Here is a 144,179-nt window from a genome sequence, read left to right on the forward strand (position 1 = left end):
TGCAAAAACGTACCTTGTCCGAACATTCGCAATTTCTTTTGATGTTCTGGTTTGGCATGTCTGATTAAAAGGAGGGGGTTGTCGAAACTGCGGCTGTGCTACTCTCCTGTTTACTGTGTATTTTATGCACGATATAAGATGCATCACGTCAACATAGCCGCGACATTTAAATTTTACAATACACCTTATGGCAGACACGTTTTGACCTTCATCAATCGCCAACGTAACTTGGATAAGTGTTAAATTGGTCATATTGGTCCCGGACAGCTTTTGAGCGCAATTTCGACCACCCCTCGAATCGATTTAACTATGTTTCCAAGATACATCAAACGGAGATCGTGTATCTACCCCTATATTCCGAGGATGATATTTTATGAAGTGTTAATCTTTATCATTTAAAATTTATAACAATTTAATAGTTTCATAGAGTTTTTAAAAGGAAGAAAAAAACACTGTAAGACAACGTTTGTTTATAATTAGCATTAATAGAGGAACTACAGAACGTTGCTTTGCTGAAGCCAGCGGACCAAGTGAGCCTCTCTGGTTATGGCGTACCTTCTAATGCCGTGGATGGAAGGCCGGGTTGGCACTATCTATGGAGTAAAAGTTGTATACACACTAGATTAGAAAAAGACCCATGGTGGCGGGTCGATTTGCTGAAAGAATACCGAGTTTATAGATTGCTATTTAGAAACCGAGGCGATTGCTGTGGTAAGTTAACTTTACACTCAGCGTTTGCTAACGCTCTACTTCAATTTGTGTCCAGCCACACAAGATACTGGCAAAGACACGGTAGCTCTAATGTTGAATATTTGCACGCGATTAAGGTAATATGCACCTCGAAAGTGAAAGACTTAAACTTTTGCTCAAACTTTTCTCAGTGAAACTTTCAACCATTCTCTTACCAAAGCAAGAATAAAATCATGGGTCACCGTGCAAACTTTGGTACTAGAGAGACAAATAACCTGCTATTTCTCGATATTTGAAATCCAAAATCGCCTCCATCCCTGTGTTAACTCTAAGGGGAAAAAAATCGATTTTCGAAAAAATAAGACCATGAAAATTTTTCTGTCGACGAAAGTTTCAAAATGAGCACCCACAAATGGTAGGTCAGAAGAAAATTGATAAAATTTGACGGCCGGAATTTCTGTCCCCGAGGTGCGTTCTACCTTAACGATATGAATCCGTAACATTTCATCGGTCAGGCCATGCCAAGAAGAGGACGACTTATGGTAAAGCCAATTGTCGACCCAGGCAAACCACTTTGCCATATTTGCCTTTGTAGACCAAATACGTCGTTTGGCTCTGAGCAAAAGGAATGAAAAGCGGATACTGGGCAACACGACATTTGCATATAGATACGAGAAAATAAACAGAAAACGCATCGTCATGTGAATGAAACCATCATTCTGCAAGACCAAACTGGCAACATTGGAAAAGTATTGCCAAACTGCTTGATAGGCATTTCAACAAAAAAGTTCGGATTTTCAAAAATGTTCAAGAACAACGATAAAGTGAGTAACATTTCCAATGCCATGGTCTGTACTAGTAAATCACAAAACAAACGACGTCCAAGTTCAAGAGGACAGCATGAAAAGTGGGCGTAAATATCACCGCAAGAATCTTATCAATCTGAAAGTGTTCTTGACGAGAACAAAAATACAGCTGGTAACTGTATCGATAAATACTGCACAAACTTCCCCGATAACATTTGCGGCACATTATAGAGGTGATTTCGAACCTTACAGTAACAACATTTTTCTGTACGGCGTTACTTAAGTATTTTCAAAACTTCAAGAATAAAAAAAAACCATATGAATTAAATTCAGAGAAGTCAATCATTCAGGTTTGTCATTTAGATATAATCTTTTTAGCAAAACCAAAATTACTCATAGTGATGTGAAAATATCAAAATCCAATCTCTCATCTAACCATGACAGACGATCACTCAGCACCGTCACAAAAAAACAAAACAATTTTACACCAGCCAGCATAACTTTAAGAGGAATTATAGCAGAACATTTGATTTGTTGTTTGATGATCAATATGGACAAAAGTCCTGCTCTTCCTGATAGCTTAAAATGGCAAATGGTCTTCAAGTATCCTCATATTGACATAACACCAAGTGTAGTCCAATTGCCTTGAGCTTCTGATATATTTTCCACTATTTTCCTCTATTTGTAAATAAAAGTCCCTACAATACTCCAAAGTTCACATTGGAAAGCCTAGTGCTCAAACTATCAACAAATACCTTTACATTTTTAACAACTTTATGAAACCAACCTACCACTACGATGTAGAGACACAGCTAAGTGGCAAATTCTCTTGAGGGCGTTCTACTGTAAGTTGCGACAAGTGTTGTTGAGTGATATAGCGCTACAATGACAACCGAAGTGGAGTAATGATCATAGCTTGGCATTCTCTGGGTTTTTTTAATCGATTGTCTTTAATTTACCAGGAGAACGAAGTGACGGTGTTGTTTTCAGAGTGGGATCAAGTTTGGAAATAAAGAAAAACCCCAAATGTGGGGGACCGTTAGGATTTGACGACATGGCAGGAACCCCATATTTAAACCAAATTGATTGTCCAGTACCGCTTATCGGAAGATATGTGACTGTGCAGCTAGAAGACAGAATTCAGTGGATGAATTTTTGTGAGCTTGAAGTCAAAGCAGAAGGTGAGTTACGTAGATGTTATCTGTTTGTTGAAGATACTTATCAATATGATAACTTGATCGTCACTCATTCACCTATAACAGAATATTGACTCAAATGCCTTTACAATAAGCTGATTAGAGTTTGAGCTGTTGAGCTGTAATGGGAAATGATAAATGTTCTGCAATTGTACCTCATCTCGCTTGCAAATGTTCATTTTAAGATCAGTAATGCACGTCTCGTAGACGGTTCAGTGTTGGTAGCTAGATGTACCTGTGTCATATCATTTACTTGTTAACATTTCCCTCAATAGACTCCTGTGATTGACTGATATTAATAATATGAACTAAGTGCTACAGTTTCTTGATCCACGTAAAGCGCCAATAGCCTAATAGATATAAGGCGAGGAAAAAAAAATTATCTGTTCAACGGGCCCGACCGACCCATATTTGGACCACTCCACATTTTTCTTTTTTTTTTCAAAAATCTTTACGAATCTGAAGAAACGCGGAGATGTTATTCAGTGAACATCTGTCTGTAAGATGAATGACCTTCACATTTTCGATGACATTGACTTGAGTGAGATTGATACAGGCTATGATTTGAAGAGTAAAGGTGGAAGCGCATCACAAACATTTGGTCAAGGTGAAGGGCAGGGTTAATACGCCGTGGAAAATAAACTATTACGCCACGTGTTCCGTACAGCTTAGACACTCTGTACTGTATTGTTTCACCGGCGTTTATTTCACGTCCGAGTGGTTGTACAGTCTATATTTTCTAGTGTTCCTATTTTCAGTGTTCCTTGAAAATTCTTTATCATCTAGCCCCACAACCATTTTTAACAGAGAAATAATAAAACACGACAACAATATGTAGTCATTGTACCAAAGACGCCAAACATGAGACCTACACAAAATTACTCACAAAAGTTACCGCTGGATTTTTTCTTGTTTCATAATAGAATATGAGAAACATGAAACGTATCTCTCGAAAGTCAGTTCGTTGTCAGTCTTCGAAGAAATACGTCAGAGAAGATTGGTGGGTGCTACGTCCATTGATATACCCTTGATGTCTGCCGAGCAATGTGCTTACGAGTGCCTAACGACCAGGGATATACGCTGTCTGTCATTTAATTACGAACCAGAAAACAGGATATGTTCGTTGCTGGTGTCTAGCAGGCTTGGAGACAGCGGCTTGGATCTTGTGAATGACGCAGACTACAACCATTATGAACGTTTGGTCGATGAAGGTTTGTGTGTGGTTGCGATCATGTCTCGTAACGTGATTTGTCGTTTGCACTTGGAAAGTGGTGGTCGTGGTAAATGTAGTTGTAATATCAAGGAAGGGAACGAGTATGATGACGATGGCAATAATGATGACGATGCCAATATTGATTATCTCAATCACAACGATGAGAACGATGGGAAATGGGAGAGGGGCGGACATAACACCAATTATAATACAAACTTTTGGCATTTCTTGAATACTAATTATGTTCATGTTTGCTTTCTATGATGACTATTACAGTGATTTGTCGTAAAAAGCGTTTTTACACAGAACAACTCCATGGTTTTCAATAAAAATACCAGCTGAGCGAAATCCTCTTTTTTTTTCCAGTCGTTGATTCCTTGCATAATGGTACGTCCTGCCCGGAAGGTTATTTCCGGTGTAACTCGGGCGAATGTCTACATAATTATCGGGTATGTGATATTATTCCACAATGTGTTGATGGGAGCGATGAAAGAAACTGCACTGGTGAGTCCTGTATTAGTACATAATAGACTACTATTACCTGGTCATGAGGACTATAGCACCCGTTTGTTGTCCAGAGGGCCATACATTACCAGAAACACGTCGCTATTTCCCAAGGTGACGGTCGTAGGCGAAGGGGTTGAGTGTTGTGTGTCTGGTAACTCACCGCCATGATTGTATTAAAAAGGATCTATAGCCCCAATAAATAACATATTTTAGGTGTTTTATAACCACATACTCATGCTCTTCTGTGTTATTATTTCAAATGCGTTTTAATGCATAGGCACTGAAACAATACATGATGAGAAGTATACTGGGTGATTTTCCAAAGCGGGAACAGTAGGGCCACTTGAAATTGATGAAAAACGTTAAAATAGATACAAATCTGGTATTCTGCATTATACAGTCTCTGGACATGACCAAGATTTGACCCCTACATCACCTTGGTTCGAACAATTCTACAGCATCACTACGGACCAAATTGTCTACGAAACGTTCCTTTCGGGATACCGTCCGAGTCACGAGTACCACGCTGTGAAGGGCGAAGATCCGCCTGATTGGATGGGATTTAAGTCTTACAGTCTGTCTCCGGATTACGGTAACTTTGATGAAATATTAAAAGTTGGCAAAGACAGAATCAGTAAGCTGGGACACCAGAGCCGTGACTTCATCTTGAAGTGTTCTTATCATGGCACAAGATGCGATGCTAGGTGAGACAAATCGATCTTAGGCGTTTATAATTGTTCTTTGGAAATCATAACGTTCGCTAGACTACTCAACATTCATCGGAGCATGAAGACGTGGCTGAACCACGTCTGGTGTTGGTTTGTGGAGAGGCTTATGGCACATGCCTGATGGGTTAATAAAGTGTTAACTATTTAAGAACCGGTTTATTAAACAAACAAACAAACAAACAAACAACAAACAAACAAACAAACAAACAAAAAACAAAAAAACAAAAAAACAATAAACAAACAAACAAACTGGAATACTTACTGAGTCCATGGTGACCTGGTGTTTGGACCGATCAACGGAAACTGACGGCTGCAATTACACTCGCTCGTCGATATACGTTGGAAATATAGCACAAAAAAATCGATTATAAAGGGGAAGATTCATTGAAAATTGGCGTCTTTTTGAAGATTACAGTAATTTGATTAAGTTCGGGCGTTTCCTCTGTTATTGCGTTAGTAAATTCCGTCCTCTTATTTATCATAATATTATATTGATTGTAAGTTTTGAACATTCACAGTAATGTTCTACCACATCTTGTATGTTGTGTATAATATTTCTGAATACAAACTAGATGAGTACATAAAGATGCTATTGCTACTTAGCTGTGTGAGCAGTCTGGCAAAAACTTTCAAATGTTATGAAACTGAAATTTGTATGCACTGTCCATTTCAAGATTCTTGTGTTTCATTAATATGGTGAAACCTAAACTCCTGTTCAAAATGAATACTTTACCAAAATGTAAAGTAATTTCATTTCATGTTCCTACAAACAGATGTTCATCTTATTTCCTTTTCATTTTCTAGCGATTTTTTCACGTCCCAAGACGAGAAATACGGAAATTGCTTCACTTTTAATCACAAAGGGGACAGGTTTGTGAAAACTCCCGGCGCCAAAGATGGTAAGCTAACGCAAACATTACTTCCGATTCAATGGATACCTGTAAAACTTATTTTTAATTGATAACGATACAAAATTATCGACACCTTCAGAGAAATGAATTCACGATACCTGTCATTGTCTGTGTGTGTTAATTTTTGACAACGACTAAAAAGTTGATAGAAAATAAAGTACCGCGATTATGAAACAGTTTTGTTACCTTTGAGACATGCTCTCTGCAGTTAGAAACTTTATGTCAGGAACATGCAACCACAGAGAAGCAAGTTAATGTGTTTATAACGCGCAATGCATCCTTTACTTGCAGGGTTAGAATCAGCAGACAAAATACATTTTGTTTGGACCGCCTAGTTACGCCAAGGAGTGGAATTAAATTCCTAATGAGTTTACGTGTTGTGGATTGTCAGTTCAAATGATTATCATCTGTCATTATTTGGACCAGTGTATTACAGGTCAGGCGCAACCGACATCGTAAGGGAAACCTTCTTTGACTAATATCAACATGCATGTTATGTGCTGTTGTCACACTGAACAGTGACGGTTTGTATTCCATTGAATTTCAAATTACACAATGTAAATAAAATGAAAATGTGCCCATATTTCTGTCTTTATTGTCCACCGCAGGTTTACTATTGACACTGTTCACTGAGCAGGAGGAATACACCGCTGTGTACGGAAAAGATTCTGGTGTACGAGTGATCATAGCGCCCGCTGACTTGGCTCCATTACCACAATTGAATGGTTTTACAATCAAGCCTGGTTCAGTGACGTCGATTGCTATAAGAGAGGCAAGTACTACATCATTACAATGGCAGATTGCAGTTTTGATGTTTGTGGCCACGTGAAACATTAAAAACTCTTATATTCGTCTTTTGTTTAGGTCCTTAGACGCATAAGTGTAATGGGGTGATTTCTTTTCGTTCTTTCGCTGGGAAAGGTTTCAAAGGCAATCTTACATTTGACCTGATCTTCTTGGTTCAAACCTACAAAGAAATAATTGGGTTAGCAAAAGTGATACAAAATCCAGATGCTTGTCTGTAGAGTTTTGGTTCTCTTTTCTTAAAATGTCAGTACATCACTTAACATACGTTTCCCACTAAAAACATAGTGACATAGTTATTGCTGTGCAAAATGTCACCATCGCACGATGTTACAATTTGAATAGCATATCATGTCTTGAAATTAATAATAGACATACTGTGTTCGGCGCATATTGCATTCATCAACATTTCTTATAACATTTATTAATTATTTCACTGCAGAATCAACTCACTAGAATGTATCCACCCTGGGGCAACTGTACCTATGGTGGAACAGAAGACCTCTTCAAAGTTGAAGGATTTCAAAACAAATATTCCGTGTTGGTATGGATCGCTTCTGTAATTGGCCGAAAAAATTAAGCCCCTATGTCATGCATTTATCATTTTACCGTTTATATTTTACTCTGTTTCATTTTTCTCGGCCACTCAGTAAGCAAACATATTCACGTAATTAGACCACGAAAGACAAAGACGAAGTCCAGAACGGCGATTTATGTATTGAGTTTTGTCCGTCCGTCCGGAACACTGCACCGATATTGTCTCAATAGTGACATAAGGACAACACACTGTCACGCCAGACGGCCTTTGTTTGCGCAAAGCTAAGATTTACATGTGCCTTGAATAATTTCATTCAAAGTTTGCTTAAAGACAGTACACTATGACTTATATATGCATTTTAATTTGTTTTGCGATACGGTCACGTCTTTGGGGGTTGATGACCATTTAATTTAAATATTGTCAATTTGGAGGCAAACTCGGAAATTTTTACTTCAATTCAGTTAGATCTAATAACCACCTAAATTGCAGATGAAAGCTCTTATTTACAATTACTTGTTTATTAAGGAAGCCGTCATTATTTTTGGCATGGGGGTCGGAGGAATTTTATCGGAAACCCTTAAATTTCGAGTACTCCAACTCTGATGAGTTTGAGTAACCCCCTCTCTAACACAGAAATTGTGACAGACCACCCCACTTAGAAAGGTTAAATACTAATACATGTATTTGTCAAAGTTACCAAAATACAGCAATACTAAAGACCGTTCAATCCTGATGTACCCTGCTAGATTATCATCGGTTATCTCATGATGGTTGAAAACGGTGAAACCAACAAAATGAAGTTCAAAGTGATAACAAAATGTAATATAAAAACTCACATTATAACAGTATCCAACCATATAGCATTTTTTAATTTGTGGGTATCATGAAAGATGACAGGGTTTTCGCTATAGGATATCTGACAGGGCAGAATTTGAAAGTAAAGGGGAGAACACGCAAGAGGCTGAGGGGGAAAGTGTCAGAGGAGGTGCCCCTCTCTTGCGTGAAAAATTTTGAGAAATTGATGTGTGCAATGGTGTAATCTGAGAGGTGTTTCAATTTATTTGCACCAAAAATTGAGTGACCCCCCTTCTTTCTCTCCACATTTTGAGCACCCCTTCCAATATTTGAGTGCCGCCCCTCAGATTCCTCCGAGCCATAAGACCGTAAATAATGACGGCTCCCTAACGTCTTTCATGGGCATATGTAAACTATTTCATGGTTATCTTTTCGGCTGTTGCCAGTAAAATCATGTTTTAATGAAAATGCGAAATTTTGTGATTCGGAATTTTCTTGAACAAAACTCAGAAGAAAGTACATTAACATTCTACATTTTTCAATATATTTTAAACAACACACAGGCATGTGAAAACGCATGCGTGCTGAACGCACTGGAGCAGTACTGTGGTTGTACAGACTCGATCCACAGAAATGGTCGTGTCTGTAGACTTCTGGACGAAGATGAGGGTAAGAATTTTTAAAACTGTCATCGAACCGTATACTTATTAACCCATCGATGATAACTTGCAGTTCATCACCATTCGCACGAAGTCAACCTGAATTGCAATCAAATACTACAAATAGCATAGCGTACGTACACGTGACGCGAGACTAGACTTGAACTTCAAATGAACCCCTGACAACTTGGTTTCCTGTTTACGTTCCTCAAACAGATCGGTGTAAAAACTTGATATACTACTTCTCAAGAAACAACATGTTACCATGTGATTGTAGACAGCCTTGTCGGTAAGTTAAGTCTGATTTGAAATTGTCGTATTTCTTAGATACGTCTTATCGTTTAATCCTCTAAAAAGTCAAGACAAGCTTATTGATCACGATCGTACAGTTTTATAATTCTCAGGACAACTTGTGTGCGAAATTTTAGGCCGAGGTCTGTTTTTATTGAATTGCCAAATCACCATACACATTTCGATCTCTACCTTGCAGACATTTTACCTGAGTCAAATCTAACATCTCAAGACATTAATTAAGTCTGCTTCGGTATCCAATATTGTTAATACCTCTTAAAGTATTCTTCTGGCGCAATTCTATTATTTTACTGGTCATTACAAATACACACATGAATAAAGTCATAGTCTAATTTTGATCAGGAAAATTCGAACAGATAATTAAACTGAGACATATGATTTCTTTTAGTCATTCGTTGCCCATGTATGTTACAATAAAAGAAAACTATTTGACTTTGCTGTTATCAAAACCTCTTTACAGATATTGGTAGATTAGATTGCTGTTAAGACTGAGAATGAAATATGTATCGACTTCCCCTGCACTGTTGCATCGAAAATGATGTGCAGGGATCATTTGAGCTTACAGACTAATTTACAACGTGTAATAATTAAGATTTACAATCATACAAAGATTTGAAATGAGTATTGTAATCATCTGACCTTTATAATGCAAAACGTGTTACGTTTAACAAACATCGAATTTCTTGATAAACTGAAAATCTCTAGAAAATAACGGTTAATCCCTTAACTTACAACTTTATCCTCAGAGTAAGCGAACGCAAATATCAAGGTATATATAGAATTAGCTTCCCTTTAAAATTACATTTATTCAAACATTTCAATCCTAACTGATATCTAACAGGATCTCTTTTGTTAATGAGAATAAAGCTTTTAGTATGCTGAACTTAATTTTCCAGAGAGAGGCAGTTTTCTCTAACGATGTCACAGTCCCTTTGGCCGTCAGATGTGTATTTGGTAAGTTACACTCACTTTATTTTGCATTAAGGCAATGCCAAACGCGTCAGTCGATCGGAGACGTTCCCTTAATTAAAGCCTTAAGGGAATTAAACTATATTAGTGCTTAATCCGATTTTTTGTTTCTTGGCCTAATTGCCATATGTCAGCATAACTGTCAACGCAATATAGATTTAGTATTTATCACTGTTTACCTTGCTGTACTCCCATGGTTATCTTTGCTTGTGATGAAATTGAACAAAAAAGCAGTGTTCCACACGCATTATTTGTCAGATTCAATTCTATGCAATGAAAGGCAGACATTATTAGTTTTGCTGTTAATTTGCTACGAGAGATAAACTGCGGTTGTTTAATGATACTTAATGTCTACAATCTGCATATAGGTGCGGCTGTGCCTTTGTGTTATTGTCTATGTTACAATTGTTATCATAGAATTAAATCACGGGCTGAGATCTAAAGCGCCCTCTGCCGGACTTACAAATCATCCTGTCACCAAAGCCCGCGGGGAAGTGATATAGTTGTAATGAAGGTCTGCCTTTCATTTGAGTCAATACGCATAACTGACAGCTATGCTTTATTTACCAGGCGCTGAAAACAAAACCAAGACAATGTCTTAAAAACTCAGATTTTAGTTTTGGTTTTCATTAAACTTATTCAGGCCAAAAAGTATGATCAGATTATGTAGAGTTTTTAGTCTTACTGGGTAAAATGCAGAACGCATCCGACATTTTTTTCTGAATAGAAATAAAAAAAAACTTTTTAAGGGACCGTATAAAAGTGATTTTTTTTGCATTCTGACTCGGTAATTTTCTTGTTTTATTTCAGAGACATCTTCTACAAAGTGTACACAATGAAAATCCAAAGACAAGAAATATAAATGATGCCTTATCTGCAAGGTAAGATATCAAATCTTTGTTTCCAGCTTGACTGTTCTGAAGGTTATCTCAGTTTTATAGCTGTATGCATTCCTCGGGTTATCATCGACTCTGGGTTCTACAGCATCGTAAATTTTGAATCGGTGAACGTTCACCGATACGTGAACAAATCTCCGTTTTAAGGTCCGTCCGTAATACTGACAACGTTTCAGAGTATTCTTAAGCTTGTCACAAGAGTCGAAAAGTCCTCACAAAAGTATTCCTTTCTTGCGGGATTCTCCCAGATATATTCGTTCTGTTTGTGTATCCTCCTCAGGTCAAATTTTGTTAAACTTGAAATATATCTAGAGAGATTAAGCTATGAAGTAACTTCGGAATATAAAGCATACACTGTAAGTAGATAAACTCTTCATTCGAATAACATTAAATCACAATGCATATCAATTGCCCATCAAGAGAATCCTTAATTTCAGCGCTCAGAATTGTTTAAATTTTTACATTCCGAAGTTTTTGAAGATACGTCACATGGGTTGAAGTGTTGTGTAACGGTTTCGCCACAAAGCGTTGGGTATTTGTGTATATACAAGGAGACTCGTCTATACGTAGGTAGATAGATAGATAGATAGATAGATAGATAGATAGATAGATAGATAGATAGATAGATAGATAGATAGATCGACAGACAGACAGACAGACTGACTGACTGACAGACAGAGAGACAGACAGACAGACAGACTGACTGACTGACAGACAGAGACGGAGGCAGAGAGATAGAGACAGGCAGACAACTGGAAAGACAGAGACGTTTACAAAAACCGTAAAGAAGGTGCTATTTTAGTCGCTATATAGTTGTATTTTACCATAATGTATAATTTCTTATCTGAATCGTTGAATTATTAATTTTATATAATTAATTGTGGAAAAATGAAAAAAATGATAATTTATTCATGCTGACGTCGACAAATATGCAAAACATTACCGCTTTAACCTAGTAAATCCGAGTTTTCTTCAACCATTTTACAGTGGGAAGATTTGCTGAGCGATATCGGTGGAACACTTGGTCTGTATATCGGACTGTCTGTCATCACTGTGTGTGAATTTATCAAATTCATCGTCGATGTATGTCGTCATTGGTCCCAGAAAGGAGATGGGAGCGTAATGCCTAACGATGCAATCGACACATAAGCTGGTCAATGATGCAATCGCTATGCATAGTTTTGGGAGTGTCAAATTCTCATGACACAATATATAGTACTATATCTTGCCAGTATATTGATGACGTAAATACCGCGATCTGATTAGTCGAGACGAGCTCTCGGCAAGAGCAAAATCCTTTTATGACGTTCCATGCCAGAATTTCAAAATACTGTTATGATATAATAGCAATAAATCACACCCAGCGACGGTATACCAATCGATTTTGACCAGTTCACTTCATAAATGCACTCGCTATCGCTCTAGCACATATGATGTGAACCAGTCAAACGTCGCTTGGTGTGGTTTATTGCTTACTTAAACAGCTCAGAATGAGCAAAAGATTAAACGTTACATTTATCAGTCTATTCGGCACGCTTCAAAGACCATTGGGGCACTCTTTGAATCTTCATAGAATTCACTGCTTTAAAGTTTAAAGACTTAAAGCCACCATTCCCCAATCCCTGGTTCTAAGTTTTGCATTATAGTTGCTGACATTGACTAGGTGTTTTTAATGCTTTCTTTTCCTTTGAATGTTAAAAGATTTGACACACAAAAGAGACATCGGATATGAGGAGCATGCTGCATCTCTAATATAAAACCACACACTAACTTTCGTGTTGGTCAAGTGTATCTCACAACAAATGGCATAATTTCAATAAAAGCTTTTAGAAGAGAGCAAAGTATTCTGACCATATAAATAGTCAATGTTTACAAGTGCTAATGTGCAAAGCAGAAATATGAGGACTTAATTCGCTTTAATGTTGGTTGTTCAGCGTTACATCCGTAAATGGTAATACAAAATTTCTTTAAGGTAGTATGCGCCTCGAAAGTGAAAGACTTAAACTTTGCTCAAACTTTCCCAAGGAATCTTTCAACCTTGTCAACCATTCACTTTCAACATGAAGAATAAAAATAGGGGGTCACCGTGCAACTTTCGGTATTACAGAAACAAATAACCCAAGATTTACCGATATTTAACATCCAAAATGGCCACCATCCCAGTGTTAACTCAATGGAGAAAAATAAAATTTTTGACTTTCGAAAAACTAAGCGGGTGAAAAGTTTTCTACTCAAATGAAGAGCTTCAAAATGAACCCTCACTAGTGGTATATTAGAAAAGAATTGTGAAAGTTTGAGAGTCAGAATATCTGTCCCCGAGGACAAATGGGTAGGGCCTATGCAAGGTACGAGGTCGGTTGCTCCGTTTGTAGATGCCCTTTGCCGTTTGAATTGGCCATGTGTCAACGGCTTCACCAATGAATTTCCCCGCTCTGTCTATTCAACAAGTGTGATAGTTTACATGTCTGTTAGGTTCAGATCACTTCAAGTGGATATCTCATCAGGAGCCAAGGATGATACTCTAGTGATCGTTGACATCTGCAGGTCACTTTAGCATCAATGCGTGTTTCATTAACTTAATATGAATTAATTTAATATGATTTAATTGACCATAGACAGAAGAGCTTTTGGCCGAACGAAACATGAGCCACTTTGGCGAATGATACAAAGGTTACACTTTTACAGGCAGTTTTATGTCCGCAAGATTGAATATGGAATGCCAATATTAATTTGCTGAGATGATTAGTTCATAACATTATGTGATGTTTTACATCTACCTTAGATTATCCGCTATCTTTGTAGGAATTGTTAGATAGGGACCAAGTTCAATGCTGTGCTTTAGACATTACGAGATCTTCCGTGGCTTGGGTTAATGATGGGATAATATGTCATGATACAGAACAATTACCCATAACGAGTTTAGGATTGCACAAAAACTCACGAGATATACTTGAATTATTCATACGTAGTGACATAAAACTTGCCTGGTTTCATATATCATTGGCAATGACGTAGTCGTTTCCACCTTAATCTCGCGAGATCTTGTAATGTAAGGAAGTAAGTGTTGATCGGGTAAGTGGTAATTCAATTTACCTGGTGTAGAAACTATTGAACTTTTATTGTTATGTTAATCAGCAAATGAAATTGTTTAAAATATCTTCCTGGACCGTTTTAGAGGATAATAAGAACTGAATAAATATAATATACATCAGTAGATGAGACAAAGTCTAAGATATTTCTTTTTGATAAAATAAGATTTTTTCTGATGTTCAGCGAAGACATGGATATTTATATTGTATGTATTTGTAGGCATAAAATGCACGTCTGTATAATTCGTGAAATAAGGTAGAAATAATGAAAAGAAAGGATATTTTGTACATGGAACACAGAGCCACATATGAATGATATTAATTACATATGAATTATAATTTGAATTTTCTACACTCAACATTTGGAGAGTTAGATATTTAGTAAGACTGTGATTATTTAATAAAGGCAGATACGTTTAAGATAGTTCTCAATACAGATTATAGTTTTCCTAAAAAATAAGAAGATTACACAAATTTGTTGATCAACAACGCTAAGCGTTATTATTCAATTCGCTTTGTGCAGCTGAAAACTTTATGCTGGAGCACTGTTACCCGTAGGTTGGATTTCGTCTGTTTTCAGAAATTCCAACGACATGGTATCATAATTGTGCTGAAGGGTATGCCAAGTCTTCAACAGTGCAAACCCAAATGTTTCTTAAATCTAATCTTTTATTTCTCAATGTATGTGATATAACACAGATCACGGACTCGTTGAACTGTGTGTTTTATGACTAACTGTACCGAATGAATGTGACTTAAAGTAAACACTGTACAGATTGGAACACCTATAAGTGTGTTAAAATGCTGATAATGAAAAGCTTTTAAAATTTCGATGATGTGTAAGTATACATATTTTAATGTAATTTTACTGCATTAATGTACCTGTTTTTTCGACAATCTCGTGTGACGGACAACTTCACTCACTGAAGTATATCTTCACTGTGCATAGTCTAGATTACATGTAAGTGTAACATGGAGATATTCGATGTGGACTGAGTGTATCATTAGCAGTACTCATGGCAGCTGTATCCTATATTCGTCTGTGCATTAAGTTTGGATGTAATGTTACTTGTTTTGTAATGTACCTCGTTTTTTTTTACATTAAACGTTTATTTCACCCACAACCGAGTAAAGGACGAGTGTTATAGCATGGTCATATATGAAGGAACCTAACGAATCTTTGAAGAAATTGGATAAGTGAATTAATTTAAGGCGGATTTGTAAATAAAACGCCAGTGGGGTGTATCTGAAAAGTAAGAGCACTCATTTTTCTCATCATATTCTTGTCTACACTCTCTGTTACCTATAAGCTGTACAATTTATTGAGAAAATGACAACAGTTTTTACGTTTGAGTAGTGCCCCATCTTCATTTGACAGAGCAATTTGCAACGGAACAAGCATTAGTGAATCACTAAATTGTTTTGCAGGAAATATTGTTATCAAGCGGAGCTGAAGAATATTCGCCTAAAACATGATGTTTGCAGTCTATTTCCTTGTACGCTAAAATTGTTCATCCAACTAGAAGGGTTTAAATTCAGACACTTTGGACAGCTTTAATGAGACAAGCAGAGATTGAAGCAGTTGGCAAAAAATGATTTTGTCGTCGAGAGAGTTCTAGAGCTTCTCCAAGCGTGAGTCGGTTATGTTGTCTACAGTGGCTGGATCGTAAATAAAACTTGCCATTATCACCTTGACTGCCATTTACAAATTATCGATTATCTGTTGTTTGCACGAGAGGGGTAACAGTCCTTTGCGATGGGCAGTGGACATATAGGTATACTTTATTAACACACATCATTCCAATCAAAATGAATCGTAGTCGTACATATAGTATAGTGCTGGTAGAAAAAAGCGCTTAACACAGTTCACTCATACATTTAAGTTAGGTTCCAGCATATTAATCACTGAAATGCTTACCTTTTACAAATACACCCGATGAAGATTTTCAATAACATGAAAAATTGTCAATTTTACTATTACATAATTAGCGTTCTTTGGTGAATTACTAATACGCAGTTATTTCTATCGGTGACGTATTCAATATATGCGCGAAATTTGCGATGTTGGTTGTCGGTGATTGCGACACTGCAATTGGTCTGTTAGAGCCAGAAAAACAGCCCCGAAGGGAAAAAGGACTTGCGTTTTGTAGCTGGTCCGATTACGTTGTTAAAAACAATAACAATTGTTTTGTGATAGTAACATTTATATGCAAAGAAAAGTATTCCCACTACTCGCCTGCAGTACCGTCCGAAGGACTAACTTGATCTAAATGTTGCTACAGTACTGGAATGGGTTTGGAAAGTTGTTTCTAATCTTGCTATTACAACCACACTTTCTGTCTGATTTGTAGCCGACACAGACACATAATGGGTTTCTTTCTCGATAGGTTCCCACGAACCAACATTATACTACCATGCCCTGCCCGTCGCATTTTGATTGGTCGAGCTGAACCATGTGACTACAAATACACAGTAATGGTTTGTTTACATGCATGTGAATGTGAATAATAAGATTACATACAACTCAAAGTATCGTAACTTTACAGCTCAAACGTAAATTATAACCAATCGTAAAAATAAAATGGAGCACTAGAAGGTCAAGTTGAGATATTTTTTTCTGAAAACATCTCTGGATTTGCCAATTTTTTTACAGCGCGCGTGACTGAGCGTCGCGTATTGCTCAGTTTCTTGGGAAATTTTTGACGGTTTTCTTGGGTTCGCTGATAATATAATGGAAATGACACACTCCTTTTGAATACAACATTGCGGTCAACAAGATGACCACGACGTTGAAGAAATTCCGACTTCTTTATATACCAGACTAGATCATCTACCAGACTAGATCATCGACGCGTGCGAAATCGAACAAACTTTTGCAACTTTTTTGCAAACATTCAGAGTTACTGCGCAAATCGATACAGCGATACTGCTCAATGAACGTGTGAATTGTGTCGATGGCCATGACGTGGTCACGTGGTTAACCTTGTCATTTTACACTCGTACGCCTGCCAATGACTCTCTCCAGATGGCTCAGTAATCTTACCCGTCCGAATATTGCGTGAGGTTTAGAAAATATGAAAATGAACATGTGTATCCTTTCATTGCCTCGATATGATCGATCTAGATTAGGGAGCCGTCATTATTTACAGCCGGGGATCCGGAGGTGACTCAAACAAAACTGAAAGCTACAAAGGGGTTGCTCAAAATGTGGAGAGCAAGAAGGGGGGTTTCTCGCTTTTTGGTGAAAATAAATTGAAACACCTCTCCTGATTCACTTATGCACACATAAATTTTTCAAAATGTTCGATGCGAGATGGGGGACACACCTGTCTCATACTCACCCCTAGGGATGTTCCAACAGTTTTACTTAGTAAAATACAAATTGAAAACACTCTCTCAGATTGCGCCAGCCTGCATCAGTGCTTAAGCTTACGTCACTTTCTCAATTTTTTTCAGGCAAGAGATTAGACAGCCCCCGTGACACTTTCTCCTCCAACCTTTCCCGTGCCCCCTGTACTTTCAAATATTGCCCAGTCAGATATCCTAGTGATGATAATTAGCAGGGTAACTCAAGGATTTAAAAGGTCTTTACTATTGCTGTATTTTTGTAAATATTTACAAATACATGTATTGATATTTAACTTTTCTGAGTACGGGGGTCAGCCAAATGTATGTGTTACAGTGGGGGTGACTCAAATCCATCATGGTTGCTAGAAGTTACTCGAAATTTCAGAGTTTCCGATGAAATTCCTCCTCAGACCCGCGGTCGTAAATAATGACGGCTTCCCTAAAGAGAGGGGGAGGGGCGTGGTAAGGTACACATACGCATGCGTGGAAGTACCTCTCAATCAGCAGGGAAAAGGCATGAGTGACGTGGACCGAATTTAGACGGTGTTGTTGTTCTGCAGGTGACATGTATCCATCTGGCGTATACCCAGGATACCTGTACACAAAGCCTTATTACAGTCCTAATATGCTTCATCCTCATCCAGTCTGTTGGGCGGGGCCAGAGTTCACGGCAAGTATTGTCAAAATCACTTGGTTGCTTTGTTTGACATTTCCCATTTTTAAACTTCATTATTGAACGCTTGTACGAGTTATCAAAAAGGCAGAGTATACAAAATATACCCAGACGATTTTAGACGTAAACCAAAGTAACTTTGGTCCTTGTGATGACTCCAGTGTCTTAAAATAAATCAAGCGACAAAATTAAAATCAGCATCGCAGCTATGGATGTCAATTATGATATTGTCGTGTCGCTACGTGTGCGTATGACAGAAGGAAATTTGCGATACATCATGTTCAGTCCAAAAAGTATCAAGGCATACATAAGTGATACGTAGACTAGGTATGTACTAATTTGCATGTATGGATGACAAGAAAATATATTGTTTACTAATTTCATGATAATTGAATTTGATTTCATTCATTTTAATACAATATCTCTTAGTTGATTCCAGATTTATTTATGTTAATATATTCCTTTCTGATGATAAGTGAAACCACACCCAGAGTTCATGGTGTTTTCCAGGATACTTTATTTCTCACAAATTATCATACAGTCAACACTTTTGTTAATGAAATGCATTTTCTGAAAAAGAAGTTATCTCTGTGTAATATCATAAAGACAGACAGAACACCACCGGTACATACAGAGGTATTCCCAGGGTTTTCAGTACACTGGTATGTTGACTTGTAGTGTACTTTTGAGCCGCCAACATGTGCACCAGGACAGGCTGGCATACAGAGAAGATAGAACAGCGCCCTCAGTCGTCAAACTTATTGGAAAATTTCTGGATGCATGACTATGCTGCTTCTTGGATAACGATACATATTAAAGGTTCGATCGTACGGAATTGGTTTGTCTTTATTGCAACAGCATTGGCAGTTGCACGTCAATACGACTGTTTATTTCTTGCTATATGGTAATTACATATAACCTAAAATTTCTGGCATCAGTAGGTATATTTATCACTACATCCTGAATTATGCCCTTAGTTGAACATTTTCTAGGGATCGAAGTCCACTAAGCCTAGACCCTATTGTATTCACTAAAAGTCAACTCTTCTTCTTCTTCTTCTTTGGAAACATTTTATCAAGGTAGAACTAAAAGCCGTTGCCCAAAAACTTTTCAAAGGTGGAACAATTCTCTTGCTCCATGAGAACTGGTGCTTGACTTGTAATTTTGTGTGTATTGTCATCTATAGGCAATCTGCTTGCAAGTTTGTTACAGGCATTTCAATCTGAGTCACATGGTTTTGCAATATCATATTTCCATTTATGAAATAAAAACTATGATAATTATGAAATAATATTTAAGGGGATGCTGCACCCAACTGTCATTCTCTAAAATCAACATAGCTGAAACTGTGAATTTTGTGTGAGCTAAAGAAAGCATATTTGGAAAAACAGAATTACTGTAAATCTATCACAGGTTTTACAGCTGTCTTATATTTTTACTCTGCTGCAGCTTATGATGGGTATCAGTCACTCAACAAAATGAGCCAACTTAAGTAAGCAATTGTCAAATTTCACTGAGGCATAATCTAATATTTGGTTTATTTAGTAATATCCATGGTTACAATTCTATCAGCCAAATACTTTGATGACTTTGATGATATTTGCATCATAAAAGTCAATTGCCAATTCTTTATTGTCTCCCTAAAGCAAATTGAAATGCCTAGGCTATTTAGCTTGTCAATTGTGTCTATACTGTAAACTGCATTGTTATTGTTTATATTTTAAAGGCACATGAGCTGCAAGTTTTGGCATTATTTTCATGATTTTATATATAGATTAAAATTAGTTCATAGAAATGTTCTTACTCAGATATGTTTACTCAAGTATAATTATCCACTCAGTAGGACTGCATGGGGAGGTTTCAGGAAGACAAACAATAAACGGGTGCCGCTCCCAAATATGGTTGCCTACGTACAACTACATGATAAACAACATAAATGGTGCATGTACACATTTGAATCTTTACCAATACAACATGGTGCAACCATATGAAAGGACAGGAAAGGGATTCACTCCACTTTGACAAAAAAATTCTCCGTTTTTTGACGGTCCCTCCCCGGAGGGACCGTGGTTTTTCACATGACATGGCAAGATTTTGAAAATGGCGGGAAATTTAAAATGAACAAAAGTCTGTTTAATTTCTTGCCCATTCTGCCACAAACAAACATTGTTGAGGCATAGTTAATGACCATATCATTCAATTTACAGATTGCAATGAATATCTGAGGAAATTGGACGTACATGAGGTTGGACAAATTTTGCACAGCTGTATCTCATAGGCCTTTAATTCTAGTTTGAGCCAGAATTCATTTGTGATCAATAACAATGCACTTTACTCTTGTACAGGCTGAGTTTGACAAGCTGAATACTGTGTATCTAAATATGTTCTTGGGAGAAGAACTAGGAACTTTAATTTTCATTACAAACCAAAATATCGAAAAAAATCATCAAAAATTACTGCTACCTTTAACTTCATTTGAAATTGCCAGAGTTGTACATAATTCTTGGTACCTTAAATATGATTTGGCACCTATATGAGTCATAGAAGTCGAAGGCATATTTTTAACATGGCAGATTTCTACAGGTAAAACACATAAGATTACAGAAGTGAAAGTAATGTTTAGGTTATACCTGAATTTAACACCAGAAATGCCTAAAAAGATGAAAAGATGAATTAGTGTAGCTAGTTTTACAAATAAACATAACTTTATGCCATGAAACTGTTGGAACAATTGCATTCATAGTATTTATCAGATTACTATCGCAAACTCTTGCGATAGTGGAAGTTGACTTTTTACCCACAATGCATTTCAATATGCAGTTTGACCCCTTACCACAAGACAATTTTAAACTTAGATGCTCAAAGCAAACCAACCTACGCATAATGCAGTGTCAGCTTACTCCAGTGACATGCATGTACATGAGAAATATCAAATGAAATTGATAAAAAAGAAATTCTATTCCTGGCTAGAATTTATTTGTCAAATAAAACATTGTATATTGTATGATGAAGCAGGCCAATTCACACGCATTTAGCCTTGTTGTATACCGCCCTCTCACGTTAGCTGGCCCATCAGATGTCGACTAATTGTTCAGTAGGGGTGGTAGGATAGCTATGGTATCGCCACTTACAAAGCACAGCTTGAAACGCTCATTTTTCAAAGATATGTTGGAATCAAAATAGCATATTATCTTCACATTGTGGGATTGCTATCGTCGCATTATTATTGATGTCACAATGGTCACGATTTACCGACGAAAAGCCAACCCCCCGTCCTAATAATCGGCCATAACCGGTAGTGACGTCAGGAAGCGCCCACAAATAGCAGAGCCGCTTTGCCAGCTTTTGTTGTAATTTTTCTTTCTTTCATCATAGTCGAATCTCCAAGTATACACTACTTTTTCCTCAATATTTTATAGTTATGAGTAATGGGGCCAATCAACAAGTACAGGGTCTAGATCGGCAGGTATGTATACGTAATACTGTAATGTGTTCTCTCTAAACGACGTTTTCCGAGGGGGTTAAATTTTGCCCAGACGACGGTGATTTTCGGTCGTGTCAGACCTCCCGTTTCTGAAATTTGCATAAGACTGCTGGGAAAAAAGTCCAAAATTCTGTGGTTAAAAGCCGCCAGGGTAGCATAACGAGACAAAAATATGCATTTACAATGTCTACTTTGTACGTTCAACAAGAATTGTCTTCCCCAATTCAGTAAAATTGGCTCTTTATATTACGGAAATGTCGGTTTCACAACCGCTTCACAGTCTAGCAACATGGCGAACTTAGTCTGTGCCCATTTATCATGCTCGCGTACCCGCTTTGTACTAAGTATTGCCACGTGCTTGCGCGCGGACAAGCTTTCCTGTACAAATCATTATTCAGTGATTTGGAAGGACATATTTCACAGACACTGGCGGCATGCCTATACTTTACAGGACGAGAATGTTGAATTTTACTTATCACTTTTTCGATCAAATTTATTCGTTAACGTCCATTACCGGCTTGCCGGTGTGAGCGCGCCGGTATGAAGCTGGTCAACTATGCGATAGGGAAAGTCTGCACATGTTCCGTCGTGTTCGTCACCCAGATAATCTTTTCGGTCGGTATGTTCAGGTAGTCTGTGATAAGGTCACCTTCATGGCATCACAATAACCCCAATCCCTGGCTGTGACCCTGTGCCGTGGCACCAGTCGGCTCAGCTGTGGCTGTGTGGCAAGGCTATGAAGTTTAACTTATGGTATCCCACCGCCACATCCTGTGTGTCATATCATGGAATTTGTTCTTCCATAGGCATATCACAACTGTGATAACCAACTTCATGATATGCATGCATGGCGGGACCAGTTCTCCAACTCTTATTGTCACGAAGGCTATGTTGAAATTGTAGACTTCATAGAATATCTGTGAACCTCTGTTGGTTCCAGCCCAGTTTTTGATAAAATATTTGTAATTAGTTACTTATGCTATTCAAAGTTGTCTGCCCGTCATCAGTTTGTGATTTTCATCAGTTTGTGCAAATTTAGAGAGCAGACCCTGTGCCAGCCTTCAGCCATGGTTATAGCTTACCATTTTCAAGGCAATGTGCTCTGTCTTAATTATTTTGCATGGAAAAAAAGCTTTATGTGAAATGTGTTTATTGGAGTACCACTGACCTATGTTCTCAAAAAATCAATGTATTTGATGTGTGGCGTGCAATCAGGTTCACAGTTTTACTTATTGTATCCTGGATGGCTGTGGCAGAGGTTGGATAACACTCTGAACAGGCTCAGGCTTGCCAGTGCAGTGCTATTCATCTGGCAAAACACCTCTGTAGAGGGTTGCAGTCAAAGATTTGCCACATGTTACTATTTGGAGATGCACATGCTTGTAAATGTACATGTACCTTGACCGTATCTCTATATGTACGAACATCATGAAAACAATACATGTAGTTTGTGCAGAACAGAACAGAATCACAACTTCCCACCAGGTACATGTACAAAACTTAGTTGCGATGGTGGCTGCAGCATATTTTCTGTTGATGTTAGTTTCAATATCATTTTCATGTTGTCTGAGTTCATCACTTTGAAATGAAGTAACCATTTTTCTTTTCGGTCAAGATACATGTACTTCTTAGTCCCACACCCTCATGGCAAGGCTGAATGTTATTCATGTAAGGCCAGAACAAGAAGTGGTGACCTTGCATTTTGCCCAATAAATTCCATGATGCAGCAATCAAAGCAATGCTAGTAGTGTTTTTTCTGTTCATGTTTGTAATTTTGAATTAGGAGAAAAAATGATTCAGCTCAGCATCACTTGATCCATCCATGTAACCCACTTGTATGCATGCATCCTTGGTATGGCATGGCTAAATAAGGTGACATTCACAAGGATGACAGGAAAGGTAGTTTGCTTTCATTTAGTTTACTGTTTATTCTACAGTTTATTCTACAGTTACAAAGTGCAGCTCATCAGTGTAGAGAACAGTCATTTTGTGTAAGGATAGTCTATTGATGAATTGTACAAAATCATTGAATTATATTGCAAAAATTTGGTAGCAATACTACTTGCATAGTATCATAGCTTCAGAATGTATCAATGATATGTTTTGTGTTTAATTTGAGAATAGCGTTTCCAAGTTCAGTTGCAAAATTAATTTTAAATATAGTAGCAAGCTGGTGACTGGGCTACACAGGAGTCCCTTTGACTGTCCAGAATTGGCAACAAATTGACTGGTGAGGATAATTGATGGATAAATAAAGATCAATAACATCCTACTGTCTCCCTTGTGGCTACAGTACATGTAGCTGGCTGTTTTACAAAGACATGTTCTGTATATTGTTTATTCAGAGGTGGTTTTCATGCAAACTTGAGTACATGTATGTTTAGGTGTTTCATTATGATTACAGTGTATACCAGATGTTAAATTTTGTGTATATTACACACACACAATTTTTAAGCTAGGTGAGTTGTAATTTGCTATCCTGAAATACTTATGTGGCATCAACACTTTCATCTATGTTTTGTTATACATGTACACCTACAGACCAAGACAATCGTACATGTGTAGGATGATGAATTTGCTCCATAAATAGTGAGACTATCTAAAGAGGTTGTGCCAGTCTGCAGATGATGTACCAATTTTGTATGTTTCTGTATCTCCATTATTAATGTTACATTTCTCAAAGTTTGAAAATTGCGGTGTTTTGTGTCAAAACCATCCCAGTCACTTATCTTAACTTCATGTCATGCCTTGTGATGCCTTTTTGCTGATACATGGACATGTATATTAATTACCACAGGTTCGACCCTAGGGACCTCAATGATTAGCCTCGCCCATTGCAATATCCTGTACTTTATCCATGTACATGTACATATTTGACCTGTTTAACTTATTTCTATATTTGATAGTATGTGGCAAAGGCCAAAGAGTGTAATGACTGAAGTGTGTGTGTGTTACTAAATGATCAAAACAAGTTGTGGCAGGGCCTGATTGATGATCGATTTCACTGCTTCTCATTTTCGGTTTTCTTTCTAATATTCATAAACGTGAACCATCATTGCAATGCTTTATTATACCATTGAATGACAGAAAATTATGTTTTGCTCAGTCAAATACGGAACAAAGTATTTATGATAGTGTACAGACCAGAACTACTCTAACTCTACTACAGTACTCTATGGACAGATAAAGGAATTTGTGTCACCTTTTGCAAAGTAAAAGTGAGATGTCTGACTAAGTGGTATTGATATTTTGATAAAAGCCATCAAAAGGATCAATAAGCCTAATGTTTCTAGCATTCACGTTTATCAACATCTTAATTTGTGGCGTTACTTTTAAAATACCAATAATTGTGTTTTACGGTTTAGTAAAATGTATCCTGCTAGTGTGTGACCAGAGTAATTTTATCAGTGTACTTTCCTACTTTATCCACGAAAGCTCCGGTATTGATGTGAAGTTATGATCTCCATCGAATTCTGCATCTCAAATATCTATCGTGCTCATTTTAGACAGACTCCAGACAGATTAATTGGCTATTCACTAAGTTTACATGTACATTGTCTTTCTTCTCATCTCAAATTCTTCATTCATGGAGGGTAATACACCCTGTGTGACTTCCTTTCCTTGGTGATCGCTTGTCAGCTTGTCAATCACAATTTACCACTTACTAGAGTGTACCCCATAAGAATCTTTTGTTATGTTAACATATTCTTATGAGGGGTTTCTCTAACCTTGTTTACCCAGTTTATCCTTGATATGTAAAGGTAAATAATATCATTTTATCAAAGCCAAATGGGATGAACCAGAATAGAATGTGCAATGGGGAAAAAGATGAGAGAGAAATGCCATTTTCAAGGTTGGATGACATGTACAGGGTACATGTACAGGCAGAAGTAGAATTACAAAATACTATTGTCATGGGGAATTTTACTTACGTGTTCTCGATTGACTGCTTGGAGCATGTGATACAGTACATCTGTAGAACAGATGTGTATCCCTTCAGGTGTATGTCACAACAGGAAATTGTCATAGTAGGTTGCTGTCAGATTGTTTTACTTGATTACAGAAAGCAGATGTGTGAATGCCATTGTATTCTACTGTGTCTTGCTGGGTGCGGTTCCACAGACTGCTAGGGTACAGGTGCATAGGGAAGCAGGGGGATCCTTGCAATAGTATGACATCATGATATGGCTTGATTCTGTGATTCTTTGTACATATAGTTTTATGTATGTTTATAACGGAGATACAAGTGTAATTTTATAAACCAAATATTGCCATCAGGTGTCATCAAAATGCTAAAATTTTTTTTTGAGAAATGCAAGCTCATGCAAATTGTAGAAATAAAAATATTATCTTCAAACACCTGTGATAAGCTTTCAAAATGAAACAAGAAATGTTCTGTTGTAATATTGTCTCTAATACACTGTAATCCTCTTGGCAGTAGAAAAACAACATGTAGACAGTGCAGTGATATTGACCATGCTAAAAACTGTTATTTTTATTGCAGTTTGCAGGTCTAGACTTGAACTCTGCCCCTGCCATTGACAGCAGAGGAAGAGGACAACCACCACGTAAGTATCTCTTCTTATTTCAATCATGTACAGTGCCAGAATTTAACCTTGTGAAAAATATGTTTAGTTGGTTTTCTTGGAAGAAATGATTGAAGAGAACACAGTGCAAACACAAGGTCATCACTTGAAGGATCATTGTACCATGTATGAAGTGTATTATTTTCCTTCCTCTTGCAGTATCTTTCTGAGTGTCAAAGTCAATTTTCATCGCCATTTTGAAATATACCCAAGTCAGTTTTTTCAGATTTTTGACAAAATTTTGTTGAAAAAGTTTAGCAAATGAAATGTTATAACCTTTTGGTCCAAGATTATCAAAAAAATTACAGAAAAATTCATAAATATTGGTAAAATGTTGCACTAAAATTTTGGTGAGGAAAAATTACAGCACTCAAAGAGTTAAAAAAACATAAAATGAGTGTTCAAAGGCAAAGGTGCTTTTCAGTCTTATGTAAAGATTGAAAATTTGGATGTGCAATGTAATCCTTGAGTGTATATTTCCAGAGGTATCGGTGTTTCATTTTTAAAACTTGATTTATGCTTACTTGTTAGAGAACATTGAAGAAGACCACATACATACCAATTACACAGTGATGTTCTCTTTGCCAACTTTTGAGGTCTGTTTCGTGATTATCAATATCATAACTACAGAAAGAGAGCAATACTTAGATGAGTTTTATGGTCTGTCTGAGAATAGATGTACCCGTCTCTGTCATGTGGATGATTTTCAAAGATCAGTGTGTGTGTGCAGAGATGATAAATGTGTCGCATCTGCACATCAGATTAGCTCAGAAGGGTGTCAAATACATACAATGCAGGCAGCCTTACCAATGTGTATGACAGAACAAAAGTTAGGGTGATAAATTGAGTCATCAGCCTGCTGCATGCTGTGACCCAAATAACAACGTACCAGTTTGAACAGAGACTTAGTGACCTTTCTGATCAGACACATTCATAAATATGGCTTCAGAAAGTTGTTTTTTATAGGTCAAGAGTCTTTTTGGTTCTAACATAGAGTCATGTTTGTGACCATGTTATTTCAGTCTTTAATTCAATGTTGTAGACTATGCATTTATTAAATACCATTCAGGCTAGAAATAGTTACACTATCACTTGATGTTGAAGTTCAGAGGCCAAAGTTCACGCATAGCTCTACATGCACGTAAATTCACCTCCTGTTTGTTTCTGTCACTGCATATTCAAAGTGTTGTGTGTTCATCATTAGTATGTATCCTATGTATGTACCATGGCTTTTACTTCATAGAATCTTTAGGTCTTGTACCAACACAAATAATGTGCTTACCCTTAGTCCAAGAAGCATGACAATGTTGAAAAACATGATTGTGGATGTTTCTCAGAACGGTTAGGACATGTTTCACATAGGCCTTGAAAACTTCTTGTGGTTGGTTTTGATTATATTTTTGCCATTAGTTTGAAGCACCAGGAAATACAGGACCATTAATAAAATGGGTAGTTTGCCATATTTGATAGGAAAATGAACAAACAAATCTCTACCAGATTTCCCTGAGTCTTCATATCAGGTTAATCCTCTTTCTCCCAAGTTGTATTTATTTCTATGGTTTGTCTTATGGAACCCGGTAGAAAGAGGAATACTTTAACAGGAACAGCATAGCTAATTGTACTGTTGTGGCAGTTTTCTGTTAAATTACACTGTGCAAATTTGTTGTAGTACTTTTATTACCTAGTTGAATTAATTTTGTGCAATTCTTTGAACTTTTGTGCATTTTTTTAACCTGATGACATTTAAAATATAACAATTCAATCTCAAAACAGCTAATTTGTGATTTGTGACAGTAATTTGTGATTTTGATACTTCAAAAATAAACATCCATTTGCATTGAACCTAATAATGATATCTCAAATCAAACTGAACTTTTGGAAGATTGTTTCATAAGCAAGTTCATAAAAAATTGATCATAATTCCAACACAATTCAGTCTAGCAGTCTGGTTGTTGTAATTGTGAACCATAACTGCCCTGGAGAAAAACACATAAGGGTCAATACCCATTGAGTAGGTCACCAGTGTGGTTTAATATTACTAATAATACCTGAAGTTGCACCATGCCATTTGGTGGATGTTGCAGGAGACGTAACATCTTGATTATTTTTGGCCCATGTAATTTTAACCTTTTCACTGCCATAGAGACAGTACACAGATATATCACTTTCCATCATATTATTAGACTCTTCATACAAAGAAAGTGAGTGACAGGTCAACTGTGCATGTTGTAAAGTATACATATACATAGAAGATGAAAAATATTGATAGTGCTATGATACGTATACATATTCCAATTGTGCCATCCTAGAAAGACCTTACATAAATGTAACGTTAGTTTAAAGCAAGCAAACATACTACTTAGTATTGTCTACTTAGTATTGTCCATACTTTTCTATTATCTAAAGTGCCTTCTACCCTGTCATCTACTAGCAGTGGAAATATATTTTGTTATAGCCATGTTGCTGTCCCTGCAAATCAATAGGCAAAGTTAACCAAGGCTAATTTTTACGTATGTGCTAGCTTTAGGGTTGCTTATTCCGGAAAGGTCATTTCACCCGCCATTAATAGCTTGCGCCGGTTTTTTACAAAAACAGACAAAAATAGTGCCGGAAGTTGCAGTTTAGGACAGTGTATTTTGAATCATGGATAAGAGCGCCAAGCTTGTTGCTTTCATCATGTGATATCACAGGGACGTCCTATGATGGGTATAGCATTGTCATTTATGTTCACGCCAGGCTGTGCATATTTGTATAACTATTGTTTATGTCATGTAAATACACACAGCCTGGCGTGAACGTGAGTGAGTGGACAATGCCATACCCATCAGTAGATGATCCCTGCCAAATCATGTGATGAAAGTGCCAAGCTTGGCACTTTTTCTCATGATTCAAAATACATTGCTCTAAACTGCAACTCCGGCACTATTTTTGTCCGTTTTTGTAAAAAATCATGTTATAAACTGTGAAAATGGCTTTTCCAGAATAAGTGACCTCAAAGCTAGCACATATGTAAAAACAGGCTTGGTAAACTTCCCCTTTAAATGAAACTGATATACTTACACACTTTAATTCTTTCATTTGAACTATTGCAGGTTCCAAGTATATCCCTCCTCATTTGCGCAACCATCCTCAGGCTCAGCAGGGTAACAACTTTAACCCCGCTGCTGGCGGTTACCCTCCTCGCAACCCCCAACAAGGTAAGTAGATACACCATGTGTACATGTGTGATTGGAAAGTGTTAGAAGTAGGTCTAACCTGGAATTGGATCAAGCAAATACAGGGCTTCAAAATTGGGATGTTATAGGACTACACGATTCATAGGGTTACTTATATTGTTTGTCATGGTCATTTTGGGTTGGTAAGCCACAAACTGATATATTTATTCCAGGATAGACCTTTGAATTAGAGCATCAGGCCTGATGCTGTATGTGTTTGTTTCTGTGTCAAGCACTTCTTTGTGTGATGTTCAATGCCATGATCACACCTTGTGATTTTATACACCACTTTTGTCATTATGTTTTCATATAGTCCATCCTATCTCATGGATGGATTTTTTCAAATGATGGGATAACAGTATTTGAAAAGATTTGTTTCAAATGTTTGAAAAGTTTTCAAAGATACGTGCTGTATCCCTTGTGCAAATTAATAATAACAGCTGGTTAAAGGTACTGAATTGGCGTAATATCTCAATCATTTGCTTGCAATGAAAGGCAATATAACAATGTCTACAATAATCTTCAGTATATATTCAGGGATATGAATGCTGTCACAGTGTTGAATGTTTGATATGTGGTGGAGTTATGATACTTTAAAGTCAATCATGTTGTACGTGTAAGGCTTTATTATTAAAGCTTACCAAGTTCCTTATTTTCTAATGTGAATGAATAGTTTGTAGGAGGATGTTTTAGTCTGATGATCTAGATTCTGAATGGAACAAATTTGCTGTTTTTGTGTAAATGTGTGTGCAAGTTGACTTTCTGCTTGTTACATCTTGATAGGGGATACACTTATAAATGACTTCGGCTTGTGTGCAATGCTGTACTTTTATTTTCGCTTCACACAGATTTCGCTCGGTATTTAAAACTATCATAGTAGAGTTGAAGATACTTCTTATGCCAGTACGGTCACTGTCAAGAAAAAAGTGATTATCATTGTTTTAAAAAACACCTTTGATTTGGGTTTTATTTTGAAATTGATGCAGATGGATTTGTTTTTGAAGTCAGAGGTGTGTATGTTGTGAATGTATCAGCAAACTGTGGCACGTCATTCAGCTGTTATATCAAATTTTGTGTCTTAATGTCAGTTTTGATCTCTGAAAAAAATATCTCATAAATACGCATTTCCATTTAGACTAGAAAAAATGAATCTTTTCAAAAAACATGTATCCCAATGAATATGTAAACAAAGGTGCTGGTGCTATAAGTCTGTGTTGAGTAGAAGTGAGTTACCTTTCTTTGAGACTCTGATCTTTCTCAGTTTTGACAACTATTGATTGACCACTGCCGTCTTCTGTGTGTGCCGTAGACTTTTACCGCAGAACAAGTGGCGGTGCCATTGGTACCTACAATAGTTTTGACAGCTATGGTGGTTATGCAGGCCAGCCACAAGTCTTCGCCAGAGGTGGGTCTGCACTGGTTTGCCCAGTCTACCACTCTCTCTCTTTCTCAATCTAATCCACAAAGTGTTCACTAAAACAGAGTATGATCATGTCAGGCATGTCAACAGAGAAAATCACATAATTAGATACGTAGGCATTTTCACCATAGGTCTAAGCATCTGAAGATTATGTCATGTTCATTCTTTTCCCCTTTCTTTTTACCTTTTTTTTCTTTTTTTGTAGTCAGCATAGCTGTTATGGCAGTTCAAAAACATGTTTGTGATCATTTGAGGCAGTGGAAGATGATGTTCAGGTATCAATGAAACACTGTCAATATGATACCAGAAGATATCTTTTGTGTATCTTTCATGTACGGTTTAAGTATATGTAATGACATCTTTTTGCTATTAATTTTTGTTAAATTAGGGGGGTTTGTCCCGCATAATGATTTTATGAGAGGTGGTGGAAACCCAGGCCAGTATCAGAACTTTCAACGGCGAGGAAGTGATCAGAACGATCGTCCAGGAAGCGGCCGATACAACCAAGGGGGCTATGACAATCGCAGTGGTTACAGTAATCGAGGTGGTTATGGAGGATACAATGACAGAGGAGGCGGATACAACCGCAGTGGATATAACAGCCGTGGTGGTTACAACAACCAGGGGAATACCTACAACAACAATCGCTGGAGAAGTGAAGATCGTTGGAGTGCGGAAGAGCGCCCTCCTGCCGAAACAACCAACCCAGATGACTGGACCAAACTGCTGCCTCGTAATGAACGAGTTGAGAAGTATGTACCAAAGTGTTTATTGACTTTTTGTTGATCTGTTTGTAAAGCTTTCCCTGCCAGGCTTGTCATTTCAGGATCTACCAAGTTAAAGGCATTGTTCACGATCCCTGGGATCGCCTTCGTTCTAGTCTGTAAGAGGATTATGGAGGTGTGATAGCCTTTTGTTTTCGATTAAAATTGTCATCTGGTGGGTAAATTTTCTGGTGAGACAATCTGGTGCCAACACAGGCCTTTAAAAAAAGCTGCTTTTAACCAAAAGCTGCAGTTGGTGAAGCCATTAAAGTCATTTAAAGTACCTGTTTTCTAACACTTTCAAATAATAAAGTAGAAGATACATATGACGTGTCATACCTGACAGGGTTCGCCACCTCGACCTGACCGTGACATACATATATTGTAATGAACTTGTCAGGCTGGAGGCTAAGATTGTCAAAAAAAACCTTTGATAACGTCATTGGATTTAACCATTTAATTTCAGAAGAAATTCTTCTGTATTGCTATATTGTAATGTCTCTGCCTGGGAATGTCTTTCAGGGACTTGTTCAGTGGTGGTAACACTGGTATAAACTTTGACAAATATGAAGACATCCCTGTGGAAGCCACTGGGGAAAAAGTGCCTAATCATATCAATGACGTGAGTTTTTACTTTGAATTCTCTTTCTGTGTTGCATGAAAATTGACGTCTCCTGTACCAAAAATGACATTCTAGTGAATATGTTATCGCTGCATTTGCATAGATTTACCGAGGTGTTTTTAGCCTCAACAAAAGGGTAAAAAAAGCATGAAATGCTATTTTGTAATGGTTTCATGGTTTTGTCACCACAATTTCACTCCGTATATCAGTGCATTCATATCAAGGAAATAAAACTGGATTTTGAAGTTTCAATATCTTGCCAAGTATGAGCAAAAGCATTGATAAATTCATGCATGTAGCAGAAAAATTCTTGACATGTGTGAATGAAATATTGTATTTAATCATTTTCAGTTCAGCGATATTGATCTAGGTGAGATTATTCAGCTGAACATTCAACACAGCCGATATGACAGACCAACACCAGTTCAGAAGTATGCCATTCCCATTGTCAGAGGAAAGAGAGATCTGATGGCCTGTGCCCAGACAGGTAAGCAATCACGCTACTAAACCTTTTTTTTTCCAGGATGTCCTCCTGCATCTATTTCTGTGAATATTTTATCTTTGATAAATTTACCTTCTGATCTGTCACATGTAACCCTAGCACTCTGTTATTGATCCATCCAGTCTATTGGAGACCGGGTAGTTACCAAGTTGTGTGTTGTAAGGTTATAGAATATGTAAATACAAGTGTTACCCCATATCAATGATGCACTGCCTCCTCATAAGTGTTACACTCTTTGCATCTTTCATCGAACGCTCAACTTCATGAGAATATTGATACATCTCATGAATTCATCAGTGTGTTTCCTTTGAAACTTCATGAGTTGATAAGGAACTTCCTAAGAAGTTCCAGACGCTGGCGCGACAAGTTTATGTAAACACAGATACTTTGTAGCTGACTGGAACTTCCTCAAAGAGTTCACCGCCTCAACCTTAAAAAAAATAGCTACAAACTCACCAGACTAGACAAAACGTCGCCAACAAATAAAACTTGCTGGGGCACACAACACGGGTGCGCCACATTTATTTTCGCTTACATAGAATGCAAAGTGGTCGCGGGAACGCTCGATGCTTTAGACTTCGTTGGTTTGTACATAGACAATCTATGGTTTGTACATGGTACCAATGAGTGTGTAAGGAAACATAAACCATCCCCCTTCAAAATAAAGAAACAAAATCAGGGAACACTGCAAAATTTGGTACTAGAGAAACAAATTACCCTATATTTACCATAAGTTGAAATTCAAAATGGCTGCCATCCCTGTATTAATTTTATGGGGGAAAAAGTAAATTTTCAGTTTTCAAAGAACTAAGACAGTGAAAATTTTTCTCACTCAAAGAGCTTTAACATGAGCTCCAAGAAGTGGTAGATCAGAAAAGAATCGAAAAAGTTTGAGAATCTAGATATCTGTTCCCCGAGGTGCATTCTACCTTAACTATAAGGGAATTGTTTTCCTGTGGATTGTGCAATAGCACCTATAGTGTCAACGGATGCTCTGCTTTTGGAAGGTAACTCACATTTATTCATATATTGTGACAGGTTCTGGAAAGACTGCGGCATTCCTGCTACCGATATTGTCTCAGATCTATGAGAATGGACCTGGGAAAATACCAGAGGTTGGTACAAATACTTAAAACTAGAATTATGCCCCTAGTTGTGGAATGGTATCAGGTTATGACAGAAAGAGATTGAAATAAGGGGTCTGTGACTATCAGTATAATATGTTGTCAGTGGTATTTTGTGAAGTAAATGCACATTGAAACCTGACAAAGGAATTTCTCAAAATAGTGAAAGTTTCTTTCACACTACAAAAATTTAGAATTCATAATTGATATATTGGCTAGGAGGAACTGATATCACAATGTGAGATCAGTAATATTGTATTTGTGCTGCCATATGGTTTGTGAGGTTGGTTTGCTGCCTGGTGGGATGAATCTCAGAAATACCATAAATAGAGTCTTTCATCTTAGACTTCACAAAATTCTCAATACAAGCAGTATTGGCAGGTTTCACCTTGTACTGTGTATTATAATCTTGAATCAAATCTGTGCATGCAGAGAATGAGCTCTTGTGAAAAGCTATGGGCAAGAGCGCCCTCATTTGGCAAGTATATCTACCGGTAATTCTTTTACTGAAGAAGTCAGTGAGTCAGTAACTTCCCACAGTGCAGCCAGTTTAACTTTTTATTGAATTCATGTTCAATGCAAACTGTTTTGAGTACAACATATTTTTCGTTTAGATTTTTCTAAACAATTGTGGTCAAATCAGAGAGCTTGTACTGACCCTATGATAAACTGGCTTGTACAAAACAACACACTCGAGATAAAAACTAAGTAGCATTGAATAATCTTATTGTGAGCCTGTAACCCTGAGTTATTGGCAGGGTCCATTCGTTCCTGGAAAATCCTTGAATCCTGAAGTATCAGGCTCCTGGAGATAGATCAAAATTGAAATTGAGTCAAGGAGAGGTCTTGAAAATTGATGTGCAACCTATGATGTTAGAAAATCACAAAATGATTGGTCATAATCTTCATAATGATACCAGGACAATGGTATTTTGGAGCTCAATAAGTCCCTGAAAATTGCTAAGAAGTCCTTGAAAGTCCTTAAGTTTTAAATTACTTTGAGTGTGTGGATCCACATATTAGTAGTAAGTAGAATGATCTTTTCACATTATATTTTTGATGTGTATATATATTAGTTTGATGTAACACAGTCTTTTTCTTTTCATCTTGCAGCAAGTGAACTCCAGTGGTAACCAGGTTTGTGACAAAGATTTTATTTACAACCCTTTTCAGAATTAGAGCGCGAAGCCACTGCAGTGAACTGCAATAAAACTGCTCACACTAATTAGTTTCAGCTGTAGCCAGCTGGCAAAGTCGACAACATTGTATGTCCCATGCAGACAGTTTGTCTGGGGAAGTTGAAATAAAAAAGATTTGTACATGGACCAGTGCATGGTAATGTTACATTGTATCTTAATCTTGAACACAGAGTGCCAATCGTAAACTTTCATTTACAACTCGAGCCTCAGACAGAGCTAGTTTTGCCTTTGTACAAGCAGACTTTTTGGTCTTTATCAAGTAGCCTTGTTCAACACCAAGTGGCCATGGCTACAGCTGAAATACTACAGCAAATAGTAGCTTAGTCTTTGTAACAAAGAACTCAAAGGCAGTGTTGTTGAATTTCCTGTTGATATCAACGTGCTAAAAAATTAGATTTCCATGTCTGCTATCAGAAGAGTGATATAATTGTATCATCTTCTTCCAAATTTTACCATGTCATCATTTGTAGATCACATGTTTTGTACCAATAGTTGTGTAACTTGCTTCAGTACAGAAAAGCTGTGAAATGGGAATATTGCAACATTCAATGTATTTCAATAATACAAAAATAATGTCAATCATTAGTTGGTACTTTAACTCTGAGATGGGTGGGGAATTTTTGGTCACAGCTTGGCTGATGAATACCTTCGGCATATGATGCATTTTGATGCACATTATTTTCTCTTACACAGCCTCCCCACTCTTTGTTAATAAGTCTCAATCATTTTGTGCTTGCAATATAATGACATTAAGCTTTCAGATTATGTTGATATTCCAAAGCATGTTAGTGTTTGTAATAATGGAGTAGAGCTGCAAAGTATCTGGTTAAGATAGAATGCACCTCGGGGACCGATACGCAGACTCAAATTTTTCACTTAGTCTACTTGTGGCAGGCTCATTTGTAGCTCATGGAGTTACTGAAACAAACATCGGGGGCTTGATCCCTAGTGATCAAGTTTGTTCCAGTGTGAAAGAGGATTATGGAGGTGTCATAGCCTTTTGTTTCGCATTGAACTTGTAATTTAGTGAGTAAACTTCCCGGCAAGACAATCTGACGCCCGACACAGGCCTTTAAGCTTTAAGCAGTCTGATACACAAAGGTGTACATTAGGTAGCTTTTTCATTCAAATTCTTAGTTGTTGTTCTCCGACTGGTGCATTCATGTTGACATTGCTGTTTAACCCAAAACAATCTTCTTCTATTTAGCAGAGCCGTTATAGTCGCAGAAAGCATTTCCCCTTGGGTCTGGTGTTGGCTCCCACCAGAGAACTTGCCTCACAAATCTATGATGAAGCCCGCAAGGTAAGAAAGAGTTGTAATGTTTGGCATTTTGCAACATCCTGTATATCAGCCATAGGATTTCTATAAAAGCATATGAACAAAAAACATGGTACTACACACCCTGCAAAATGTTTTTGTCTTCAGAAGAAATTTCATTTGATCTTAATGTTGATAATTGCTGATGCACCCTGTAAGTTCATCAACCATCAATGATATCAAGTACAGAGCAATTCCTTGTTACTCAGGCAGATGGAACCAAAGACCTATCTTTGAACATGTCATCAATATACTATACTTGATATTTGTCAAACATGGCATCTGTTTACCATCGTGTCCCTTTGCTCCTCTGCAAATAATACATTGATTTATGTTGTCACTTCATAATTTTGCTCCCTCAAGAAATCTGAGATAACATGATTGAAAGGAGTGATATGCCAACTCGATGGTTAAAATGTTCTCATTCTTTGCAGTTTTCCTACCGCTCTCATGTACGCCCATGTGTGGTGTATGGTGGGGCTGACGTTGGGACTCAGATGCGTGACCTGGATCGTGGATGTCATCTATTGGTTGCAACACCTGGTCGTTTAGTTGATATGATGGAACGTGGTAAAGTTGGAATGGATCAAATCAAGTATGAAAATAATCCTTTACCGCTCACACCATTACTACTAGTTCCATTGACTGTCAGGTCAGGTCATTCCTAATCAGCATAAAACTGACAGTAACCAGAATAATAACACACACTGCTTTAAATGTTACCCATCACTATCAAAGTATCATTTCATAAAAGACACTGACTTGGTAGAATGGGTGGATGATGAGCCCAGAAGGAAAAATATTTAGTGTATCTGTTGTCCCGAAAAATATATGAAGTATCATGGATAAAGTAACAAGTAACATGTTACTACAAATGTCAGTTGAGTTAAATTTTGCAGATGTGATCGGAGAATATTATTAGCTCATATTTGGTTTATATATAAATACCAAAAAGAGCTTATTAGAAATTGAAGAAGGTTGTAAATCTTGTTGTTATCATAGCAAAATGGTCTATACATAAATACTATGTCTGTAATTTTGAAGAGACATTTCCCTCTGTAATTGTGAGAAAAAAGTTCTGTCAAGGAGCTCAAGCTCAGAAAATTGGTACTTTGCTTTAAGTCATGTGAATTTCTTATAATTTTGTCTTAACTTTAAGATATTTATACCTTCATGAAAAAAATGTTTTTGAAAGAAAAACAGTATTTATTGTTGAGGTGTTTTCCTCGAAATGTCAAGTACATTATTTGATCATTAACACTATTATTATTCTACTCTAAGAGACCTGGTGCATGATTTACTAACATGATTTACTCATGACAATTTTAGGTGGCTGGTCCTTGACGAAGCTGACCGTATGTTGGATATGGGTTTTGAGCCTCAGATTCGACGCATCGTTGAGCAGGACACCATGCCTAAGACTGGAATTAGACAAACTCTTATGTTCAGTGCTACCTTTCCTAAAGAGATTCAGGTATGTGTGGTAAAACTGTCTTCTGTCCTTAACTTTTATTGGTCTATCTAGTCAGGTTAACTTTCGATGGTAATTTCAATTGTCACTTTTCCGCATTAGATGAAAAGATGTTACTGAACATCATTAAGTTTTTGACTCAAAAATTACAGCAGAAGTATATAATTGTGTTACGCAGTGTCAGTATTACCATAAGATCCAAAACAAAACTTGTAAAGCAAAGTAAAAACAGAAATATAGATGCCAGAACATGTTAAAGCTGCAGAATCTATGTCTTAAGATGTTACAAAATCTTTGAATCTAAGAAAAATGCAATTGATGATCAACATCATACATATACTTATTCAATATTTTGTATAGTTTGTCTTCTTGGTAAAATTTTTATCCATTTAAGTACAAGTTGATTATTCTATATCTCAAAGTAAGGTTTTCCTAACCAAATATCACTGTTAAATTGTCTCAGTATATGAAATACAACTCTTTTACTAAGATCACGCTGTGCAAGACTGGGTAATATTTTCCCACCTTTCCATCCACAGATGCTTGCAAGAGATTTCTTGGATAACTACATCTTCTTGGCAGTTGGACGTGTTGGCAGCACCAGTGTCAACATCACTCAGAAGGTTGTCTGGGTGGATGAGAATGATAAAAGATCATTCTTGTTAGATTTACTGAATGCCGCTGGTAAGTCGCTGTAAAATGATTCTTGCCATTATCAATAGCGTTCCTCTCAAGGAGTTACAGAGCACGTATATTGGCTTGATTTCAGTTCAGCTGAATTTACGTGAACTTTTGCAGATCAAATGATTTTGCACAAGTTTCATCTGATTTGGAAAGTGATTGATTCAATTTCCATCAGTGCTGGGAGTATCGTTGTGTGTTTGTTAAAATTTTATAGAAGTGATTTGTTTCGAGCTATAATTTGTAATGAAATGTTAATCATTCTGTGAGCATATGTGTTCTTATTCGGTGTGATCATTCTTGTGATCAACTGGGATGTATAAAAAAAAGCAGTGCAGTACATGTAACAAGGCAGGAGATTTTAAAATTAGATCAGCGTTTGTGAAAGAATTTAAGTTCTTTGAATATAATTGTCAGGTTTTACCTCCAGGTAAACCTTTATCAAACTTGTGACCCATGAAATTTTAATTTCAATTTCAGGTGCAGAATCGCTGACCCTGGTGTTTGTAGAGACCAAGAAAGGAGCTGATGCTTTGGAGGACTACTTGTATCGTGAGGGATACAGAGCTACCAGTATCCATGGTGACCGCTCCCAGAGAGAACGTGAAGATGCACTTCGCAACTTCCGTACTGGAAATACACCCATTCTAGTTGCTACTGCAGTAAGTTCAAAATCCTGTGTTATAGCTTCACCGACTCAGATTATTTCCTTAATTTCTCCTTGATACCATCAAGTCTGTACAATATGTCTTTTTGCTGCATATGCCATTCTCAAGTCAGATTAATTTGCCCTGTAAAACATTGAGCATGTGCATTGACGTGGTAATTACTACATAGAAGTACAATATAGAGGTTATTACCCAATATCGCCTGTTCCTGTGTCGTACCAGCATGAGTGTCATTTGTGCTGCGTCAGACACGAGACGAAGTCGAGTGTCTGACGCAGCACAAATGACACGAATGCTGATACAACACAAGGAACAGGCGATATTGGGTAATAACCGATTAATCATATACCCATGCCCATAATTTTACTAATAGTACGAAAAACCTCAAATTTTGAGGCTTTACTTTATTACGCCTTGCGCATAAATATTGGAATATTTATGTGAACAGGCTTCATTCATAAAGTATACGACGAAGTCAACATCACGCGCGACATCGCTGCAAGTCCTCCATATCTCAATGAACCCCAAGAAGAAAGACACCGGGATTCAAAAATCGTCATACAGGAGGAACATTTTAAGGTGCAATATGCTATTACAATTGTAACCGATCAAAAACTGTCCTCAGCTTTAAATCTGATTTGATCGCGCTCGATTGTCGTACGCCACAGGAGCTGGGGCGGAGAGGGGCTGCCTTTTTGTTTGTTTACCCTGAGAGTTGCCATGTCAACAGTCGTCGCGCGCGCGACATCGCTGTCACGCCACGCGCTCACTACCTGTTTGGGGGTAGACCGTGCACAGTGCCGGCGCCGTGCGAACGGCAGAATGTTTGCTAGAGCTTGGCCAAAAAAATACGAGAACTTTAACAGGAAAACCAGGGGAAAACATTACAAGACTCAACATGTTATTTCCGTATTTGGCAACCAGAAATACCCGTGTTCCTCGAAGCCCTTTGATTTTTTACGTCGGCGACATCGCTTCGCAGGCAGGGAGCGGCAGCCATTTTGTTTGTTTAAGTTGTTTACTAACAAACTACTAATGTAGTTCGGGAGAACTCCAAAACCGATGACATTTATCGTGCATATCTTGATGTTTACCGTGAAATATCACGGCTGATATCACGGTGAACGTTACTAGGATGAAGCAATATGGGCATGAGTATATGATAATATAAGTTATTGCATTTATGTGAGCAAGTAAGAAATTTGCCATGGTCATTGCTATAGAATATTGTGCAATTGGGATGTTTTCATGACCATCTTTTCCAAGAGTTATAAATTTGACTTTACAATGATGTATATAGACCCATTGAAGACTACTGATCATCGTAACCGTGCTTTCCCACTGATTCTAACTCTTTTGATTGCTGTTCATCTTGTTCAGTATTTGACGATGACATACATATGGTGTCGCATTTTACAGGTAGCAGCTCGTGGTCTTGACATCCCCAACGTAAAGCATGTCATCAACTTTGACATGCCAAGTGACATTGAAGAGTATGTCCATCGTATTGGTCGTACGGGCCGTGTTGGAAATCTTGGTGAGTAATCAGCAATCAGTGTAGTAGTGTACTAGCTTCTAGAGGAACAATTACTGTCAGCGCCTGATTTTGGAGTCTGCTTTAGGCTGATGTTGAATTTAAGGCAATGGTAAATATGAAATTACAGTTTTACGATGAAAATGATGTGCTATGAGATCTAAGCCCTGTTCCTAAAAGGAAAATACCATTTCCTTGGCTCCAAGATAAGATTTACACATGGCAGTATTGAATGTTTGTGGTATTCAAACTTTCACGACAAACATTTTATACTCTGGCTTGAAGGTAAGTTTCAGTGGCAGTTCAATACAAAACTTTGTTGATAACATTTAGTCAAACTTGTTGATTTACACTGGCCTGCCTCCGTAGCCAAACTGAACAAGCCACTGACTCGGAAAAGTTCTCTCTCAATACAAATTTACATATTGCATTGTCATGGCATGGAGCTGACATAGAAATATGCAGAAATTGACACAAAGCAATCACCAGTCAAAGTGCAGATTGATTCATGCAACAAAAAAAGACAAAACAGGAGTATAAGTTTGTAAGCGTCATCAGAATGGACTGTTTCAGATATTTTCAAGCAGCATGTTATGTGCAAGTTGTGTAATACTGATATCTGCGAACATCCATTACAATCTAGGTTTGGCAACATCTTTCTTCAATGAGAAGAACCGCAATGTGGTCCGTGACTTGATGGAGATCCTGGTTGAGACAAAAATGGAAGTTCCATCATGGTTGGAAGGCATGGCCTATGAAGCCAAACACAGTGGTGGTAACAGACGTACAGGTAGCCGCCAAAACAGGTAATCTCTTCCCCCTTCTTTAAAACACTTCAAAATCTACAAATATCGGATTGCACAACTTCCTGGAATAGCCAATTGCAGTTTTGCAAAAGTATAGATTGTGTGATTTAGCAAAAGTAGATTGTGTGATTGTATATCATTCACAAATACTGGATTCTCTTCTATGTCCAAGTACAGCAGATGTATGGTCCGAAGCACCTAGTATTTAGAACAATACCATGGCTAACGATGTACGCCAACATATACCTTTTACCTTGTATTTTATGAATGACATCATCATTACACACCTAAAAGTTGAATTTTACAACAAACTTTAAAAAATACAGTGTTCCGAATGGAATGCCCTGTATATATACAGTGGATCATGTGATTACATGCACACTTGGTATGTGTCTGGCACATCACCTAAGCATACAGAATGGAAATTCAACCCACACAAGGAAGAAATCCTAGTTCAGCAGAATTCTTTCACGTAAATCTGTAGCTTTTCAATTGTCTTCCAAAAGTGTGACTTTAGTTACCATGAGATGTAGATTTCTTGTGAAAAAAAACCTGAAGATTGTGTCAGATTTGTCAGATTTTCGCAGTGTTTACTCGAAAGCAGGTGTTAAGTCAAAGGTCAAACGTTGTTATTGGCCTTCGTGATACTGAAATTTACTGTTCCAAGGAACTCGATATGTTGCAGATGAAGGTGAATAATAATTTGAATGATATTGAATATGATCAATGTTTAGAGAATCAGAGACTGCAACTTTTTACAATTTTTCTAGTATTCAGGCATACAAGTAAAGTACAGCCTCCTGATCTGTCTCTTTAATAATCTTAACCCTTTCCCCCCAGTTCCCTGTATACAGGTCCAACTTTACCATTTGAAACAATGGATTTGGGACAAACCATGGTGGTGAAAGGTTAAAATAGATACCCAGAATTCAGTTTTTCAACATAGCCTGAATTTGTGTGGCATTCAGTCTCTGCCTTTGAAAGCCAAGGTTAGGTCTTGATAAGAAAAAAATTCAATTGTCAACAGTAATAATGTATATCACACATCGCTAAATACATTTTCATTGAAGTGCTGACTGATCAGAGCACTCTGCTTTGTAGTGGCATTCTCACTTCTCTTACTGCTCTCTGTCTTACAGGTATGGCAGCGGTGGGTTCGGATCCCGTGATTACCGCCAGGCCAATCGCCCTCGTACTGGTGGACCAAACTACGGCCATGCCAACTTGTACTACGGTGGAGGCGCATCGTATGGTGGCAGTTACACCCAGCAAGCAGCACCACAGTCCACAGACTGGTTCGGTAACTAAGAACCACACCCAGCAGCTTCATACAAGAAAGATTTTCCCCCATTCAGAGACTGTTCTGATTCATACATTCTCAAAGATAGTTCCTGAAACTTACAACAAAAAAGAGATTAACTGAAGGAAGAATACTTCAAGACTTAAAAGAGGCAGTCTCTGGAAGACAGTGTCTGCCAGCAGTCAGTATACAGATTAATTTATCAGAACAAAGGGGAAGTATATTAAGTCATCTACTAAAAATAGCCAGACATTTTCACTTAAATTCATTGTTGTAGATGTGTGTAGTTAAAATATTAGCATTAAATTTCAAGTGTTTTTGTTTTTCGTGCATATCAGTAGGCCATGCCAGCAGGAATGAAAAACAAGGTACATCAGTTGGTCAGTTCAACCACTTTACAAGTAGGGTATTTTTTTGTCGTGATGTTGGAGACCTAGCTATACAATAGTTAATGTTATCAATTTTTTTTCCTTTAAAAGTACCATGTGTTTAAGTGCTTTGTCATTGCTGTGGATGGAGTAGGAATTAACCAACATGTTGTACTTGAACCGTGATGATGCCACTGGAAACTTGCTGTGTGGTATTTATCATCTTAGATAGAAAATTCCAGTGGGGATTAATACCTTTGTTTCATTTGTTGGAAAAGGAAAGTTTTCCATTCTCTGATGGCAAACCTGCTGGTATGTTTAAGTTGCCATTGAAAGATATGCATAAATTATCTGGAATTGTGGCAATTTCTTACAAATACAATTATGGAAATTATCAAACATCCCTCATTAAACGTTAGCTCTACTTTCTGGAGTATTATTAATGAAATATAAGCTCTGATTGATGTATTGGTGAGAAAAAATCAGTGAATACGGGATATGACTTGTAATTCACGTGTTCGTAGTGAGGATGCATTTATCACACCTTCAGATGTATTGACAAATGCATAAGGAGGAACTTCTGCAAATTTTGCCTTTAAAAATATTTTGGTGTATTTACTAGTTCTAGAGTTGGACATTTAATGCAAAAAAATCTAATATAGAACTCAAGAAAGAGAGGCACACTCTTTCCTCCAACATGTGCTGTGTAGAAACTAAGGTTGAAGGGCAGAGTTCAAAGTTGAAACAGCCACCTGTGACCTTTCACCACCGTAAAGGGAAAAGTAAACTGACTGGATTAACTTGCATTTGATTTTTTAACAAAGTCAGTAGAAAAATCGTCATTTCTACATATCTCAGGAAGCTTATCACTTTAAATCCTGAGTTGTCTACTGGTTAAACAATAGCAGAATCCAAGGTTCAATTTTTTAAAAATGTAAGGCTTCCAATATTTCAAAAAAAAGCTTGCAAAGTCGATATTCAGGCTTTGCTGTGCTTTAATCTGATTCATTACTCCCCGTTGTTTCCAAAATTTGGAACAGTCTGTTGTTTCTGTACAATGGTACTCTACACATTTTGGGGAATGGGGACAGAAGATACCACAAAATAACAGGGTTGTGGGGAGTGTAACAAAAGGGAGTCTATAAAGTTCTAGTTTCCTACCTGTATGTGAACGTGATCTCTTTATTTCCCTTATTTTGATTTTTTTTATTTTCCTACCAATGGAAGCAGCCTGTGGGTGCGTTGTACTCAAAGTATTTCTACAACACATGCACGCACAAGTGTTCTCAGTGAAATTTTTACATTTTCCTTCAGTCCGTTTGTTTTATTTCAATTTTTTTATCGTTTGCGATGTTGGTCTAAGTGCAAATTCAAAAAAATAATATTTGGGCAGGACAAGACAAGGGACTATATTCAGTATGATATGATATAGCTTGGGGATGTCTTTAAATGACAATTGATTCATTTTATAAATGCCCACCCCTTGATTTGCATGTGATGGCTTTTCTATTGGAAAGGAATAGCCCCTTCCTTTCCCGTCGGATGAGCACAGTGCGAGATAGGGGTGTTCATGAAAAGTACACCTCGTATACTTCTACAGGCCAATTTATAAATCTTTGACAAGTCTTTATGATATTTTTCCCCAGCCAAAACTCATTTTACATTAGAGTACAAACTAGGTGAAAAAAACATACGAAGCTATTTTCTTTGTAAATATTTGTACATATTCGAGAGAATATCAGAAGATTTTTTTAAGACATGACAGTGATACTTAAACTTTCTGTTGTGTCATTTCCAGAGTCAGAACCAAGTCATGTCCTCCACAGTAGAGGATAAACGATATCAGTGTTGAGGTACTGATCTTTTGACAACAGTACTGAAGAGAAGTTCAATCTAAAATTTTCATGCCTGTGACAAAAGTCGTCTTTTACTTCAGTATTCATATTTTTGTATGTTGTACTCAAGTGCATAGCAATAATGCATGATATATCCCAGTCAATCTTCAGAGTCCTGTGACAGTGAAATCTCGTTTTGTGACATGGTGTAGTTTTCGTACGTTTAGGGACGCAACGTTGCCAGATGGTCCTTTCTGGGTCATCGTCATAGATTACTACACATAAAATGGTTGATTGTGTCGTTATCCTCCCAGAAGAATGGGGTTTCACTGTACGTTGTTTCTATTGTCATTTTGCAATATGTACAAAGTATTGAGAGAACTTCTTAGAGCCTAAGATTTACGTACGCTTTGGATTTGTTTCAAAAAAACCATAAAAAACGCACATTTCCAAAATTACGTCCACTGGAAAAGAAGCTGAGCAAGTTTACACTTGTGTGCAATTTCGGAGAAAGATGAGTTGAACGACTGTTATGCTGATCTCTGAAATCAAAGGATAAAAACTGTTGCATGTCAGGTCACAGAATAGATGCTTTATTTACAGTCAATTCACTTTAGAATCTGGTGCATACTGTAAGTAGCACTTTCAAATTTTAGAAAAGAAATTCCATTTCTCAGGTATGCACTTAAAATATTCAAAAACTGATGTCTGTTTGACTTTCAATCGTCGTGTGCTAATATTTATTTTTCTACTTTTGTCTGTCTTTGCTATATTGAACTGAAAAAGAAATCCTTAAATATAAATTAGGCAAGTAATTAGGTCTGTGTCCTATTTTTTGGGCCACCTTATTGTGTATCATGCAGGTGACTGACATGCATATGAACAGAGCTGACAAATCTCTACATTTTTGATAAAAAAACCCGCTTACTCCTGAAACTTGTACATATTCTATAATAGATAATAGAAACAGTTCAAGACTGTAAGTTATATCTTTTCATCAAAAAAGACATGATAAAACGAGTGTACGGATTTCTCCAAGCTGGTTCCTGCCCATTGTAATAATTAGAGATTTGGCTGGTGCTAATTACAAACATGTGCTGTTTTCATTCACATAAAAAAGTATTTTCTCTTCATAGAAGCCTGAGTCAGTCTTTCGAAGTTACATAACACTTGCAAAGGGTGTTCAAAAGAAACCATGTTTTTATTCTCAAAAGTTCTGTCAGTGGCAGAGAACAGCATTAAAATGCTGGCATTTGCTTTGTTGCTGGGAGAAATGTGTTTTGGTCTGAATATTGAGCACACTGACTTTGATAAGATAAATGATATTTGCACAGCCAAAAGAGAATTATAACACTTTTGTTTTGGCTGAAATGTATTTTTACAAGCGAAGTGCAATTGCCTCAGGCTTCTCGTCTTGTGTAAAACTTGCCTTTTTTATTGGGAGACTAGAGCAAAGCGATACATTGATAGATACCAAGAGTTAATATTACAACTGAACTTAAAAAGTAATTTATTTGGTTATTTTAAAAGTCTAATTTATTTCACACTTGTTGCGGGCAGTACTATATTACAAGGAACTTTTTCCTTCATCTGAAGTATACAAACTCCAGGACGTGAAAAATTAACTTTTCTTCACAAAGTTAGGGACTCTTGATCATAGGCTTTAATGCCGTTGGCTCAAACCAATATATTATAATAGAAGTCCCCATATAGGATACTTAGGTTTGGATGAAAAGACCAACAAGTATTTTTCAGGCCCTGGAAAGCTCAAAGGTTCACTGAAGTGAGCATTTTTATTTTATTTTGTAAATGAAACTCCCACAGCAAATGAGTGCGTGTATGAAGATAAAACTTGTGTGAGGTTGTATCTATTGCGTTCTACACATCACAGACGGAGAGAGAGAGTCCAAATTTTTGGGTACGTGTTGCATTTACCACATTCAGATATTACGTAGTGTGTCAAGGAACTTGAGAGCTGTTTCTTATGTAGACACTGTTTTTGTACTTTTGAACTTTACAATACAACAGAGATGTCTGGCTATATTCTACTGTATTCAATTTCTGCCATTATTTGAATTTATTTGGTGAAATTTATTTAGTGTTTTTAATGTCATTATGCATTGCTACCCATGTGAAGATTCAAGTTTAAACCTGCATCTGTTGTAATGCCATCTTCATTAACCCATTTGCAACCTAGCAATATGTAGGTCAGGGGTGATGGGTCAAAAGGTGAAGGGTCATTCCAAGACTTGTAATGATGGGTAAAAGTGGTTGTTTGGTGTGTGGAAAAGAACATGTTATTTACACCAGGGGAATTGTTCAACTCTGAGCTACTATCAAATCCATGCGTCTGGTTTTGATGAGGGGGTAGCACAAAAAATCGCTTGGAGGGTTTTTTCTTTGCAGACTTTCCCATCATACAAAGGGGTGGTCATTGTTCTTTGTGCCTTTTACATTTGTAGTTTGTTCAAGCTTAACTATGTTAAAATATGAAAACTTATGTTAAACAGTGTTATCAAGTGATCATATCTAAGATTGTTTGAAGTACACCTTTGATCCAAATAAAAGTTCATTATTCAATCTATATATTGCATTGACTTTTTTGTTTTACAAGTTACATTGTACTCAGAATGTAAGATTTTGCTGCAGGACTTCACCTCCATTGGTTAAACACTCCAGTACTCTATACCTGAAAACCACATATAGGGTGCCTCCATTGTTTAAAGCCCAGATAGCTGTCGAACTTTATGCATTGTTTTCATGATTTCATTTCAAACCAAGTACTCTCCCATAGGTGGAAAAGAATTTAAAACTTAGAAAATGTTTGACTGTGGCAGGTACAGACTTTAGGTGGGGGACTACCCAATACCAGGAATATTGTCTATTCTAGAAATCACTTATGTTGTAGCCCAATCTACTTTTTGAGATAATATACATTCAATTATCCATTACCCCATGATTTTGAGCTCTACACATGACTTTATTGCAAATTTGACCTGTTTAAAGAAAACAATAGCCATGGTGGATAAAAATATTATTTCATTACAGTCTTGATTCTTAAGTATCATCTACATGTAGTATTTCTAATAGTAACATCATGTATGAAGTTACTCATCCAATAACAAAGATGCCACCTTATACAATGTAATAAAAATTTGAAAAAATAGTGACAACATCACTGTTTCGCTCCCATATAGTTATCAAAACAAGTCAACAATTGTATGAAACATGGACATACATACAGACAGACTGACATACACAGAGAGTGATGACATTGACCCCAAGTGTGCCTTGGCCCATGGAGAGTGATAAAGATATAACAAACAGCTGAATGTAATGATAAAATAGTTAAGTATAGGCCTATACAGGCACTGAGAGTGAATATGTTACAGCAATTTGATTAGTTTCTTTTCCTTATCTACTTCTGTGATAATCTTTAAGACAATCAATCTGCAAGGCAGTTTATGTATTGACAAATATGTTATCTTTTACAAGCACACAGCAAACTGTTCTTGATTTTTCATTTACAATATTTGACATAGACTGAAATACATAACATGCAACCAATGTTTACACTTTGCCCATACACCAGATACATGGAGAAATTTCAACATACAATCATCAACTCAGAAACCCTACACGGAAAAGTAAACATTGTTTTCTTCCAGAACAGCTGGTGCATCCACATCTGGAACAACTTACAAACTTAACCAATTACACAAGGATGATGACACAAGAGATAAAGTTAAACTGTGGTGAACTTGACTATTCCTTTCAAATCCTTACCTAACTTGACATCTTAAACTAAAATACACTGCATGGTTAATTGCGTGCAAAAATACATCGGGGTGGACCATTTGATAAGGGATGGTGTCTGGAAGATCGATGAGGTACATTATCTTTTTTATCCGATCCATTGTACATTCTTTTTTCCCCACTCTCCCACCTTTTCTTTTTGTCAAACCTTCTCTGGCTGAATTTTTTATTGGCATTTGTTTGGAATTTTTTCAAAATCTGCCAGGATTTTTTTACCGCATTTCAACACCAAATACAGTTTAACACATCAAATGCTTACTAAATCACCACATTATATTCTCTTAGTTCCAGTAGGTATAAAATTACCAAAAAAATCTTAAAAATACAGAATGAAACAGAGTTTCACAAAGTTGCCTCCAAAATTCAAAATTCCGGATTTCAACTTAATTTCAATATATCTTATTAACAAAAACCCTAAGAACAGTTTACAAAGCAATCAGACTTGTAAATTTTGAGAAACAAATTTTTTGACCAAAAATGAGAAAAATTGCCCCAAAAATATAAAATTGCAGATTTCATCCTAATTTCAATATATCTTATTAACATAAACCCTAGGAACCTGTACACTAGATATCAAAGCTACCAGATCAGAAGTTTTAGGAGAAAAAAATTTTGACCAAAAAAGGCAAAAATTGCCCCAAAATAAAAAAAAAATTGCCAGTTTCAACATACCTTCAATAAATTATATTGAGATTAATCTTAAATACCTGTATACCAAATATCAAAGCTATCAAATCAGTAGTTTTTGGATAAAAATTTTTTTATCAAAAATTGGGAAAATTGCCCTAAAATTACAAATATGACAATATCAATACAATTTGTACAAGCATGACTGAGTTCATCCTGAGGAACATGAATATCAAGTTTCATAGCAATCAGACAAGTGATTTCAGAGAACAGGAGTTTTTGACTAAAAAACGGAAAAAATACCCTAAAAATACAAACATGCAAATTTCATCCCAATTTTTGCACACATAATTTAGAATACCTAAAGAAATCTGCATACCAAGTTTCAACCAAATCTGATCAATGCTTACTGAGTTTTAGCCATTTGCAGGATTATTCCTTTTTTCCCCTCATTTGCATATTTTGGCACTGACATGTTCATTGTGAACAAATTCACATCTCCACCCCTAGGTGCACGTGTACACCAAATACTAAGACAGCAGGTGGTACGGTTTAAGAGTTTTTGACAAGGACGGACATACATACATACATACATACATACATACATACGTACATACATACATACATACAGACGACATTTTTCCACCTTATAAGAATACCTCCCATTTGCATATATACATATGCATATATGGGAGCTAAAAATGCTGAGTCAGCATTTGCATCTGTGATTTTTCAAAGAAAAACCTAAAATTATGATTCTCTTTAAAAATCAAGCACAGTAACATGGTATTTGTTTTATATTTTTCAATAAAGCACCTTTCAGTGGATCATTTGTGAAAGTTTTATGAAATTGACAATATTCCGTGTGTTTTTCTGACATTTCTACATGTATGCAATCCTACTCAATGACTAATTTTGCATAGCCCCTGGGCCAGTAGTCTTCTACCTTATGCCAAGAAAAATCACTATAATTATTTATCTTATTGCAAGGCAGACCCAATCATTTTATACTTTCATTCTGGGGTACCATGCAAATCCTCTCTCAGACTACTTTTCAGTGTGCAATTTGTGTAAATAACAATCAACGCAAGTTTTCTTACACACATGATACACAATGACAAACACATAATTCAGTTAGAAATTGTCAGAGACATAATCAGCAAAGTGATATCTATCTTTGAAGTTTAATGGTACACAATTTGTAGGTCTCTAGATGTTTATGGAAAGTGAGATGTACATCACGATTCCAGCATACATTTTATCTGATGATGCTGAATAACTTGCAGACTCACAGTGAAAATTTGGGAAAGCCAACTGGTGTTTTCTTTTCTCTTTTCCTCAAATTTGGTTGCCATAAAACAAAGTAGCTGGCACTGAAAGCAACAATCCTGAGGAATATTCAGAACCTTTGTTGAACACAACACCTTATCCATAACATGAATTCATATGTTTATGTCATATTTCTGCTAGTTCCATTCATAATTCATTTTCATAAATGCAGATAACCCTGGATACATCAAAGTTCACATTTTGTCAGTAGTACATTTTTATCAAAGTTGACAGTGCATGGCCATATTTCACATTCTTTTACAAACTTTAAAATAGTCATGATGTACATGTTTTAAAATGATGGAAACAAAACATGTTAATTTGTTTTTTGGTCTTTTCTGCCAGCCGTCACTGAGAAATCCTTGATCATACAAATCAGAACGAATGGGATCCTAACGTATTGTTATCATTACACAATGTGTGATCCTACCCACAATTCGATTCATACACAGTGAGATCACTTCTTGACTACAGCAAATTTCTTGTTTACACAGGATGCAATGGTCAATATTTCAACAATCTGGCACCATAATATTGATGCACATGGTCTTCTGGATGCACAAACAGAATTATTGGAAAATCAAACCCTTTTCCAGATAGGAGCTATCAAATTTTTAAATTTTTAACCAGAATTTTTGACAGCCACGCATAATTCTATACATACATCAGACTTCTGGGCAAATATTTAATTGATGTGTTTTTTTCCGTAGTCCCCCTAAAAGATTGTGGTATTTTAGTCTGGCCCCCCAATTTTTCTTCGGAAAAATGGGTGCCCCCCCCCTGAAAATCCTCCAGGGCCCCCTGGAAGTAAATTCTGGACACTCCCTTATCTACATACATACGAACGAAAATCAAACGTCTGGCAGATTGTACACGTGGCAACTTTTAATGAACTTGCGAAATTACATTTCAATGACAACTTATCACCGTGTTGATTTTGAATGACAATATGGCCTGATGAACTTGTGTACCAGCTAGGTTATTAAACGTAGTGGTATCTGACGAGCAGCACGGAGAATGGTACTCTTCAACTTTTACATCAACTTTTGTCACAGGTTGTGGGGGCTGTAAAGCGTTAGACACGGTTTTCTGCTGGAAATTGCTGATACGCTTGTACGTGCGAAATCCTTCGTCAGGACGATGGCCAGTGCATTCTTTAAATAGTTGTTCATCGAAGCCCTTATTCATACAAAGAAGTTGCTGCAGCAACCTGAATTTAATGAAAATAATCAATAATTGAAAAATATTGCCGACGAAAAGGAATGACATTTGAGCGGAAAGTAATGGAATCTCACACTTAAAACTCCGTTCAAAAGACAATACTCAGCAGACGGGGTAGACTCACTGCATCGAACGTTTCAAATATTATCATGTCATATTAAACTGATCTTTCAAAAACGCGATGGAAGAAACAATAATGATAACGGTCACACTGGGAAAATGAATGAAAATAATTGAAACTAACCTGCCCGAATGACCGGTATGATATATGTTTGAAGAGATGATTTGTTTCCAGGAATCTGGAATAGCATTGAGGAGTGTTTCATGCTCTGTCTTGATTTCCTCTTGCACATGTCTATTTGTACCTCCTCTAATTTTGCAATTATTTCCAATTTTTCAAGCCAGTCATTTCTGTTATCATTCCAGATGTCTTTAGGGGCGACGTCAAAAGTTCAATGAAGGATAAAAAACTTAATTCTTTTAGTTTGGGGGTGGGGGGGTTTTGACCTAAAAAAGTTTCTATCCTACAAATCGATTTAAGGTAAAAATTGCCAGGGGAATGAATATTTTGAAAAAATAGAGCAGAAATGCACACTTTCGTGTTGAAGCCAGCGGAGGGAGTTGTTTTAACACGGTGCAGAGCTGCACCTGGCCTAGTTAGTGTAAACAATGCAGGCTGTTGGCCTCTGTTGCACCATAGACGGTAGTTTCTCTACTGTCTATATGGTTGCACTCTGAATGTATAATTGTATTTTGCTACATTTCTGGTGCACGTGTAGTCGCCTGAATGGAGTAGTGTGAACTGAGTTGTTACAACCACCAGGACAGTTGAGATAGTTTTTATACCTCTGGAAGGAGAAACCTGGACTTTATTGTTGTTGTTCTTGTTCATTCATTGATAAACTTCAAGTTTGTTGTTAGTATGTTGTATTTACATTTGATGAAACACAAAGTGTGTTCCCAATCTTAAGCCCCACTAGCTTTATCTTTTAGCATTATTTTATGATTTTACTTTCAAACTAAAATAAGTTGGTGACAATGTAGTCATTTAGGTCTGTGTTACACACTTACGGTATAACTACCTGCCGGGGCTATATATGCAATTTTGAACAAGATAAAGATTATACTGCGATTAAATGTTCGCCCAAACATTAAATCACAGCCCCATGCAGAAAAGCTAAAACCTTGATACTATGCATATCTGCACTGAAATCTTCACATAAACTGCACAGTGTAGTCCAAATTGTAATGCATAGGGGTGGATGTTTTCAACTGTGACACTGTATGTTCTCAGTCCTTTTTAATATTACCAATTTTTGAAAATGCCAGGAAATCAAAATGACCGTTAAAATTTTAATTTACATGTGAAATGTTTCTGAAAGGAATGGTTTCCTAATGCAGTAAAAGTTCATATCTCTTCAGAGTGTAGATTTCAGAAAGGAGAGAATAGGTAGATAATTTGAGGTCAACAAATTCAAGAGTTACAGCTAGTGGGGCTTTAACGATGCATTACTTTATTTCACCCCTAAATTGACTGATCCTTAGCTTTGCGTTACATAGAAAGAGACTGGCAACAGGTTCAATATAAGTCAATTAAGTTTCTAGGGGGGTGGGGGGGTTTGGGGAGAAACTAAGGGAATTAAGTTTTTTATCCTACATTGAACTTTTGACGTCGCCCCTTAAGCCTTAAATTCTACTCTTTGACCATTTTTCATAAAAGAGGAAACTTCCTTTATTCTTAATATTGTCATTATACCACAGACCTTCACTATGGGATTGTGTTTTGATGTTGGTAAGTGTTTTAAGTCTAAGTGACATCCAGGTATTCAACATATTCCCATACACCATTGAGGTACAGTTGTTGTTGACTTTGAAATTGAGATGAAGGTAGTGATAATCACTGTTCAGTTTATTGTCAAAATTCGCTATGAAATATTTTGATAAGCTGGCCCATTTAGGGGTCCCTTTATCTGGATTTTTTCTCAAATAATTTCGTAAGCCACTTTAATTGGAGTGCATAATTTTTTCTTCAATGTCGACAACTTTTTGTCACAGTCATTATATCTTTGAATAAAAATACCCCCTTTTATAATTTCTTGTTTCCCTCTCCAAATAAAATTCCATAATTTACTATTTGCTTCATTAATAATTTCCTTAGGTAGGTGATCAAATGATGCCAGATACCATAATTTTGATGCAGCCAGCATATTAGCTACTATTGCCCTGCTTTAAAGGACATATTTCTAGTATTCCAGATTTTAAGACATTTCGTAAATTTCTCCACCACTGTTTTCCAGTTTTCTCTTGATGTGTTACTGTTTCCAAACCAAACTCCCAATATCTGAAAAATCTGAATCAGTGCGGTTTTTAAAACTTCCAGCCCATAAACCTTTGGATATCTTCTTGTTCAGCTTCGCACCTGTTGCTTTTTCATACTTGTTAAACATTTTCAACGACTGTGTATTTTAAATGCTTTCTACATTTATCAAGTATAGAGTCGTATCATCTGCATAACTCTTAATTTTTTCTTCTTGTCTGGCAGTATGAAACCTGTTATGCTTTCATCTTTACGAATATTTTCGGCTTGCACTTCTGTCACCATAATACACAGTAATGGTGGTAAGGGGCACCCTTGTCTCACACCCTTATGAAGTTGAATGTCATTATAAAAAGGTTTTTGACTTTGCCAAGATTTCCAAAAGCTCTCTACTTGATTTTGTAATGATTACATGATAAGGAACTCTTATTGAATTTCCATGTCCCTTTCTCCCACGTTTTACACTTTCTAAAGATTCCAGATCAACAGCAACTGGTTGATGATCTGATTGGATGGCCAATTTACTGTGATGAAATCAGATTAAAGTGCGCCCTCAAGTTGTAGGAATCCAGTTGACTTTAACATTGCTCGCTGGGAGTGTCTTGTATATGAGTCGACTATCCACTGCGGAAAACTCTTAGGCGAGACGGTCTCTCTCCTTAGACTCAATACCGATTGAAGTAGGTCATGATTTTTCCCAACTTGAAAATATTTGACGTTTGAGCTTAAAACCATGCAAACATGGCGGCTTTTGGTCCCTGGCAGCACTACTTTTGTTTCACACTATCTTCATGGGTAACCGCCAGGGAAAAGTGAAAGCGCATCGGGTGACGCTGAATAAATTGGGAGTAATTATTACCATTTTCAGTAATAAAGCGCGAAGCTATTGCAGTGAACTGCATTCAAACTGCTCACACTAATTAGTTTCAGCTGTAGCTAGCTGGCAAAGTCGACAACATTGTATGTCCCATGCAGACAGTTTGTCTAGGGAAGTTGAAATAAAAAGGATTTGTACATGGACCAGTGCATGGTAATGTTACATTGTATCTTAATCTTGAACACAGGGTGCCAATCGTAAACTCTCATTTACAACTCGAGCCTCAGACAGAGATAGTTTTGCCTTTGTACAAGCAGACTTTTTGGTCTTTATCAAGTAGCCTTGTTCAACACCAAAGTGGCCACGGCTACAGCTGAAACTAATTAGTGTAAGCAGTTTTATTGCAGTTCACTGCAGTGGCTTTGCGCTCTATTACTGAAAATGGTTGTATTAGCCAGGAACTTGAGAAAACTTGGTACCTTCGTTAATTGAACCACAAGGAAACAGGATAAACAACGAAACATACAAACAAAGGCAAAAAGTTGAGGCTGTATTTACTTGCATTACTTGGAGGACTTTTATGAGTTTCAACTTGATATTTCAAAAGACCCTTTAATTACATAAAAACTCACATGACCAAAGTTTGTGTCTCTGCATCAACCCACAAATAACCTGTCACCACTCAGTCAATCATCGGCAAGTGTATTTTATGAAAAGAATAAAATAACAGAAAATACACACTGTTAATGGCGTTTTAACGTGATGCACATGCACATGTAAACACTTGAGTTCTCAGGCAGCGCCCTCTATTGAATTGCGTCTTTATCAGTCCGAACATGTTTTTAAAGGAAATTATAGCATCGCATGTACATTGATTTGGTTAACTCTCCGGTCAATAATTGTCAGAGTGTCACTCCCTTTCCACACTTGATGTACGATGATATCCATCATCCATGTGATGTCTAGCGTTGCTTGAATGGTCAAAGCTGAGAAATGACTTGAGAAATCACTTATATAAACTTTCCATTGTTATGTATTCTATACTAATGAAATGTTAAATTACAGCAGTGAACTTAAACAAGCGACTTAGCGACCGATATAGCTCCGCTGTGTTTATGTACAGAATAACTATTTTTGACACATTTTGATGAAGAAGGTGGAAATCTTTGATAGCTCAATGCAGTGGCCAGAAAAAAGTGGCTAAAATAGCTGCAAAAATACACAATTGAAGATTTCACCATACTTTGAATATATCACATCGGATCATCCCTAAGAATATGTCAACCAAAGCTATCTGATGAGTAGTTTTTGAGAATAAAATTTTCTGACCAAAAATGGCAACAATTGCCCCCAAAAATAAAAATTGTAGATTTCATCATAATTTCAAAAGATCAAATTTAGTTCATCTATAGAAACCTGTATACCAAATTTTAAAGCTGTTGGACCAGTACTTTTGAGAAATACACATTTTTTGACCAAAAATGGGAAAAATTGCCCCAAAAATTCAAAATTGCAGATTTCATCATAATTTCAATAAATATCATTTAGTTCATCTATAGAAATCTGTATACCAAATTTCAAAGCTATCAGACCAGTACTTTTTGAGAAACACATTTTTGACCAAAAATGGCAAAAATTGCCCCAAAATTACAAAATTGCAGATTTCATCATAATCAACAAATATCATTAAGGTGATCTGTAGGAACCTGTATACCAAATTGCAAAGCTATCAGATGAGTAGTTTTGGAAATGCACATTTTTGACCAAAAATGGAAAAAAATTGCCCCAAAATACAAAATTGCAGATTTCATCATAATTTCAATAAATATCATTTAGTTCATCTGTAGGAACCTTTATACCAAATTTAAAAGCTATCAGATGAGTAGTTTTGGAAATACACATTTTTTGACCAAAAATGGCAAAAATTGCCCCAAAAATACAAAATTACAGATTTCATCAGAAATTCAATATATATATTACTTAGTTCATCTATAGAAACCTGTATACCAAATTTCAAAACTATCAGACCAGTACTTTTTGAGAAATACATTTTTTGACCAAAAATGGCAAAAATTGCCTTAAAAATGCAAATATGCATATTTCTGCACAATTTGAACAAATCTGAAATAGATCATCCCTAGGGACATATGTACCAAATATCAAAGCTATCTGACTGGTAGTTTTGAAGAAGATTTTTAAAGATTTTATTACCAAAAATGACAAAAATTAATAATAAAATACAAATACAAATATGCAAATTTCACCACGATTTGAACAAATCTGACTGAAGTCACCCTAAGTAAACTGCATATCAAATTTCAAAGCAATCGGACAAGCAGTTGTTAGAGAAGAAGATTTATTTACCAAAAACACCAAAAATTCCCCCCAAAATACAAATATGCAAATTTCACCATGATTTGAAAAACTTAAGTGAGGTCATCCCAAGTGAACTGCATGTAAAATTTCAATGCAATTGGACATGCGGTTTCAGAGGAGAAGGCAATTGTTGACGGATGACGGACGACAACAACGATGGAAAATCAACCTATTTGATAAGCTCTGTGTCGCTGACAGCAGAGCTACAAAGTACCACCAGAACCGATACAGCAAGCTTCCAAGACATGCAAAATGAAATTTAGCCCAATTTAAAGGGATAGTAGCGGCATTTTTTGACCATTTTTTCCGCCAGACCACATAATAAAAACCAAGCTAGATTATATCTATCCCACCCTAATTGTCGATTGACAAGGAAATAAGTCGAAATTAACACCTCAGACACTCGAACGGTAATGCTGGCCTGCCGCTAAGCGAAGTTCATGGCGCTTGTGTTTACAAAATGTTAGGCGATCACGTGGTATGGAGCTCAAGGAGAGATGATATCACTAGCCACGCGAGAGCGGGATTTTAAACGTGATCACTGTAACAATGGAGACCGAGAGCGTCGTATTTATATCCAACATACGCACATGTTTATCTGTTTTGATTGTGATGTACGTCCACCGTTCGTTTGAATCTGGAGTGTTATTTGTTCAAACTCTTTTTTTCTGTTGCTTGAGTATGAGAATGCTTTTTACGTTTCAAGTGGTGATGCATTAGGTCAGAGTAAAAAAAATTTCTTGGCTGGTTGCACTCCCGGCACATGGGGGGTGATGTCTAACCGCCCAGTGTACTTCTTCATCCACGCTCTGGCAGATTGCCTATCAAGTTTATGCCTTTTGTACTGGTTTTTACTGGCAGCTACTGGCTGGCTGGTTGCTGTGCCTGTGGTACTGGTTTGCCCAACACTTGCCAAGACAGTTGGCCAAAACATGTATAGACAGTGATGCACCAACCATTGAGTACAATGACTGGGTTAGTCCACTTGGCGGCAACAAGACATAAACTGGCTTATTGGTTGTTGATGCTGCACGTGTCAGGGAGGTTGTCATACCTGGTTGTTGTTGTTGTTGTTGTGGTAGAAGTGGAACATTTTTGGTGTTTGCATTGCTGGCTGTGTTTGCTGGTACGAGTAGATCGGAGACAACTGGTTGAGTGACTGCCTCTGCTGAAACTGATGATGGTTTACCCTGCCATTGTGAAGGGTCTGCATAGATGCTGACGGCACAGGTATTGGCCATGTCACCTCTTCTTCAAATATTTCTGGCTCCAGAGACCTTGGTATCTTGTTGTACCTGCCAATAAAAATATTAAAACCAAACCGATAAAATGAGATGCTACAGAAAACATAATGCACACTCTACACTGTGTATAACTATCTTTATAGCACACAAAAGGCAAGTTGATAAAGTGCTTTCCATAAGTTTTTATAGTGTACTATTTTTGTCTCCCGAGTGCTTGATGATTTTTGAAAAGAATTGAGAACATTTACGACCCAAGTGCCTGATGTATACCACTGATCATCATCATATGGCACACATTGTAAAATCCCCCTTCCACTTACCACTGTGACACAGTAGTTTCATTGATCTCAGAAAGCTGTATCGATGTTTCTTTCATCACTGCAGCATTGCCAAGAACCTTGGCTTGGATATTTTTGTATGCTTTACACACTAGAGTCCATTTCGGCTGTGCTATACCATGTGGTTGCTTTGTAGATGGGTACCACTCACAAAGCTTTGCTATAAGACATTCAACATATCGGTTGCAGTCTGGCCATTGCAAAATTCCAGTATGTTGACCTAAAGAGCATCTATAAATTAACAAAGATGAAACATATTGGTTGTAGTGTTCTAACAGGCTTGTAATAGCAGATGGGCAACCAATTTACATAACAATGCACAATTTGCATATTTTTATGTACACGTGTATTCCTTTGTAATTGACAGATGAATACCTGGGGTAACTTGAAAAGCCAGATATGAACTGAAAATGCTATGTATTTTGTTATATATTGCAGTTATGTGTAAATTTAAACCTTTGGCACATGTTTACAACTTTATTGAAAGTGTTATGATCGACATCATGAACAATATTCACCACAGATTACAAGGTCATTAAGTATACAAATATGTCATTAGCTGAAATAAAATTACTAAATTTCTTTGACAGCTGTCATTGTATCACCACTTTATATGTTGCAAGTTTCGTCAACTTTGGTCTTCTCAATTCAGATATACATCCGTAATTAGGAAAGTTCATTAAATATGCAAATTAGGAATTGGCTGAAGTTAAAATGCTTAATGACTTTCAATAATGTTAAATCATAGTATCTTCTATATACATACCAAGTTTCGTTAACTTTGATCGATTCAAATATATATCCCTAATAAGGAAAATTCATTTAATATGCAAAAAGGCAATTATCTTTCATGTCATCCCTTAATACCTTTCATGGCTGATATATCTTGTTGTGATCAACATTTGTAAGAAATCTCATCAAATTGTGTGCAGTCGTTCTCAATGTATATCCGTTTTTTTTAAATCATTAATTATGCAAATGAGCAAAAAGTAAGCTAGCCACACCCACCAAAAATCAGTTCTTGCCATTTGCAAACTGAATCTATGTACCAGATTCAATTCTGATCTGATGAGCCGTTTTTGAGACATCGAGTGCATAGACAGACATCCCTGTGACATTAACTCATGGGTGTGAACACATGAGTTAAAATAGGGTGGCGTGGCCTATCTGAAAATATCCCTTGTGGAGTTTGGTGAGGAAATGAGTTAAAAATGTAAATTTTATGAAGGGACCCTCATTTGAACTGTTGCTGGGACAAGAATATCAGAAAAGACAATGTCTGGCAAATATGGTGAAGGGAGGATGGCAGACACTGCAATTAAAGGTAGTATGCGCCTCAAAAGTGAAAGACTTAACTTTTGCTCAAACTTTCCTTGAGGAATCTTTCAACCATTCTCTTTGAAAATCAAGCATAACAATCAGGAGCGGAAGGGGGGTGGGTGGGGGGGGGGTTTAACAGTGCAACTTTTTGTGCTAGGGCAATAAATAACCTAGGATTTACCGATATTTAAAATTCAAAATGGCTGCCATCCCTGTGCTTACTCTATGAGAAAAATAAAATTTAAAATTTTTGAATTTCGAAAACTAAGCCAGTGAAAATTTTTCTTACACATAGAGCTTTAAAATGAACCCCTACAAGTGGCATATCAGAACAGAATTGTAAAAGTTTGAGAGTCCTAGTCCCCGAGGTGTGCTACCTTAAACCATTAAATTTTAATGTTGGTCTTTTAACAAATACGGTACATCTCTTTCACAATTGAAAGACGTCAGTTGAAGAATTTATGATACAGTGTAAATATAGCTGCCCTAAAAAAAAAAAAGAATAGCATGTGCATCGTGGGGCTGTGTATGGAGATATAAAACCACATCAATATAGAAAACTGCCTACCTTTCATTAATTTCAACATCAGCTGCAGTATCAGATACTTCTTTGAATGTGCTTTGATTTAATTCAGTTCCGTAGTGTGGGGCAAAGCTGGTTGAATTACGATCATACTCATTGAGTTTCTTCCACAGCTGTATCAGCCTGGCTGCTTGCTCATTTGTCAGTGGGTGGGGAGCAGTGCTGAACTGCACAAGGAATTCAGCCAGGGCCACTACTTGCTCATATCCAGGAATGCTATCAGGTTTGGCAGATTCCTGTAATATACCAAAAGCATGCTAAATGATTTAAACCCTTCACCACCATGGCTTGACCAAAACCCATTGCTTTCAATGGTAATTACAGACCTGTTTACATGGAATTGAGATGTGAACAGTTTAGTATGTGGCCAAACAGGTGCCAATTAACACACACTGACACTCATCATTTTCTTTTCTTTTGTTAGTTCATTGTATGCAGGCAGAACAAACACAGAGGAACTACTCACATCAGGTGGACATGGAGTCTCATTAGTCATATCAGGAACGGTTTCCATGCATGCACTGGTTTCCATAGGTGTACTGGTTTCTGTGGATGCACTGGTTTCAATGTGTGTACTGATTTCCATGGGTGCACTGGTTTCCATGGGTGTACTAGTTTCCAAAGCAACAGGTACTACAGGCAAATTGATTCTCTCCCGAACTGTGGACAAAAATTCGAAAAATCTATGAAATGTACTGCTTTGCAAAGTCAGAGAAGTCTAAAGCAGGGTAGGTCAAAATCTAAGTGTGAGAGGAATAAATTTACCGTCCTTTGCAGCTTGTACAGCGTTGTCATCTTCAGTTGTGTCAATAGGCTCAACTGGCTGAAGACAAGTGGATGAAACTGCATTGGAGGCTTCATGGAAGAGTAGTTCTTCTAAACAGACAGTTGCATCTTCAACTATGTCATCTTCTTGCAAATCCTCCTCCTCCTCATCTCCATCAATTGGCTCAAGTTTGATGGCATCAGCAGTGTCTGGATCTATTGTGTAGTACTGTAAGACTGCTCCGGTCTGATTGTAGAGATATTCAACACCTATCAGCTCACCTTCAGTGATAAAAATGTATCCAAAATGGTATTAGTGTAGTTGTACTGGGTGAAATCTTTCCCTGTTTACATATTGCTTGCTATGTACATATGAAAAGATCAATGAACTACAGTAGATTTCAATCAAACTCCACGTTTCACTGTGTGCGAGACATCCACACTCTATGGACATTATAAACAAAATTCTTTGGTACAACAACATGTTTCAAGGTCACAAACACATTTATTGATTAAACTATGTCTGCATATTGAGATTAAAGCCCCAGTAATGCTAACTTTTGATGATAATTTCACCATTTTTATTTTGAATGTGAACCATAATTCCTTGTTCTTCTTCCCAAAGAATGTTGATATACACAGTATCCAGCTTGTCAACTCAGCCCCTATGGTTGTAAACTGCATTGTTATTGTTGAAAACTGACTTCATGGTCCAGACTAGAATTCAAATGTAAACAATAACCATGCATTTTACACATATAGACGCTAAGTTGACAAGCTTAATAGTCAGTGTTTCAACATTGTTTGGGGAGTAGAATAAGAATTTGCAATTGATTTATAAAATAAAAATAATGAAAAAAAAATCAAAAGTTAGCATTACTAGGGCTTCAATGATCTGTTGATAGGAAAGATCTATCAGAGAGGTTTTGTGTCTGCAGTGCAATCAACTGATATGCTATCTGACTAGACAGACTTAGACATGCTACTTTATGGTAATCAAGTGTGTGACTTTGAAATGTGTTGTGATACCAATGCATATCATTTATTTTGTACATACCATGTGGCCGTGTGACACACAGTGAGTTATGGCGCTACCATGAAATTCACTCTACTGCATACCTGTGTAGTTCTGAGGTCTCCGGTATGATGTATTTAATTCCTTTCCCAGAACAATACGGCTAAGTTCATTCATTGCATACCCGGCAATACCACTGGAAGTACTCGGCTCAAAAAACTGGTTACTAGCAGTAGATACTACCCTGTCCTGATTCCACCGAACTAAACTGTTGAGTAGGTATGTCTGGAATTGTAAATCACTGACAGTTGTAGCTGTAAACAAATAAATAACAACACGTTCACATGAAAAAATATTCCACTAGAATTAGCAATTACTGTCAGTGACACGTCGCAACACAATTTGTATTAAGGTAGTATGCACCTTGAAATTGAAAGACAAACTTTTGCTCAACCATTCTCTTTCAAAATCAAGAATAAAAATCGTGGGTCACGGTGCAAATTTTGGTACTAGAAGTACAAATTACCAACTATATACTGATGGTTGAAATTCAAAATGGCCGCCATCCCTGTGTTAACTGTATGGAGAAGAATAAAATTTTCCATTTCAAAAAATTAAGATTGTTAAAATTTTTCTTCTGCCAAGAGCCTTTAATAAACCTCCACAAGTGTTGGATAAGAAAAGAATTGTAAAAGTTTATTTATTGTTAAGTGCTCTGATGACCACGATTTGTTGAAAGACGTACTTCATTAAGATATGATTTGATGGCACACAAGCATTTTTGCACTCACCTAGTGGCCTATGCCTCGCCTAGTACATGCAATTTCTGCTACATGCTGCACATTGTACCGAAATCTCACGTAAGTCTGACTTTGGTAGGGTCTAATTTGCTTACATTTAACAATTTAGCTACTTTTGGGCATGACTGTACAGTTGATCCAATTTAGTATCTGTACTTTTCAGTAAACAAAGCAACCAGTATTTACCTGGGATAAATTGTTGAAGACAGTTGTGGAATGACTCTACAGATGTACAACCTCTGGCACACCGATAAACTGGCAACATCACACCAGCTTTATGGAGCTCACCAGAATTTAAGTACAACTGGAAGTCAGGGGGATCCTGGATACACTCAATGTGCTTTTTCTGTGTTTCCCATATATTCCATATGCGATGCTTGTTGAGTAATGGTACACCCATGATGTCAAAACCCTGTTCACCATCAAAGGCCTTGAGCAGCTGGAATATAAGCCTTGTAGTGTCTTCGACTCCCCTTGTCTTACGTCGACAATGGATGCTCAGCTCTTTCTTTGTAATCCGCTGCATAACATCTTGATCTGAGGGGTTGAAACCTTTCTCTAAGACCATCTGTGCCCATGTGGCAGCCTTCAATCGATCTAAATCCTCTGAACTCCATTCAAAAATACATGATGACAGTCGTTGCATGAACGTGTCATACAGCTGGTGTGAATCGCTTGTACAAGCAGCAGCAAACTGGCGCATGAAGTGTGAGATGTCCAGTCTGATCTTTAGGTATGGCCATCCGGAAAACATGGTCTGGAGTCTGTTCTGCATACCACAGCAGTTCCTATCAACGTACAGAAGGTCTGGAGGTGGTTCATTGGCACAACTGTAACGTTGGACAATGCCGTCAACCATTGGGTGCAGACCACATCCCTCAACTGCTGCTAACACACTGATGAGCACTTGCCCGTGTTCATTTCCAACACTGGTGGCGCTGACTGCTGTACCAGCAACATAACCTGAGAGTTTCCTTACAATCTTGAACAAGAAAATGAAACAGGAGAGCAGTTTAATAAAACTACAACATGTACAAGACATTGTCCCTGAATCTGAGTAAAATTAGAAGTAGAGATGGCGAGGTTTACACTTTCTATACTACCGCTAATTAGGATTTTTTTGCTGTTCTCATTTGCTATTTACCCCCTCACAACACCTAACCAATTTTCAAGCGGAGAGGGCACATTCCCCACTGTTAGGGAAACCTTTTGTTAGTAAACAAAAATCCGGGATGGAGATTTAGTGGCGATCGAGTGATAGATAAAATATCTTTGCTTATATAGACCTGCACCAAATCTATGGGCTTACTAACATCATAACAGAGTGAATTGAATGGATATATTTCAAGACTTGGTGAGGTGGGGGCCACTTAATAAACATGTATGTGATCAAAATTATACACAAATACCAATTCATGTGACTAATCAGCTAGTCTCATCTTTGTCTACACCTACAGTCACTAGTGGAAGGGTAAATGGCTGACAGCCCTTGCGTAACTATGTATGTATGTATGTATGTATGTATGTATATATGTATGTATGTACATGTATGTACATACCAGTATGTATGTACCGGGTATGTGTGTATGTATGTATGTATGTATGTATGTACCGGGTATGTGTGTATGGGGGGCATGCCTAAAAATAGGGCCAATGCCCTACTATAGATGTTGGTGTAATGAGAGACATACCATACAAATAGCATACTACCAGATATAGTGAGTGCAGATGTCCTTTGACAATATGCTTATTGCAGAAGAATTGTTTCAGTATGGCTTACATTGCTACCAGATTTTTAGAAATGCCATCTAATTTTATTTCTGGTGGTAAAAGTTTACCACCAGATATGAAAAAGTATTATCCCTGAAATGTCATAAAAACAGATAATTAATGCAATAAAAACTGAACAAATATTTCTTAAATGTAAAACTATTTAACATACAAAACATCTTGATTTGTAAAATTTGGAAATCCTGAATGCCGAGAAAGCTGTTGCCACACTTGAGATCAAAAACTGTCTTAAAGTTGCTACAGGATTTTTGGCTAATCATTTTGGTGACTTAGGGGGAGCCCTGAATTTGTTAAACAATACATACCTTCTTGGTGGAGTGTAACTTTAGGACTCTTCCAAAAACTGACGTCACTGAAGCTTTAACCTCATCCAGTCTCTGTATTACATCATTACAATAGATGAGCTCAAACCAATGGTGAGTGGGGATGGGTGTCATGATAGGAGGATCCTCAAAAGTCGGCTTAGTTGTGAGTCCATTCACGTGTGAATCAACAAAACCTTGACAGTCTGCCAAATATTGAACAGTTCTCTGCTGCCAGGTATCATCATGTTGCTCTTGGATCTTACGTTGCACTTTAGACACACTATTTCCAGGTCCACACTGACGTAAGTGTCTAACCACACGAATGTCACAAGCATTTCTGGTTGTCAGAAATACAGGAAATTGCAAACGGTGTCCCGCGTCAAGCTGTTTGATTACAGCATCACTCCAGCTGATAACTTTATTCGTGCATGATTCACACTCCAGGTGCTCTGCTGCAAGGTTGTAGAAACCATCAACATCAAGAACCTGGCGCACATACGGGTAAATACCAAGAGATGTCAGCTCACACTGACAGGTAGGCTGGGGACAGAGAAGGCGAACTTGCAACAACTGTCTTGGCATCCACAGTAGAAGTCTCTGAGCATAATACTCGTCAGGTCGTGGCAGCTGACTGCGTTTCACACTTGGATGTGGAGGATACCACCAGAGCTGGTCAATCCTTGACCAGTCTGGTTCCACCTGTCCATTGTTTGAAGTTTGGAAAAGGGCTTTGGAAACCCACAGATGGTCAGCTTTTGGCAGAGTTTGTTTCCATCCATCCGGCAAGACAATGTCTGAAATACAAAGTTAACTGTAAGTACAAAACAATAGCATGCCTGCAATCACATTTAAATCTTAAAGTGGCAGGAAAAAATTGTTGACACCAAGCTAGCAGAAGTAACTTGTCCTGAGGTCTGCATAAAGTAGAAAGGTGGAAAACAAGATAGCAGAGGGCAATTCTGAAAACAATTTACATGTGCAGGTTACATGCACTTATGTTTAACAACTGCACACCTATGTAAGATGGCATCTGTGCATTCAAGTAACGAAAGTAACAAACACCAATGTCTGTCATTGCTTGCTCAACCATGCTATAAAAGCATCATTTAAACATGAAAAATTTGAACTGTCTTTATAGCCCTGATACAGGATTTGTACACTGAGCATGTCAGTGCCTGTATGTACCGGTATTCAATCGTAATTTGAAAATATTAAATTAAGATCATCCGTAGGAACACGCCCACTAAATATCAAAGCTATCAGACTCATAGATTTGAGAAACATATATTTTGACTGAAAACGGGAAAAATTGGCCCAAAATACAATATTGCAGATTCGTTCCGAATTTCAATATATCATATTAAGATAAACCCTAGGAACCTGTATACAAAATATCAAAACTATCAGATGAGCAGTTTTTGAGAAAAAATTTTTTGACCTAAAATTGGGAAAATTGCCCCAAAATTACAAGTATGAAAATTTCACTTCGATTTGTACAAACTTAACTGAGGTAATCTAAAGTACCGGTAACATGGATACCACATTTTAAAAGCAATAGGACAAGCCGTTTCAGAGAAGATTTTTTGACTAAAAACTGTAAAACTTACCCGAAAAATTCAAACATGCAAATTTCACTAAAATTTGTACACACCTAGTTTAGAATGGCTAAAGGATCCTGCATACCAAGTTTCAACCCAATCTGACCTACGGTTACAGAGCATTAGCAATTTGCAGGATTTTTCCTTTTTTCCTCATTTGCATGTTTTTGATGCTGACATGTTCATTTGAACAAATTCAAATCTCCACCCCTGGGTGCACCTGTAAACTAAATACTGAGATGGTAGGCGCTGCCCAGTTTTTTGATCTGGACAGACATACAGACATAATATTACATACATACATACATACATTTGTATGCAAATGAGATGCAAATGAGACTGATTCATCTTATAAGATAAGTTCTCTTTGGTATATATACATTACCAAATGTGAGCTAAAAATACATGGATGTGGGGGCGCTTTTCCCCATAGCCTTACACAGGCACATGAATCTAAAGGTGTCAATAAACAGATATGCATACCAGTCATACGTGATGATGGAGTTGTCCTCACACCAATAGTAGTACCACCCATCACACAGGCCTCACTTGCTGGTGAAATTGTCAAAGCAGGCATTGATGTACCTTGTACCACTGTTGGTGATGGTTGCCTGACAACTTTCGACATGTTCTCTTCAGCATTGGGTTCTTCAATAAAACGCAGGAAAATGCCATTTGTAACAAGTGTGACAGATGCAATGACTCTTGAAGCTTACCAAGATGATTGCATTTATGAAAGGTATACTGTCACCTGTTCCAATTTTGCCACAGTTACCATGGAAAGAGAAAATCTAACCAATCACAGATTTTAAGTGGGTGGCCGCTTTTCAAAACAGTGCCTCACATGGGCATTTTCAATACCAAGGAACACCCCTTTGACCATATATGGGCATATTTAAATTACAGGCGACTGTATACCTTTATGAAATGAGCAAATTTGCCAAGCAATGCTTTGGTACCTTGTACATCATGGTGAATATGTCACTGTCTACTTGGAAAACCGGACTGGTGTTGAACAAAGTGAATAAGTTAAAAGGATTCTTACCCTGAGACACACTGGATTTATACTCTTCCACCACAGCCGGCATTTCCTTCCCCTCAATCTTTATAGAAATTGCACTTCCTGAGAAATACAATCATTGCAATAATGTCCTCAGTAACGGAAGTAAATTCACATGATGACATGATTACTAACAGCACAATAGTGGAGAAAATATGAAAATGTAGCTGTCCAATGCATAGAATGATGCCCCAAGCTATAGCATTTTGTGATCCAGTGCATGTGTATTGTACAGATGTGATCTGATCTGAATGTCTCTGATTTGTATGGGGCATCCATGCAAATGAGTGATGACCATAAACCAATATATGGGTATTTGCCAACTTCCTGTGTCTGTTTTTATAACTTCTGTCTGTCCATCCACTGTGATAACTTGAAAAGTGCGGCACGTGTCACTTTGATATTTTGTGTGAAGGTGTATGGGGGATTAGGGACACCAGCTTTTTTCATCTTCATGACAATGTCAAAAATATGCAAATTAGATAAAACAATTTTTGATAACAAATCTTCTTCTCCATAACTGCTGGTCCAACAGCTTTAATATTTGGTACACAGGTCGCCAGGGATGACCTGATTCAGGATTATTCAAACTGTGTAAGTATGGAAGTTTGTATTTTTAAGGTAATTTTTGTCATTTTTGGTCAAAAAGCTTTAATCATCTGCTTCTATGAAAGCATTTGTCAGAAAGCTTTGATATTTAATGTAAATGTCCACAAGGAATCCCTTATTTAGATTTGTTGAAATCCTAATGAAATATGCAAATTTGTAATTTTAAGGCAATTTTTGTTATTTTGAGGGAAAAAATCTTTGAAATTTTTTTTATTCCAAATTGCTCATCAGATTTGGTATTCAGCTCCAAAGGGATTACTTAAGTGACATTTGTTGAAATTTTGGTGAAATATGCAAATTTGTAATTTTTAAGCAATTTTTGTCATTTTTGGTCAAAATTTTTCCTCTGCAAAAGTTCTCGTCAAAAAATCTTTTTCTCAAAATCTGCAAATCTAATACTTTTCAGGTTGGTAAACAAGTCCCCAGGGATGACCTACCTGAATTATTTGGGGGGAATCTTGCAATTTTGTAATTTCAGAGCAAATTTTGTTAGTTTATGACCTACACCACCACATGATATTTGGTATGACAGTATTGAAGGCTTTGAACATAATACAGTCCTATTTGTTATCAATTTCAAGTGAAAATCTGTGCAGAAAACAAATCTTAGGGTTTTTTGGACATATCGGCAGAACTTTAGAAAGTATATCATAGACTAATCAAAATATCTGATAAGGAAGGATTTCCAATCAAGCAGAACAAAAATATCTGATAAGGAAGGATTTCCAATCAAGCGGAACACCAGGCAGCTAGATGCACCCAAGTGTTAATACAAACAATATCAAGTTAATTAGTAGAGATACCATTGTAAATGGATACCCCTTTGGGCTGGCTAATCTCCATTATCAGCTTGGTCAATGTTATTAAATTGTTGTACTTAGTCAATTTTTGAGCTCTCACTTTCTTTCTGGCAATTGAGGCAATTAGGATGGGTTTCTGTCTATCATGGAATGTGCTGTGATAACTTGGAAAATATTTTTGACATATATTGGACCAGCTTCATTAATATTTAATGAAATCTCCATTATCAGCTTGTAATTAAATCGCTGTACTTAAATTTTTGAGTTCTCACTTTCTTTATGACAATTGATATGGTTTGCTATCTTTCATGTATAAATATGTTGTTGATAACTTGATAAATGTTGCACCTATTAACTTGATATCTGTGTTAAGGAGTATGATGATATTTTTGGATGGATTTTTACTTTTCATTTCTTGTTTGCATTATATTATACATTGTAAAATCTCCTGCCATAAAACTGCCTCACAAGAAAGCCTTGTTCAAATTGTCACAAGATTACTTATTGCATTCTCAAGGAATTTCTTCTAAAATCTACTCTGAAATAAAGAGACTGACATTTTTGAAATCTGATATGTACAGCCTGTTGTTTAGTATGTACCATTTTTGTCAAAATTATGAATTTTTGCATAATTTAAGGTTTTCCATGATGTGCATCCGTGTTCTTTAAGCATTAAACTATCCTTGTTCAAAGCTTCACGGACAGCAAATTTATTTATATGGCCTAAGTTATAGAACTACCACTAAATAGAACCTCCATGCAAATTTCAAACTTGCATTGGAAGTGGTTTTTGTAAAGATTACAACTCTTCTGATGCTAACATGTACACCTATTAACATCTGTTAATCAGTTGCAAAGAGCACCAACTGTATGTATTCCGTGGCGAAGTGTAAATGAAGTTAGTTTGCTCACAGTATTAGGTAATGAGGGGATTATTGACGATGAATTTTCTAGCCATCATTGTGGCAGTGCGGTCAATGATATGCAAACCCTCAATCCCTCTACACATGGACCATGGGTGACCCTTACCTCTATGGGTTGACCACAGTCTCTTATCTTGCGTGGTGCAATGGCATATACAGTGGTTACTCACAGAGTAAAAGTTTTGACTGACTGCACTAGCGATGGTCAGCATCAAACAGTACTTCATCAGAAAGCTTACAGGCACAGTACATTTCCATGAACTTTTTCCAATTTCTTGAAATCATATTACACCTGCACTTAAAAAACATAAGCCAGGTTTTCATCTCAGTGATGTGTGCAGATGCACAATTTTACTGTTGAGTATCGATCAACCTTGTTCTACTGTGAGTGCAAAAAACGATTTCCTGAGCATGGTGTCAATAACTAACACACAATATGAAGAAACATCCCAGAAAGATTTATCTTTCTGACATCTGTGCTTTTGAAGACTTTAACAACTGTCTGTTATCAATGGTCAATTGACACAGTATTTCAAAGTTTTGACTTCAGCGTTGGTTATGCCATGGAAGATTATTTGCAACATGCATGGAGTGTTGGCAAGCGATGAAGTAAACGCTCTTTCCATTGTTCACCATATCGTGTTCCTAAACAACTACGGAAGATTATTTATTTCAACTTTAAAAAACTTCCATGGGAATACGAGAGAGTGAATGCAATCAATATTTTTTATGGTTTTCTGGAACTTCTATGCTATGATCACATGACCTAATCATTACTCATTTTCCAAATGATCTCTTTATATTATTGTGGTATGTCATAATCAAAGTTTCACTCTATAACAGTACTGAATTTCTGCAGACAAAACCTTAACCCTTAAAATAAAGATAGATTATTGACCATGTGTACATGTCAATGAGATACAGTTGTTTGGCAGGAGCAGAGTGACTAATAATTTTGAATCCCACTTACAACAGTGGGTCATGAATGCCTTCTGATCTGAAAAAACGCTGTGTATCTTCTGAAAGGCAGTGTTAAAACTAGCAAGATCGTCTTTGTCTCCAGACTAAGCAAACCAAAAGTTGACCACACAATGCACTTTGCATTCACATTTTTTCCAGTGATGAACATTTCAAGTGTTTTTTTCACAAAGGAACAATACTTCTCGACCAGTATTTCCCGTTTGTATATGTCATGAAATAGTCATCGCTAAACAGCCAAATTAGCTAAATAGGTAGATAGATTCTCTGTGTGACAGTGTGTGTGTTTGTAGAGAAAGAGACGAAGAAGATGGAGGGACAAGGAGACAAAGGGAAACAGGGAGAAAGGAAATAATTCAGGGAAGTTTAAAATTGAAGGCGTAAATCAACAGAACTAAATATCAACATATAACGTGAAAATGGAAATTTGACCTTTCTCTTGTCATTGGTTTGGCCACAAAATGATGCGACTGTGATGTGACATAGACCCCTTAAAAAAAAAAAAACAGGGTCAATGACACTTGGTTCGCAGTTGGTTTGATGTGACAGGCCAGAGTGATTTTACTTAACTAAGCTTACCCCTGGGAACATGCATACCAAGTTTCAGAGCAATTGGACGAGCGATTTTAGAGAAAATGATTTTTTGACCAAAAAATGGGAAAAATTGCCCTAAAATACAAATATGAAAATTTAATTGAAAATCTCATTACCGGTTATAAAATCATCCTTAGTACCATGTCTACCTAAATCAAAGTTATCAGACATGAAGTTTTTAAGAAACACATTTTTTGACCAAAAACAATCAAAATTACCCCCAAAATACAAAAGTGCAGATTTCAGCAAAATTTGGATATGCCATATTTTGATCATCCTTATGAATCTTTACAGGGAAAGATTGAACGCACTGAATTGTACATTCATTCCAGCTGATGCTAAAAATTCTGACCTGTTCTACTTTGTGATGGGTAGAGGCGTTGATGGAAATAATTGAAGTACGTGCCATATCAGACCGGCCGCGGAGGGGTGGTGTGTAGAAATGTCTGATCACCAGGTATGTGAGTTTCTTGTCGGTCACAGTGCGGAGATGTTTGACAAACCTGTCGCCTAGATGACATTTTGTTTGCTAACGTATAGCATGCTGCATCATTTGCATTTAATATAATAAAAAATATTGGCCAACGTGCATGTAAACATGCCAGAAGCATTGACACTTCCATGAGGGCCCTGAATAAAATTAAATTGTAAAAGTGTGAGAGCAGGTACTGCAAAATCATCTGCCACATGATAATGTGTCAGTTGCGCGGTCACTATTTGGCAACTGGAACGAATGAGGCAGTCTTTGATGTTGGAATCACGTCAAAACATTGAATTGGCCACTTTACAGTAGGTGCCTTTAGCATGCCGTTTACGGTGTATTTTGCATCAGGTGTATTTGGGGTGTCTTATTCCAACATCAAAAACTCACTCAAATTTGCCTGGAAATTCAGGGATGCCCTATTCTCACTTACAACCTGGACTCATTCTGGACATCTGGTACTATCACTTATTTGTGGTTCAATATGGTCCTTTATTATCTTGTAAATATTTTTTTTTATACTAAAGGACCTGGTCATTTATTATCTTGTATGATTATTGAATTTGTTTTGACTCCACATCTAACAACAATGTACTGGCCCATTTTGCCGTTTGAACTACACTGACATATTCGCTTGACCACAATATTGATCCATTGAAGGGTTAGGTTCTAATAACACACATGGGACAACAAGAAATAGAAAACACTTACTGTTTATTAATAAAAAGTAACTGTATAGACTGAGTGATATATATTTCAAAATAGTCCATGTACATCATGTAGCACCAGTGACAAACTACCTTGTGTTTTCTGAAATGGCAGTTTCAAATCAATTGTTACAATAAAAGACAATATCATAAATACACAAGCAATCTAGGGGCTGATATAGCTCCTTTGTGCTATGTAGAGAATAACTATTTGTGACACGTGTTGATGAAGATGGAAATCTTTGATAGCTCATTTCAATGGCCTGAAAAAAATGGCAAAAATAGTTGAAAAAATACACAATTGAAGACTTCATCATAATTTGAACAAATCACATTAAGACCATCCCTGAGAACTTGTCAACCAAAGCTATGAGATGAGTAGTTTTTTGAGAATCAAATTTTTTGACCACAAATGGCAAAAATTGCCCCCCTCAAAAAAAAGAATTGCAGATGTCATCATAATTTTGATATATCATATTACAAAACCCCTTGGAACCTGTATACCAAATTTCAAACCTATCAGACAAGCAATTTTTGAGAAACAAATTTTTTGACCAATAATGGCAAAAATTCCTCCCAAAATCTGAAATAGGTCATCATGAAGGACCTATATACCAAATATCAAGGCTACCTGATAGTAGTTTGAAGAAGATTTTTAAAGATCTTAAGACCAAAAATGACAAAAATTGCCTTTAAAGAAATATGCAAATTTCAACACGACTTGAACAAATATAACTGAGGGCACCCTAAGTGAACTCCAAAGCAATTTGACAAGCGATTTCAGAGATATCTTTTACCAAAAACAGCAAAAATGTCAAAAAATACAAATATGCAAATTTCACCACGATTTGACCAAACCTGACAAAGGTCATTCCAAGTGAACTACAGATCAAACGACGGACAGACGGACGATGACGGAAAATCAGCCTATTTGATAAACTCAACATTGCTGACAGCAGTGCTAAAAATAGCATATAATATTTGTTAGACATTATGTAGTACTTCATGAGTTCAGTACTCTTGTATGAATCTTGTTGCTTATCTTTTTGGCAAACTTGAACACATTTTACTCATCAGCTTTCCCCTTATATCATATTATCAGACATTTTGAATATAGCAAATCTATTTTTAAAAAAATTATTAAAACTAATAACTAAGTTCAGTGATACAGTACACACTGTAAAAATTCACATGCTATACTTATCTCAACTGGGGCTCACAAAAACTCCTAGTCTCCAGAGAATTGGGTGCAGACAGGCACACTGATGGTTGAGGAAGTCCTTTGGTTTGCAGGCTTGAAGTTTGTCAGTGCAAAGTTCACAGAATAAATCAACATGAGTGATGATTTTGAATTAAACACTGACGTGATGCAATCCCAATGTCTACTCTAACTGTGTACTGTCCCATATTTATACAAAACTAATTCTATCTAGAGAATATGAAAATAATCTTGAAAATCTCCTGACATGCTAATTACCATAAAACAGTTCTAAAAATATCTTCACTTGAAGTAAACATGACTTTCCAGAGAGTTCTACACAAGAGTAACTGAATTAAAGGCCATGGAAGAGAACAACCCTGAACACATGACCCTACGAATGCCAATTAAATTGATGTAAATATTGATAAAGCTTTACATACCGGTAAATGTCTCAAAAATGAAATTTGTAGTTCATGTAGTTACTGTTTTAAGTGTTTAATTGGCAAAGCTGTAACTTTTGATATTTCACCATTTTTAATTTTTTATATAAACTTGTTTGTCGTGCTTAGTACGCGATAAAGTACATTGGAACACCTAGCATTTCTGTAAAGCCAGCTTGTTTACTTGTAAAATGCACTGAAATCATGTGAAGCTTAATTTTAGTTCAGATAACATTAAAGGTATACAGTCACCTGTAATCTAAATATGCCCATATATGGTCAAAGGGGCGTTCCTTTGTATTCGAAATGCCCATGTGAGGGCGCTGTTTTTAAAAAGCGGCCACCCGCTTAAAATCTATGATTGGTTAGATTTTCTCTTTCCATGGTCACTGTGGCAAAATTGGAACAGGTGACAGTATACCTTTAACCTGTCAACAATACCAATGCAGTCTATTTTTCTACTGTTTTCATGGCCTCGTTCATTCACAATGCAGCACACAAAACTGGTTGATATACAAAATAAATGAAAAATAGTGAAAACATCATCAAACGTTACAGCTACTGTTCCTTAGAGCCCCAATAGCTGCAAATGTGTAATAAACAAATCTCAAAATATCCTCCTGTTTTCTAAGAGTTTTCTTTGGATAAGACCCATTAGAGACTGAAAAAGTGTACAACACTGCCATGAGTATTGAAAGTGGCATGCAATACATTAACCATCACTATAGGTTTCCCGCCATTTTCAAAAGCTAATCATATGACAGAGAAAATAAGGAATACACCAACAAGATTTGGCCATTGTGTGTGTTGTGCATTCAAGTTAATGGCATCATGCTTGTTTCTGGTATGATCACGAAGTGTATGTGCAGGAAATACTGTTTTCTGTATTTTTCTGTGGGGGCGCCATTTTATGAGTGTGGCACCCGTTCATTATTCAGCAGGTTTAAAACGTGTAAGCACGATCCAAAACAATGAGCAGTGATACTTCTATACACGTCTTTCAGTTAGCACATTACATGAACCAACTTTGGTTTGAAAATAAAATCATGAAAATAATGCATAAAATTAGCAGCTACTGGGGCTTTAAATAAAGCACTGGATAAGGCTAATTTATAGTCAGCCAATAGAGACATTATGGCTTTAACTTCCTGGATCTAACAGCAGAAATCATATTTCCGATTGATAAATTGATCATTGCTTCTGTCACCGATTCAGGTTCCTTTGAATTGGACTGTGTGAAAGCTGCAATAAATAAATAAATAAATAAATAAATAAATAAATAATAAATATACGTATTTAAACATGAAATTAAGAGAAAACTCAATTTTGAGGTTTTTGTAATATCAAGAAACACTTGCATAAAGTCATTCATGCACAAAATGGGTTATACGGTATATTATTAACCCTTTTCCTGCCAAGTTCGTTTAAACTAGTGAAGCAAAATATGCCCCATTGGTGCATTTTTTAACAAAAATTTGTTCATTTAAAGGCCACCTGAAATCACAAATACTGTAAACATGATTTTTACAGACTAAAGCTGTTGGAGCAGACCAAGCCATATGGGTGGAAATATGTATGGTTTTGGCTCATTACTGCTTTTCACTAGTTGGCTGATGGGAAAGTGATACTGTCTGGCAGGGAAAGGGTTAACATGTCAAAAATAACCCCTGTTGAATGCATACAGAGGATTTCCTTTGTGAACTCGAGAAAAACTGAAATTTTCATTCCTATTAGCTTACATGATGAATATTCCTAAAAAATAAGGGAAACCTGCCACACTTATGTGTATGAAATGCACTGCAAATTAAGACTGACTTCAGTAGGTAGGCTTACACGAGGTCTGAAATTTTTAAACAGTGTACCGGGTATGTTCATATATGCATGGTGAAGCTCTTTGGGTACAGAATGTAGAATGTTTCACTCACAGGCCCACGGAACGTTTCGTAGATTGTCGTCGGATGGAGAGCGACTGACACAGTGAGGCCGAAGGCCGAACCTCGGTACTGTATAAGAATACCAAGGTATGACATGAAAAATCAACCGGTGGCCCGAAACAAATGAAATAAAGCATCTACCTCAAAAAAAATTACATCGACAGGTCAGAAATACCTTCAAACTTTCAAATCTTTACTCTGGTTACAGCATTTCTTTCAAATCTGCCAGTTACGAGCGATAATTAACTGTCGGCGAGTACTCGCACTTGCATTGCCACTCCGCCATTTTGAATAGCTTTTTTACTCCCGAAAGCCTTTGTGAGTGGATGAGGGACCCCGTGACCCACAACCGCTAAATTCAACCGTTAACTGTTAGGTGAATTTCATACTGTCAGTGAATACAATGTCAGCTATCTGGCAACAAGGCAATCAACACAAACCATTGCCTCGGCAGCGTGATGTTCAAATCCAGCCATCTGACATTTGTAAACAAACTCTTCACGGGGTCACTCGTCCACTCACAAAGGCTTTCGGGAGTAAAAAAGCTATTCAAAATGGCGGAGTGGCAATGCAAGTGCGAGTACTCGCTGGACAGTTAATTATCGCCCATAACTGGCAGATTTGAAAGAAATGCTGTAACCAGAGTAAAGATTTGAAAGTTTGAAGGTATTTCAACCGGTCGATGTAATTTTTTTTGAGGTAGATGCTTTATTTCGTTTGTTTTGGGCCACCGGTTGATTTTTCATGTCATACCTTGTATTCTTATACAGTACCGAGGTTCGGCCTTCGGCCTCACAGTGTCAGTCACTTCCCATCCGACGACGATCTACGAAACGTTCCATGGGCCTGTGGTTTCACTGAATGTTAATTCTTGTGTTGCTGCAAACAGAATTGAGCTTTGTATGCTTTTCTTCCTTTCAGAGTGGAAGTTGTGTGTTTATCACTAAAATTACAAGTTATGAATATACGGGCTGTGTTGACAAGCAAAACAGTTGGCATTAATCACGCTATAGGATGTGAAACACAAAACTGTATATACACAAAATCAGAATAATGAATGAAATCGGGGAAAGATCCTATTGAACCACATTATCATTGTTTGTAAACTGTATGCAATGTGAATCATGTATATCCAAAAAAAAATACATTTTTTAAATTCCCAACATACCTACTATGGATGATCTAATATCAGGATCAATGCCATCCTTTCCATTTTTCCCCTTCACGTTCATCTCTAGTAGTTCTTCGGCACTATAAAAGACACGGACCAGGAATCTTGCACACGCTGTTGCTGATTTCTGTTTGGCCTTCTTTGCAGCAAGCGTTACAAATTTTGACGGCACGTAAACTTCATCACCTGGTGTCAGCTGTACATACTGGCAAGATTAACAATGATACAAAGGAAACATCAAATGTAAGCAAGTACAAATGTCATCTCTAGGTGTATAGGAGGATGCAAGAATTAAAGCTGCAATAGCTGCAAATGTGTAATAAACCTATCTTTAAATATTTCCAGAGTTTTTTTGAATAAGACCCATTAAAGACTGAAAAAGTGTATAACACTGTCATAAGTGTCAAAAGTGACATGCAAATTCAAACGTTTTAACATCTTTTTAGATTTCCTGCCATTTTCAAAAAACTAATCATGTGGCAGAGAAAATAAAGATTACAACAACAAGATGTTGGTCTTTGTGTGTTGACATTCAAGTAAATGGCATCGTGCTTATTTCTTTTATGATCATGATATGTATGTGCAGGAAATACTGCATTTTTTGTACTTTTCTGTGGGGTGTCATTTTATGAGTGCGGCACCCGTTTATTATTTAACCTGTTAAAACGTGTAGTCATGGTCCAAATCAGTGAACAGTGATACTTCTATACACGTCTTTCAGTTAGCACATTTACACGAAACAACTTTGATTTGAAAATAAAATCATGAAAATAATGCATAAAATTTGCAGCTATTGGGCCTTTATTATTGACAGTATTCCTCAGTGTGTGAAATTAAGATAAAGTACATGTGTCTGCAGGTCATATGGACCTGCACCAAGCCAAAGCTTCAGGTCCTTACAGAAAACTACCATTCCTTTCTAAACACCATGCAGTTACTAACACGCTGCAGTACCATTAACCCTTTCACCCCCAGTTCCCTGTATACAGATCCAACTTTACCATAGAAAACAATGGATTTGGTACAAACCATGGTGGTGAAAGGGTTAAAGTCAATACTCTCTCCCTCAATACTACCCTTTTGAATGCTGTATGAAAATATATAATTCTTTTCAAAATACTGCAATGAAAGAGACTGCAACTAATCTTTTTAATTGTTCATACCCTTTTACTTATAGAGTTATCAAGTATTCAATCCAAAGGAATAGTTTACACAGATTGCAGATAGTGTAAGTGAATGATCATGAATCATTCATCAACATTATCTGCTATCTCAAAAAGATCACAGCCCTCATCTTCCTCACTGTCATAAACACATCAATGTTTTCCAACCATATCAAATTCCCCACTGTTGGGCAACAAAATGTCAAATACCCAGGGGTTGGGGGAATAGAGGCTCATGCACTGGCTACATGTGGATGATGAAAATGAAAAAGTTTGTCTCTCCTGACTTTCTATGGAGGACAGTGTTCTCCGCATGTATAGCTGTGTACGGTATTACTGTACACATACACCTGGGCATGTGATTTGGAAATGGCCAGTGAGCTGAAAGTGACTGAATAGCTTAGTACCCTGAAAAAAGTAAGGAGTGTACAATGAAATTTTTCATGTAAATATTAATCACCATGTCTTTTGTATTGTAATGTTATAAAGAAGGGAAAAAATACCTGGTATGTATTTTGATATGTGTTGATTACTTTATATAAACATTTTCAAACAAAAAGTATGCTTACATGTGGCCTCTATGGCATTCATGAAGAAACAGATAAAGTCATACTTTTAAAAGGACAAGTATCGTAACTTTTCTTTGATTGTTTTTTTCATACAAGTCTTTTCGAAATAGTATACAGTATACATATTAGATAGATTGACATTAAGACAAAACCTACTACAATGTCGTCGGCAAATTCTACACGCTTGATCTTGATAGCAAAATGAGAGGGGTGTTTGTCATGCATATTTACTTATGAAATCTTGCTGTGGCAGTATAACTGTCCTCTGAAAAGTTTATGTTTTGAAAGCTTCAAATGAAAATCAAAGCAAAGAAAACAAGAGTCAGTTTGATAACGTGAGAATGAAGGGCTGTATTATGTACATTTGTGTTCATGTATATGTAAATTCCGAATCGGTTGAAGTTTGGAACCAAGGGAACAAGTGAAGTGATAGGGTATTGTTTTCATTTGACACTGATAATGCTAAAATTACCAGGAGAACACTCACTAGATGAGTATTATTATAATATTGCATTGCACTGTTGCACCAAAATCAATCCATTGCTAGAATCTGCATGCTGACCAGAACATTGCAAGCATATACATGTAGCTACCAGGCGTCGATCAGAGGGGATTAGAGTAATAGATGTTCATACATATAAAAAGTTGTAAAAACAAAAATTACTATTTTGCAACATTGTCAATCCCCCTAGAATACCATAGTGATCAAATTCCCCTATGCCAGGACACAATGTGCTATCACTTAACCCTGTTTCTCTGCACTCCCCTCCTGGTGGAAACATTGATAGGTGCATACCATGGAAGTCTGAGTCACATGATTAAAAGTCAGTCTGCCATCGGCAGATCGTCCATGTAGCCGACACGAACACGAAGTGTGTGTTACCGGCTATCAAAAACTATGAAAAATAGTAAAGAATGAGCTACAAAATCACTATCAGTTTTAAGTTGCAGGTAGAATAAGTCTGTGCCTTTGTAAAAAATACTAAAAAAATAGTAGAAAGTGAAGAACCAGCTGAAAGTTAGTTGAGGAGACCTTGACCGCATATCATTTGCATCTCATTGTCGGCTACACGGACTGTGTGCCCCCCATCATCTGCATTAGAAGCTGTTACAGGTCTTGACGGATAAATTTTCATCATTTATTCAAAATTCCAGTCGGTCACAAGGACAGACATGTTGCTAAAACTTTTGCCCTAACCAGCAATGTGTCGGACCATCAGACTGACTTTAATTTCGCACACTGGTATTCCTATTCCTTTTGTCTTGTAACCTTAACCCTTTCTTTTATGTGGGTATAATCTCAACAAATGCAAGCAATGAAGTCTACAGCACTGTCATGTTTGTAATAATGCCCTTTCATTTGCGAAAGACAATATTAAGACTGTGTCCTCCCATAGACCCTTGAGTTTTTCTCGAGGGTCTATGGTTCTACCCAGTAATATCTGAAAACATAAAGGCTAATCTACAGAACAATGACACTAATTATTATGATAAAGGGAGTCTATTGTTCTCATAAAATTAAAGGGTTGGGTTTCTGTGTTGTAATTGCTATGCTGAGAAAACTGTACAAATTTAATGGGTTGACCATACCAGTAAATCAAGCAACACTGTATCATGGGCAAAGGTGAAAGCTACCGGTATATCCGTGGTTGATTTCATTGTGAAAGGAATACACACCTTGTAAATTGCTGCCAAATCTTTGCCAATTTTCCCTGGTTTTGGCGCAGAAGCAAATTCAACTTCTTCATTTGAAACACCTGTTGAAAAATCAATATTAATAAGAGAAGAAATATGGATTTATCATCATAGGAATAGTCTACAAACCCATTTAGGGGATGGAATATGCAATGTTGATGAATTTTACCATTGAACATCCCATAATTCAGCTTGTAAATATAGCTTTTATAGTACCTGTTCAGAACAATGTTTGCAATTGAATTGTAATCAAGAGAAAAATTCTTTTGTCAACAATAACAACACAGTCTGTACAAGTAATTTGAAAAACTGAATGCTGGGCATTTAAATGTACTACAGCAAGTATCACTAGAAACTACTTGATGCACAGGAAAAAATTAAGAAATCAAAATAACAAACTGTGTCTTTCAATAATATTAATAATATAATGTATACTATCAAGGAAGTGCACTCCAACCAGTGTTAATTTACACCCATTTGACGTCCACAACAACCTTATGCTTTCTACTCAGAAAAAATACATCAACACTGGCACAATAACATGACATAAAGCCTTAAATGACCACACAGTTGCATGGGTTCCACTTACAATCAGAAAACACTAAATATTTTAACTTTTTCCACTCACCTCTTTTTTCTGCAACTGCCAGCTTAACTTTTAAATTGGCATATTCAGTTTCGAGTTTCTGGTTGTCCTTCTTCAGTGACAGGATTTCTTGGACATACTTTGGGCATCTTGGGCAATCTCTCATTTCTGGCTGAGGGCACATGCCCACTTGAGTGGCATGACCATTTGAATTTAGTTCTGCTTCTGATTCTGGAGAAACGTCATATTTTGTTATTCCAGCAGTGGAGGTGGCTGAAGTCCCATTAGCATGGTGAAATATGCATGCAGTACGTTCAAATTGATTGACTCATTTCAATGCTCACACATACCTGAACACATCCTAGCGGTGTGGCATAAGAGGGCATATGTTTATCATCACTTTACAACGACAAACTGACCACAGTATGGAAGTATGGATTCCAAATTTCTACTGTATTAACAATAATTGTTACATGATGTTATAGGTGTTTGTGTACAAGACCCAGAGACAAGCAAGAACATGACTATCACGGTGATATTACTGAAGGCTATATCTGATGCCCCAGTTAGATATATGTTCATGGAATGTAATCAGTTTAATGGTATGCTCAGCCGCTGTTAATACTTGTCAGTGGGGAAAGATAGAATGAATTGAATTGTATGTTCATTCCAGCTGGTGCTAGATTGCCAAATTTAAAAATAGCTCCAATGGCACATAGTATTATCTGCATTTATCAACAACTCACTCACTGTGAATTAGACAGACCACTGAGTAAGCAAAAATGAAATTTATGTTTGAAGTTCTAGCTAAGCAAAACTACTGTTAACAAGTCTTTGACGATGACATAGTCTCGCTTATCAACTAATCTGCAAGAAACTGGTCCAGGCAGGTCTTTGTAGTGGCTCTTGACATAAAAATCAGAAGGCCAGAAATGAACCAAAAATGCCCCAATGGTCAGTACACAAGAGACTTACTATAATTAGCTATTGATACTGCTAAATGCATTTCTTGACTGTTAAATCTTTGTATGATAAAATCTGCAGCAAGTTTCATGAAATATAGTGCAGTCATTCAGGATATAGATCACTATTACAAACATTCTGTCAGTGTTTAGAGGCCTGACTCGACCCATCCATACAATGGTGGTGGAAAAGTAAAGCTCATCTAGGCTGCCACCCTAATTACAAAAGTTATTAAATAAGTCAATTAGTAATTAATTGACAGGATGGTGCTAAACATTTTGCATCCTATTATATCACTGATAGATTATTGTCTGTACCAAGTTTCATCAAATTTGATGCTAGTTTTCTAGACATTCACCCTAACACCAAAAATTCATCATGTATGCAAATTAGCAATTAATTTAAATGATACTGCTAAACATTTTGCATCCTATTATATCACTGATAGATTATTGTCTGTACCAAGTTTCATCAAATTTGATGCTAGTTTTCTGGACATAGCACACTAATTACGAAAGTTCATCAAATATGCAAATTAAAAATTAACTAACATGACACTGATAAACATCTTTATTCACTGTTAAAGCAATGTGAGCTCAATATCTGTATCAAGTTTCATGAAAATTGATGAAGTATTTCTTGACATATCAGCCTAATTATGAAAATTCATTATTTTTGCAAATCATCACTTAATTAACATGATACTGATACATGTGTTTGCCTACTATTACAACATTTTGTGATCGACATGCTACAGCATTTCTCGACATATCACACTTTATATGAAATGTCATCAAATATACAAATTAGTAAGGAATTAACATGATACTGCTAAATATCTTTGTACACTATTATAGGACTAGTACTGTTCTACAGATTTGTACCAAGTTTCATGAAATTTCCTGCAGTAGTTCGAGACATCAACCTAACTACAAACAGTCATCAAATATGCAAATAAGCAATAATCCTGCTTATTATCTTAATTATCCAGCTTAATGTCTTTGCACACTGTTACAGCTCTGGTATATGAGCATCTGCATTGAGTTTCATCAAATTTAAGAGGTATTTCTTGACATATTAATAAAATAATGACTATGCATTAAATATGCAAATTAACAATTAATTGACACAGTATTGACATATGTCATTGTTTGCTCCTAGAGCTCGGTGTGATCTACATCTCCATGCAGCTCTTTTACAAAAAACACTAGTTATGTAAATTATGTCTACTTATGCATGCCACACCCACGTGCATATGTATGCCATAGTGTATTATTCTTGTACCAAGTTTGAAAGGAATTTGCTCAGACATGCCTGAGATATCTGCGTGGACAGACGAAATTCAACCCATAAGTCCCCCTGGACTTCGTCCGCGGGTACTAAAAGTATTGGTAAGAGGCTATCACAAGTTGTTAGATATGTACCCTTGGGTTGTATCACTCCACCTGAGTCACGGCTATGTGAATCAAAGATGCAAAAGACACCATACCGGTACATACCATTCAGTTTTAAATAAGGCCACACAATAGCCCAAGTAAATTGTATTTAGAATGTGAGAAAGCCTTTTCAATAGCTTTAGGCACTGTTTAAGAAAACACTATCATAACTGATTTGATGAATGATAATACCAGCGTATATTTCACCACTATTTATGCAGCGGATTAATATATACAGTGTGTGGAAGGTCACGTCATTAAAATAGTCATCATTGAGTTTCAAATCAATAATGAAAGAATTAAATGTATGCATAGTTCATCTCCATGTTGTCTACATCTGCTCATCATAAGCAGTGTTCTGCCGAGGCCGCGGCCTTGCGCCATTGCCGCAAAAATAAAATTGAAGACCCCAAAAAAATCAATCATCGGGTCCGGCAGGCGCAGCACGCCATCAGTCCCACTAAACTTTCGGTAAAAAAAATACACTTATTTACGTACTATACGCGAAAGGCCAAACGCGGAAGTAGACATTCCACGCTGCTCATGCGTGCATGCTGCTCGTGAGAACATGAGACGTGTTGCTTCCATAGCAACCTTCAGTGATTTTTTATTTGCATAATCGTGAACCAGGTTTTCATCGGCTAGATTCAAGTCAGCCAGTCAGCGTCTCTGTTAAATTCAATGCCTCACAGTATTCTCTGGCAGTGGAAAGGAAAATTGCTTCCGTGAATAAATCAAAACACCGAGGCAGAACAATTCTTAGTTTTTTGGACCAATTCCGCCCTAAAAAGGCAAATCCAACACCCGGACGAGTGAAGACAATACGATCGAACATGACATCGTGTCTCAGCTGTTTACATCCTCGGAAACTGAAAACCAATGCACGCCGCTGCCATCCACATCGGAAACGCATCAGTCAGAAACAGAGCAGTCTCAAAACATTGAGCAGCCATGCATCGGAAACTCAGCCTTCATTGAGGCAGGCCCAGTGTTTCCGTTAACGCAAAATCCTGCGTATTTTACGCAAAATTGTTCTGAAATACGCAAAATAAATCATGACTGCGTAAACTAATACGCATTGAGAAATGCCGCCCCATGACACGACGTACTTGCCGCACTGCATGTATTGCATTGTATTGCCTGAATGTGGTTCAATGCAGGGCAAAATTAGAACATATGCACCTGCTTGCAAGTGACATTTATCATGATATTGCAACATTTTAGATTTTAGCAGACCGCAGCACTTTATGCAACATTGTATTTCATCATCACAAAACGTCACGTCAATCAGTTCTGTACAGACAATGGCACTACAGATGCAAAAAATTCGAGAATCGATCGAGTCTACGTTATTGGTAACACAATACAGTTAATGGTCATTACGTCGCATGTTATTTGGAAAGTGTTTTCGGATGACCATTTAGACTCTGTCGGGTTGCATTCTTGAGAGGTCCCGCTGGACTTTGAACAGTATCTGCTTTTTGTTGACCCTTTGAAAACACTAATTTCACAGTCAGAAGGTCTTTTCTTTGAACATGAACTCATTGGGCTGCTCAACGATCATATACGGGACTTGCATCACGGCATGGCAAGCGTTCAGCTACACCTTGAAGCCCCCAGGTTGTTGTTTTTTATTAATAGAGCATGCGCATTACAGGAAACCCTCCAAATTCTACAGAAAAGACTGCCCAACTCACATCAGATACTGATTCCTTAGCCGTACGCATTTTGAATACATTTTACGCAAATAAAAACTCAGTTGCGTAAAATCATACGCAAGTTTTGAAATTGTCACGCAGGCATGTTCGACGTCTTCATGAAAAATGGTTACGTGATTTCAGCTGGCTCCACTACGATGCTAAAAACAACCAAATGACTTGCAAGTATGCATAAAGCATAATATTATAATAAACGAAATACGATGACCCGAGACAACATGAATTTCCGAACGAGTACACTTACTCGCCTTGTAGACTGTAGGTAGGACCATAAAACCGCAGCACTCATGGAATCTGCGAGTTCGAACTTCGAAACAACAACACGGGTATGGCACGTAATAAAGTGAATAATTGTCTTGAGAATGACCCCCTTTTTTCAACAGCGACCCACTTTTTGAGCTTCCATGGGCCCTCAGACCCCACTGATGCAAAAGCTTGGCAGAACACTGATAAGGCTGCTTTGTAAAGACATGAAGGGAAATTATTGCATTACATGTGCACAGTTTGCCTATCAGAGACTAAACTGTGCATTTCCTGGATGGGTACAACAATGTACAAGACCCACTTTCAAATGTTCATTGCAGTTATCATATCAACTTCTCTTGTCTTCATTGTTAGCTAGATACAATTTACTATGTTGGTTTACATGATACAATTTATTTGTGCACTTTTGTTGGTTGTGTCATTTACATGTTTGTTTGTTTGTTGTTACTGGTGTTGCTGTCAGGTGTACTTTCTTTCTTTTCATGGGGTTACTTTGTTGGTTACACAGGTTATTGAAGTAAACTTTTATTGCCACATCTTTATTTGCATTATGATGGCAAATATATTTGGTAACTGTGTTAGTTTTATTTTGAATGGTTACATTGCATGAGGTACTTTGATGGTCTTCTGTTGGAGTTTACTTTGTAGTATGAGCACTATTCTGTAGAGAAAGAGAAAAGAATATAATTAGTTAATAAAAATCAATATAGTGTTCTAAAATTACGATTCGCGTACTCATAATTTACGTTTCACAATGGCAAAGAGGAAACCCAGTGTTTTAAAAGTTTCATGCAGAAGAGCAAAATAGGAAGAAATGGTATCGACATGACTTTAGAAATCACGTAAGAATTTACTTTCTTGTTGATAACACATTTTACATGGTACATGTGCATGCAAATGTAGAAAGAAATATTACACTGTAGGAATTATGGTTTCTAGAAGCTGAAAACTTCATCAATGGCGATCTTGGCTTGATGTTCATTACAGGTCTCGCTATCGCCCCATGCATTCAGCTCTCCGCGGGTCCGAAAAGGCCCTAGTGCAGAGTGGCAGCCATCAGAGCAAGGTGGTGGCCTGGCCTCAGCCACTATGCTACAGAGAACACTGACTTACTCTACCGCCAGATTTTCACCATACATTTTTGTCTACAATGAACTAAGAATATATCACTATTGCAATGTATCCACTTAAAATGACATTTGGTGTGGCAGCCTGCAGAAGTGAACTTGAACGTTTCATGCCTTTTGACATTAATGCAAATAAGCCACTCACTGCTGTCATTATTATGTCACATGAACTTTTGTTTTGCAAAGTACACCAAGCTTCTCAGCAATATAAAGAATAATGACAAATATTGAACAACATACCTTTGCTTTCTTTGTTCTCACAGTATCAGGGGTGTCACACCATACACATTTTTGATCCACATGCACACACTGCCTACAGTTTTGTAAAATACAGTGTACGCACTTTTCGCAAGAATGCATCGTAAACAGCATGCCTGTGGTACTGACTCATCTTTTGCTAAAGTAAAGTCCGAAAAGGGTTCACTTTCACGATGTCATTGCATCATAAACGCTTGTTAGTAAAATAGTTTATGGCAACCACGAAGTTTTCATCCCGTGCGCACGCCAATGTACATGTTACTCTAAGCGTACACACATCATAATTGTTCTCGTATGCACAGCAAATGTTTGACCAGTTTACACCTCTGCTGCGCGTCACTGAATGATTGACAATTGTTTGAATCGCGGAACGACTGTACCCCAGGGGCCATTTCCTTTGTTACGAAAGCGATTTCCCCCTAATCGTCGTAATTTTAAAATGTTTTGTGAAACTTTGCGGATACCTGTATGGCCTACGTGTTTATGAAACAGTCTATGTTTGTGGTATGCCAATAATGTTTGTTTGAGAATCGCTTCGGCTGATTTTCACGAAGCGGTCTACATGTACATCGCTTTTGCCAGTTGTCACTCAAGCGCCATTATGAATTTTCGATGAGTTAGGGGTCTTTTATACCCCGCACCGGGCTTTAACAGTGGCTAATCAGTTTTGATTTTTGTCTCAGCTCAAAATCACTCTCCCATACCTCACCAGAAACATGAATACTCCCACTACTTTATGATATGACCCATCAGCATGCACAGTGGTTGACAGACAGAAGTGGTAATACACCGTTTTTTAACCGGAATAGCTCCTTAGTCTATAGACTTGAGGAGCTGAAAATATTCTTAAAAATACAAATTTGCAAATTTCATCACAATTTTAACAAACTCGAATAAGGTCCTCCCCTGGAACCTGTACACAAAATATTAAAGCTGTCGGACAAACCGTTAAGAAGGTTTTTGCCAAAAATTAGCAAAATTCACTTCAAAAACACAAATTTGCATGTTTCTGATTAAAGGCACATGAGCTGCAACTTTTGGCATTATTTTCACATGATTTTTTATTTAGACTAAAATTAGTTCATAGAAATGTTCTTACTCAGAGATGTTTACTCAAGCATAATTATCCACTGAGTGGGACTGCATGGGGAGGTTTCAGTACGACAAATAATAAACTGGTGCCGCACCCAAATATGGCCACCTCCATGCAACTACATGATAAGCAGCATAGATGTTGCATTTGAATCTCAACAAATACAACATGGTGTAACCCAATGAAAGGACGGGAAAGGTATTCACTCCACTTTGACAAAAAATTCTCTATTTTTCACATAACATGCCAAGATTTTGAAAATGAATGAACAAAAAACGAACAAAAACCTGTTCAATTTCACGCCTATTCTGCCGCAAACAAACATTGTTGAAGCATAGTTAATGACTATATAGTTCAATTTGCAAATTGCAATGACTGTCCAAGGAAATTGGAGGTACCTTGAGGTTGGACAAATTTCACAGAGCTGCAGCTCATGGGCCTTTAAGATCATCTCTGTGGACCCGTACACAATATATCAAAGGATATATCAAAGGAATAGGACTGGCTGTTTTGAAGAAGCTAAAAAGTTGATGAGTGCTGGATGGAAGACTACACCACACATGTGTAGCTAAAAAATAGTACTTTGTTATTCAATATTCCTTTTACCTCACTCAAATTCTCAAATGTATACATTCTCACCTGAAGTGGATGGAGGGTTTGATAATACTTGTGGTGACATAGGAATAGACTGTGTTGATGTAGATGCCTGAGAGTCTAACTGCATGATTCTGATTAAGGATTGCCTGTCGGATGTACCGGTACGCTCCCTTTTTTTCAGCTCAACAGCATGTCTCCCTTCATCAAAAGATTCAAGGTACTTCTTAAACTTGAACTTGTTGTCACTCAGGGGGGTGTCTGTCAGGCTTTCATTCCACAGTCCATCGACCAACCACCCGGAGTAACCAAGACCATTCTCCAGCATCCATCGGAATGTCTGCCCGATGAACATCCCAAACTGTATTCTGTGCTGACCTAGCACCACAAGTTCATCCTGCCAGTCACCACCATGTTGCTGTATTTCATCAATTGCCTGCTTCCTGACAGCATCGGCAGTCTTACAGGTGTATGGTCCTTCAGTTCTTGTCATTTTCCGAGCCTCCTCAGAATGACCCATTTTCAGAGCACCACTGGACAAACGCTGAAATGCTGGCTTAGCATCCATATCTGTCAAATGAAGAAACCTAGTAATATCTCTCAATGTGCTTTTCTTCATGTCGTATATTTACACATATAAATGTATAAATGACTACATGTAAAGTTCTATTTTCATAATTGTACAATATACAAAAGAAAGTTCCCAATTTCTAATAACACTGTAAAGAATTTCATTTTTTTCAAGGGATCAAGACACAAAGTCAGTCTCCCATCAACAATCAAAGAATAATTTACATATCTCAAAGGTGACTTCACAACAGCAAACACCAAGTAAGAATTATTAGTACTTTTACTGAAAAACTGCTTGCTACATACATATAATAGGAATTTGCCAATAAATGAATTCAACAGTAGTTACATACCTGTATTTGTCTTTAAGCACTTGTTTAGATTCAGTGAGAATGTGAGCACTTCACATACTTGGAACTTATACGGCACGCTGCACAAGACAAGGAAAAGAGAGATAAGGAAATCAGAATGGTGCTACTTCATTGTTAATATCACTGTTCTCAGTAACTGTCTATGAACTATTATCACTTCACTTCTAAATAAAAATAGCGTCAATGACACTGTAGCTCCCATCCTCGACTATTTAGTGTTTGTTCTCTGGTCAGATATTTGAACATGTGTGAAAGGGATAAAGTGCATGAAGTGAAATACTTAAATGTAATGTACTGGAGACAGTGAAATATGTTTAATGTATTTATTCAGAATATAAAATGGAAAAAATACAGAATTAGATATATCGAATACTGTGATACAACAATTAACTCAACAAATCATTGACAATGACATAGTCCCCACTTGTAATAGGAGTATTAGTCTTGATGGGGCAGGAAAATGTGGTCATAAGAAGTATCACTGGAGTGTATATGTTGAGATCTATGGGCACATAGGTCTATGTCGTTGTTCCCAATTTGAAAAACATGAGGCATGTCTAAGTTATGGTTCTAAATCGGGAAAAAAGATCAGACCTCTAGCAGTATTGGCCAGCCAAGAAATACATATGCGCATTATAAATGACGTACAAGATGTGACATCTTAAGGTCTAATATCCTATCAAAATTGGAGGGTATAGAACTTGTGGTTACTGAGATATGCATATATATGTATAATCAAGGTCAAAGGTCATCGAGGTCACATGACATTTTGAAAAAAAAAAATTATATTGCTAATTTATCCCTATATGACAAAAATCAGATCTCTAGCTCTATTCGCTTGCCCAGAATTAGATGTGTAAATAATTAATGAGGTAAAGCGTGTGTTGTAAGAAGGTCTCCAATCCTACTAAATACAAAGGACATAGCACTTGTGGTTACTTATTTATTGACATAAACATATATTTTAGGTAAAAGGTCATCGAGGTCACATGACATTTGGTCAAAAAATTTCTCTCCTATAGTTGTCCCTATATACCAAAAATCAGACATCCAGCTCTATTGGCTTGCTCAGAATGAGATATGTGCATAATTGTTGAGGTACAGTATGTGGTGTCATACGGTGTCCAATCATACCAAATATGAAGGGTGTAGCACTTGTGGTTACTGAGTTATGGACAAATATGTATATTTGAGGTCAATGGTCACCGAGGTCACGTGACATTTTGTCAAAAAAATTGTATTGCTAAGTTATCCCTATATACCAAAAATCCGACCTGTAGCTCTATTGGCTCGCTCAAAATTAGATATGCACATAATTAATGTGGTAAAATATGTGGCGTCATAAGGTGTCCCATCATACCATACATGAAGGGTGTAGCACTTGTGGTTACTGAGTTATGGACAAATATGTATATTTGAGGTCAAAGGTCACCGAGGTCACGTGACATTTTGTCAAAAAAATTGTATTGCTAAGTTATCCCTATATACCAAAAATCAGACCTGTAGCTCTATTGGCTCGCTCAAAATTAGATATGCGCATAATAAATGAAGTACAATATGTGGCGTCATAAGGTGTCCCATCATACCATATATGAAGGGTGGTAGCACTTGTGGTTACTGAGTTATGGACAAATATGTATATTTGAGGTCAAAGGTCACCAAGGTCACGTGACATTTTGTCAAAAAAATTGTATTGCTAAGTTATCCCTATATACCAAAAATCAGACCTCTAGCTCTCTTAGCTCGCTCAAAATTAGATATGCGCATAATAAATGAGGTACAATATGTGGCGTCATAAGGTGTCCCATCATACCATACATGAAGGCTGTAGCACTTGTTGTTACTGAGTTATGGACAAATATGTATATTTGAGGTCAAAGGTCACCGAGGTCACGTGACATTTTGTCAAAAAAATTGTATTGCTAAGTTATCCCTATATACCAAAAATCAGACCTCTAGCTCTATTGGCTCGCTCAAAATTAGATATGTGCATAATTAATGAGGTTCAATATGTGGCGTCATAAAGGTGTCTCTTCATACCATATATGAAGGGTAGTAGCACTTGTGGTTACTGAGTTATGGACAAATATGTATATTTGAGATCAAAGGTCATCAAGGTCACATGACATTTTGTCAAAATATCCGATATGTCTGCGTGAACGGATGGACTCACGGATGGACGAACAGACGGACATGACCCAATCTATAAGCCCACTGGACTTCATCCATGGGGACTAAAAATTGTGTCACTGCATCCTTTTTGCAATATGAATACGATGAGAAACTAAATTTTTATTTTTCGTGGCCTTATACATGGGAGTCTATGGAGATCTGCCTAATACATGGGAGTCTATGGACGTGTAAACTAAAAATATGCAAATTTCACCACGATTTGCAGCGTTCTCACCAGGCCGCGATTCCGCGACATTCTCGCGTATTTTTCTGTTTTGTCGCGGATTTCTTGGGCGTGCGCGCCAATAGTGGCGCGCCTTTGAAATTATAAACTTTTGTGGTGCCAGCCGTACGGCCGGCCGGCCGTATCATACAGCCAATACTTTTCACCATGGACGTAAATGATTGACGCGAGTATTACACTTCCTGGTTGAAACCGAGGCAATCTGGAGGCAATACCCGTCAGAGGGCGTACTTAAGCCACAGTCACTTGTGATTCGATACATGATGGCCGATGTGTGGATGCATTATTACGTATACCACACAGCGGCCGTCGTGTATTGAACCACACGAGACTGTGGTAGTCTGACGCACTTGACGGTGTTCGCCTTGCATGCATATTGGTACATGTCCACGGAATTCGCGGAAGCTGGAGGCGTCATGGGCACGATAAATTTTTTCATAGGCTACGACAACAATAATCCGAACTACGAAAACACAAGAATGTAAAGCTTGTATATGCCTAAGGAATTACATGAACATTTTTCGAAAACAACGAACTCGAAGCTGGTAGCATTATACTGTGAGTTCCGCATGGCAACCAAGGTCTTGACGGGAACGACGTTATAGTGTTCGTGCCGTTGAGATTCAGTGAATTTTTGTTCTCGAAAAATAACGCAACTTTGTCTGAGATAATTTTTAGGTCTTTGCTATGTTTGGAATCATGTATAAACTTCGCGGGAGATACGTGTTGTGTGATGTTATCAGGCATTTGCTCCGTTCCTCGCCCACGCGACCTAGTACCCACGACTGGAAATGATCGACAACTGGCCCACTGCCGATTGATAATATTATTCCAAAAGTAGTTCCGAGGTTTAAATGTGGAATAGTTGGAGGAAAGTTCTCTTATTATGCAAAAAATTATCAATTCTTGGCTTGCGCATGTGATAAGTATATTATTCCAGGCGAACTTATACGTGAGAACATGGACGTCTTTTTTCCATGCTTCAATCAATTGACAAAATTTGTAGCCTTGGCTGGCGACCAAAATTTCACGTCAAAAGTTTATGATTGTTTACAAACATCATAGGGATATGTTCCTGATCTAAATAAATGCTGACTTGGCCTGTTCCTTCTGCTGGTTGTGAAAGGGGGTTTAGAGTGCGAAAAAAGTAACTAATGACAGGAATCAACTGGGAGCTGAACGGCTGGACACTCTAGCAACTACTGTTATTGTAGAGGACTCCGAAATGGACTTTCACACTGGAAAGAACGAAAGTCCCATAGACTTTTCATTAAAAGGCACTGATATTCAATATCAGTTGATATGTTCACCGAATGTTTACAAAAAAGTTGTTAAGTTGAATGAGTTGTTGAGTCCTTTATTTTTTCCATGCACAGAATAAGGTTCGTATTTGCAGTTTGACTTTTTTAACATATTTATATATTGTCTCACAAAAATCATCCGTTGTCCCGCTTTTTTTTGGTCAGCGGGACAAAATGTCCCACAAAATTTTTTTTCTGGTGAGAACACTGGATTTGCCCAAATTTGGGAAAGGTCATTCCTATGCACTTCCATACCAAGTTTCAAATCAATCGGACTTGTGGTTTCAGAGAAGAAGATTTTTTGACCAAAAATGGGAGAAAATTACAAAAAAATTCATGAAAAATAGCAAGTCCAAGATACTCACCCAAGATGTGCACAATCATTTCATGTCAGCCCAAAGTACTTACATGCCAATTTTTCATGCAATCTGCTCAGTGGTTATTGAGTTTTTTCAATTTTGACTGTTTTTACATTTTTTCACTTAATTTGCATATTTTTGGCAATGACAACTTAATTTGAACAAAATCTCATCTACAGCCCATCATCCATGTACACACCAAATATCAAGATGAAATGTACAGCGGTTTTGGAGTTTTTGATGTTGACGGACAGACATACAGACATACAGACATACAGACACACAGACATACAGACATACATACATACAGACATTTCCCTAGCCTATAAGAATAGCTTCCATTGCCATATATACATATGGCTATGGGAGCTAAAATGGTACATAACATGATCTTATGAAGCAAAAACAGCGTCAACTTTGCTCACATTTGGTTACATGTGGCAAGCCAGAGTGTACACACGATATTTAACAATAGTTTATATGGACCCTAGTTTGTGATATTAATAGTCAAGTGCATTTAATCACATTTTGACGCACCGTCCATTGAAAGATGAAATGATTGGCAACTGTTGCGATGGACACACATGTATATACCGGTACAACACCTTGCCACCTAGTAGTAGTACATCATAAGTAGTGACACAATCTACCATATCAAAAGGTGTCCTCTTGTAATATTGTATTGAATGGAATTAATGTAGTGGTCCCTCTACTGTCTATGGTTGCATGATCGAAGATATAGGTAACATGTAAACATGGGCATTCTACATGATCATGGTATGTGCTGTGTTTCTGCTGTCGCTTTCAAATTTTGTAAAATAAAAATTTTGAGTGGGTTTTCTAATTTTTTTAATGCCAGTTTGTAAAATTACGAGCAAAAACTCTTAGCTTCCCATTTTACTGGCGGGATCGTGCAAAAAACCTCAGTCTGTACGCTTTTTCTCATGTTAAGGAACCTTATACATGTATAAGACCCCCTAGCCTCAGCTATGATAAGAAAATTGACATTGTTTCATTACATCAAATTTGAATAATCGGGAGTACATTTCCAGAAGTTTTTTAGCCAATAGAAAATGCCCAAACAAAACTGTTATACCACTGTAACTTCTGGCCATTTTCTGTTCAGATTTTCCAAACATAGATGGACTATAATTGTGTATAGCAAGTAAGACAAGAGTGGAAAGAAAGCAGATAGCTTAGAAAAAAAAATATCAGACACAAAGAAGCTGTGTTATATTACATTTGTAACACAAAGTTTGAACTAACACAACTACCGATAGGTATGTCATGTGATTCAAGTGACACTAAAGTGCATTGTAAATCCAAGTATGAGAGTGTAGGAATAGGAACACGAAGTCATTTCTGGCAAAGTCAATCAAAATTTTATTTATAATTTTACGATAATTTAGCAATTTCAGTGAAGTTACATGAAAATTCTGCAGTCATGCATATTTCTTAATAGAAAATACAGTATTTTTTGGCTTGGCATGTAATTACTTATCACTGTTTATGATCGCGTGACTGCTTTGTTGCACTGTGCTACTGATAAATGTTCAGTAATTACTTCTGAATCTTGGTTAAAGTGTGGGACAAGATTAAGACTGACACTTTCTACAACTGATAATTTTAATGAGTTTGCTAATTCATCTGTACAACCTTTGCATTTGTATTTCTCTGTCTCATATTTTCAAGACTATTGACTTGAATTGATAAAGTTTATTTTTACATGATAATGTAATATCTACTCTTCATGTAATATTGTTTCCTAAAATCAGATTTCTTCTCTTTCAGATAACTCTTACATGGCATTAGCATGAATGACTTGCCATGATATACGAATGGTGCAAAGGGGAGAAGTTGTATAGGTTGCAACTCCATCACAAAAGACTACAGATACTGTTGAAAACATGCCCAAATAAAGGAGAATGAATGGCAACTGCTGCTTTGCTTCAGCTAGAGACTGCAAATTTGAAGATTTGTCTGAAACTTGTGAAAGCTACAGGAACATTCTTTAACTACGGAAAAAATGAATTGTTATCTCTTGGACTTTGAATCGCACTTCTTTTGGAACCCAAGATTTGATCAGAGGATGACAATAAAGGTGTTAATTAAATGAAGTATCAATCAGTGTTCACAGTGACTTTTTTCTCCTCGCGTACGGCATACGCATTAGTCTGCTAAAATTGCGTAATGGCTGTATTTGAGTGCGTAATTTCACTTCCGCACTCGATTGATGAAAAAACTGACTGCAAAATACAATGTGCCGTTCAATAAACCTACACTACATATTCGGATTGGACGATGTAAGATTATTTTAATGGAAACAGTTTAACGAACAACTTGAACAACCCGGCTGTGTTTCAAACATGCTGAAACGTAACAGCGAAGGTATACATGCGACCGTCAAAACATATCGGGCAACCCAAAGTTAGAGTTATTGCAGCTTATCAAGTCTTGATGTGCCTCTAGCGGATTTCTGTACATCCCGAACCACTGGTAAATGCATTTCGCTTTCCATTTTTTCACATAATTGGCAGTACAGCAGTGTCTTGTTGTTGATTACATCAAAACGTAACCATGGATATTCAGTCTTCCACTGCTCTTGGTAGCCTGCGTGTTGTTGTATTGGCGATAACAGGACAATACGTCGTGGATTACGACATGGGTTCAATTTCACTGCGCTTCTATACGTGTTCTCCATGTTGGGTTTCCCGGTAGTGTCTTTTGAATGACCCTCTGAATCATTTTTTTCACGGACTCATGGAGCAAAGTTGAAAGAAAATAGAGTTGTTTGCTTTGACGCCATGCTGCATGTGTGCTTTGATCAAATTTGGGGACAGTGAAACGCGATGAGAGTGCACAGTTGGCATTTTTTAATTTGTTGCAACATTTCTGTCAATCACTCACTTTGTGTGATAAGTTTCAGAAACTATCGCTCGCCTGAAAATTAACAAATTAATTCATATGCACAGCTGACATGATAACGTGATTTGAACTATGATGCCGATTTTTCAGACCCCGCCCAGAGAATCCGAGACTTTCCACACAAAATGAGTGACTGACAGAAATGTTGCAACAAATTTAATGTCAAACGGGCACTCATCTCGTCTGGATGTCGCCTAACAGTCGCGGGAAGTGCTTTCGGAAACGTTTTTACTGTTTTCCTTTGCGTATAGAAAACGCATAACAATGATAAAGTGCCTAGAAAGTCAATTTCAATGCGTAAATACGCACGATTTTTGCGTAAACGCGAACTCTGATCAATTTGTGCATGGCAAAGTTATAATGAAATGGCCCAAATAAGAAAATCTTATCTCAATATTTAATAATTTAGTTCATTTCAGTAAATCTAAAAAAAATACTAAAACTTTTCATATCATTCTGACTTGCCAACATATGTATGAGAACAGTTGTTGGGGTTTGCAAACCAAAATTCAAACCATTTCAAAGGACTATTTGTGAAATAATATTTTTTTTCCCGTCAAAATGGAGAAATAAGAAAAACTTCACAAAAATTACAAAATTGAAGATATTCCTATGAAAATTAAAAGAAACTATCTGGGTAACTAAGACTTTAATAAATTAGTTTTCAGTATTTCTATTCATTTGCATATTTATGGTTATAATACTTCATTTTAACACAGTCAAATCTACCATTCAGCCGGCACCTACAGACCAAATAATATTAGTTCTCAAGTTTTTGCAATCAGGCTTTTGGTCCCAGGAATAATTTACTTGGTATTTTTTGACCAAAACAGCAACAATTGTCCTAAAAAATACAATAGTGCATTTTTCTTCTTGACGTTTAAAAAACTCATGCAGATCATCCCTAAGGGCCTCATGTTGAATTGCAAAGCAGCCTGACAAGTGATGTCAGACAGAGAAAATGATTGACAAAAAACAGAAAAACTTGCCAAAAAATACAACTACGAAAGAAAATTAACCACCATTTCAACAAACCTGACTGAGTTAACTCCTTGTTTCAGTTTCAGAACTTTTAGACAAGCTGTTTCAAAGAATATTTTTTGACCAATAATGAGGTCACCCTACTATTATACCAAGTTTCACAGCAATCGGACAATTAGCTGCAATCTAGTAGCGCTACGGTGAGGTGGTTCATAGTTTTTAAGGTATTTGTGACCTCTTTCACCAGTAGCCCTACAGTGCCAAAGGCACTTGTGTTTAAAAAAATTTTGCGACACATTTTCAAATACCAAACCCCATAAATGACAAGGATAGTGTAGTATAGTGTTTAGTCTTCAGTAGTGATATACTGATAAATTAGTACAACCAAATGCAGTAAATACATGGGATTTCACATAACGCTACATGGCTGTCACGTTTCTAAACACAAGTGCGTTTGGCATTGTAACTACTGGTAAAAGAGGTCCCAAATACCTAAAAAAACATGGACATCCTCAACGTAGGGCTACTAAGTTTGCAGCTATCAGATACTACTCAGCTGATCCCATGACCTCCAGGAAGTGTGGATTTGTGTATTTTGTGTGTGGCATGGCATTACATTGGATGAAGCATTTTGCATTTCTGCAACTAACACTACTAACAGCATGCAATATGACTACATCCTATCCACATGGCAGAAGATCACATACAAAGCAATGCAGACACTGATAGAAAGACAAGTATAATGCAACAAAATGCACCAAACTAGGATCTTACTCTTTGGGCGCGGGTTGCACATACTGGTCAGTTGCGGACTATGGTGGTGATGGGCAGATAGTAGTCGTGGTGAGCTGCAAGTTGTTGTATGGTGCGCACAGAGCTATTTGTTTGGTTCCCGTTATCCCAAAGTTAGCTGCAATAATTGTAGCCCACGGGCCGTGTAACGGCAGCGGCAGCCCAAAGGGCTACAATTCCTTCCCATAGAAAACGCGGAAATATTTCCAAAGCAGATCTTGATCTGCTGTGCACAGAAATGGTCACACTGGTGGTGGCGAACTGTCCATTATCATGATTATCCCAATATGGAAGTTTCGTCATACTCATAGTCATAGCCTTCCTTTCTGATCATAAGCAATGCCATATACAATTGGGAAATGGTCGACAGTGTATATTTTCGACCGGAAAACGACGGTTTAATTAAACTATATCATAGACAGTAGTCTCGCTTCCATTTTCTGTGGTCACATTCAGCATGGAGCTTGCGCCATGCATTCAGTGAGATCGAGGCATAGTACAAGATGGCGGCGAATTTGAAGGAAAATTTCGTTCAGAATTGTTAAACCGTTGTTTTTCACTCTAAGATATACACTGTCGACCATTTCGTTAGCAAAGACAGCATTGTTGATAACTATGAAGCTAAAAAAGGATAAAATTTCCATGAGGTAAGCACGAACCGTGAGGTATATATAAAGGGAAAATTCGCCGCCTTTGTGGAGGGACCGTGTTGTTATCCAAAACTTTCCACACACTGTTTTTGTCTTCACATTGTTTTAGTTACTATGTAGTTATTGATGTCTCCTTCACACACAATACTAACAGACCCAATGACAACATTCCTGACCGGTTTGATTTACTTTTTTGAATAAACAACTTAAATAGATCAGGATAAACTTACCAGTCTCTAACCTTTGCTATCAAGATGGCCGCGCTTTTCTTTCCTATCCAGGAAAGGTCAGGTCAGATTAGGTCAGGTCATTACAGTTGACGCTGATTGGTCAATTCTCGAAAAGCCTCTCCAAACATTACCTCAACACCTGCTTCCAGTATGCTCGCTGTACTTGCCTCTTCATCCGACAGAACCACATTCACGCAGGTTGACGTTCATAAGGCTTATTTTGTATTCAGCTAGCTATTAGCAATAATAATATTAACTTCATAATCTGGTAATTAGGAAATATGAACAGTTTAAGGGGTGGACTATTTGCTTTGCGGGGGTGGGGTGGGATTGGGGTGGGGTAGCTGAAGGAAAATGGGATATGGCAACATTTTTTTCACCCATCCTAGCAGCATTTTTTTCCCAAATGTTACCTTTGGCAGAATTTCACGATCAGAATGGCTGGAAAAATCTCATTTTCACATTTTTGCTCTTCAGATCTTTTTTCCTACTTCCCCCATTTTGACTCCAAAAACTAATCATGGGCGACACCATAATTGCACTGCTTTCGACCATAGCTAGCATATCCATTGATACTACTATGTATATCTCTATAATGGCGCTTCACCTCCCGGCTTCACCTATTTTTATTCGCCTTATTTTTAACACGATTGGAACTAATTTGGGATAATTGGATGGTGAAATAATGTCGGTTCAATTTGCAAATCTAAGCTCATCTACATTTCTTTTTAAGTTACAACACTTGTTTTTATGAGTAATTTGTAACATTGCAACATTCAGCTATAGGGCACCTAACACATGCATTGGAGAAATTTGAAAAATATAAAGATCCAATTATCCAAAATTAATTCCAATCCTGTTTTTTCCAAATTTAAAATATCGCCTTACCAATGCTGAAGGTGAGTTAGCATTACTTAAACTCTACCAGGGCGGCAATTAACCGTGATTTTAGAGTTTTTATCACAAAAAGTCTGAACATATTATCGATAGAAGTTTCAGCTGTTCAGTATTTTAAGAATTCATCAATCAAATATACCTTTCTGGGAAGGTAAATGTGACGATGCTACATGTTGTTTCCATGGAAACAAAATAATGGAAAGTAATATAAAACGCTAGCGCGGTTATATCTCCCACATACCAGTTTTACGACCCTCATTTTGCTATTTGTCACAATAATCGGCGATAATGTCACACCATGTGAGTTCAGCGTAATGCTTGTTATAACTAAACCAAAAGACACGTGACTCACACAGTATATCCATAAACTGAGAACTATTGTATTAACATAATCTTATGAGTATACAATTCGTCAAGTACGGTAGAGGAAAGTTATCGATGAAATGCTCCAAATATCTCGCCAGAGATTGGAGTATGACTCGAATGATCGGATTCCCAGGCGTAGAGCTGTGGGATCGAAAGACACGAGAACCATGACGCTTTTGAATTAATTAACTTTGCATGTTTGGTCTTTTTACGGCATGTGCCCGTTCGTTGTTGTTGTGTTTTTTAGCACAGGCCGGCAGTTTTTTTTGCGATATGCCGGGCTTTTTTTGTTGAGCAGATAATATCTCTTTTTATCTAGCGCCACCATAGTCGGCCTTTTATTACTCTATTTTTCTTTCTTTTTTACAGTCAAACCGGTCGTGGTTCATACTTTATTAGTTTAATTGAACCTTTTTTTATGAGAGGTAGTTCCTTTTTTCCTTTTAGGTATTTAAATATTTTTATGTGCGCATAATATTTGTTTGATTTGCTTGTTTCTTTCATAATCAACACTCATTGCACTTTTTATGCGAACTATTACGCGACTTGTATGCACTTATTACAAATCGATGCGAACTGTTTATTTCCTCATTACGCTTTGAAATATTTTACAACTAAGCATTAAGTGACATTTCTCCTTTTTTTGGAATTACGCTTTTCTTATTTATTTCCCTCCGTAATTCCACCCAATTTCTTTTTTTACTATTTTTTACACCGTAACGATGATATTTTTGAAATATTTGGCACGCCTTGGAGGGCCCTCTCGGCGTTGGCTACGGTTTTGGGACAAAATTCACAGCGTATTCCTGTTTCGATTTAGGTGGGGGTGTGCCACTGTGATTTTCGACGAAACGGTTCCAGAGACAACCATTTCAGTGGTGAAATGTACAGACGAGACACAAAGTTATTCAAATTGCAGGGCCAAATTAAACATATGTGTAACAGCACAGATCATGGCATTATTTCAGAATTATCAGTGTATCTTTAGCAAAATTCACCTTAATTCCAATTATCTCAATTAAAATTGCTTTGAACATGCATTTTAAACTATCAATGCGATAAAACCGAAAGGGACATATGTACAAAACAACAAACTGAAAGCAGAGATTTTAAAATATCCATTCAGGGACGCTCCAATATCTACCATATTCATTACAGCCTCGCCATGTTCACATTTACACATGTTAGCTTACGTTACCATTCGGTCAGTTTCATCGAACGCTATACAACAGAGATGGTCTGCCAACGTGTCTGTAAGTGTAATTAACGATATTATGGTTTACATTGGAACTGGAGACATAAATCATAGACAGTAACATTCGGTTGACTTACTACATATACGGACTTTTTCGAGAAAGAATACTGTGTGCGGGATCCTGGAAAGAATATCGAAAAAGTGATGTAGGGGATGGCGTCTTCTTTGTCAAGTAAGCGATTGGTTCAGTAATATTTGTACAAGAGATAAGAAGTAGGTCGTGAGTTGTTTGTTGTATTCTGATGTTGAATAGTATAGGCCATTCACCCCATCTAATATTTCAGTCCAGGCCCTTACCCAGTTGCTCAGATAACATTTTAAATAAATAAGCAGGGGTGTTGCCTATCTTATGGTTGTAATTTACTGGCAGGGCTGTGACAAAGGTGAGGCTGCAGCTGGTCAGCCTAGTTTCAGCTCTACTGCGTATGAAAAGTTAAAAGCGTACAAGTGAAAACCTGTGCGTATTAGGGTTTCGCGGGGAGGGGAGAGAATGCAAAGTTTTCCGAAAGCTGACAACAGAGGGCGACATATGGAGCGAGGACATAAATCGCCACGCCATTCAACGCAATGCTCGTATATGTACGGGACAAGAGTTAGAGAAACTTAAACCATGCTGAAAAACAAGTATCTTGATAAATTATAAAGCAAAGGTGCGACAAGTACGAATGTGTGCAGTACGACAAAGAAATCTGTCCGAACTTTAGTCTTCTACGATGTCGGCCAAATACATAATAAGAGTTTAGAGACACCTAAGGTCTAATCAGACACCATATTCGATTATCCAGCAGGCGAACAAGAGAGATCAAGGATACTGCTCCGGGGTTCATTTTCTTGAATCTTCTCTAGTTTTTGTCAAATAATTCACTTCAATTTTGGATACCTACACAGTCTGTAGAAACTGTGCAGGCTCTTCTATGTATATGCCAACCACAGTCCCTCGTGGGCTATTCAGCTGTGGGAGCGAGTGTACATAAGCGAGAAACAACCCTCGCTTATGTACACTCGTCTATGGGGCGAATAGTCCCACAGCTGAATAGCCCACGAGGGACTGTGGCCAACCGAATTGTAGATTGACACATATCACAGAGACTTCATTGCTGGTGTGTTCACAGTCAAGCTATTTTCACAAACACCTCGTGGGGATGAGAAAAGGGGCGGAGAATTAAGAGGGAACTTGAACAGGTTGAGGGTATGCTGGGAGGGGGACTTGCAAAAATACTTTCGATTATAAGTATGATTAGATTACAATAAACCGATGTTGACCACATGTGACTCCCCTTCTGTACATCCACCCTGGTTGACAGAGACCCTTCGAATGTAACAGTATCAGAGTGCACACATATTGCCTGGCCATGGGGTATTGTAATCGAACACCATGACTGGCCATCTTGAACGTTTCATTTATAGCGCCAAATTCTCTGGCTACTCATTAAATTTGACCGGCTATTTTTCAGGGCTGTTTTATATCATTCTTTTCCTGGATTTTATCTTACTCAGTCGTAATTTTTATAATGTTGCTGGTTTTAGGTTTAGCAAACGACAGTACTAAACACTACACTACACTACACTACACTACACTACACTACACTACACTACACTACACTACACTACACTACACTACACTACACTACACTACACTACACTACACTACACTACACTACACTGCACTGCACTGGTGTGTTTTGTATTTTTTGAATCTTGTGCCACAATATTGGTAGAATTCTATTATCCAAATGACCGGGTATGTTTCTTTTCCTTAAACTTTATATTTATTTAGAAATGGAGAGAGGAATATTGAAGTTTTCGCCAAACACTTTTACAAAGGTTAACTCGAAGGTGACAATGAAAGACTGTGATAACCACAAAAATTACTAAATGAATAGCAGCAAATAAATTTTCATTTTAAGATAACCATCAGTGCTAACTGATTTAAAGGTATCAATGATGACAAACACTGCACAGCGATTCCTGCTTAGTGACAGAAAGGAGTACATACGCATAACACAACTTATGCATTTCACACGAGTTGCCCATACGCAATGTATGGCCTGATAGAGGCACAAGTAGTTGGAAGACTGTTAAATCAAAAATAGATTTGGCAACAACATGCCATGATAATGCATGCCACCCCTACGATATATGTAATTACTACCAGCTGCCTCAAACTGATGCGAACCTGGCTGTTGAGAAGTGGCTGGTAATTTAATAGAGATGTCAAAATCCTCACTCCCCTCTGGTCAATGTATCACAAAGGGAAACGGCGCATAATCATGATTGGTAAAGGGGAGTATTCCGCTGTTGTAACAACTGATTAAATACCAGAGGATAAAAGCAATAAGACCTATTATTTCATAATCCATGTCATTCCTGATTGCATTCTGATTCATGTTGAGGCAAGTACCTAAAGAGACATAGCAGCAGCGTTTGATTGTTTTTGAATGCCTTACTACTTAGTATTTACATTTTTGTATTCCATCAGCCCCTTTGGAAAACCTTGTATTCAGCTTTTTCATAGAAATAATTCAAATTGATATCATCATTAACCACTGACGGTTCTCTTTATCATTGACGCGTCCAGTGTTCCGTTACACTGTCTATGCATGGTTTGTCAACATCGCCTTTATACCTATGGCCGTTATTGTTCATAATTCCCAGTACTTATAGTGTAAGGAAGCATAAAAGTGATCCGAAATATGTTAATTTTAAAAAAGATATTTTCACTTAGGGATGGTATCCCCGCTCTATGTAACCTTTTACCCGTGACTAATAAGTTGGCCGCCTATTTGTCTCTCTTTGCAAGCGAAGCACAATGCATTTGAGAACCCTGCGTTATTCTGTTTATCTAAATATGATAAGGCGACATAGGTTCTTACGTGACTTTACAACACCATACTAGATACAGTAGTTGGTATTTCCCATACATTTTTCAGCAGGCAAGGAAGTCATGAAGTTTCAAAAATCACTATTTTACTTATTTTAACAAGAAAACGAGACACGTTTTATCGTATTTGAGCAAAACTAAAACGTTTACAAGCCCTCCATCGTTTTGAAATGAAGAGTTTCGGGATGAGTGGAACTCCAATATTGTGAGTTAGAAATGTGATGCTTGATTTTTTTTATGTTGTTCCGTGTAGTGCAAAAAAATCTGGGGAAAATTCTAGAAGTCCCACGTCGAGGCGTTTCTGAACGCAGCAAACGTACACCAACTCGCAGCGATATTTGCGCAGTCCCGCTGCTGCGAAATCCGGATTTAGCAAATTGCTTTGTTGCTGATATAGCCATGGTAGCTGTGGGTAACTTTGAAATGTAATTGAACAAGTCATTGTCAATGACATAGTCCCCACTTGTAATTGGGACTTTGTCACCATCTGCATTCATGAGCCCCTATGAATGGACACAGCATTAATATTAATACCATCCTGGAACCCCTATGGATCATAGCTGGGGAGCCTGTTGATGGATATCTACTACAGGAAAGAAAACGACCGTCACACAGCCATTTTCGATAGAATCATTACAAAAATTGGCATGCATATATATGTGATAAGGATTAATATATGTACCAACTTTCAATGCAATCGCACCCGGCATCGCTGAGAAATTTACATGAACAAACACAGAGTCGTCAAATATAGGAAACAAAATGGCTGCCAGGTAGCCATTTTAGACCGGATCAAAACAAAAATCAATGTGGATATGTATAACATATAGAGTGATCTATGTACCAAGTTTGAATTGAATTGCTCCTAGCATCACTGAGAAATTTGCGTGAACATACACACCGACATCAAATACAGGAAACAAAATGGCCGCCAGAAGGCCATATTGGATCGGATTGTAAAACAATTCGACGTGCATATCTATGGCATAGGTAATAATCCTTGTACCAAGTTTGAACAAAATTGCTCCAGGCACCTCTGAGATATCTGCGTGAACGGACGGACGGACGGACGGACATGACCAAACCTATAAGTCCCCCGGACCGTGTCCGTGGGGACTAAATATCATACATCAAGCTCTATTGGCTCGCTCAAAATTAGATATGCACATAATTAATGACGTACAATATGTGGTGTCATAAGGTGTCCCATCATACCATATATGAAGAGTGTAGCACTTGTGGTTACTGAGTTATGCACAAATATGTATATTTGAGGTCAAAGGTCATTGAGGTGACGTGACATTTTGTCAAAAAAATTGTATTGCCAAGTTATCCCTATATACCACAAATCAGACCTCTAGCTCTATTGGCTCGCTCAAAATTAGATATGCACACAATTAATGAGATGCAATATATGGCGTCATAAGGTGTCCCATCATACCAAATATGTAGAGTGTAGCACTTGTGGTTACTGAGTTATGGACAAATATGTATATTTGAGGTCAAAGGTCATTGAGGTCACGTGACATTTTGTCAAAAAAATTGTATTGCTAAGTTATCCATATGTACCAAAAATCAGACCTCTAGCTCTATTGGCTCGCTCAAAATTAGATATGTGCAAAATTAATGAGGTACAACATGTGGTGTCATAGGGTGTCCCATCATACCTTGTATATGAAAGGTTTAGCATTTGTGGTTACTGAGTTATGGACAAATTTGTATATTTGAGGTCAAAGGTCACCAAGGTCACGTGACATTTTGTCAAAGTGTCTGAGATATCTGCGTGAACGGATGGACTCACGGATGGACTCATGGACGGACATGACCCAATCTATAAGCCCCCTGGACTTTATCTGTGGGGACTAAAAACTGTGTCACTGCATCCTTTTTTCCAATATGAATACGATGAGAAACTTAATTTTTATTTCTTGGCCTTATACATGGGAGTCTATGGACTGCCTTATACATGGGAGTCTATGGACTGCCTTATCCATGGGAGTCTATGGACTTCCTTATACATGGGAGTCTATGGACTGCCTTATACATGGGAGTCTATGGACTGCCTTATACATGGGAGTCTATGGAGGCGAAAACTAAAAAGTCCTCTAACACGGCCAAATTTGATCGCATTGTGAAACAAATCGACGTGCATCTGTATGAGGTAGGGTACTATCCTTGTACCAAGTTTGAACGAAATCGCTCCAGGCGTCTCTGAGATATCTGCGTGAACGGACGGACGGACGGACGCACGCACGGACGGACGCACGCACGGACATGACCAAACCTATAAGTCCCCCGGACGGTGTCCGTGGGGACTAAAAATACGGGCAAACGCCATAGGCCCATAAAACAGCGTGTCTTTCACATATCAGCGACAATGTCTGTCTGTGATACAGAGATACGACCATCGCATCGACGATGAATTTTGAATTTGAACAAAGTAAAGTGATGACTGTGTGCTCGTAGGTGCTTGTTGGAACCGTGATGATTTCAATAGTTGTGAAGAGTTTCATTGTGAGGAGGTAAACAAAGTGTTTTGTACTTGGAAAGTTTGACAAAGCGTCTGATAGATACGTTCTCTATAGGTAATTCTGCAGAACAAATGACAGACACACAGACTGTGATCGATTATATATATATATATATATATATATATATATAATATATATATATATATATATATATATATATATATATATATATATATATATATTAAAGATAGAGATACAAAGACAGATATGTAGATACATAGATACATAGATACATACATAAATACATACATAGAGAGAAGACAGATAGACAGACAGACAGACAGACAGATAGATAGATAGATAGATAGATAGATAGATAGATAGATAGATAGATAGATAGATAGATAGATAGATAGGCGTATTTTAAGTAACGTGCCTTTCAGAGAAATGAGTGGGTATATCTGTGGGATTATTTTCTTCCCCTACCAAAAGATATGTAAAACTTGATTTCACAAAACATGATATACTTGAATTTGTCGAATACATTGTCCAAAGCAAGTTTGTGCTCGTTTTGGTATGTGAGAGATTAGACCGTACAACGGGTAACTGTGACCCTCGTCTAGTTGTCATACCCAATACCGGTCGTCTTCTTCCATCACGACACAGTTTGTTCGAGCACATTCTGTATATCATAGACAGCCTATCAATTAACGCTAACTCTGGTGAAAATTATTTGTCAGTAAAATACTATCTATCGAAAAGGCAGAGGTCATGACTTTGAAATCCCGGAATGTGTTTACAAAACGCTGAATGAAACACGCACAGATACTTTATCGGCAAAACGGACAGGAAAGTGTCTGTCTGCACCTTGACGTTACTGGTATGCTGTCTGAAATTTAACGCTGCAGTACGTACGGTGGCCCAAAACTACCTGTTCTCCGCATTCAAAGTCTGCCTCGCATTCAATTGTTTTTCTCTCACATATGTCTCCGCATTCAAAGTCTGCGTCGCATTCAATTGTTTTTCTCTCACATATGTCTCCGCATTCAAAGTCTGCGTCGCAATCAAATGTTTTTCTCTCACATAAGCTTATGTCTCCGCATTCAAAGTCTGCGTCGCAATCAAATGTTTTTCTCTCACATATGTCTCCGCATTCCAAGTCTGCGTCGCATTCAATTGTTTTTCTCTCACATATGTCTCCGCATTCAAAGTCTGCGTCGCAATCAAATGTTTTTCTCTCACATAAGCTTATGTCTCCGCATTCAAAGTCTGCGTCGCAATCAAATGTTTTTCTCTCACATATGTCTCCGCATTCAAAGTCTGCGTCGCAATCAAATGTTTTTCTCTCACATATGTCTCCGCATTCCAAGTCTGCGTCGCATTCAATTGTTTTTCTCTCACATATGTCTCTGAGGTATGCCTCAGTGTACGTTATTCCGCGAAGCATAATTTCTATCGAACAGCGCTCTCAGACGGTCGCTATTGACAACGACGAACATTGTATCAAGTTATTTTCAATAGATTATCCATCGAAAATTTGTTTGGACGCCGCTTGTGCCGGGCGCTCGTGTGTTGAGGTCACATCATAAACATTTCCACAATAACCCATATATTGACTTATACACTTAAATATCAACATTGAAGGTATCCGTTGGTTTCCTGTACTGAAATTAAATCGACGACAATTTTTTTAGTTTTGGTGATACTTTTACGTACGTTTCGGCACATTTTGGCGCACCTCGGCGTAGTTTGGCGCCATTGTGAACGGGGGACTACACGCGAGTGAGCGAGACAACAATGTATCAATTTCGGACAAAAGGATATCGATCGATAACGTTCACTGCACGATTACAGTGGAGACTCTACGCCCGTTCGCCTCTGTTCTGTGTTATTCTTGCAGTTTACTGGGATTTTCATAGTTAATATTCGCCAAAATTTGGTATAAATTACAACAACCTGACTGGTATTTGGTCTGTATAATGTAAGATCGCCATTTTATTGAGGGCAAGAGCAAAAATTCAGCGATCGGAAAAATAAAATGCAACTAAAACAAGTTTCGTCGAGAAATTCAAAAAACTAAAACGACAGCAATTTTGTATATATATCAAGGAAACACCGTGCCACTTTTCACTATAATTGGTTCAGAATTGAGAAATTTGAACGAGCGATAGTTGTACGGTCTGTTCAGTACATTAAACGCAATTGTTTTCTATGGGAAATCGAGCAGAGTAGACACATCGTAAAATGAAAAATACATCTGAAAAAAACCGTTGGTTTAACTTTTTCATTTCGCTGTTATTTTTTATAATATTTGGTATGACACATATCATGAAGGGTAACTAAAACTCTATGGTTTTTTTTTTTAGTTTCCCTCTTTTTTATGAAATGACGAGTTGAAGATCGTTTTGCTGTTGACTGTGTTTTTTACTTGATTTTGCATATGTCTCTTATCGCTTACGTATTTTTGGAATTCCCTTGTGAAATTCTTCCCAAAATATTATAATTGTAAGGGCAGCAAATACGGGAAATAGGACCTGTTGATATATATACAAAATTGCTGTCGTTTTAGTTTTTTGAATTTCTCGACGAAACTTGCTTTAGTTGCATTTTATTTTTCCGATCGCTGAATTTTTGCTCTTGCCCTCAATAAAATGGCGATCTTACAGCGTTTGCATATGCAGAATCAGGGTCTAATATTGACCCATTTTAATCGGTTAGCGTCTCTTAAATTATACAGACCAAATACCAGTCAGGTTGTTGTAATTTATACCAAATTTTGGCGAATATACTATGAAAATCCCAGTAAACTGCAAGAATAACACAGAACAGAGGCGAACGGGCGTAGAGTCTCCACTGTAATCGTGCAGTGAACGTTATCGATCGATATCCTTTTGTCCGAAATTGATACATTGTTGTCTCGCTCACTCGCGTGTAGTCCCCCGTTCACAATGGCGCCAAACTACGCCGAGGTGCTCCAAAATGTGCCGAAACGTACGTAAAAGTATCACCAAAACTAAAAAAATTGTCGTCGATTTAATTTCAGTACAGGAAACCAACGGATACCTTCAATGTTGATATTAAGTATATAAGTCAATATATGGGTTATTGTGGAAATGTTTATGACGTGACCTCAACACACGGGCGCCCGGCACAAGCGGCGTCCAAACAAATTTTCGATGGATAATCTATTGAAAATAACTTGATACAATGTTCGTCGTTGTCAATAGCGACCGTCTGAGAGCGCTGTTCGATAGAAATTATGCTTCTCGGAATAACGTACACTGAGGCATACCTCAGAGACATATGTGAGAGAAAAACAATTGAATGCGACGCAGACTTGGAATGCGGAGACATATGTGAGAGAAAAACATTTGATTGCGACGCAGACTTTGAATGCGGAGACATATGTGAGAGAAAAACATTTGATTGCGACGCAGACTTTGAATGCGGAGACATATGTGAGAGAAAAACATTTGATTGCGACGCAGACTTTGAATGCGGAGACATAAGCTTATGTGAGAGAAAAACATTTGATTGCGACGCAGACTTTGAATGCGGAGACATATGTGAGAGAAAAACAATTGAATGCGACGCAGACTTGGAATGCGGAGACATATGTGAGAGAAAAACATTTGATTGCGACGCAGACTTTGAATGCGGAGACATATGTGAGAGAAAACATTTGATTGCGACGCAGACTTTGAATGCGGAGACATAGGTGAGAGAAAAACATTGAATGCGACGCAGACTTTGAATGCGGAGACATAAGCTTATGTGAGAGAAAAACATTTGATTGCGACGCAGACTTTGAATGCGGAGACATATGTGAGAGAAAAACAATTGAATGCGACGCAGACTTTGAATGCGGAGACATATGTGAGAGAAAAACAATTGAATGCGACGCAGACTTTGAATGCGGAGAACAGGTAGTTTTGGGCCACCGTACTGCAGCATTCATGCATAATTAAATGAGCTTGTCGGCGTGTCAGATGAATGGTTCGCGTCAAATTGGGGTTTAAATGCTCAATCGTGAATTCGGAGATGATCTGTCTGCGTGCGATGTACCAGGCTGACCTTTGGTGTAATAAATAACTTTTTAATGTCTTATCAACAGTATTTAAACAACAGAACTGTCAGCTGTTACTCTTTATCTACTAGTAAGTCAATATTGTCAACAATACTTATTTTCTATAAATATTTATATATATATATATATATATATATATATATATGCTATATGCACTCCAAGCTGACCTCTGTGTTATTATATATATATATATATATATATATATATATATAAGTATACAGATGTCCTCGTGGGAAATTATATATATACACACTCCAAGCCGACCTCTGTGAGTGTATATATATATATATATATATATATATATATATATATATATATATATATATATATATATATATATATTATATATATATATATATATATATATATATATATATATATATATATATATATATATATATATATATATATATATATATATATAATTGGTAAAAAATAAGTAATTGTAGTAGAAATTGCAGTGTTTTACATTTGCCTAGGGGTTTGATGATCGGAAAGGCCTTTATCCAGACTTGGCTATAGACGAATTCTACAGGTAGAGCACTGACGGTTAAATTCTCAGGTCAAATTAGAGCCATCAAATGTTAAACTAGCACGGCGGACTACTTTGAAGTAGATAATTGACACCGAACAAAGTAATGATACGACACAGATACTTTTATTATCGGCAAAATGGACAGAAAGCAGAAAGGTGTCTGTCTGCACCTTTGTGTGTGTAGCTTGACCTTTGACCCTGCTGCATTCGTGCAAAATTAAATGAGTTTGTTGACGTGTCAGCTGGCTCCCGTCTTTTGTGGTAAAAACATGAGAGTTTATATTTGCCCGTCTACATCGGGACGACCGCTAATCCTTGTCTACACATGGTTGATTGACGAATTACACAACTAGAGACCAGTGAGGGAGTCTAACCACAGTCACTTGTGATCTATTCCGCTCTGGGACTATGCGCCCCATAGACGTGTGTACATATGCCTGAGAAAAAGGCATATGTACACACGTCTATGGGGCGCATAGACGCAGAGCGGAGTAGACCACAGGGGACTGTGGTCTAACCGTGAACGTTCAAATTAGCGCCATCACACCGTCCTGTTCAACTCAAGCAGCGCACTATATTTGGAGTTTGGAGGTAGATATTTGATACGTAGTCAGGGTGGCCGTATGTTTAATAATAAGTAGATTATCATACCAGCTGCACTGTTTTAGGGCATGTCGGTGCCAGTGTCTTAAATACCAGCATGTCCAACCTCGTTTGTATTTTAAGTCAACATCAAAATTACAGGCTTAGGGAATCGCGTGACGCGGCAATAACTGGAAAACAGACCGGATATTTAGGTGAAGGTAAATAGGGACACGGTCGTGTTACCTCTATACAATACAGAAAATGTCAAAAAAGATTCAGTTCACAATACTGTGTAAACCTCTGTTGACAGTTTTTAATGACACAAATGATTTATAATGTGTAAAATCACCACAAATCATACCCAACTGTAACTATCTCGGACATTTAAATTCAGGTGATTTGTAAAGAAATACAACATACAGGCATTACACAAATCGTATAAAGTTTGTGAAGAAGGCTTTTCTCATAACTATTACTTATTAACAAAGTTACATAATTATCGTAAGCTCAATACTACAAACTTAAGCTTTTCCTGCCTGTGAACGTGACGTCATCGTAGACTTAAAGGCTATGTCACCAAATGTAGGTGCCTTGCTTTTCTGTGTTCAGTAATTCGAATACTTTTGTGTTTCCTTTCCTTTCCTTTCCTTTCCAGGAAATGACTTTTAGAGTTCCAAATTCTAGAATGTAAGCTCTCTGATGCCGAGGCGACTCGATCACATACATAGGTATAAACACACGATGGCGGAATGATAGATATTCCGACATCTCGTTTCTGCTCTTGGTGTGACTGTCACAGCAAATTGCAAAACTTTGTAGCTGACACAAATCAGCACAGCAGACACAAGAATGTTGATTTACGAGTACGTGTTCGATAACTGTTTACCGCCGCTAGCGTATCGTATGTCGGTCGAATATTTGGAAGAAAATAAATCAACTCCGTGACGCTAAATCTCTCCGACAACAACGTCATCTATGGTTGATGTATCGGTTAATGTTGGCCAAACTGATGTATAATTCAATACAATAGCAACTCAATTGTGACGGCAGTATTTATATGTGGCAGGACGTGAAATAAAGACGAAAAGTAAGTAAAGAAATAAGAAGTTTGGCCATATTCTACCAGCAATTCAAATCCTCGTGAAGATACCATTAATTGAGCCAACATCTGGAGTCCGGTATTTTTACGTACGATTGTCTTGAATTTCCGTCACGGTGTTTTGTTCAGCCTGGTATAGCATCGTGTCCATTTTCCTCTGGGCTTCTCCGTTGCCGGCTACCTTGTTTCTATTCTCGTCGCCTCGTCGCCCATCACTACTCTGAGAGTCAGAACGTGATGATGGGCGCTTGGATGGTTTCTCTCTAGGAGATGAAGCCAGGAAAAATCGATTCATGGTGACGGCTAGTTTCTGGGAATCTTCTTTATCGGAACACGCTGCTACGTGGCAACAAAATTTCGACCGATCCGGTGATACAACAGTCCAGGCAAAAATCCTCGAATACGTGCCATCGGCTTTGCAATGGGAAATACTCTGTATAGGATAGAACGCCGAGTATGTTCCTGTCTTGGTTGTCACATCGATTACTTCCAACCCTTGTAATGACGGCACTAAAATTAATTTCGGGATGATGATTCCAGATCTTAGTTTCTGACCTAGTTGATCAACCACCGTCTCAATGCAGCCTTTGCCCTTTGGATTGGTGTGAAGAACTTCAACGTTACCGAGGTACTGGACTTCGTGAGTCCCCGCTCTTACAGCCTCCGAGGTCATTTTACACCAGGGTGGCTGTTACTTTAAGATGTTCCCGGATCTGCGGTGAGCTCTGCGCAATGAGGCAACAAGCTGTCGACTTCTACTTTTATCAGAGTTACTGTGTAAACATGGAAAACAAATATGTCTTGCTCGCCGTTGATGGCATCCTGCAATTTTAAACGTCAATTCAACATCGATGACAGAATGAGCTCAGTTGGCTAAAATACATTGGTGGGTGTGGTCAAGTTACGGGTGATCTTTGATTTCGAGATGAAATATTAATGATAATTTTGCGCAGTCGAAAATGTTGATTTTCTGAATATGTACAGATGCAGCTATTGTAGAAGATGCTGGTATTCCCCAATACACCGTGTATTCGAACACCAGGTACGTACGTTATTTACCCAATACCGACCCATTGGACCTCAAGTGTACATCACGACATTTAGAAACACACAATTGCGATCAGATTTAATTCCAGTCCCCATTATGTTAAAATAGTTTACTTTTTCGTAATTCATATTCATGATTTCTGAAGATTATTTATTTACTTTTCACCTGTTAGCGAGTCATGTGTGTGGTGTATGGAACCTGCTTCGAACCAGCACGATTCGATGATGCTTTATCAATATACTGAGCGCCCTCAACGACATGATTTTTTGTCATTTGAGCAATGGAATTGCCAACAGCTGTGTATCTTTAGTGTTCGTAGTTCATATTGTATTAATTTTTAATCTACATCTGCAAAAAAATTCAAAATCCCCATCTATAGCCCCATACATTTACATCGCTAGTAATTCGAGGCGTTCGTAAGTACCCATCCAGTTCAGCTCCGACAGAGCATCATCAGCGACGAGAAAAAACTATCATGGATCGATATCACGAAAGACATTCTGTATGTATTCATATGAATATTATCGAAAATGCAAGTGACATGCCCGTAGTATCTTACAACAGGCAGTTTCAAAACTTTCTACAGATTTAGCTAAATATTAGGAATTTCTCCATGGTTCAGGGATTCAAACCAGAAACTGCAGATGATACAAACACAAACAAACACAATTTTAAAAAATGACCAAAGTTACAGCTAATGGATCTTTAAGGTTCCAAGACAAGAAATTGATGTTTTAACCTAACTATTCTTAAGTGGTTAACAAGCTCAGATCCCCGATAGGGAAAACCGATTTTTGAAAGGTTATGCAAATTATCTGTCACGTGATAGTCATGTAAACAATAGTGACACTGTGTTAACGAAAATGTTCCCCGATATCTAGGGTTTCAGAAAAAGTATAATTTACGGGGTTCTAAGCTAAGAACAAGAAAACTGTTAGATTTAAAAGGTCAATTTCTTTTCTTGGTACGTTAATCTAATGAGTTGCAATGGGATTCTGTCGGTTGGCATCGAGATCTTACTTTTACCCGTTGGTTATTGTTTTAAGGGATATCCGAGTCTGCTGGCCTATTACATGTAATGTTTTATTAATAAACCGAAGCTGCGAATTTCACAAAGGTCTGCCATGTTATCATTCAGTGCGTAAAGTAAACGCATCTACTACATGCCGTGTGATGGTGTGATTGCGAAAGCCCTAGGCTAGTCAAACGAATACGGAAACAAAATACAAACGAGAGCTTTCAAGAGACCAATGTATTTGTTGCGTGTTTTTAAGTTGTCCGCAGCGCAATAGAACGTTTTTCCCTGTTCACTAACGAGGGAAATGACGGTCTGCCTGTTCCCCGTCCTATGGCAAGAAAAGGGAAATGCCCTGTCGCCAATAAATTGCTTACGAACAGCTTCATGTATGAACACCTTTGCCGACTGCCCCCTGATAGTTTTGCAGTTGTGCCCGGTGCTTTAAGCAAGCTTGCAAACGCGCTTTCGACCATTCTGATTCTCTCGAAGCACGTCAGTTAATCACAACAATGATTATTAATGTTGTTTATTTTTCATATTTTTAAAAAATAATAAAATTCCTAATTTACGTGGATAGCCTATTGCCTTGTGTTGAATGTTTAATGACAGGAGAAGTCTTATGGCCAGAACTTGGTTACTTCTCGGACTAAATGAATACGGTCTAGTGTAGGATGATAAATTGATTTCAAATTCCACAAAATGCTTATACTTATTAGCATTGTTGTAGTGGTGGTCGGGATTTAAACAGGAACGAATAAATGGCAGCGATGCTCATTATTCAAGATTCATCCGACCGAGTAAGATAGGGACAGAGCTCCAGAAAATCCAACTTTTGAGTTTGTTTCGATAAAATCATTACAAACACCAATTCTGCCATCATTGTAAATACATCAAGGCTCGATTGCAATGCATAGTTTAGAAATCTGGTCGCCTTACACCTACTTTTCACCGATTCTATTTGAAAAGTTAGACGAGAAATGATTACTTGCTTTGAAAATCGCTGTTTATCTAATAGTGGGGCAAACCAGAACGTGAACCTGAAGGTGTGTATTCGTGGTGACTCGGTGAACAGATGCAAACAATACTGGGCTCCTTTCCGCTTACTCTCAGCAGTCGATCATAGTAATATAGCTGTCACGTCATACCATTACAAAACGATGCAGAGAAATAGAAAATATTTGTATTAAAATAATATTTTGATGTTGCTTTATGCCGAGTAAAATTGGTATATTATTTCACTCCGATCCAGTGCAATGATCACGTTCGTGAGAATTTGTGAGAATGATAACCTTACCATGTTGCAAATCAACATTTTTGTACTTCTCCTGTGCGACAGAGATAAAATCGAAAAGTTATTGCGATTTTACCTTTTCTTATTGTTCCCGTCGGCAATGGATCATTATCGATATCTTACTTTGAAACGTTACATTTTGATTAAACGATACAGATGCGGCCTGAAGAACTAAGCCCAGTGCAATTTCGGCCATAGTAAAAACAACTTTCTCGAGATTGAGTGCTTTCTTGGTCGCGCTCGATTCCAGATAGTCGATACCGAACTTAGGAAGTGCAGCGTCCGATTTCTTTCACGTACACTAAAAAATAATTTGTGTAGACAACAATTAAGCCAAAGTAATTAAATTGTAACACTGAAACTGACCTGTGTTTGATCAGGCGGAGTAGATGCTAATCCCAACACCTGTGATTGCAGTTCTATGTGATACCAGTAAAACAGTTAAACTAAAAGATATCCGAATATGTTTTTGCGTATTTTATGGCCATGATAATTTGTATATTATTATACATTCTGCTTTTAGTGGGAAAACTAACGCATTGCAAAGTAGTAGTGCTATTAAAACCGTATGGATTCAAGTATTCACATCGATGATATGAAAGCTGGTCAAATAGGGAAGAAAAAGTGTGGGAAACGTTTTACAAATACCAGAAGCATTTGCAGCGTTGTTGTTTTTGCACCCCCTCCTCCGGGGACCAACATTACTGGAAGGGGAGGGATTCTATAATGCATGTTATGCATACTCAAAAACTCAAAAAGGTATGGAAAATCTTCGAAAAATGAAATCAAATGTCCTCGAATGTGATTAAAATAAGATGTAGAAATCACAAGGCGTCTACGTTTGAGTGTTTTCTCACGCAGTTGTCACTTGGTCTTGTCGCCCTCTAGAGGCGAAGTCGGCTGGAAACAAATTACCGTCAGGAGAGGGCGCTACATCAGAGTGCATTTTCTGACCACCTTTAGGCTCTGCCTGCGTCTATGCATTACTTGTTGTCTATCTCTCTCTCCTCCTCTCTCTCTCTCTCTCTCTTTGTCTATCTCTCTCTCCTCCTCTCTCTCATCGAAAGAAATTCCCTCTATTTGAAAAAAAAAGAGTAAAGGTAGGAATGCGCCTCGGGGACAGATATTCGGACAATTCTTTCCTGTTCTAAGGTTTGTTGAACTTATTTTGAAGCCCTTGGAGTAAGTTAAGTTTCCATCGGCTTAGATTTGAGAAAATTAAAAATTCAATAATTCTCCATTGAGTTAAACACAGGGATGGCTGCCATTTTGAAATTGAATTATCGGTGAATATAAGGAAATTCGTTTCTTTATTACCAAAAATTGCACGGTACCCCAGACTTTTATTCTTGATTGGATGAAAGGTACGTTGGGGAAAGTTTCAGCGAGAGTTTAAGTCTTTCAATTTAGTGGCGCATGCGCATACTAAGCTTGTTGAACGTTGACAACATAGTCTCCTTACGATCACAGTGTAAAATGGAATGCAACAAGTGAATTGTGAAGCATAGCATTGGTTTATTACTTCAACCTTTAAATCATGAATGAACAATAACATAATACGCTTAATGTAAAATAATATATCTGTAAATGTGACAACATTAATTAGAAAGTGATAATTGACGATGTCAATATAAACCAAGACTTTAGTTAGTAGAAAAAAAAGCTAATGTGATAAAACTGTTTGGTGACACCAGAGCACGCTGTTGCTTGTAGCGCTGAATTATTTTGAATTCGGATTGTAAGTGTGGTTGTGAATTGGCGCGTAAGAAGTGAAATTGGTTGTCTACAAAGAGCCAGCCAAAGGTAACATGTCACAGAAAAATATGTATATTGCAAAGGTCAGCGCATTGCAGATTGCTGATGTCATTGAATCTTACTTGCAATGACGAACAAAGAGAACTGGCACCAGTCAATATTCGCACGATTTTCATGAGCATTCCGCTTGTCCTTTAGGCAAATGGCAAATTCACTTGCCGAAATAAATGTGCAGTCCCTTATCCAAGACAACCGCAAGTGCTTGCCCCTATCATCAATTGCTGACGTAATCTATGGTTAGTCATGTCAACCAGTTTGTTACATATCACGTGTAAAAAAGTCTGAGTTATACAAAAATCATTTAATATCAGATAAATATCTTGTTCTCTGTGACAGAACATGGAAATTAAATTTAATCGATGATATCTAATTCAAAGGAAAATATTGATCAGTGGTTAGCGAGTTATGTTCTGCGTGCATTTATATTGCATGAATGGATTTCAGGTTTGTTTTAAAGAAAAGTTATCATTATCGATGAAAATATTTGATGTTTAACAAAGTAAAAGCGTGGTTGAAATATTGCGTGACCACTCAGAAACCCCCGCACACAGACCTCTTGAAGGTTTTATGTTGACTTCCAACAAAACACTACAGAACGTTGAAACGAAATCTTTTTCAATCCTAACAGTATGCCACCTCCCACAATTGTGTTTTCGCAGAAGCTTTCAAACGAGTGTCCAACAGTTCCCCCGGAATATGTCTGATTTGTCAATTTCTTTCGGCAACAAATCCGTAAACGAGGGTGGGACACGTTGAACAATGAAATCAATCGAATACGACCCTGCGAGACTCACCAATGGTTCTAATAAACGTTTAACAATCACAATAGGGAAGGAATTCGGCTGATGTGAACCAACAAAAACAAAAACTGCGCACTTTATACGATTCTAGAAGTACATCAAAAACCAAGAAATAATCCTAACGTCTTTTGTCGTCTTGACACTTGAAAAAATAATGCAGATATATAAATATATTATATTTGTTCCGAAATGTACCTTATGATAAATGTCATATTAACTCATCTTATCAAAATGCCATTTCTAGTAATCTACAAAAAAGCCTGTTTGTCTATTTCTTTCTTCCTAGCCGGGCTGTATTCGTTACTATAGACTCTTCGACCTACGTTTCTATACTTGACCATTTAACGTCTATCTATTACCTCTACAGCAATGCTGGTTCAAGCATATTTATTCAGGAGGTACATGTGTTGCATTATCTCTTCAATTCTAAAAAATATTTTAAGGTGCCTGTATGAAGACAAATTCACTGTTTTCAATCTTTCAATTAATATATACATGATTTCATACAAAAATAGATCGACCAAACAATCCGGCATTTCCGGTTGCATCATGGTGACATTCATACCTCAGTGGCGTGACGTCATTAGGATGGTGCATATATATATATATATATATATATATATATATATATATATATATATATATATATATATATATATATATATATCGGTTGTCTCGTCCATGCAAAGCATACAAAAATAGCTACCTCCTTATTTACATATAAATTGAAGTTCTAGCACCAGGATGAATTTTGTGTCTATGAGTAATACTGTCCCTCATCCGATATGCTGTCTCTTTCTTAATACGAATACTGAGACCATTCTTCATCGGGGTCATCGTGCGACGCGTCATAATCTCCGTATTTCAAATACCGCTTGACGTCGTTGTTTCTCGCCAAGGTGTCGTAGTCGTTCCCAATCCTCAAGAATTCCGGTTTCTTGTTGATGGTAGCTCGCTTAGTAAATACCTGGTTCATACCGTACATATCGAAGACCTGAATTTTGTGCTTTTTGGGAGGTTCCTCGTCTTCAGAGCGATTGGTTGGCGATTTTGGAGATGGTGGGGTGCTGCTACCTGATGACGTCAGGCTCAGCTGACGCGAATAATCTGTCGACAAAAGTATGGAAATAATAAATCATTAGGTATTATACCTAAGTTCTAAAGCCGAGAATAATTTTCTTCCAAATGTCACATGACCCGATGAGTAATCATTTTTTTATTTTCAGGATGACAAAGACGGTGTGTTTCATGCAAGAAGTCCTGTACTAGTGTAATGGTTCAAAGATTGCATTTCGATGAAGAATTCACCTGTATCTATTCGTACTCTATTTGAAGTAAAGAAAGACAATGTGCAAGGGTTTAAACTTACTTTTATGAAATGACATCGCAACAGCTATAGGAGGCATATTTCTGTATCAGGACAATTATGAGTTCAATTTATCAAATTACACACAACACATGAAAATCGTCCCACGTACCTGGACTTCTAACTCTAAGATGACCATGTCTATCTGTCTGTTCTCGGACTCTCGACTCCCAGTCCCGGTACGCACGCTTGAAACACTTGGCAAATGCAATGGTTAGAGCCTCGGCTTTAGCCCTCTTCTGGCAATAATATACATTGACTTGATAAGCCTGCTGTACTGAGGCGATGAAGACGAAGACTTTAGGGCTGACAACATCCGATGCGCAGTATTGCACCAGGTAAAGAGGCAGGACCGACGGCCTTTCTTGTGCACCTGGAAACAGAAAATAAATGAGTTTAGTGAAAATAAAGTCAATTTTATCAACATGTGAAGAGATGATGGTTCTGTAAAGATAGGTATAATCATCGCAGAACACTCATGCGCTGTAAATGGTATAGTCTGCAAGTATGAACATTGCTTTCTGGCTGAGATGGTCTACTTTGCATTCTTTAGTGTAGCGCCACCAATCGACAAGACAAATTTGGATTGACATTGAATACGAGATAGACTCATGAAGTGACCAATGACTCGAAACTTGAGATAAAAACCATTGCGTCACGTATCGCAAAACTTTCTCGACCAATGAAGACGTCGATCCGGTTTTATTTGAACGCAATGCGTTGGTTGTTTATCAGCCGTGTTTCATTTGAAAATAAATTTATTGGTATCACAAAATCATTTTCAGAAGAAAATTAAGGAGGAATACCCAACACGTCAATGTAAACTAGAACATTGTTATAATGCGAGGACCAGGGATTGAGCGCTGCGGCTTAAATATTTATAGTTGTTAAAGCCAGTGTTTTCAGACATCGGCTACCCATGTTACATACGCATATGCTGGCGGATGCTCAATGACATAAATACATTACTACTGTCGCCCGCCATTAACGACCGCAGTTTAATCTCTTGAATAACATTTTAAACGATGGCTTTTAAACTAAATTGGTTGAGCTGACATAATGCAATGGTCTGGGTCTGACCTCTATTCTTTGATGGAAGATCTCGGCAATGGTGCCATTGTGAACGCAGCGATAATGCAGCATATTGTGGTAGAGAAGAAAAAAATAGAAAACATCAATTTAAAACGCAACGCTGAATGTAAAAATGTTGTACATATGGTGCTTTTCTAATTCTGGCTTTCACGGTTCGTTTAGTTTCATCTTTTTCGGCAGTCAGCTTAAATGGACGCCGTTTACTACCTTGTGTAGTTTCAAATTGATATGGCACAGGATATGCTAGGGCTGGTAAACTTAAATTGTCGAATTTAAAAGCGGGGTACGCAAGCGGTTGTGACGTTAAAGGTGCATAATTTTAATGGAATCTGTCCAAATTGTCGTGAAGTTTTGAAAGGGCTGATAGGTAAGCGTGGATCGTTGAAACTTCTCATCACAAAGACCTGTAGTTTATGAGTTGGTTTTTGATATTCCAACAAAAGTGTCCTTTACGCAGAGGTTCTCAACATAAACAAACCGGACACTACTTTTGACGTCCAAACCTGCAATCGTTGGTAAGGAATATCTATCGTTCTTGAACGGGACGGTAAACACAGAAAACACGAGACTTTAGTTTTTCGTCACTCATTTCAAAATTTGGCGTTGTGCCAGATCTCAGGTCACCTGAAACTTGACATTTGTCTTACGCTTCTGTTTGTTGAGCTCAATCTTTTAATGAAAACATGAATTAAACATTAATCTAAATAAACCTAAGCAAAAAAGGAAAGACTATCATCTCTACCACTAATAAAGTCTTAAACTTCTGACCTTGTTCGATTTATAATTGTTATGGCTTAGCAAGTTCATGTCGGACCTGCCTAAGGATCAAGACGCGTAGACTGCCCAATATTCGAAGACCAACCTATCCATTCTTGCATTCGAAAGATATCCACGGCTGACTCAGTTGTGAATCGCACGACTGTGAACTTCTACCTGTTGGCATTCTCCGGTACAGAGGGGTCACTTACACGGTTCACATCGCAAAACAAATACCCAACGTAAACCAAGACAGCTGTTGATATTTTTCTCATTTTAAAGTGCAGTCAAAAGAACCCGAGGCATTTTTTCGACAAGCCAGCAAGCTTTACTTTCAGAGAGTCAGCGTGCAACTGTACACTGCCTCGCAGCCACTCAAAATACCGAGCCATTCAGGTGGTATACCAGTAGTTCTATTAAACACACAACTCAAGTCATCAATCAAGCAAGACATTCCTAGCTGTATTTGCAATGTTCTGGATAGCATGACCGACAAATCACCATGACTACTACCGTCATACTCTTTGAATACTCTTATTATTAACTCAACATAATACAAAGGAAATGAGGCTTTGTTATTGAAATTGAACGTCGTGATTTAAGTGTATCTGCATTAAGTAAACGGGTTTGTACCTGAGCAAAATCAGTTTCTTAGCCGGGCACGGACGATAAGTTACAACCAAACACAATCATTGATTACGGAAGCGTTTTTGACAGATGATGTACCATGGCCACCGGGAAATATTTATGCATTTGTAAAATGTCATTTATTATGAAAATAAAAAAACTACATTTGACAATCCAGAAGACACGACATCGATAAATCAAACAGCCAATTATGGTTTCTGACAGTCCAACATCTGTCCTAAATACAAATATTTGCGATTGACTTCTCCCTGTTTACTGTTGCACCAGTTCTTTTTTTTGATGGACAGGGATTAAAGGATTCCTGACACTGACAATTTTGAGCAGAGTACGTCTTCAGAGGGGAGAAAAGTCACATTCCAGGTATTCCAGACTAAAAACCCATTTCTCTTAGCCACCCACGCAGCACGCAGTAGTCACAAAGTCGTTAGAATACAATCTTTAGGAAATATTTGTGGACATTTCTGAAATTCCAAAAGGTCTAGAGACAGCACACGACAATACAAGGTTTGGCGATTGGAGCTGTCATCCACATCGCCAGAGCCTCTGTACCATAATAACACAGATCACCTTTTGGTGGTGGCAACCGTGAAATTTTCGGTTTAAGGTATTCGCTCCAAAGATCCCGTCCATGGACCGCCAAATATTTGAACCCCACTGTGTAATGTATTTTGAAGCGGGTCCAAAGTAATGTCGGGAATGTTGCAAATTGAGATTCGTCAATTCCAGTGTTTTGTCATTCATAGATGGGTAGGTTTGGGTTAATTTTTTAAAATTTGACTTTAAGTGTAGTATAGGACACATTTCCATAAACAATGTCAGGCAGGAGAAAACTCGTGAAGTGTTGGTACAAGATCCGCTTCAGGAGCCATACAGTCTCTCTGTGACATTTCATTTATGCTCGAGCGATGGTTCTGTATGCCGCCTCTTAAAATGTGATGTCAATAGAAAAATGCCTTTAAAACGGGTCAGTCAAATGCCTCCAGCGATTTTGTTTCAAAGGTAAACTGCAGATGACACGCCATAAATGCCTCGCATCTGGTAGAATACATTTTATGACAAACCTTGACACAGAAACAGCTATTCACGTGGAGAATAAAGCAAACACAGGTTGATGAATGGAATTTATCGCTCAGTTATAATCCACAAAGTCGTGAAGCTATATATTATACGTTTGCTTCAACAATCTTTGCATTGTACTTGACATTTTGATGATGTCTTTCTCGTCAGCGAGATTGAATCAGACAGTAGCGATATATTGTAAATAATCATCATGGAAATTCAATATTCACCGGACCCTTGGAGTCGAGGGCACGAGCAAAGCCATGGAAAAGAATTCAACCGGAATCTGCCCTGGGTGATCACAGATTAAGTTTGCTACGATCGGACGATTGAATTAATTCTTTCACTAAAGTCGTTCTGAAGCGGGACTTCCCCATTTTTCGGTTGGAGAGCAATGAATTGCTCAGCTAAGTAGCATTCCATCATACGTGGTTACCTTGCAAAATCTAAGACCATGAAAGGCATTCCATGGCTATGGCACACACAGAATCACAAACATAACCTAAATACAGGTACGAGGTAGGTAAAACGGAATTGGGGCGCAAATAGGAACATTTAAAATGGACAGGTTTCATTGACAGATAAGTGGACATAGAGAGAACACTGTAAAGTCAAGTTTAGGACGATATCAGATCGAAATGCAGGTCAGATGAAAGGTCAAGTGCAGATTGTTTATACTCACTCAGATACGCATAAATACTATCTTCCAATAACAATGCGTACGTGGTAGTGCATGTGATCTAAACCTTGTACAAACTCACGAGTCTTTTGTACTTGTCATTCTCCCGAGATTGTGAAGGAGGAAAAAATCGCCATTTCTAGGTGACTGAAAGCTTCACTTGGCATTTTGAACGTTAAGTAACATGCAAATTTCACTAATTAGATTTTAAAGTTATTGCATTTTGATATTGTACGGTGACTCACATTCAGAAAGAGTATGTGGCGAAACTTTAAATATGTCAGACTTCTTATCTTCTGTTATTTACAAGCTCATGGTTATTTCATTTAGCAAGTCCGATAACGTTTTCAATTTAACCTTCAAATGTCATTTTAACCGTTTGGACCTGCAAGGGTTGTCACACAATACAGCGAAGTAAAAATGCAACTTGTATTGTTCCACGTTACATAAAATAAATTCATCTTTGTGCATTGTGTACAGAACACGTGATTACAGTTATTATCGGAATTCTTTTGTTCTTAAACATAAGTGGATTGCGTTTAGTGATATTATAATACAAGTAATGCCTCTCTTAATGACAAATTTGATTCAAGTTGAAAAAACATTCAAACATATTTCGTTTGAGTTGGAGTGGCGACAACTCACATCCGCCTTGAGAAAGGTTGAATAGTTGTGTGTCTGAAACCTCATGTGGCCAAATGATGACAGAGGAATGCCTGCATGCGGATAAAACCTACCAAAAGGTATTTTCTGATGAACTGGATTATTATCAAAATGCAGAAGAGCATGTCAATGAAATCATCCCCGCTTTAATTTAATAATTATGATAGTCGGAAACACATCAATCATTTGAAATGGGTGCCTTTACTGGTTTTTGCCGTTACTGGTTATGGCAAGGACGAGTCCGTCAATGCACCATTGTGGGTGCTACCAGTGGAATGTGTGGTGTGTACTGTCAACCTTTTCAACTGAACAAGGACTCGTGGTGTCCAAGAAAAGATAAATTGTGAGATCAACACTATAGAATCGAAAGATCGTTTGCTCAAATGGTAAAGGAGTCGTTGACAAAGTGCCTTTGAATAATAAAGGTCAATCACCTTCGACAGTTTCATTTTCCTCGTGTAAAGTTCAAATATTGGCTCTTTTTTTACAACCAACAACACAACGAACTGTATTTTGAAAAGACGGACTATTTACTCAGACGGTCTATGACAGCGTTTGTGTATTTATGAAAAAAAAGGACAATATGGCAAACTATTCATAGACGTGTAGGTCCGCCATAAATACTACACCAATGCGGGATCGCCCTCTGAGATGATAACCGTAGACGCAAAACACCAGTTGTGCAGTCGGGTTGCAATGCGTCAAATTAATGAGAAAAGCAAGTTCATTCTCATGGCCTTGAATGGCCTTGGTGAAGTGATGCGGCTTTTCATAAGATTCTGTCTGAGCTACGCTGGCAAAAACATTTGATTACTCTATCGACACGTTTTGGATCGACGCTGGTGCTTTCTCTAGCAAAGTTGGATTTCAGTAGAGGGGAGAGAAACTTTTTAGTGACCAAGTTTGGTGTAATTCTCTGTTAGAACTTGAAGTTGTTAGATGAACATTATCCGTATACAACATGGATGCTAGCGTGTATGCAACTCAGGGAATCGAGCATCTGACCTGTTTTGTAAGTTTCTCGATAATACTGGGAACAGTCGGATATGTGATATGGTGGATCAAACACTCAAATCATGTTAATGTGTCTCGTCCATCGCCGAATCAGTAGCCTAAACTCGACACAGAAGATTTCTCTTGATTTTTCTGCCGGATATAACGGTCATATTGCACATTACGATCGACGCACATGGCATTCTGAAGAAGAATAATTATGTAAAACAGGTACAAGAAAGAAGGTCGCTCAATTTTACCATGCAAGGTTTTTGTTTCTTTTTCGGTCGGTGTTTCGAGTGCCCGGCTTATAAGCCAAAAACTGATGCAACCTTTCTCACATTGGACTGGATGGGTGGCTTTTAAATCTGTGTTTCGTGACTAATGATTTATCTCGCACTTTACAAGTTTTAAGCTTAAATTTTGTCGTCATTTTGATCACTCGACTTTAGGGTAAACATGTATATTATTACTTTGAATTGCATAAACACTTACAAGAAGCGTTGTAAAAATGTTTGGTATTTATGAAAGTGTACGTTTAACATCAAAGCATGATGTACGCATGATGAATTCATGAACGTGTTTCTATATACAGGCGTCCGTGTATGGTGTAGGTATATTTGGTTGAGGGACTGCCTTGTGATGAAATTTATGTGATTTCGTCATTTGATTTGATTTGATGTATTTCGATTTGATTTGATGTATGTATGTATGTATGTATGTATGTATGTATGTGTATGTATGTATGTATGTATGTATGTATGTATGTATGTATGTATGTATGTGTGTATGTGTGTATGTGTGTATGTGTGTATGTGTGTGTGTGTGTGTGTGTATGTATGTATGTATGTATGCATGCATGCATGCATGCATGCATGTATGTATGTATGTATTATGTACGTGTATTGTTCCCATCCTAAGCGGAGGGTCCAGGTTGCAGTATAGCTCCTTATACGGCACTAAGTTATCACATACATCTACATACAATATTATGCACGTATACATGTACGTTTTTACACTGTCTCCGGTATCTGATTATCCATTGTGATGTCAACGTCATAGAAAACTGTCCACACCTAAGTTACAATAAAGTGTTTTGTGTCATCTTAGAAAGATACGAAAAAATAAGTGACAATGACACGTTTGGTGATATCGTCATATTCAAATGATGATATGAATCACAGCTGGAGTTGTAATCAGAGGTTTCCTATCCTCACAGAGAGAGAGAGAGAGAGAGAGAGAGAGAGAGAGAGAGAGAGAGAGAGAGAGAGACACACACACACACACACACACTCGAACGATTATCACCTAAAAGTAGGAAGGTAATGATGTAACGATCCGCCTCGGTTGTTCAGCATGTCTTTTAGCTTATTAAGATTGATGTAACAACATATCTAAGCTTTCGCTTTACTTATTTCGATTACTGTGGATAAAATTTGACACAAACATTAGTTTCCTAGACACTGTCCTTTCTAAGTCCGATAAAACTTAAATCGAATTCCACAAATGGTTCACTGGACCTTTTGACCTCAAGTTGGTTAATTCCAGTACCATATTGTCCAAATTATTGTCTTTTTCACTGGAGAGAGACAGTGACACACTTGATGATGTGTGCAGCTAAACACCTGGACAATCAAAGCGAACTTTACGAGCCACTAGTGTTGATCGTCTTAAAACCAGGTTGTAAAATGACGTAAAACGTGCGTTTTGTAGTCAGCATAATGGTGGCCATACTTTGGAACACACAGGCCGATAAATTACACCACCATCTCGTCGTGGCTCCAGAAAAAGCTGTGCTGCCACTATGCACATGTATTTGTAAGCGCAAGATATTCAAAGTGATGTTGACTGCTGGCGGAATTTTTATCTGACTTCAGAAAATTCTAAATTGATGAAAATTTCATCGAAGAGTCGTGGTGTATATTGACGCAGACGAAAGGACTGTGACGAAGCGTCCATTGCACTTCTGGATTAACGAACCGTTTTACATCTCTACATGCCGCCCCGAGTGAGAGATTTTACATTACGTGAGTCAACCGTAGCTGGCAGTGAAGGATTTGAGAACAAACACAAAGAATAAACTTAGAAAAAAAACCGACTCGGTTATATTAGCCTCCGATAGAACACTTTTCAAAGGGTCTTTTGTAAAAATACAACGATAAAATATGTCAATGGGACGCATAGCCCGAGGGACTGGAGCAACCCATCTCTCTTTCATTTTAGGAATTCGATCCACCATTGCGTTTTGTACAGGATACAAACACTCAGATATCAAAAGCACCACTCTTCGCGAAAAAAGCAAGCCAAAATTTTACACAGATACTATTCCAGGAAAAAAAAACATGGAGTCTATACATCCTCGTTCGATAAAAAAAACATACCACTGTAGTTTCTGTTTGCCATTTGTATTATGATAACAATCTCACCCACGCATTGTTGGGGGCGAAGACTAAGCTTATTTCGCCATTACCGTTAGAACAAAGGCAGTGTAAAGCAAATCCAAAATTGAGACAATACACATTGATTCAACATGTAGATTTCATTTCATAGATTCAGATGCGTCAGTCCATTCACTCGCCCACTCTTTGTATTTACATCTTTGTAATGTGTAATATAATGTGTTATTCTCTGCAACAAGTTCGTACAATGCTCCACTTAGAACAAATGGCAACGGAAATTGTTAGATCATTTTACAGTGAATTGCTTTGAAGCATTGGCATTAGACGAACTAGAGATATTGTCTAAATCGAGATGTTGCCAACACTGTCAGGTGCAATTATCAGCTAAGAGGTAATATGAGTCGATCATAGAGGAATCAACTCTGTAAAGTTGAAACATTGTCTAGCAGGAGGTCAGACGCAGTCAAAACAACAACACCATCTGTCTAAGTCATATCACTTGCTTTCAGGTGTAGTTGTTGTGTCTAAGTCTGACCTTCTGCAAGACAATGTTTCAACTTTGGCAGAGTTTATTTCTCTTTGACCGACTTGAGTTACTGCTCAACTGATAATTACACATTCCAAAGTAGGAAACATCTCAACTTAGACAATATGTCTAGTTCGCGTAATGCCAATGCTTCAAAGCAATTCACTGTATAGACCGTTTTTCTCGAGGGTCTATGATCATTCGCATTTTTTTCGAAAGACAATCACAGTGAAGGCGTCGTGTTGTGGATCAGCGCTACTTTGCCGGCTGCAGCAGTACAGTTATGAGTACCTTGTGTCGCATTGGGAGCTAGCCCAGTCTGTTAGTACCAAAGGCCGGATAATGTACACAGTTAAAATCGCTTTTCTGTGTACACAGCTCTTTAATATAAGACAGGAAAAGAAAATGTCAACAAACCTGTCGAGCACGAATGGCTTTCAAGACTTGAAGACATTTTCTTGCCACATGTGGTCCGAGTAGGATCGTTTTAAATCAATTTTAGAACATATGGTGTCAATGTGACTCCTATGCACCAGGTGAATATTAAATAGATGACGGCATGTGTGTCCTTAGGCACTAATGAAATTTACAAACTTCATTCTAGAGACCATGGATGTACTACCCGAACAGCAAATTGCAATTTTAACTATATAGAAATAGTATAGTAAAAATTTGAAGCTCAGGTTACTAGAAATTCCAACAAAGAAATTATGATACGGATTCACGGATCACATGATATTGGAAGAGATGCCATATGCAAATATTTGTAAATACTAGTACTTCCCATTGAGTATGAAAGGGGATGATAGAGGGATATAAACAGAGGGAACTCTCATTGTTGCTTCCCAAAGATTACGAGAACGAAAACTACACATAGTCAGTCAGTCTCTCTCTCTCTCTCTCTCTCTCTCTCTCTCTCTCTCTCTCTCTCTCTCTCTCTCTCTCTGATCGAATTCACTGACAATACTTGAGGGCTCCTACAACAGTCTATGCGCTGCACAAGCAAATAACAAAGACACACACAACAATGAGCAAACACCGTATCTGTCTTCCCTCATCGCTGACAAATGCACGAACTCACGCGCTGCCATTGCCGCTCTCCAACGCCACCTAGATATGTACACGGTGGGAAACGATTCACACACTGGTTCCTACGCAGGCATTCAACGGAACCCGATTCGTTTGAAACCACACAAACACGAATGTTTTTCGTCAGTATATGGAATACGATCTGTTCAATGAACCAATGGAATGCTAAACATCAGGCGAATATCCAGGCTTTCGTCACAGGCAATTTCGTTTCGCGTCCACGTATGCCTTTTTTGTGTTTCTGTCCTGGAGGTATTTCAATCCCTCCGGTCACCCAACAGAGTTCTGATTTACACTGGCACTTTCGTTTTTATAAAATCTCCAGGTAGCAAAGACCTGAGTAGATCGAGATTACGCGGAGTACAATGTGTGAAATCATTATATCTAGGTTTTATAATACAATAAACTAGTAGAACGGTGAACGGGTTTCGGTTCAACAACAGAGCGCAAATCTCTGCGCCTGCTGGGTCAAATCGCGTTTATGCACACCGCTTCTCTCGGAACAGGTGGTTGTTTGACGGTGGCTCTGGCGGTCACATCGGTGTATAGAGCCGATTGAATCGAAGACAAAGGGCTCTACAAAACACTAGGGCTACTGTTAAATTTGAAACCTGAGTGTTTGTAGATAAGTGTGAAATCTTTGTAGTGAGTACTGGGCTTGTTTCGACTTACTAGCGTGTGGACTGTTGGAGAGAAAGCGGGGTGTTGTGTCGTTGTCAACCATGGGCAGTAAAACCTTTCGGTAAACTCGACCTATACAAGGATTTCCTTTCAAAGAGTTAAACGTGGTCAGAAAAATCAAATCACGGGAGTGGCTGTAGTGGAATTGAGTGCATTGATAATGAGAGAACTGATGAACTTCACACATTCTCAGTGTTTGTGGCCTCTTCATATCGGTTGATGGGGAAATCACGGAGACAAAAACTGCACTTCATGTGAATCATTATCATAACTGTTGCCACGAAACTGATAAAAGAATGGAAGTGAAAAAATCATACAAGGTACAAGTCACATCAATCCTCGTCTCTCATTCTTGATTCACTCTCACTGATTATAAAGCTGTTGCCTTGGTTACTACATCTCTTCGTCAAATTGTATGATTATTCGGGTAATGCAGATAAAACGCCCCACTGTAACCCTCCTCTATGGAGGTGTAGCCCCAAAACACAATGGGAAACTGTACACACATTTAAAAGGGAATGTAGTTTACACAGAAAAGTTTGACTGTAACAAAGGTAGCCACTACTTACAATGAAACCTGGACAACAATCTACTACACCACGCAAACTTGTGTGATTATGCAACGGAAAGAGCAAAAGTACTTTGAAAGCAAACTATCAAGTACAGTCTTTCAAAACCAAGTGTTTGTTCATTCGACACATTTAAGGGATCTTCCATGACTGTTTAAGCTAGTCTTTTTTATTCATATTTTGTGAAAGTGATCAATGTCTTCATGCAGGATATTTTCAAGATGATATTTAAAACAGTGTTAAGGCCACTACTGACGCTTCTGTATGTATACGCCAAGATTGATTTGAACGCGTGGGTTTATCAATACATAACCATGTAGTTGAATGCGATCTTTTCAGCCAAAGTGAATAGCGCTTTTCAAAAGACATGCATTCCACGGCATAAATCCAATTGTTTTATAGCGTCCACAACAAAAGGCAGGATTCATGAATAGAATCCATCCATGGTATTTGAGCTCCCAATGTATGTGCCGAGGTTTCAGTTACCGTCATGATTGAAAAGAAAAAGAGAGAATATGGGAGAATATTGATACTAGTAACTTCAAATTAATCAGCCAAGTAAGATGTCGGTATTTCGGGGAAACGGACCGAACCGCTGAACAAAATACCGCGTAAAAATGCATACTATTGTCACCCAATGTCTGACTGTTCCGTTCCACCAGCTGGGATAGAGAGAACAACTGTACGATTGTTACTGAATACAATACGAGCTAACCCCTTTTTCACTATCTCGGTACATACACGGACAAGCCTTACCTGTTCTTTCCATGGTGATGTACTTGCTGCTCACTGAAATCGTATACCTTGGCAGTTTTCTGTTCGTAGACTTTGCATGGTTGATCATTCGCCGTACAATGGTGGTCACTTTTTGTAGATCAGGCTCCCTGGTATGGAGCTGTGTGCCCAGGTGCTGTGCATAAAAAGTCATATCGTCTACGGGTCTAGCGTGGTCGTCTGGCGGGGGTCTACTGCTCACAGGCTGTTTTTTCATCCACCTCTGGAATATGTTGTCGTTTTTCTCGTATTCCTGCATAGTAGGAACAGTTCAACAGAGAGACACGTCGCTACTGGGTGTGAGCCTATAAGACCGTAAGCGCGCGTGAACACAGCGTGTGGGGACCGGCAACTGAAATAAACGCTTGTGCTATCTGAGTGTGGGAGGGGCCTGATCAGACTATCAAATGAGCCACTGACGTATGCATCACTGCCGGTCATAGCCGGTCCATTTGGTGCACACCAAGGTATGCGATTTACATAAACGGGTGATAAATAAAAAAGACCAATATAATGCAGCTGAATTTTTCGATGAAATAGTACCGTCGTGCTAACAGTAGGTCCTTCATATTTACCTGGCAACGCAGCGTACTGGACATGTGGTTTAGAAAGTAAAACTTAGTTAATTCTCTGAAACACTGTCATCTTGTGACATTTCCACGCGATTTATGGAAATCATAGGCAAATGTGAATTTATGGCAGTTATTTTCTGATCTTACCGAATATAGAAACGTGGATATTGAATATTTTAAATCTCATTTTTTTGTGGTTTTAAGGCTAGAATCCTGTGAAGGTCGACATTTTCAGTTCATGACAGGGCTGTACATACCTGTGATTCACAAGTTCCAACACCGTACTTTAAAGAGGGCACAGCGGTCATTCGCTAAAACGAAATGGAATTTTTGCGGTCGGCATAGCAAATGAATCAGCTATGAAAGAGCAGCTCCTTGATCCGGGCATTTACAGGTGTAATTGATGCGGTCGGAATTTTTTCATATCCGGAGAATCCCTCACATATGTCCCAAGCAGATCACCCGAAAGGTAATATGATAGCGTGTTATTGTATTAGCCACTTTAACTACAAAATTTAATATCGAAGCGTGCATTGTTAGCCCTGATATTAAATCAAAGTATTTATCGACGCAACGAAACACAATCCCGTTGAAATTGGAGTCACAAAGCTTACTGTACCACAGTTCTGTGACTGTGCGTATGTCTACTGTGTCTCTATTTATCGTCCATGACGTCAGAGTAGGTTGTCTTGTAATCGAATTAGTCCTTTGTTTCAGTAATTAGTTATTGTTTCCCCCCGAAGACGCCTTATTTTGAAAACTAGAGAAATAGGACGATAATAGCTGTTTGAATAACAAGTGATTCAGTTAGCGCTGATGACGCAAATATCGGAGTTGGTGTCCTAGGTTGTTAACAATCACGTGTTAATTTGAAATTACAACATCTTTATAATTAGGACAGGAGGAACAACAACCTCAAAGAGGTCTGCATGGGGCTGAGTAGATAAGGTCACTTAAATTCCCCTGGCTCCATGACAACCATTATGATATCCTTCATATTCAGATATTTTGAAGTGATCTCTCAATGTCTATTTTGCCCGATAATATTGTTTATGTTTGATGAACTCAAGTTCGCATTTGAAAGAACTTTAAAATAAGGTAAATGACCCTATACTAGCACCTGTACATAATTCGTGTAGGTGCTAGCGTTCCAGGTCCCCTCGACGGCAGTCTACCACCGTGGTCGCCATGTGCAAACCTACTTCACCTAGGTGTGGTATAGTCTTTGCTTCGGCAAGCATGGCTTTCCATTGGTCGATGAGCTAAAGTCACCTTTAGATGTTGTTTTTCTCAGAGAAAAGTAATAAATTGTATGTGCTCACAAATCGCTCTGACATAACAGGCAGAGTCATATTTAATGTGAAATATTAGTCAGAAATAATGACATCATCAAACTCTGACATGTCGCCACCGAGGCTGCGCGAAGTCCAACAGGTAACTGTTTACAGACTTTATCTGACAAGATCTTACTCATCGAAGGCCAGTTCGCTGAGTTGACTTCTCCATGTGAGACCTTGGCAGTACGACGCATCATGCTGCATGCAATACTGTTTCATATAGGTGTTTGTTTTTTTTATCAAAATTAACCGCGTTGAGGTCTTGACCGGAGTTGACATGCCGTCTTGGTTTCGTCACGGCATGTGCTTCAATGTTGTCAGCTTTACAGAGAATGAATATATCGTGTGCTATGCGTGCCTAAAACTTCGAAAACGTCAGCTTAAACGTGCAAAACGTGTCACACCCTCCGATCTGACATCAGGTTATCTTTGCTACGGCAAGTCTTATCTCAATATACTCACCTCAGCATAATTTGTCATTTGTCACACCCGTATTTATGATAGCTATGTCGATTACCTGACTTAGCTGACCAGGTGTTGATTACACAATTATGAGTACTCGGTTAAATTCACCATTGACTTCAGGGACTTCCGTTATTATAACACATACTTTTGTGTCAATTGTGTTTCGTAACGAGAACAGTCTTTAAAACCTCGGTAGGAGAAATCAGTCATGCATTTGGGAGTATAATCTGTTTTGGTGTGGTTGAAAACGAGGCTGAAATAAATCATCGGAAAACAGTAGGAAACTCACATGACTTTGGGCAACCGGTCGAAGTGTTCAAATTTCAAAGGCTTAAATTCTCACAGTCTAGATCTCTCTAGACAGATACAAAATGGTATTGGAATCTCGATGATTTTTCTTAGAGCTTTAACTTACTATAGTAGAAGACATATCACCATTACCATTAAACAACCGAAGTGGTTGCAAGTTGGAACGACACTCTTCATGTAAAGAACACACATTTACCAGGACACGATAAAATCCCGGTGATGACATGGAACTGACAGAGAACTGAGAACTAAAAGCAATTTCAGTCATTAAATTCTAACTAATGCGTCATACAGTGTTTGCGATATTGCCCATCCACTTAGTCATACTTTTTCCATCATCACAACATAAAATACAAATTAGTGGCTACTAAGGTAACTCTCAATAAACATATCATTTTTTTTCTGGGGCGAAACACGAAAAAATGTCGTTATCAACCCGTTATACGAACACGTAATGTTCCTCATTAATTCTTATCAATATTTACATAAAAGCTGATCTTTGTACATATGAACTAGCAGGTGCACAGCAATACATTGAAGTCAGCGGAATTCTGTAATTGTTTTCTACAAATTTCTCATGACCGTTATTCCCGGATGTTCTCATTTTATCTTTAGCCGAATAACAGATAAAGTTAACGAATAATTTGGTTGTCTGTCATGATAATTAATGTAGTCTTTTTCTATTCATTACCAGGACAACAACAACTGATGACTTACGCGCCAAAACCGACGGTTCTTGATCTATAATACACCACCGCACATTAACTCAATTAAACACCAACAGTACTCTATAAATGTGAGTCTCCTCACGACAGGGCAATATTCAACGATGTGATGGTGTGATGGTCAGTGTATATGCTGGTAAAGGTCACAAGTATGATGCTTATGTTGGTAACGGTCACATGACTGTGTGCACGTTGGTAACAGTCATAACTCTTCAGAGACTCCAAAGATCATTAGCAAATTATGTCGCGCCGAATTGTAAACAAAACAAACCAACAGGGAAACAGAAAATATAAAATGAGCCAACAAGAATGAATGAAATTAAATAACAAATAAACAAGTAAATAAATAAGTTAGTAAGTAGATAAATAAATAAATAAATAAATAGATGAAAGGATATAATAAATCAGAGGAATAAGAGAGCTAGCGAGATGATGAGAAGAAAATCTCATAATGAAACAGCAAGATCAAGAGCAGAAGCAGAGAGAGAGAGAGAGAGAGAGAGAGAGAGAGAGAGAGAGAGAGAGAGAGAGAGAGAGAAGAGAGAGGAGAGAGAGAGAGAGAGAGAGAGAGAGACAGACAGACAGACAGAGACAGAGACAGAGACAGAGACACAGAGAGAAAAAGACAGAGAGAGACAGAGACACACACGGAATGAGACAGAGTGAGAAATAATATATATACTAAATTTGGATGGGTCGAAGCAAGACAAAAACAGTTGAGAAAATTCTGAAAATCGTAACCGTGCAAATCGTGTGTTATTTCAAACAAAAGTAAATATGGACATACGTGTATTTAGGAAGAAACATATCAGAATTTGAAGACATTATCTCAGTTGCATCAGAGAAGAATAATTTTTTACCAACAATTAAGAAAATTTGATGAAAAAATTTAATGACAGTTTCGTCACCATTTGAACAAACTTGAGAGATGTCATCTCGGGAGACCTATATACTAAACTTGTCAGCTATTGAATGATTGACTTCAAAGAAGACTGAAAATTTCACAAAATTTCAAATATGCAAAGTCTTTCCATCGGGCGAACAGTATCAAAGCAAAACTGCTTTGACCAAAAGTTATAAAATGAGTTTTCAAAATTTGCATAAACAAATTAAGGAATCATTTTAACAAATGTAGGTGAAATCATTCCTTCTGACATGAATCATGCTATCTGACCAGGGGTTTTGGTGAAGAAGTAAATTTGACGGCAGACGATGAACAATCGACTATCTCATAAGCTCAGCGTCGCTGGCGGCGGAGCTAAAAACAAAAGCATTGCAACACTATTTCATCTTTGCCGCCGAATGTCAAGGAGAAGTAAGAAATATCCTCTCTTTGCCTTAGAAAGACATACTATGAGAAAAATACCACATGATGAAATCATGACGTCACATAAGAACCGTTCGAAGGTGAATTAATGTCAAGGCGAAACTGAAATCTTACACCTTATTGCTATTTCCTGTTCATAGTGTCCCGGCGATCTTGTGGTTTGTCATTTTGTCTCTGTCTACAAACCAATACGGTGGCCTCGACCTCTGAACAAATTTAAAAGGGTCAGAAAATATTTCCTTTCATATGTCGACCAAGTGGCAACAGAGTGTCAAAACTTTACAACAAAAACGGTTCCGCTTGATACACATCGGCTGTGATAGGCGGGTAAGTAAGACAAGGTGAATTCTCTAATTCATTGAACCAGGTTGAATGAGAAATCAGTCAAAACCGATGTCACTTACTAGCATTGCAGAAAGATCGGAATGTGTGCACAAGTTACGTTTATTATTTTATCTGTCTCTCAGCCTTTCACCATTGTTTGCTTTGTGGATCAAAGACAATGCTTTGTTATGATGCCGTTCAATTCCATAAATACCGCTTTCTGGTATTGCAACTATTCGATAAATGTGCTTGCTAAAATTATACTAGAACAAAGTATGTATGTATGTATTCATTCTGTGGTATGCACCTTTAAATGTATGTATGTATGTATGTATGTATGTATGTATGTATGTATGTATGTATGTATGTATGTATGTATGTATGTATGTATGTATGTACGTATGTACGCACGCACGCACGCACGCACGCACGCACGCACGCACGCACGCACGCACGCACGCACGCACGCACGTACGTACGTACGTACGTACGTACGTATGTATGTATGTATGTATGTATGTATGTATGTATGTATGTATGTATGTATGTATGTATGTATGTATGTATGTATGTATGTATGTATGTATGTATGTATGTATGTATCCATCAATATACTACCGTGTTCATTGTTTGTTCATACAGTAGGTATGAATGTACGTTGTTAGGAAGATATGAGTATTATCTGCATGACTTCAGTAGGCAGGTATATACTCTTTCTACCAATAAAATCGTAATTACAAGACCAAGGATGATGCACCTGTGTGATGTACAAATGGTTCGTCCTTTCCCAAAAAAGAGGTAGCTTTCAGTAAAATCCAATATTTTTCTCCTATCGGCAAATAATTTAATGGAGGACAAGTTTACCATTGATTTCCTCATAAACGTCGTGTATTACTAACTTTTAAATCGGCGTTAACTCACAAACAAGTGTAACGAAATGTCTGTTCTAATAGTGACCTCATAAAGAGATTCCGATAAAAGTGACATGTGTGAAACGTAATTTCGTCGATTTCTGCACTGACCTTTTATACCAAAAACGAAAAACGTTTCATAGTTTGGTAAGTTGCATGAAATCCACGCTGCCATCTTGAAATGGAATCATACGATATTCTAGCAAAGTTTTATTACATTCAGGAGGTCTCATTTCTTCAAGCTTTCCTCTGTGTTTTTGTAAATGGCTTTCTTCCTTGTGTCCCGCTACGTGCAGGAGGAAATATTGACCTTCCTGTAATTCTGATTGACGGAAAACAAAACGATGTCTAGTCTGTCCTGCGTAAATGAACGAATCACATTTTGGCACGCGCGTCACGTTTTATGATCGACACACGGCCCATCAAGGTTCCTGGTAGCACAGCGGCTTTCATATGTAAAACATTTGCACCAGATGATTAGTGATTGGTGCGTCTCAGAAGTTTGCAAATAAAAACAAACAAGCCAAAAAACCCCGCAAAATAACCCCACAAAAACAAACCCAAAACAACAACCCAGTCTAGCAACTATGGAAACACACTTTCAGAAAGGTTACATCTATTTGAGTATGAGTACTATAAGCCTCGATGTTTATACCGACACTGTGGAGGTGGAGTTTTCGTCTGAAGGTCTGAAAGCCTTGGATCAGATAAACGATGCCTCAAGCCCTTTCCAAAATTGTAATTTTATTGTTCAGCGAAGACGTTCGTTCTGATCTAAAAGATAAAGCGTGAAAAATCTTAAAAATAACAACCTGATAGAAAGTGGCATATGACAGCAGTCCTCCTTTCTGCACCAAGTCATACAGATGCTAATTGGCGAATACCGCTATTGTATAATAAGTCTGGCCAACGAAGGTCAGTAGTAAATTCAACAACAAACCTTCGAATGGTTTTGATTCCACTCGCTTAGTGAATACTTGTGCAAGAAGCGCATTCAACTTTCAGTGCTGTGACACAAATCGCTGTTTGTGTTTCAAAAGCATTTAGGAAAAGGCGTAAACTTCAATTTCAGCATCACCATGACGATCGTTGTACCAGGAGTCAAAGCGCACTGTTTATTTTGTTTTTATGCAGATAGAACGGCCAACGGGCACATCACTGTTTGTGCATACGGTGTAATGATCACTGTTTGTGTATACGGTGTAATGAAAAAGCCTGTAGGAGAAAACTAATTGCCTAGTTCAACTGAATGGTTCAATTTCAAACCGGCGTGAGACACTGATACTTGTCACCATGCAACAGCAGTCTGCACGAATTGAATTATGGGTAGTATAGCTTGATAACAACACTATGTCAAAGCAACAGTCCCCAATCCCTGATTCAAGCATTGTACTTTTTGAATATCCCGTTCTGATTGTTCTCATTGAAATCTTAACCAATAATTTATTAAACTATCACACTATCTCTTATCTGGTTATTAAAAAAGGTGGGAGAGTGTAACGCCCTCCCCTGTAGCGAAGCGTCCCTCACGTGGCCAAGGCGTGTGAAGGTGTGCTTGTTGACATTGACTATTTACAAACTATGTTTTGTTCTGCTCTGAATATTGTGTCTAATTAATCAACCTGATAACCAACCTTCCCCTTTAACTTTGAAAACATCAATGCTGTAAAGGAAGCGTAACTTGAACAGTAAATGCGCCAATATTATCATCGTGGTTATAAACAACTCGTGGAATTTATTAATGGTCTGCTAGTATTTTTTACCTTCTCAGGGCAGTAATGCCTCATCGATAAGATACCATAGTGATTTTAAGTCTCCATTTGAGATAGCGCCACATGCAACTAACGAAACAGCTATTACACGAATCAGTGTCTCAACAGATAGCTGTGCAAATTATCCACGCACCATTCTTTGAGTTACTGAATCTCTGCAATTCGTTCAATGATGTTTTGATCGTCATATTCTCTATGATATGAAGGAAACAAGAGTTCCTGTCGCAAGCTGTAACTTGTTTTAATTTGAAAATTTTTCAATACATCTCGTTTGTTCAAATATTTTTTTGTCGCACACCAAAAAAAACCAAAAAAAAAACCATGATAAATACGATAATTTTTAGAGTAGGGACAACATGACAACAAGAGTTGACATTAAGTTACTTTAGAGTGCAAATATTATGAGGGCATACGATTAACCTTTACAACCGCTGTCCTTGTGAACACCTCGGACGTTTACGGTTTTCATCTGCACAAAACTAGTCCATTGTGTATGTTGTGAGGTATGCATGGAAACACACCGTTACGTCACTTAAAAACATGGCGACACATGCTGTCACACGTGTGGGACAGAGAAGTGGAGAATTTGCCATTGTGATTGTATCAGTTACACCGAGTGTCTATCAAAAATCTTTGAAAAAATTTAATCCTTATCTTGATCCCGTAAACTATTTCAAAATCTAAGTTACTTGTCTGACCGACAAGATTAGCATCCAGTGTCATCACTTAATTGTTAAAAATATTGACAATTCAAATCATTTCACCATTGCGACCTTTGTTTGTCACCATTATTTACACTATTCAGCCTTAAAAGCATAAATGTACATGAGTCTGTTTTATTATTTCAGTTATTACAGACCTCTTGGCATTGGGTTAAAGAGAGGTCAATGACCTATGATTCGTTTATGTACCAAAGTTCCTACGAATAAAGTACAACGACCAAAAGCGTGATTATAACCAATTATCGATACTTCATACTTGCAAATGGCCCTGGAGAGGTAGATAACCTTTGACCTCGAGTACACAGAGGGAAAAAATAAAAAAAATATAGCCCCCCTCAACGTTATCGATCGTCACTTATTTGCATAATGTCAATGGCGACTGTTGATCCCATAATCCATCACTACATATCAGTCTTCAATAAAGGGATTAGAGAGATTGTATACATGATAATTGGAACGTCCTCGCTATCTTTAGAAAAGACACGCTGTTACCGAAATATTGCTTATCCTATTTAAAGCTTACACGTTACCTTTGCGAGATATTTCAACATAAATCCAATCCATTAATTTACGAGCGCTGTACATTCTTCATCCGCACCAAGCATTCACTTGATGCATTCGGCAAGTTTGGATATATTCGATCTATGACCGACTGAATATCGTCTGAATGAACAAGGTCACGATCAACATTGTGGGGACTTCGCTGCGCGCAGATTGGTTTACAAAAAATATAAAAAAATGAAGGTTAAAATTCTTTTAAAGCCAATTGTTATTGTTATACCCCTTATCGGCGAATATATACAAAAAAAATTTCGTTTATTGAAATATAAGCTTTGTCGATCATTATCTTTTGGAGAGCTTTCTTCTTGTCTAATATCCAGATATTTGAATTTCTTTGAGCTGTGAAAACGAGCAGCTAGATAATAATCCACTTCTGTGACGGCTTTTAGGAATAATATCATTAAATTCAGAACAGAAAATCATTCATGATTGATTTCATGACATCCGAGTGATTACTTGATCTCTTATTTTCAATGGTCTTTTTCTTCTTTTAGAAAGTTATCAGAGAGGCATCGGGCCATATACATACTTCTGAATTGCGGCATTGTAGGTCTTATGACTATGACGTAACAAAATTATATATAGCACATCTAGTCGACGTAGCTTTAATCTACTATATTCGAAAGGAAGCTTGGATTTTACAACTGCATGTCGACTGGGTCTAAGTCTGAGAATAAGAACTACTTTTGTGAATGCGATTAGTAGAGGTATCGCCTGATTCTGGCAGAAACCATTGCGGTAGAAAGAAAGACTACCTCCATGCAGAAACTTTAATACTGCCCGTTGCGTTCACGCATGCGCACATCCACTACCCAGAAAGTTCATTTCTCACATGCATGAAGGGAGCAGGATCGTTCTGTGGAATCTGAGTCAAAACATTTCGTATTAAAAGTAACATCAATGCGTTAAAACTTTATTTTACACAATAACCGACTTGAACTTGAAAATGTACTGGGGGCGGTTAAAGAAGCGACCCATAATATCATTTTACCAAACAGCGAATTCCATTCTTCTTTTCAGAAGAAACACAAGCTGCTGTTCGGCGTCCCTGGTCTACCGGTTCGCTGACATTAAAAGAGTCATTGAACTTTAGTCCAGCGATCATGGAATTGAATCACACAATCTGCATCACGGCGGGGAGTTTATTGCATGAAGACGAAGCCTAATTTCACCTGTACACACTTCATAAAACACACAACAAACTCATTTTAAACCCTGGCACCAACACAACATCGTGAAGAACATGTATTATCTTGATTCGCTTGCATCGCATGCACTCAACGCCCTTTTCACAAAGTAATGATTTTACCACATAAACAACACATTTCAAAAAGTGCTCGAACTATTAACCTTGCTGATTGCCCCTTGCAAGGCCTTTCGCAATCTCGTCAAGAATCCTGTACACAAACACTGCAGTCCAGCTAAACAAAGCCACCAGTATTCCATGGGGGTATGGGGTA

General features: G+C 37.6%; 5 protein-coding genes across 9 annotated transcripts in view; 2 read left to right on the forward strand and 3 right to left on the reverse strand.

The window, feature by feature from the left end:
* LOC139119434 (uncharacterized) overlaps positions 1–15,392 on the forward strand; it is a 52,954-nt gene extending 37,562 nt beyond the window's left edge. Inside the window, exons 11-24 of the mRNA XM_070683250.1 lie at positions 481–711; positions 2,459–2,677; positions 3,616–3,903; positions 4,272–4,409; positions 4,813–5,116; positions 5,945–6,039; positions 6,660–6,823; positions 7,298–7,399; positions 8,752–8,857; positions 9,064–9,136; positions 10,056–10,113; positions 10,939–11,009; positions 11,305–11,380; positions 12,012–15,392. Coding sequence (XP_070539351.1) covers positions 481–711; positions 2,459–2,677; positions 3,616–3,903; positions 4,272–4,409; positions 4,813–5,116; positions 5,945–6,039; positions 6,660–6,823; positions 7,298–7,399; positions 8,752–8,857; positions 9,064–9,136; positions 10,056–10,113; positions 10,939–11,009; positions 11,305–11,380; positions 12,012–12,173 — 2,087 coding nt within the window. The 3' untranslated portion in view covers positions 12,174–15,392. The remainder of the gene's footprint in view (positions 1–480; positions 712–2,458; positions 2,678–3,615; positions 3,904–4,271; positions 4,410–4,812; positions 5,117–5,944; positions 6,040–6,659; positions 6,824–7,297; positions 7,400–8,751; positions 8,858–9,063; positions 9,137–10,055; positions 10,114–10,938; positions 11,010–11,304; positions 11,381–12,011) is intronic.
* Positions 15,393–21,443: 6,051 nt separating this feature from the next.
* On the forward strand, positions 21,444–47,615 carry LOC139119435 (ATP-dependent RNA helicase DDX3X-like). 4 transcript variants are annotated; one of them, XM_070683252.1, is made up of 17 exons: positions 21,444–21,600; positions 26,123–26,186; positions 29,297–29,401; positions 30,729–30,824; positions 31,228–31,591; positions 32,126–32,225; positions 32,577–32,712; positions 33,766–33,842; positions 34,965–34,988; positions 36,258–36,353; positions 36,803–36,963; positions 37,698–37,842; positions 38,379–38,523; positions 39,001–39,182; positions 40,608–40,725; positions 41,366–41,528; positions 42,668–47,615. In XM_070683252.1, exons 1-17 carry the CDS (start codon positions 21,556–21,558, stop codon positions 42,834–42,836), a joined length of 2,190 nt encoding a protein of 729 aa, XP_070539353.1. In that variant the 5' UTR covers positions 21,444–21,555; the 3' UTR covers positions 42,837–47,615. The 4 variants fall into 4 exon arrangements, with proteins under 4 accessions (XP_070539353.1, XP_070539354.1, XP_070539355.1 ...); XM_070683253.1 differs by having other exon boundaries at positions 36,261–36,353; XM_070683254.1 differs by lacking the exon at positions 30,729–30,824.
* Positions 47,616–55,695: 8,080 nt separating this feature from the next.
* LOC139119436 (uncharacterized) lies at positions 55,696–100,383 on the reverse strand. 2 transcript variants are annotated; one of them, XM_070683256.1, is made up of 13 exons: positions 100,253–100,383; positions 90,581–90,657; positions 89,703–90,227; positions 68,339–68,416; positions 67,777–67,941; positions 65,696–66,489; positions 63,786–64,581; positions 62,904–63,113; positions 61,785–62,066; positions 61,486–61,679; positions 61,005–61,255; positions 59,099–59,347; positions 55,696–58,829 (listed from the first exon to the last, which is right to left on the reverse strand). In XM_070683256.1, the coding sequence occupies exons 3-13, from the start codon at positions 90,223–90,225 to the stop codon at positions 58,583–58,585; spliced, it is 3,789 nt and encodes a 1,262-aa protein (XP_070539357.1). In that variant the 5' UTR covers positions 90,226–90,227; positions 90,581–90,657; positions 100,253–100,383; the 3' UTR covers positions 55,696–58,582. The 2 variants fall into 2 exon arrangements, with proteins under 2 accessions (XP_070539357.1, XP_070539358.1); XM_070683257.1 differs by lacking the exon at positions 67,777–67,941.
* A 14,130-nt stretch (positions 100,384–114,513) lies between these two features.
* LOC139118178 (uncharacterized) lies at positions 114,514–115,101 on the reverse strand. Its single transcript, XM_070681471.1, has one exon. The coding sequence runs from the start codon at positions 115,099–115,101 to the stop codon at positions 114,514–114,516; it is 588 nt and encodes a 195-aa protein (XP_070537572.1).
* Positions 115,102–119,280: 4,179 nt separating this feature from the next.
* LOC139119437 (low density lipoprotein receptor adapter protein 1-B-like) lies at positions 119,281–134,080 on the reverse strand. The gene is made up of 3 exons (XM_070683258.1): positions 133,677–134,080; positions 121,879–122,139; positions 119,281–121,507 (listed from the first exon to the last, which is right to left on the reverse strand). Exons 1-3 carry the CDS (start codon positions 133,951–133,953, stop codon positions 121,200–121,202), a joined length of 846 nt encoding a protein of 281 aa, XP_070539359.1. The 5' UTR covers positions 133,954–134,080; the 3' UTR covers positions 119,281–121,199.
* Positions 134,081–144,179: the final 10,099 nt, after the last annotated feature.

Source organism: Ptychodera flava, chromosome 19, assembly GCF_041260155.1.
Source record: "Ptychodera flava strain L36383 chromosome 19, AS_Pfla_20210202, whole genome shotgun sequence".
NCBI lineage: Eukaryota > Metazoa > Hemichordata > Enteropneusta > Ptychoderidae > Ptychodera > Ptychodera flava.

Coding starts and splice junctions, on each gene's coding strand:
- LOC139119435 (XM_070683252.1), top strand. CDS start 21,556: ATGAGTAATGGGGCCAATCAACAAGTACAGGGTCTAGATCGGCAG. Junction 30,825..31,227: donor GCCACAAGTCTTCGCCAGAG/GTGGGTCTGCAC, acceptor TTGTTAAATTAG/GGGGGTTTGTCCCGCATAAT. Junction 36,354..36,802: donor TCTATGATGAAGCCCGCAAG/GTAAGAAAGAGT, acceptor CATTCTTTGCAG/TTTTCCTACCGCTCTCATGT.
- LOC139119436 (XM_070683256.1), bottom strand. CDS start 90,225: ATGGATGCTAAGCCAGCATTTCAGCGTTTGTCCAGTGGTGCTCTGAAA. Junction 63,114..63,785: donor TCTTCAACAATTTATCCCAG/GTAAATACTGGT, acceptor ATTTGTTTACAG/CTACAACTGTCAGTGATTTA. Junction 61,680..61,784: donor TGTACAAGCTGCAAAGGACG/GTAAATTTATTC, acceptor TTTTGTCCACAG/TTCGGGAGAGAATCAATTTG.
- LOC139118178 (XM_070681471.1), bottom strand. CDS start 115,101: ATGACCTCGGAGGCTGTAAGAGCGGGGACTCACGAAGTCCAGTACCTC.
- LOC139119437 (XM_070683258.1), bottom strand. CDS start 133,953: ATGCAGGAATACGAGAAAAACGACAACATATTCCAGAGGTGGATGAAA. Junction 122,140..133,676: donor CATCACCATGGAAAGAACAG/GTAAGGCTTGTC, acceptor TTCTGTTTCCAG/GTGCACAAGAAAGGCCGTCG. Junction 121,508..121,878: donor TCTTAGAGTTAGAAGTCCAG/GTACGTGGGACG, acceptor TTTTGTCGACAG/ATTATTCGCGTCAGCTGAGC.